This window comes from Ascaphus truei, chromosome 19 (genome assembly GCF_040206685.1).
Source record: "Ascaphus truei isolate aAscTru1 chromosome 19, aAscTru1.hap1, whole genome shotgun sequence".
Classification (NCBI taxonomy): Eukaryota; Metazoa; Chordata; class Amphibia; order Anura; family Ascaphidae; genus Ascaphus; species Ascaphus truei.
Genome location: NC_134501.1, coordinates 31,993,793 through 32,123,681, shown reverse-complemented (window position 1 = coordinate 32,123,681; position 129,889 = coordinate 31,993,793). Strand labels below are relative to the sequence as shown.

General features: G+C 43.0%; 1 protein-coding gene across 1 annotated transcript; it reads left to right on the top strand.

Annotated features, from left to right (window-relative positions):
- The first annotated feature begins 13,309 nt into the window (after nt 1-13,309).
- Nucleotides 13,310-93,147, top strand: LCAT (lecithin-cholesterol acyltransferase). The gene is made up of 6 exons (XM_075577092.1): nt 13,310-13,565; nt 47,778-47,934; nt 66,829-66,944; nt 83,768-83,863; nt 85,394-85,618; nt 92,235-93,147. Exons 1-6 carry the CDS (start codon nt 13,403-13,405, stop codon nt 92,753-92,755), a joined length of 1,278 nt encoding a protein of 425 aa, XP_075433207.1. The 5' UTR covers nt 13,310-13,402; the 3' UTR covers nt 92,756-93,147.
- Nucleotides 93,148-129,889: the final 36,742 nt, after the last annotated feature.

The following is a 129,889-nucleotide window of genomic DNA, read 5'->3' as shown; positions in this document are numbered from 1 at the left end:
TCATAGTCTTGTAAGGCGCTGCGGCCAATATGTCTTTTGGAGTTGAATAACTGTGGTCGGCATCTTCTTTCTTCAAGGGACTGCTGTTTCTGGCATCTGCAAAGAGTGGCATCAGATTGGGGGGGGGGGGTCGCACACTTGTGGATCATACCTTTGCAACACATGACACCCACATACATGACAACAAGTAACACCCCCAAACACACCAAAGCATTCACCTAACCCCAAGGGTGATATTCTGTCACTTCCCTTTGTAAGCCTTTTTTGCTTTAATCAAAGCACATACCCCTCCTTTTGAAGCTAAAACATAGTCTAAAGCAATTCTGTTTTGTAAGGCCATAAGCCTAATCTGAACCTGTTCTTGGTTTAATGATGAAATTAAAAACTGCTAAATTAAGGCCACATCCTTCCTGTAAATTGTTATCTGACTAAACATACATTTTTACACAGGTTTCATTGGTTGGTGGAGACACTTGACCCATAAATTGCCGAGTGTGTGATACACCCTTTAAAGAGGTTCCCTTTAAAAAAAATGGGAAAATACAGAAATTATACACATAATACTAAAAACCTTATTTTATGCAAGCAACCTTTCTTTGGATATGCAGTTGCTAGATAAAAGAAATTGCACCTATCTCTATCATCATATATTTTCAGAATCATCATAACATTCTATTACTGAGAATTGAAGGGGTTTGGTATCTGTGGAAGCGAAATGCATGATCCTCACCCCTGCACGCATTATATACATCATTCACTCAGAATATCAGAACAGACAATGTCTACGATGGTCAACATGGCTGACTTATGATCCTTTCCTTGTGGCTGACACACGTCCCTGGGTGACCCCCTCCTTTCGGTGGAGGTGCAACACACTTCTGGATCAAAGTTTTGCTGCACATGACACATACATAGAGTGATGAGTACTGCCAAAACACATACAAGAGCGTTCACAAGCCACGCTTCCAGGAAACCAATCCTCCCATCAAGGCTCAATTGTACATACACCTTAAATTTCTAACTTAAACACACTCTAAAGAATAAAAATATTGAGTCTCTGAAAAAATTAAATGTTCTGATAAAACCGGGCCTTAGCCTGGTGTCTTATTTTCCTCGGGGGTTAACGGTTAGAGTTTTGACTCGGCAAGACGTTAACTTGCTGCGGCTGTGCTTTAGGTGACTTTGGTCTTTGGTGGCGCTGGAACGAGTTTTACGTGCTTTGGGTCAAGGGAAAGAACTCTGCCACTTTAATTGCTATATTGGTGGTTACTTTAGGCCTTTTCACCTGGGATGAAGAGCATGCTTGCGCAGGAGATATGTGACTATTAACCCCATCTCGAGTAGGTGCACTTTCAACTTTGCCTAGAGAGACTCAAAAAATGTATTAGTTGCATACAACTTATTGTTTTATTACCAATAACATGGTCCTTAATTCGTTCCTTTGGACTGCTGATAGTCATAAGTCATCCCATATGTGTCTCATAGGGAGATAATTTATACCTAGGACTAAATTCTTGTATCAATGTGTTTACTCCTGTCTTAGCATCCGCATATAGACAGAGGTATTCCCTATTAATGTTCCTAATTCGTTCCTCAAATTAAAACTTAAGTAGCCAATGTGAACCTGACTTTGATACAATCTAAGTTCCTGAAACTTTGGGACCTCATCCCTTGCCAAACCACTTGCTTCCATAATTAATTCTATCCTGTCTGCAGGCCATAACCCTTAGACCTGTGAAACTGTCAGAGTTTGTCCCAATCTTCAAAAGTGGGGACAAAAAATACTGTCTCAAACTACAGGCCAATCTCTCTTCTCCCAATACTATCCACAGTCATGGAAAAAATATTCACCCCCAATTAAGCAATTATTTTACCCATACAAATTTCCCTAGCCAATCCCTATCTGGCTTTTACCCAAACACTCCACTGTAATTTTTTTGCTAAAAAATTTGAAATGCCTTGTATATAATGCATACCCTATTCACTTATGTAACTGCTTTTGCAACTATGGAAATCCTCCCGGGGGAGGTCTATGCGCCGTACAGCCGTAGAGGAAAGAACTTCAGAGAAGGCTGATATGGTGACTAATAAAATTCTTTAATGACACAGTGTGCAAACGGATCCTCTGACGCGTTTCAAAGATACTCTTTGACAAAGGCCTGACGGGCTGAAACGCGTCAGAGGATCCGTTTGCACACTGTGTCATTAAAGATATTTATTAGTCACCATATCAGCCTTCTCTGAAGTTCTTTCCTCTATGGCTGTGCGGCGCATAGACCTCCCCCGGGAGGATTTCCATGGTACCACTGATTGCCGCCTGCACGCCGGGCTACTACTGGTTTTCCTGCGTTCCTCTGCCAAACCCGGAAGTCCCGGCACTGCCGCCGGTCAGGTGACCACCCACTGTGACGGAGCGGGTGCAGGGTTGGCGGCCGAAGAAAGTGCTGGCTGTTCGTGTGGATCAGCATCAAGTCTACTTCGTTACACAGAGGAGTCCTGTGCAGCAGGATCAGCGGTTTCTACAATCAAGAGGACAGATCAGCCACGACACTACATCCCCCAGCTGTGAGTTTTTCTTGTTTTATCTCAAACTCCATTGGTGCTTATGGTAAGCCAGTTGCTGAGAATTACATTTTGGTTATTTGGTTGCTCTGCTGGGGGATAGTGGTGATCATAATCCTAGGTTTACGTTTCATCTACCAGCTAATAGCTTTATTAACATTTTCTGAGCGCCTGGTGGGTTAACTTTCAGTTTACCCGTCTTACATTTGCTTTTGCAACTATGTATCCCCTGTATTTAAGCCTATGCACCAGACACACCCACAAATGAGAGGTTACTCCCAAATTCACCACTTCCTGGCAATTTTGCCAATAACAACTGCTTACGGACACCTTTGGAAAAAATAAATGGTTAAAAGTTATCACATACATCACATATTCAGTTAATAGACAAATGATTTTGTATAAGACTTCACACTAATGTCTTGCTTTATATAATCTCTTTGCACAGTGCTGAGCACACGGTCAGCTTTATAATTTTAAAGACACTGCATATTCATCTGACTAAAGAAAAAAAATTATTTTATAAGACTTGTTCCCGGGCAACAAGCCATTTTGTTTCTGGGAGTTTCGCCAATTGACCCTGAACAGATAAGATAACGGCACACCACGGCTTCTTCCTGAAAAATAATAATTATTGGATTGGAACTTTTGCTTAAAGTTTAAATACATGGAGCTTTATCCAGAGCCCTAAGAACTACATTTTTATGGCCTCTCAAAAATTAACTAACGGGCTTTTATATAGCTGAGGTATAAATAACTTCTTAACACACAAATAGTTCCCACACGCTCATGCTATCTCCCTCCACTCATTTCTTTTTAATGCCTTTTGTTTGAACTTTCATAGTTTCACTGACTTCATTCACTACAAATTTATGCTATCCTGTTGCAATTCTGTCCTTTCTTAAGCTACACACACCTATTTCTCTCCATTAATCAACACTCACAAGTCTAACCCACACAAACTCTTCCTTCATCTCACCTCAGGACTTTTGCTGACTATTTTAAGCAAGAGGTTGAATCCATACACCAGAACATTCCCTCTTTTTCCTCCTATCCTACTTTGCTTCCTACTCTTTTCCTGCTTTCCTTGACTCTTTTTCCACTGTCTCAAAAGAGAGTGTCACCATCACTGTTGATCTCCTTTCTCCCTCTACTCTGCTACATTTCCATTCTCCTTCAAACATGTAATAGTTATACCATGACTCACAAATAGCAAGCTTGACCATATCTGTCATTCTAACTACTGAACTTGTCTTGTATTCTCTTGCTTGCTCCATTTTCTCAACACCCATTCTCTCCTTACCCTCTACAATCTGACTTCTGCACTGCTCCCTCCACAGAGACAATTCTCACTAAAATAACTGATGACCTATATGCTGCCCAAGACAGAGGTCATTACACTCTGTTCATATTACTCCACCTCTCTGAAGCATTTGCCTCTGTGGACCACACTCTTCTCTTTTTTCTGTACACACTCTCTCTAGGTGACCTAATAACATCTCTTGGGTTCAAATATCACCACTATGCTGACGACACCCACATTTACTTTTCAACCCCTGACCTTACACCTGCCATACAAACCTAAGTTTCTGAATGTCCTTCTGTTATCTCATCCTGGAAGGCCCTTTTTCACCTTAAATTTAACATGGCAAAAACAGAGTTCCTCATACTTCCTCCCAAACCTGACCCTATTATCTCCTTCCACATTACTCAAGAATCTTCCATCCAGTAGCCCAAGCACGCTGCTTAGGGGTCTCCTCTTTCATTCAAAACATTTCTATAACTGTCACTTTTTTCCTCCACAATATCACAAAGATACACCTGTTCCTCTGTTGCTCAACTATTAAAAACTCTGATTCAGACCCTCATTCTCTCCCATCTTGATAACTGTAATCCCCTGCTATCCCGCCTTCCTGACTTTCACCTGTCTTCCCTACTATCTATCCTAAATGCTGCTGCCAGAATCACACTACTCTTTAAACTCTAATTCTGCGTTTCACCTCCTGAAATTCCTCTCCTGGCATCTAATCAAATCCTACTGTTTCTGTATGCTCTCCCTACCTACCAATTAGATTGTAAGCTCCTCAGAGCAGGGACTTCTCTTCCTTAATGTTACTTTTATGTCTGGATCACTTATTTCAGGACCTCTTACCTTTACCATTTGACAACTATATGATTACGACGTGCACCACTCCTGTGAAGCTCTGTGCATATTAATGGCGTTATATACATAAAAACATACAATACAATATATACTTCAAACAATGCTTGTGAGCTTTTACCCGCATTTTTAAACACAAAATATTCCCAAACATATCCTAATCCCATAGAAATAAAATTGAAATGTGTTTTTACTGGTTACACATAATACAGAACACACACAATACAAAAAACTTCTCTCATTCACAGCCAAACAACATCACAAAAATAACGAACAAATAAAAGAAACAACATTTCTCCCCTATTACCAAACAATTGCACCCTGCAACTATATTAATAAAAGTTCCCTTCTCTTTCTTTATTCTCATAAATAACCTGAATTTAAAACTACTCTGATGCTCCGGAGCTTTTGAGTTAACTTTCGTATCTTGGCACATTCCTCGCGCTGGAGAAAAAGGTGGGGGCATGCACTGTGCTGCTGCGATTCTGATTCTCTTTCTTTCAGACATTTGATTTCATTGTGAGCAAATAATATTCATGTTTTCGTACGTACTTGCAAGTTTTTGGATGGTGATTTGTGCATACGTGATACTTAGCATGGTTTGTCTTTCACACAGGTATTCATTCAGGAAAAATTCATTATGGTATCAAATCCATCTAACCACTCTCCATTAAGGGCACAACAATTTTACTTGCCGGCACCGAAACTTGAGTTTACATCAGGAAATGATTTATAACCACTTATTGCATGTGAGGAAATGGAAGGAAAAGCTTATACGTTCACAAATGATTTCTGCGGCATCCAGTCAGCCGGGCCTGCCATGCATAACTTTAGCCACAAAAACCTCATAATATCCAAAGATTTATACTGCCACAGACACACAGTGATTACTGAAAGTTAGAAGGTTCCCCTAAGAGCCCTTGCGTTCGCATTCTTACGAATAAGAAAACCGGTGCGGCTGCCCATAGGTTCACGCTTCCTTCCATAGTAATTTATTGCAAACAAACTTTTTTCATTGGGGTGGCATGTTTTTCACTGGGACTTGCATGTGTTTTTCATTGGCCAACAAAACATATTTATATTGTCTCTTCTTGTTCTCTGTATCCATTCTTTATTATGGGTCCAACCCAGTCCTGATAAACCTTATACTTTTTTAACATGGATACAGATAAGACCTTCTAAACAGATATCCATAAATAAACTCACTTGGTATGTTAATAACAAGACAGAGCAAATGTACAATCAGGGACACTTCCTGCTCAGACAACAAAAATATTTATCACAACCCAGGACAGTCTGAAAAACAATCCCTTAAGCATACAAACACTCACCTTCATCACTAAAACACCAAAACTTTTAACGGGACTCTCACCTTAATCCCAATAAAACTTAACATCTATAACACTTTAAAATGGATACAGGAACAGACAAATAAAATTATTTGAAACTGCTAGGTAAACCCGTCAACCAGAATGAGACACCCTTCAAAACACATCTCTCTACACACCACTCAAAACAACTTTTTAAACTCATGCTTTCCTCAAAAGGTGCCTTTTACCTTGATTCTTACGAGCGCTCAGATTTGAGTGACCGAGGAGTGTTTTTTTCAGGTGCTCAGCTACCGGTAATTTTGGATTCCTATTCGGTGCGCCATCTGTGAAAATTGTGAATATAAAACACAAGTCTGAGGATATGTCTTGCAGAATGACAAATAAGTTTATTGCAGTGTACGGTGCACACGCAGAGGAGAGTTTCAAAATAAAACTCTCCCAACGACATGGTGGCATACAGGCCTTATTTATACACAAAATACTAAGCCCACGCCCCCTATACGAGGTTGCATGTCATCACTACGTAAACAAAATATGAATATGAACACATTGAGTTAAAGCATTATTATGGGATGCATAAATGAAATGAAATGACTCAGCTAATATTCCTTATACAAGCCGTTGACCTTTTCTCTACATACGGAACTTCATGGGCACCTCCCTCGGAATGCGAGACAGTGCCTATCTGTCTCTCATTTTCATAACATTGGCACTTTTGCTTCTCTTCTCAAGGTTTTTCAGTTAGCTGCTTGGTTTATTATCACTTTAAAATTGAAAGCAAAAATCTCATTCAAAACGTCCATACCCCGTTCACTCAGCAAAACCTAAAATGGATGCTGACTTAAAATGGTTGCTTAGATCCCAGTGCTGTTATGTCAGACCCCCCTTACGTCATATTCTCACTTTGTCAATAGGATTAGCCTCTTCTTCATCGCTGGGAAGATGGTTTCATTGCATATTGAATAAGGGCATTAAAGCTACATTTTCTAAAGATCAATGTTGCTGCCTAAAATAATTGGCTGAAAGAAATGGGATGGTGGTGATCACTTTTGAATTACCACCATATTCATAGATTGGTTGCCATATTCATTCCATTTGCGTGCCAGAACACTGCATTACCGCCTGATATACAAATAAACATAATCTCGTAGACCTTTGTATTAGTCAGTGCTAGCAAATAAATAAGGTTCTGTAATATGATTTTAGGCAAAAAAAACCTTTGATGACTGAGGCTACCAATTCATTGCAAAAGAATGCATTCAGGCATCCAAGGGTTAACATACAACATAGAGACAAATAAAACCCCAAAAGCATAAGACCACACGTGTCTTTAGTAGCCAAAGTCCTCATCTAGTCATGGTTGACTAAAACTAGATGGTCACTTGTGCTACTAAGGGGTTAATATATTAACATGTTCTATAATATTATTTAAATGTTGTTTTTTTTTTTTTTAACCTATTAGAGGTTGCCTATATGCACGTACTGTAGTGGCAATTACCATATATACATGCCAAATGCATGCAGGTGAGGAATAATGGTGATATTTTCTGGCCAGGTATCAGAGTTTAGTGAATAGTTTGCGAGTATCTACAGTATGTGAATAAGTAATTTGTCGTTAGTTCCTCATTTGCATTAATTTTTGTGCTTACTTTGCCAACGCCGCCATTAACAACAACTGACATATCGCCATGGTACAAAGCCCGGTATGACTGCTTTAATGCTTCCTATATAGCTTTGGCGAATAGCACAATAAATAAAATTGGGTTTAAATATCGATAACGTCAACCTTTTAATTTATTCACCTTTAGTGAATCTTTTGTTCCTGAATTAACAAACATATATTTTTAAATTATATGTAGCGGTCATGTAAAATGCCTACAGTCATCTCTCCTGCTAGCAGTAAGGCCTGGTAAGTGTGGGCATGCCAGCAGTAATCATGGAGGTTTTCCCTCACACCCTGGTGGGGTGCCCTGTGTATGGATGGGACTGGTCACATGCTCTGACTCCATGGTTAGTGATGTCAGAGGTGTGTCAGCCTCAGAAGTTACATAAGGCACAGCACTGTGTCTAAAAGTTAGTTGCTGGAAAGTTCTAGTTCAAGGCTAGTATAGTGGATGATTATGTTATAGTGGCTGATAGGAGTCTGTGTCCAGGGACCTGGCACAGAGGAGTGAATCCCTGATCAAGGAGACGTACCTGTCAAAGGGAAGCACGGGCACAATGACCGGCTAAAGATACCCCATTGTGGAGGGCAGCTATGCCCACCGTGACAATAAAGATGGAGCTAATCAGAAAGACCCCTGTGTGTGAGAGTCAAATGATTACACAGGAGGTTGCACCACGGAGGAGTTCCTCAACAGGATCATCCCCTTGCGGACGCAGGGACCCTGATGAGGTGGAGGCGCTGCACTGGAACTAGGTGAGATTCAGCACACTACCTCAGCTGCCTCTCTGGACGGGTCCTCCCCACACACCATCATGCGGGAGACTCAGGAGTCCTGTAGCCAACAGGTGCACCACCCGACACTACCACACTGTAATGGGGGCCGGTTAGACCACAGGGGCCAATGTGAGATTGGGTGGGTCAGGCCGGGCCAGAAATTCTGTTACATTTGGAGGCGAGCTGCTGAGATCAGATCTGTCATCAGGACAGGCTCTAGCTAGGCACACTGGGAAACAGGGATAGAGTCTGCTGCCACTCTGTGCTGCGTAGGGACGGACCTAGGGGTGGTCAGGGGCTGACGGGATATTGTCAGTTCGCAGGGACAACCTAGGGGCCTGAAAGGAGTGAGGGGTTTGGAGCCGGGCTATAGCTGACCGAGTCACCTTGAGGCAGTGCTAGTTGGTAGGATGCCAGAAGGGATAGCCTGTTAACATGGTCAGGAATCCTGGAGAGGGTCTGCGCTAGGCTGACCAAGACAGGTAGACGCCCCAAGTACTGCATGGCAGAGCCAGAGTACCTAGCCCATTCCGGACACTTACCATAGGGAGCACAGACTGGGAGGAAGGAGTCACAGCAGACACTGAGAGAGTGAGCCTAGCCTGAGGTAGTGCAACACTGGGTCACACCTAGATAAGGTACATATGTGGTGGTGCATCTGAAGCTAATCTTTATTGTACCGGTGTGGTGGCTGCCCCGCAGAGTGGAGCCCCATGTACGATAACTGTTACGAGAGAGTGGAGGATCCGCGTGGGGTGGAGAACATGAAATGGCGGACAGAGGCTGATGGGGAGGGCACCCGTGGCGTGCAACCCACTGAAGAGCAAACAGTCGCCGAGTTATCGTTAACCAGTCTGCTCTGGAGCGGAGCGAAGGCTGTGGCTGCCCCGTTTTTATCCTGTTTGGGACAGCGAGGGGCCACCCTTGAAGAGTGTGAGGAAATTGTAATAATTGGGGGAGAACCCCGTGAGGAAAGCAAACAAATGGACTTTTTGGGCGTAAAAATCAACCAAAATGGCGGTTCCCGCTTGCTAGGGAAACCGCATGGGCCAGTCGCAGAAAAAATGGCTGATGCAGGACTTGCAAAGAGCTGGCCAGGAATGGCGCGAACAGCAGAGCCCCGCCCTGATGGGGGGCATGGCGCGAAAGCTATGGCTGCGCCGGGATGGACAGTGACTAACTCAGCCCCTGTGCTGAGTCAACCGCTTAGTCTATGGGACCCTCCCCTGATTTCTACCAGGGGGAGTGAATTTCAACTATGGCCTGTGGGGATGCACCCACTGGGCCCAGGGACTGATATTCAGACGGCGCCACTACAAAAAGTAGTTCCGGCCGTGGAGATAAGTTGCAAGAAAGAAGGGTACCTTGTGCAAAAAGCTGCTGCAAGGAGAAGGCGGGAACTAGCCGCGGGGAAAGACTCCAGCTCTGAGGAGGAAATTGGCGCGACAACGCTAACCGCGCCCACCAGGACTGAGAAAGGCGCGGCCTTAATTAAGGGGCATGATATTCCCCTGTGGGACCCGCCCATAATTGCAACCCCTGGGGGCGGGTTCCAGCTCTGTCAGAGAAGGGAGGAGCCGAAGCAAGGAGTGGCGGATCCAGCAACTTCCACCAGTCAGTTGCGAGGAACCACTGAGACAAAGAGACCTATACAGGAAGTGGCTCCTGTACAAAGAATGGCCTGCTCCTCCACTGTGGGCACGATGGTCTCCACCCAACCCTACTCAGTACCCGGCGGGTTGCTAGTAGTGAGGGTGGCCAACACCGAGACGGTGGTCGGGCTCTGCCTACAATGTGGGCTGCCCGGAGGCACGGTCAATACGGCGGCACGTTGCCCTCATTGCGGGACATTGTACCTGTGGCCTATGCCCACATTTATTCCAATCCAGCCTGCTGACCCCCCGGTGGACATGGCAAGGCGCTCCGCCGAATCCCGGGGCGCGCTATGGATCAACCGCGCAAGTCCCGGAGCCAAGGGACTGGAGCCGGTCAAGTCGGCTGGGTCAGTGGCGATCGAGGCGGTTGAAGCACCCCCCGTAATCGGGGAAAAGAGACTTTCACTCCGCTCGGAGACCCCTAAGTCAGGGAAAGGGGATTACTCGGACGAGGACCTTCGTGAGCTGGCGGTGTTAAAAGCGGAGCCAAGAAGGCAGACCGGAAGGGCGACACCCCGTGGGGTGAGTGGTGGCCTTGAGAACAGGGCGTCCCCTGCAGATCGGCGAGCCGACAGACGGAGTCCCGCCATCCCAGGACCTGATCTAGGAGACGGGAGAGAAACGCCTACACCCCTGCGGATGGTTAGCCAAGCAGCCCTATTACTTACTTGGTTGCAGCAGACGGCGAAGCGCTGGAAGGGCCGCGCCAGGCCCCGAGCGCACGTGGAGTGACGGCATCACTTCCGGCGGCGACGGCGGAGCAACCGGATGTCGTCGTGGAAGAAGAGATCCCGCATGGGGGTCCCACGCAAGATGGCGACGCTTCCGGTTCCGGGGAAGACATCGCTTCCGGTGGTGACGGCGGAACCCATGGAGAAGTTGCAGCGACGCTTCGGCGATTGGGGGAAGGTCCCCAATCACCTCAACGGCTCAGAAGCTGGACGGGCGATCTGAGGACTGAGGAGGGTGAAGTATCATCCTTTGAAATATCTACGGACAGCCAGGAACGGGTCGCAGCCCCGTGGCAATCGCTACCCCGTCCGTATGCCCAACCCCATGCCCTAGCTAAAGCCCCTACCCCTGTCACACGGTCCCCGGGTTCCCCGCCTAGCCTGGAATCAGTGGACATTTCCTCAGAAGGGGAGGTGAGACGGACTGGGGAAAGACAGCGCAGTGGCGCTACGGAAGGTATCTCCAGGGGAGGGGGAGAATTGAGAGCGGCTGCGGAAGGCCGGTGGTTGCCCCCTGCAGTTCCGGCGCCGGTAAAAAAGGCCCCAGGGTCGTCTAGGTGGTCTGTACCGCGATCTGAGCGGTCATCAGGGGTATTTTCCATGGACGATGACAGGGACTCAGGAGGGTCAAACAGATTCCGGGAGAACCGGTGGTGGGCCCCATTATTTGAAGGGTACTCGGCCTGGATGGACCGTACTCGGTTCCTCATCCGGCGAGAGGATGTAGTGGACTATTGGTGGGCGGTGGGAGAGTTTACCCCAGAACAGAGGGACAGGGAGTTGGAGGAGCGCTGGCTTCAAATAGAGAATGGGGAGATAGAGCCTATGGGTCCCAGCATCTTGTCAGACCCTGTAGACCCTGATGAACCCCTCTCATGGGTGCTGCCTGGGAGGGCAGGTAAGGCTGACCTGACTAGAATTAGTAGGGCCGAGAGAACCATAATGGCTCGGTATAAATCTTCCCACGGGTTGGAGTACCCGTATGTCCCTGAGCCTCTCATGGATGAGATAGAGGACAACCGGGATAGGTGGCTTAGGGAGGCCATAGAAATGCACCTAGTGGGGAGAGGGAGTTCCGTGATAGGAAAGAAGGCAGAGGAACGGATAGAACATTTAATCCGCATATGGGCCATTGGGAGAAATATCTATAAACACAGAGTAACATATAGACCAGAGAGGGGATTACCCAGGCATTTCTCAGTAACAGTTCTGGATATGGGGGGTAGAGAAGTAAAGAAACCGGACCCCTATCACTATTTTTAGGTGGTACTGTGCATCACGCGGGTTCGTGGCTGCTGGTCGGGGCGGGCTTGGCGGAATGTACTGTATTCATTTGTACTGCATTATGAGAAAATTTGTGTGATGTTATTATGTTTTGTGTTACAGTGCTTCCTGGAAAGAGGTATACAAATTTAGGTCCCAGCGAGGACGATGGGATTTACCAGGGGGAGAATGTAGCGGTCATGTAAAATGCCTACAGTCATCTCTCCTGCTAGCAGTAAGGCCTGGTAAGTGTGGGCATGCCAGCAGTAATCATGGAGGTTTTCCCTCACACCCTGGTGGGGTGCCCTGTGTATGGATGGGACTGGTCACATGCTCTGACTCCATGGTTAGTGATGTCAGAGGTGTGTCAGCCTCAGAAGTTACATAAGGCACAGCACTGTGTCTAAAAGTTAGTTGCTGGAAAGTTCTAGTTCAAGGCTAGTATAGTGGATGATTATGTTATAGTGGCTGATAGGAGTCTGTGTCCAGGGACCTGGCACAGAGGAGTGAATCCCTGATCAAGGAGACGTACCTGTCAAAGGGAAGCACGGGCACAATGACCGGCTAAAGATACCCCATTGTGGAGGGCAGCTATGCCCACCGTGACAATAAAGATGGAGCTAATCAGAAAGACCCCTGTGTGTGAGAGTCAAATGATTACACAGGAGGTTGCACCACGGAGGAGTTCCTCAACAGGATCATCCCCTTGCGGACGCAGGGACCCTGATGAGGTGGAGGCGCTGCACTGGAACAAGGTGAGATTCAGCACACTACCTCAGCTGCCTGTCTGGACGGGTCCTCCCCACACACCATCATGCGGGAGACTCAGGAGTCCTGTAGCCAACAGGTGCACCACCCGACACTATCACACTGTAATGGGGGCCGGTTAGACCACAGGGGCCAATGTGAGATTGGGTGGGTCAGGCCGGGCCAGAAATACCGTTACATATATATTTTGGCATAGAACTTTTAAATGGCGATAAAGGGCAGTGGGACTTCTACCGCTACCAGTGTGGTCTGTGCTGAACAGATCACAATGCAGAATGTGTCTGTAGCATACATTATCTATTAACTTGTAAATCCTGATTTATCTCCTTATCTGTGTGTAATATGTTCTCTCGAACTGGTTGCATCCAGTCCTGATTCTCTTGCTCCCTCCCTCTTATCACTGTGTCTTTCTTTGTCCTAATAACCCTAACTCTAACCTCTTCTGATTACATGGTCATTGCCCAGTGAGCTGCATTCAGCTACAGAAAGTCATGGCGAATTGTACGGGTTTCCCTCATCTGTGCCCCTTGTTCCTATTATTGTGCATTATTAATTTCCAGCCTGGAAGAGCCTTCTGGCTTCTGAACGTCTTGTTTCCTCCAAGTAGTACACCTGAAGCTGCATTGACCAACAACACTCATCCTGTAATGCTGGGTAAGATACAGGTTACCACCTTTATTTCAACTTTAACCGTGTGCTGTATGCAAGATAAGTGACAAAACTGCTGTGACTAAGCGCTTGCAGCCTGCTCCTACTGTATGCATTTAAGTCAGGTATTGGTAATGTTGCTCGTTAGATCAGACTCACTGCACCTATAGTTACTGATCGTACAGTACAACTCCTCTGCTTGTAAGTTCTAACATTAATTCTGCTCAGGAAGTAACAAATATCTCAGGGAGTTGCATAATATAATGGCACCGGATTTATAAAACAACAAAATTCTACCAAAATTTCATTTAAAACATTTGTTTTTTTTTTAGATTAATTTAGGTCTGTCTGTTGTTGCAACAGTTTTGCAGCTACACGCTAAGAAATGACCCCTGGCATCAACATGAGCTAAATATTTCTGTATTACCTATTAACTTTTCTAAGAACATGTTTAAGTATTGTTTTACTGCCTAAAATACACGTATCACTTTTTATGCTTGACAAATTCCTCTTGTACATTTGTTCAGAAACTGGAAGCGTAATTCAGTCATAAACGTAAGTTTCATATTTATTCCCAAATGGATCTGTTTTGTACTTTAAAATGGGAGTTTATTCATAATAGGGAGGGGTATTTTACCACGTAGCTTTGTAGGTTTTTAAAACGTTGACAGTAATGTATTGGGCCCCCTACCATAGGAATGACGTTTCACACAGAAAAGTGAATTTTTAGGATTAAAACAGTAATATATTACGACTAAAAACGAGTTAACCACATAAAAGAAAGGAAAAGCCTGAACCTGGAAAACAATACATAGATAGCCTAAAATACAAAGTAGCAGCTACCAACAAAACCTAAACCCTTTCAAACAATGACTTGTCTAAAGGTACAACCAGGTGATTAACTAGTGCAGTCAGATGTTACAATGGCATTAGAAGTGGATATTGGGAACAATGTAGCAGATCTTTTTATGGATCTAATGTAAAAGTGTTTATGTTATGGAATTGTACTGTAGGTTTTCAAAGCGCAAGTAGGGATACTTTGTACCCTTAATATGATCAACATTGTACTTGGAGATACATGGAAGGCAAAAGCAACCAAAACGTATGATACTGATGTTACAACATGTTCTACAACAGGTATCATATTTTATGAGGTTCAAAGTTCCTCTCCATATTTACAGCAAAATACCTTTTTTAGCTATATCACCTTGTAGTCCGATACCAAAAAATTACCATATATATGAACAAATTTGTAAGCATGTAGAGATAAATAAAACATTAACACTGCAAAAGCGGGCGGTTTTCTATAGTTTATGTAAAAGTAAAAAAAAAAAAAATCAGAAATCTTAACCCCATTTAATCTAGTTAAAAACATTTTAATTAACCGCTTCGCTTTCAAGGGTAGTTGCCACGTGCGTGGCCAAGCAAATGTTCAAGATTTTCCTACAGTCGGCATTTTTTTACCCACGATTCCAGCGAGAGACTTTCTGTGCCCATATGAAATCTATACTGTACATTGGAGGGTTTATTCAGTACAAGTTGAGCTTTTAATCTGCGTCTATCTTGAATGCATTGTATATCACGTGGCAGAGACATGTCATAAATATGGCATGGGAGACCATATCGTCTGCCACCCCGAAGACATTAAGGCTTGCTACAGCTGTACTTCCAGGAGATGCCGATGTGAACATTTGATAAGAGTGCAATTTACCTTTAGTACAGTATAAATCAGAGATTATTGAACATAATTCATACAGCACCTTATATTTCCCAGTGTTGCTATGTACTGTAAATTCATTGTAGTCTGTCTCTTTTTTATGGGTACAGAATAGTGTGAATTTGAGAGAAAAGTGCTGAATAGAGGTAGATGTGTACAGAGGTTTGTGAAATCTCTCAGATCTTTTCTGTGTGTGTGTGTACATAGCAACAAGAACTTTGGACTGCTATTACCATGTGCAACTGTTATTGCATTTAATAAAATAGGGGGAGACGATCATTGTGGCTGTGATAGTTTTCATTCACTTCGGAAACTCTCCAACCCCTTTTGCAGCTCCTCATTTATCTTGCAGGAGTGGTCACCAAGCTATTATTTGATTCTTTCCTTTACACCAGGAGTGGCCAACTCTAGTCCTCAAGTCCACCAACAGGTCAGGTTTTAAGGATCACCCTGCTTCAGCACAGGTGCTTAATAAGTGGCTCAGTCATCAACTGATTTAATGGATTGAGCAACCTGTGCTGAAGTAAGGATATGCTTAAAACCTGACCTGTTAGTGGCCCTTGAGGACTGGAATTGCCCCCCCCCCTGCTCTATACCAAGCATGATCCTGGATGGAGCGTAAGAAATGTAACCCTGATAAGCATGATGTATGAGCATATACTTGAATTTCAGTAATCTACTGTACATTTCTTTTTATCCAAAAGTCGAGGTGAGATGTTACTTTGTCCCATTAGCACCAAGGCATTTTTATTTCAAACCATGGGCCTATTCGATGAGTTTACTGCTACCTCGCAAGGTTGGGCTTATTCCCACCGAACAGTTTGTAATTTGTGTTATCACGGTATTCAGAAAGAATCTCAAACCGTGAGGTAGGAAAATGCCAAAACCGCACGACGTAGCAGCAAAGTCGCTCAGATTTTTTCCAAGTTCTTCCCCTGTGAATTTATCGCAATCTGAGCTGCACAGGGGGAGCCGCCTCTCCCTGCACAGCTCTCACAGGCGATCGCAGTGTTTTTATTAAAATTGTAATACTAGTTTGCATGAGCAGGCGGTTTCTGGAGCAGAACCGCATTGATTTCAGGCCCAGGGACCCCTGCTTCCAGAGTTACAGGCCCCGGTATGGGGTGCCGGTATCTACTATGCCTTTAAATTTCCCGGTCATGTGACATTCAAACTTTGCATGGGGATACCGGCACCCCATAACAGGGTCTGTAACTCGGGAAGCATGGGGTCCCTGGACCTGAAATTAATGAGGTTCTGCTCTGGAGACCCCTGCGCACACACTAATATTTAAATTTGAATAAAAACAGCTTCATTACCTTAGCAGCTAGCGGCAACTATCCCCCCCCTCTACCCATTGATTGGCACAGTGGTGCATCATGCCCATATAATATGGGCATTATAAGCCACTATAGCTAATGCGCAACCTAAAATAAACCTAAACAACACAAGAATCAATGAACCCAATGGGATTGTGAGTGTACCATGTGGTATGTCTCAAAAACCCATTGGTTCCTGTACCAAGTGATGGCAGCCTTTTTTTTTTTTAAAGGATGTGACATCACCCTTAAAGATGATGTCACATAATTTAAAAAAAATGGAACATGTCACATGGTACTTCAACCAATTGAAGATGCTCCAAACCAAAAGCAGAAGAGGCGCGAGCGGTGCATGTGGAAAGGCACGTGTCATTCCATTTCTGTTACCTGTTCAGAGACCGACGAAACACAATAAAAAATGCATACAAGTGCATCGATAAAAATCCCCAAATGTGTAGGGTAACGGTACTTATTGAACACTATGTGTTCCAGATAGCTGTATAGTGATCCAAACTGCTATATAACAGGCTGCAGACTATTGCATAAAGGTATACACAACAGACTGGGTATTGCAGTATAGGGATACACCTGGTAGGGCCTCTATAAGTACACACTGTGTGTGAAAGGGATGGGTTAATCTACTCCCTAGACCATCTCAATAAGGTCACAGCTGTTAGGGGAACCTAACAAAACCCATAACTCAAACAGTGTATCCCCAGCAAAACCAATTCCAGCCGCAGGGTAAGTGACACCTGCAGCGGGAGCAGGAGAAAGGGACATAGTGTTCAATAAGTACCGTTACCCTACACATTTGGGGATTTTTATCGATGCACTTGTATGCATTTTTTATTGTGTTTCATCGGTTTTTATAGCATAGATTATTAAAGTTTTGTTATTTTTAGTTAGTAGTGCGACCATTTTGTCTGTGTATCCTATACTAGGATTTGGCTATTCATTGCCATATACCTTCATTGACATCACAACTCTTTTGTCATTTACTTTGAGTGCAACTACAGGGGGCTGTATATAATCTCCTGATTATTTGTGTGGTTCCTTATGTTTTAGTTGATAATGGCGTGACCGACTGTGTGTTTGTAGCCCATGAATAATGTTCCTACGATGTTCCAAAAACCTAGTGCTTAGGGCTCTCGCCGTCCGGCCAATATATTGTAGCCCACATGGGCACATGATAGCATAAACCACAAAGCTGGTTAAACAATTAATGTGACCCTGGACAGGATGAGTGGATCCATTTGAAGCAGATACAATGGAATTGGATGTGTTAAGATGTTGGCAAGTAATACACCTGCTACGTTTACAATGAAAGTTTCCATTAGAATGGTTTTTACTTTCACAGATGCCTTCTACACTTTTTAATCTGCTTGGTGCTAAAATGGATTTGATTTTCCTTGCTTTTTTGAAAACTACTGGAGTCCTAAAAGGTAGCTTGTTTCCAATTATTGGATCATTTCTCAATATGTTCCAATGAGAATTTAAAATGGATTTTATTTTAGAGAATGAGTTATTATACTGAGTGATAAAAGATGGTACATCAAATTTATTTTCTATCTTACTCACCACTGTCTTATTTTTCTCTACTTTTGATTTGCTTTTATCCAGTAGTTCACATCTCTCTAAAGCCCCTACCTGTCTGAATGTGTGGGTGATGATATCCTTGTCGTATCCCTTATTGATGAATTTATTGACTAAAACATCCCCCTGGGCCAGATAGTCAAAGTCCAGAGAACAATTTCTCCGGACCCTTAAAAACTGACCACGGGGGATATTTTCAAGCTTTTTACCATAGTGGTTACTGTTATTGTGTATATATCCATTCGCGGACACTTTTTTGAAAAATGTTTTGGTAATGATGTTATCCTCACTATCCACACTAAGTTCTAAATCAAGAAAGGTGATAATGGATTTATTAATCTCAGATGTGAACCTCAACCCCATATTGTTATCATTGAAAGTAGCAAAGATGTCCAATAGTTCCTGCTCTGGGCCATCCCATATAAATAATAGGTCATCAATGAAACGGCCATAGAACACAAGTCCCGCCCCCAGCCTTGCATTATCCCACACATGGATGCTCTCCCACAGCCCCATGTATAGGTTTGCGTAGCTGGGGGCAAACCTCGTGCCCATGGCCGTTCCACAGACCTGTAGGTAATATTGGTCTTCGAATAAAAAATAATTATGTTCTGAAATAAATCTAATGGCCTTCAAAATGAATTCTCTTTGTACATATTCCATTTTCGTATCTGTCTCCAAAAATGTGTCAATGGCCTGTATACCTTTTTCGTGGTCAATGCACGTATATAGAGATGCCACGTCACACGTTGCCCACACATACGTGGACTTCCAGGGAATGTTAGAAATTAAGTCGATGACGTGCAGCGTGTCCCTGATGTGTGACCTCAATTTTGCCACAATTGGTTGTAAATAATAATCTACATACTGGGACACGCTGGACGTCATCGACTCAACACCCGATACTATGGGTCTTCCTGGTGGTGCCCTTAACTCTTTATGTATTTTCGGTATATGGTAAAAGACTGGTGTCCTTGGGTGGCGTTTATATAGAAATTCAAATTCAGATTTATTTATTAAATTTTGCACTTGGGCATCCATCAGTAGAGTTTTTAATTGTAATTGATATTCAATTAGGGGGTCCTCATTTAGTGTAACATAATAAGCCTCATCATCTAGTTGGCATTTGGCTTCTACTATATATAGTTCCCTGTTTTGCAATACTATTCCACCCCCCTTGTCTGCCTGTCTTATGACCACATTCTTATTTTGGCTTAGTTCATCTAAGGCTCGTTGTTCATTTGGGTGTAGATTTTTTCTTTTTAATGTTGGTGTTTCTTCACAAAGTTTTTCAAAGTCTCGTAAGACTAAGGTGTAGAATGTGTCTATAAATCCACCTTTAGACAGGTACGGAAAAAATGTTGATCTTGGGACAAAGGGGGAATGTAGAATCTGAGGTTCAGTATTCACCAATGATTCATCTCTTACAGTAACTGACATTTCTACTGGAGTTTGTGTAAAATGTTGAGTGAATAGATCGAAATTTGGAAGTGTTCGTATATTTGTGGATTCCACATTCGAATTAGTTTCAATCAGTAATTGTTCATCCAGATTTTGTGACTGCATAGATAGCTGGGATGCCATTAACCTTATACAATTTTGTTCTTGTGTGCTAAATAGCACCTCTTTCTCTCTGCTTTTGATGGCAAAGTGTCTCATGAGAGTGACCTTCCTTATGTATCTGTTCAGATCAACAAACAGATTAAACTTATTTGGTGTGCTGCTAGGTGCAAATGATAAACCCTTAGCCAGCAACGACACATGATGAGCCGATAATACAAAACTAGACAAATTGAAAATACCATGACTCTCTGGCGTCAAAAGTCTCAGTTTGCTTGTCTCCTTTCTTTGCTGCCGTTTCCCTCCTCTTCTTCCTCGGTGTCTCGTTTTCTGCACGGTGTTGTTGATGGTGTAGTTTGATTCCATAATGGGTATATTTCCTTTTTTTCTCTAGAGCCTCGTGTTGGCTCACCATCTCTAAAAAAGAAGCAGTATGAGAAAAAGATTTTTTATCCTTACTACAAGATGGTTTAACTAAATCTTTATTTTGTGTCTTGGGTATGGTACCACTAGTAGCCTTTTTATTTGTAATATTGTTTTCTGCAATCCTTGATTCCCTCTCATCTCCCAGTACATCAAATCTGTTATCAACAGACGTGGGTTGGGGGGATTTAGTATTAGAACCAGTACGTCCTTTTCTATCCTTATGATTTGATCTAGAAAAATGTTTAAAGACTTTTGGTTTCTCTGTATGTGCATAATTGGGTTCTTTACTATATTCTCTTTTTCTACTAGTTTTCCGTCCATATTTGTGTGGAGTATAGTGATGTGAACTATCCCTTTTATTTCTTTTCCAATTTCGCACCCTATCTGTTGCGTAATCGACAACATCCATTTCAAATTTATTATCTTTCCTTTCTAGGATATCCTCCTCATATTTAAGAACTCTCATTGAGACTAGATCATCTAGTTCTTTAAATTCTTCACTATCAATAAAGGGAGCAATTGATAGAATCCGAATTGGAGAATTGTTCATTTGCTTTAATAAGACTCCTCATTTCCTATCGTGAAGATAAACTAATAAGTTTAGAAAAAGAAATTGAAGATTTACAAGAATCAATTGCTCCCTTTATTGATAGTGAAGAATTTATACTCCACACAAATATGGACGGAAAACTAGTAGAAAAAGAGAATATAGTAAAGAACCCAATTATGCACATTCAGAGAAACCAAAAGTCTTTAAACATTTTTCTAGATCAAATCATAAGGATAGAAAAGGACGTACTGGTTCTAATACTAAATCCCCCCAACCCACGTCTGTTGATAACAGATTTGATGTACTGGGAGATGAGAGGGAATCAAGGATTGCAGAAAACAATATTACAAATAAAAAGGCTACTAGTGGTACCATACCCAAGACACAAAATAAAGATTTAGTTAAACCATCTTGTAGTAAGGATAAAAAATCTGTTTCTCATACTGCTTCTTTTTTAGAGATGGTGAGCCAACACGAGGCTCTAGAGAAAAAAGAGAAAATATACCCATTATGGAACCAAACTACACCATCAACAACACCGTGCAGAAAACGAGACACAGAGGAAGAAGAGGAGGGAAACGGCAGCAAAGAAAGGAGACAAGCAAACTGAGACTTTTGACGCCAGAGAGTCACGGTATTTTCAATTTGTCTAGTTTTGTATTATCGGCTCATCATGTGTCGTTGCTGGCTAAGGGTTTATCATTTGCACCTAGCAGCACACCAAATAAGTTTAATCTGTTTGTTGATCTGAACAGATACATAAGGAAGGTCACTCTCATGAGACACTTTGCCATCAAAAGCAGAGAGAAAGAGGTGCTATTTAGCACACAAGAACAAAATTGTATAAGGTTAATGGCATCCCAGCTATCTATGCAGTCACAAAATCCGGATGAACAATTACTAATTGAAACCAATTCGAATGTGGAATCCACAAATATACGAACACTTCCAAATTTCGATCTATTCACTCAACATTTTACACAAACTCCAGTAGAAATGTCAGTTACTGTAAGAGATGAATCATTGGTGAATACTGAACCTCAGATTCTACATTCCCCCTTTGTCCCAAGATCAACATTTTTTCCGTACCTGTCTAAAGGTGGATTTATAGACACATTCTACACCTTAGTCTTACGAGACTTTGAAAAACTTTGTGAAGAAACACCAACATTAAAAAGAAAAAATCTACACCCAAATGAACAACGAGCCTTAGATGAACTAAGCCAAAATAAGAATGTGGTCATAAGACAGGCAGACAAGGGGGGTGGAATAGTATTGCAAAACAGGGAACTATATATAGTAGAAGCCAAACGCCAACTAGATGATGAGGCTTATTATGTTACACTAAATGAGGACCCCCTAATTGAATATCAATTACAATTAAAAACTCTGCTGATGGATGCCCAAGTGCAAAATGTAATAAATAAATCTGAATTTCTATATAAACGCCACCCGAGGACACCAGTCTTTTACCATATACTGAAAATACATAAAGAGTTAAGGGCACCACCAGGAAGACCCATAGTATCGGGTGTTGAGTCGATGACGTCCAGCGTGTCCCAGTATGTAGATTATTATTTATAACCAATTGTGGCAAAATTGAGGTCACACATCAGGGACATGCTGCACGTCATCGACTTAATTTCTAACATTCCCTGGAAGTCCACGTATGTGTGGGCCACGTGTGACGTGGCATCTCTATATACGTGCATTGACCACGAAAAAGGTATACAGGCCATTGACACATTTTTGGAGACAGATACGAAAATGGAATATGTACAAAGAGAATTCATTTTGAAGGCCATTAGATTTATTTTAGAACATAATTATTTTTTATTCGAAGACCAATATTACCTACAGGTCTGTGGAACGGCCATGGGCACGAGGTTTGCCCCCAGCTACGCAAACCTATACATGGGGCTGTGGGAGAGCATCCATGTGTGGCATAATGCAAGGCTGGGGGCGGGACTTGTGTTCTATGGCCGTTTCATTGATGACCTATTATTTATATGGGATGGCCCAGAGCAGGAACTATTGGACATCTTTGCTACTTTCAATGATAACAATATGGGGTTGAGGTTCACATCTGAGATTAATAAATCCATTATCACCTTTCTTGATTTAGAACTTAGTGTGGATAGTGAGGATAACATCATTACCAAAACATTTTTCAAAAAAGTGTCCGCGAATGGATATATACACAATAACAGTAACCACTATGGTAAATGGCTTGAAAATATCCCCCGTGGTCAGTTTTTAAGGGTCCGGAGAAATTGTTCTCTGGACTCTGACTATCTGGCCCAGGGGGATGTTTTAGTCAATAAATTCATCAATAAGGGATACGACAAGGATATCATCACCCACACATTCAGACAGGTAGGGGCTTTAGAGAGATGTGAACTACTGGATAAAAGCAAATCAAAAGTAGAGAAAAATAAGACAGTGGTGAGTAAGATAGAAAATAAATTTGATGTACCATCTTTTATCACTCAGTATAATAACTCATTCTCTAAAATAAAATCCATTTTAAATTCTCATTGGAACATATTGAGAAATGATCCAATAATTGGAAACAAGCTACCTTTTAGGACTCCAGTAGTTTTCAAAAAAGCAAGGAACATCAAATCCATTTTAGCACCAAGCAGATTAAAAAGTGTAGAAGGCATCTGTGAAAGTAAAAACCATTCTAATGGAAACTTTCATTGTAAACGTAGCAGGTGTATTACTTGCAAACATCTTAACACATCCAATTCCATTGTATCTGCTTCAAATGGATCCACTCATCCTGTCCAGGGTCACATTAATTGTTTAACCAGCTTTGTGGTTTATGCTATCATGTGCCCATGTGGGCTACAATATATTGGCCGGACGGCGAGAGCCCTAAGCACTAGGTTTTTGGAACATCGTAGGAACATTATTCATGGGCTACAAACACACAGTCGGTCACGCCATTATCAACTAAAACATAACCAAGATCCAGTAACACTCAGAATAATGGGTATAGAAAATATAAAATCAACCCTACTGAGTGGTGACAGACATAAAAGCCTCAACCTTCGTGAAACATACTGGATTTATGTTCTAAATACTCTAAGTCCATCCGGTTTAAATGACTGCATAGATGTCAGTACAGTCATCTTAGAGGAGCTTCTCATAGGGCATTGATATGGAGGTCTGGGTTGAACATGCTTGTCATGTTCCCTCCATATCTGTCTCGGGTAGTGTCCATTCCTGGTCTGTTCATTTCTGTATAGATATATTCTCATAGAATCACTCACGACACATATTAATATTTTTAAAAATCATTATTATTAATATAATTATCAATAGGCAATATATAAATAACAATAATAAAATCACTTTTTCAAAAAACACATATTCAATTGACACAATTATTAAGGTTTATTAAAAATAATTAAAAAATCACAAAGAAAAAAATCACAAATATATTATTAATAAACACATATACACATATATTACATATAAAAATTAGATTAGAGGTAATATTTTAACATTTAATATTTTTAATTAATTTTTTGCACCTATATGCCTTCCAATTTTTTACATGAAGGTTTTCTTTTCAAAATTATTTATATTTCCATTGGATATAATCAATCATTGACACATGTTTAGGGTTCACATTAATTAATTAAGTTAACATAACTATAGAAACCCTTTGCCAGCATAGATACATGTGCCGGGATGCATTTGCTTTTCATTTTGTTATGCAGGTGACTGTGGGATACAAAGTCTGAGTTAGCCAGTTCTCCTGTTTCTCTTGCGAAGAGGGATATTGAATAATATACCCCTATTAACCCTCTACACATAGGTCAATTAGATACATAAGATGGGGTCAATCGTTCTCCTATCATTTTAAATCATAAAAATATTATATATACTTAATCATTTAAACATCCCAATTCACTTTTTATAGTGTGGTCTTTTCTTCCTTTCAACAATATGGTTGTATTATTATATATATCCTAATGGCCCATGTCTGAGTTTTCATGCCTATCTAATTGGGGTAGACATGGGACACAGGCATTTAGGATTTTGTTTCTAATCATAATAATATATCATTTTTGTTCATCATTGTTATTCATTGTTTCCATATGGTCGGTAATATGTAGGTAATGGCATTCCTGTCTGCAACAGAATATCATCAATTAGGATACTAATGGGTTTTTCAACATATATCTTGGGGTTCAACACACAAAAAAGACAAAGACAATCCCCTTAATAGCACTCTAAATTACACCACCAAGAATCTAAAAAAGAAAGATATAGCTCAAAAGAACCAAATGCTTTGCCGAGACTGAAAATTGAACAGATTTTTATTTGTAAGTACAGCAAGACACACTAATTTAAAAACATAGACATACTAAAGACAGCCAAAAAATAATATATGTGAAAAGTGACTATATATCAAGGAATACTGTGTACCTAACAAAAAGCTAAATTCTATCTAAATAACAATAAATATATATATATATATATATATATATATATATATATATATATGTATATATATATATATACTAAATAATGATACCAAATAAGCTTAATGAAACAAAAATTAAAGAGAATACATATATATATATATATTTCCCACTGGTATAAATGCCTGATTCCAAGATATAAAATACAAATCACAGCATTGGAACAAGTATATAATCAAAAACCAGCCCTGGGAAAAGAAAAAGGGAGGGGGGAGACATACAGGGGAGATGAGTAAAAAATCTCACACCCTAGACAGTAATACCAAAAAAATGAACACTGACTACTGATACAGCAAGGAATTAACACATAATAACTATAATAAACATATGAGCAAACAGAAGCAAAGCATATAGAACACACAATAGTGTAAATCACTGCGAGGACAAGTGATGCCAAGACAGCAGGGAGAGATAATACTCAGCTGTAGCTCAGTTGCAAGAGGCATCAGTCCATGATAAGAATGTTGGCAGTGTTGCATCGGTAACTCAGAATAAGATAGGGAAATCCATATTGCTGCATCAGTTCAGTGGTGAAGTCACATCAGAAAAAAATCACATGAAGGCTGTCTCTAGTTAACACTCAACGCGTTTCACCCGTCGGTGGGCTTCTACTCCGGGAAGAAGCCCACCGACGGGTGAAACGCGTTGAGTGTTAACTAGAGACAGCCTTCATGTGATTTTTTTCTGATGTGACTTCACCACTGAACTGATGCAGCAATATGGATTTCCCTATCTTATTCTGAGTTACCGATGCAACACTGCCAACGTTCTTATCATGGACTGATGCCTCTTGCAACTGAGCTACAGCTGAGTATTATCTCTCCCTGCTGTCTTGGCATCACTTGTCCTCGCAGTGATTTACAGTACACTATTGTGTGTTCTATATGCTTTGCTTCTCTTTGCTCATATGTTTATTATAGTTATTATGTGTTAATTCCTTGCTGCATCAGTAGTCAGTGTTCATTTTTTTGGTATTACTGTCTAGGGTGTGAGATTTTTTACTCATCTCCCCTGTATGTCTCCCCCCTCCCTTTTTCTTTTCCCAGGGCTGGTTTTTGATTATATACTTGTTCCAATGCTGTGATTTGTATTTTATATCTTGGAATCAGGCATTTATACCAGTGGGAAATATATATATATATATATATATATATATATATATATATATATATATATATATATATATATATATATATATATATATGTGTATTCTCTTTAATTTTTGTTTCATTAAGCTTATTTGGTATCATTATTTAGTATATATATATATATATATATATATATATATATATATATATTTATTGTTATTTAGATAGAATTTAGCTTTTTGTTAGGTACACAGTATTCCTTGATATATAGTCACTTTTCACATATATTATTTTTTGGCTGTCTTTAGTATGTCTATGTTTTTAAATTAGTGTGTCTTGCTGTACTTACAAATAAACATCTGTTCAATTTTCAGTCTCGGCAAAGCATTTGGTTCTTTTGAGCTATATCTTTCTTTTTTAGATTCTTGGTGGTGTAATTTAGAGTGCTATTAAGGGGATTGTCTTTGTCTTTTTTGTGTGGTGGATATTTATATTTATCCCCCAGCACCATTAGGCTCTTTTCTTTATATTTAACTGGCTTGTTTTTGGATTAATATATTTTTACCAAATTAATTAGTTAGTATTATTTAGGGTCTGAGTTAACCACATATAATTGTGTTGAGCAACATACCTTTTTGTGTGTTTTATATATCTTGGGGTGTATGCCAATTAGGGATAATAAGAATTGAACATTCACCCATAAATTTCTTATATCAGTATAAAATCAAGGGAAAAAAACCGATGCAGACATGAATAAATATTATCGTTATTTGTCATCCTAGACCTACAAACTGTTTATATTTTCTGTATCACTTTAATTGTGCATTCACTCTATCTTATATTTAATTATAGGCTATGAAGTGTTTAAATATTGTAAAGTGTATAGGACATTGGTTGTCTTCCTTCATTATTTGCAATACCAATCAAGTCCATTCACGTGTTTTTAATTTAATTGTTAGCAATTAACCAGTAGTTGGTTTGATTGACACATACTTGTATAAATAGCATGACGTACTTCCGTCACATATCCCCTGATGAAATCACCGTGAGAGTGAAGAAACGCGTAGGGAAGAGTTTTTTAAGCTATTGTGAATTTATTCAATACTCACCAGTTCACTGCTAATACACCACGGACGCTCTTGGGACATTTTGTGTGTTGCTGGGACTCACATTCACCCTGCGGAGTCACACTTACCATACCTCCCATCCGGATACCACTGAGAGGGTGGTGGACTTCCGGGTCATACTGTGAAGGGCTGTGTAGTTCCTGTTACCTCTACCGGACGACGGTTCAAAGAAGCTGGTACTTCACACAAGGAGAGAGTGGCGTGCAAGTGGAGCAACATCGTTGTGCAGTTGGCAAATGAGTATACTCATTACATGCTTTTACCTTTTATCTGTTTGTGAGTTTACATTTGTTGGATCTACCATTTTTTATTAAATTGTATTTTTTCATGCTGCACTAGGATCGGGCGCTTTCTTTTCTTGTTGTTCGCAGATTTCTGGGAGGTCGTTGACCTTGCGGAGAGCAGCCAGATCCTAATCCATGGACCCTTTGTTTATTTTTATTTTTTATTTTCATTTTTGATATTTTCATTTTGGTATTTTTTCTGGATTTGGGGGGAATCCATCTGTGTGGTTCTCAATACACATTCTTTTCATTTATTAACGGTATTTTGGTTGCACATATTATATTTCCATCTCTCAAATGGTATAGCATGGCAATCAGTAGCTTTTAACATTCAGCTATTTTAATACTTATAATCAATCATATTTTTGTGTTTTTTAATAGTGTGTAGTCAATCAGCCATCACAGGTTTACATCATTTATACAGTATGCCAGTTCATTATTGCTGACGTCAGATTAGTACTTTTCAATTATATTATCAGTGTCAGTTTACACCTGAGGAGCGCAGTCTTTTTCTGTTTGTATATATATATATATATATATATATATATATATATATATATATATTTATATTTATATATATATATATTTATATTTATATATATATCTTTGTTTTGTAGTGAGGGAAGGGAAGATTCTGCTATTGGTGGAAGCATCATAATTTTTTAAGGGAAGCTGGATCAGGCATAGAGTGGTACCGGAACACACTGGAACATTGTTCTGGCACTTATTTTAGCAGCCGGAACAGTGTTACGTCAGTCCAGCAGCCATTCTGCCTCCCCACCAGACCCTATCTGGGGAATGTCGGTACGGAGTTTCCATGCCCTATCTGACGGCCCAAATCTCGAAGATAGCTCAGTTTTAGACATCTTATGTTTAAGGCGGCGGAGCACTATCCACGAGGATGTAGCCAGAATGTAATCGGAAACCTGGGACTGAATTGCAGGTGTGAGGGTAGAGGTGGAAAGATATATTGGTGTATCACGTGCATAGAGATGATACCTAAGGCTAAACGAGTTGATGAGGTCCCAAAGTGATGTAGAGAGAGAAAATGAGAGGTCCCAGGACAGAGCCTTGAGGTACACTGACAGACAGATTGACAGGAGATGAGGAAATGTTTGAAACAAATACTGAAAATGAGATGTGATGAGAACCAGGATAGAGCTTTGTTGTGGATACCAAGGGAGTTTAGCATATGAAGGAGATGAGAGTGATCGACAATATCAAATGCAGCAGAGAGATCGAGCAGTAGGGATAAATAACCATGGAATTTTGCTTCCTGTAGATTATTGGCTGCTTTAGTAAGCACCGTCTCTGTTGACTGAGCTGTATGAAAGCAAGATTGTAAAGGGTCCAGGAGGGCATGGGAATTAAGAAAGTTGGTCATATGGGAGAACACAAGACATTCTAGCAATTTGGAGGGAAAAGGCAGGAGGGATATGTTTATGAGAATAGATGTGACAGGGAAGAATTGAAAATATGGGCGAGAATGGGGACTAACACAGGAGTAAGAGATCTGATAAGGTGTGATGGGATAGGATCGAGAGATCACATGGTAGCGGGAGAAGAGAAAATCAGCTTAGAAGCTTCCAACTGTGTAACAGGAGAAAATAAGTGAACAATGAAAGAAGGTGTTTTAGGTAGATGCAGAGAGGAGGGTAAAGGTACAAAAGGAAGGTTAGCATTCACCTTGCCTTTAAAGTGATAACTTACTGTACTACACTGGCGACACACTTTATTCGAGCTCGGCTAGTCCCACGAATTCGGGTATACCCGGGTGTATTGAGGTTTGTGACTGTTTTCTGCCCGAGTGTATTGAGGTATTTTCCAGGCAGGGATTGAAGCATTTTATTCCCGCTGGCTGCAATACTGCACAGTATATATATATATATATATATATATACTGCATTACAATTCATGAATTTATGCCATCTGGTAGACACGCGAAGCATTGCAGCCTATTAAATCCTAATCATTATCATTTAACAGATCAGCCGCCCATCAGCCAGGCATGAACCCAGGCTAGGAAGGCAAATGCAACGGGGCTTGTCAGAGGTGAGGAGCGGCGCATTCCAGGTATCTGCCAGGTACATACTGGGTATTTGCTCAAATAAAGTGTGTCGGTGCAGTACCTACAAAGTATGTATATTATAATGAAGATGGGTCTTGTTTTGCGGTGTTAAGGGGTGGGGCTATTCACTAAGAAGTAAAGGTGGAAAAATTCCATACTCAATGATTTAATGGTATTTAAGTTGCATTACATGTTATCTTGATCCACTTCTTTTTATTATTAAACATATAGGCAAGGTGGTTATTGCTCTTGCTGGTACGTTGTTGTGGGATATTCTTGGATACTCTGCCATTCATCAATGAATCCTATAGAAAATATGCGATATTATGTGTTCTAATGCAATATTCTGTGCTATAAGCAGGTGCAATAACTTTGGCCACATCTGTATATGTGTGTGACAGGGTGAATGAACGTCACCAGCCATATACCTGGCAAACCTATGTTTAGGATTGCAGTGCAGCAGTGACGAGGTTAAGTTCAGTTGAGAAGGGCTGCTTAATTAGTCTGACCCCAGCTGCATGATCAAGGTGTTTTAAAACCCCCAGGCTGTACACACATGCAGGCTAGCTGGTCAGGAGACAGGACTGAAATACTGAAGAGATTATTGCTATAAGGTCTGTTTTTTTAAAGTACATGTGTGATGAACTGTCAGTGTCCTGCATGCTGAAGAGAAGCTGCCTTGGTTTCTATACTAAAGAGAAGCTATTTTGTTTTTGTCTGCTGAAGAGAAGCTATTTTGTTTTTGTATGCTGAAGAGAAGCTATTTTGTTTTGTGTGCTGTATGTTTTTAAGGCTCAATAAAGAAGCCTTATCAATAGAACCCGCGTGTGTGGTTGCATGTACCCTGCAACATATGGTGTCAGAAGTGCCGGGATTTTGAGAGGCCCCTGCAGTTGAAGGGCCACACACACACACACAAATGAGAAAAATTGAAGAATTTTTTTAAGAGTTTCTGTGCGAGCAGACCAGACAGCAGGGACTGTTATGCAGAAGCAGACCAAACAGCAGGGACTGTTAATGCAGGAGCAGGCCCAACTACTATTGGAACAGCAAACCCAGCTCCTATCCTAGCAGCAGGCAGCACAGGATGAGCAGATGGCCAAGCTGCTGACCCAATTCCAGGGGTCTGCCAGTCCAGAACTTGCGAACAAACCCCCGGTCCTCCTGAGGAAAATGACTCCGAACGAGGATCTAGAGGCTTTTCTACTGACATTTGAAAGGGTTGCCGAAGCTCAGGGCTGGGCTACAGATCGCTTGGCAACTGCTTTGGCCCTGCTCCTCATAGGAGAAGCCCAGGCCTCATATCAGGGCCTCCCAGCAGATCAGGCAATGGACTACCAACAAGTTAAAGCCGCCATACTGGATCGTTTAGGTCTGACCCCAGAGACCTACCGGCAGCAGTTCCGGAACCTGAAGTACACCGCTAACATGAGACCCCGGGTCCTCGCTCAGCGGTTATTGGACGTGTGTACTCGCTGGATACAACCCGAGGAGCGCACAAAGGAGGCAATTCTTGAGCAAGTGGTTTTGGAACAATTCCTACAGATAATACCCCCTTCCGCATGCTCATGGGTAAAACACCATGCTGCTGAATCCCTAGCTTTGGCGGTCCGACTCGTTGAGAACTTCCTTAGGGCCGAGGATCAGGCGAGTGCCCTGGACCCGACGGATCCAACTTCGCCAGCACTTGCGGAGACCCAAAGAGGGAGATTGGAACAACGGGGAAAATACGGCCCCTCCATGCGCAACCGCCAAGTGCCACGAAAGGAGCAGTCCTTCTAACAAGGAAGAAGTCAAAATGCCGGGCACCGCCGAGACCCTCATCCCCTTCCTGATGTCGGCTTGTCGCCAAATGAGAGGAACTTCCGAGGACGTCGCCCACAGGACCCACCAGATGCCTGGTCTCCAGTATCCGATCCAGCGGAGCGCTATCCATGGCCCCCTCCTGTGAGGGAACCCTCTCCATGTTCCGCCTACGGAGAACAAGGCCACTGGCATGTGGACTGTCCACAGATGAATTGTTCCTTCCGCCGGACCGTCGCCTCAGTCTTCACTGGGGAAAATTACAAGCCCTGGCTACTTCCAGCCCAGGTTGGGGGAAAAAACGTCCAGGCCCTTGTAGATTCGGGCTCTGGGAAAACTCTGGTCTTCCAGGAACTGTTACCGCCTAACGTACTACACCGACACACTTTATTCGAGCAAATACCCAGTATGTACCTGGCAGATACCTGGAATGCGCCGCTCCTCACCTCTGACAAGCCCCGTTGCGTTTGCCTTCCCAGCCTGGGTTCATGCCTGGCTGACGGGCGGCTGATCTGTTAAATGATAATGATTAGGATTTAATAGGCTGCAATGCTTCGCGTGTCTACCAGATGGCATAAATTCATGAATTGTAATGCAGTATATATATATATACTGTGCAGTATTGCAGCCAGCGGGAATAAAATGCTTCAATCCCTGCCTGGAAAATACCTCAATGCACTCGGGCAGAAAACAGTCACAAACCTCAATACACCCGGGTATACCCGAATTCGTGGGACTAGCCGAGCTCGAATAAAGTGTGTCGCCAGTGTATGTTCTTTTGACTCTCCATAGAGTATAGAATGTATACACAACGATGTAAAATGGTATCCGACGGCCAAAATCCGGCTACAGGTTAAAGGTCAGGAGACCTACCTCGAAGTAGGAGTCGCTCCTTGGCTCCCTGCCCCCCGTTGTGCTTGGCCGGGACTAGCCTTTCTTTTCGTACCTAATGGCTTCAGTCTCTCACGAGGAGCCTTATTCTATGGCTCAGGAGAACCCTGGCAAACTGTTCCCCTTCTCGGCAGACCTTTTTCCCAGTAGACACCGGGTTCCAAAGACTCGGAAGCAAAGACGTTCTGACAAACAGGACTGGTTGCAGAAATCTGGGTCTCAAGGTTACCATTCTAGTAGCCAGAAGTCACAAGTGATGGCTGGGGATGGCCAGAGGGAGGGGGATATGGGCCCTGGAGATTTACCAGACCTATACCTCCCTGATTCTCGCCAGAGGCAAAGGGAAGACCCAGTCCTTGCTAGACAGTATGATAAGGTGGTAAAAATTGATGAGCAGATATTGAATGCACAGGGGGTGATAGTATTCCCCCATTTTGAATTATCAAATGATATCATGTATAGGGTGAATAGGCATACACAAACAGGGGAGGTCACCAGACAGATATTGGTTCCCAAAGTGTTTGTTAAATCTGTGTTCACTCTAGCCCATACTGTCCCTTGGGGTGGCCACCTTGGCAGGGATAAAACATTGGACCGTATTTCGTCCTGATTCTATTGGCCAGGGATGCATAGTGATATTGCTAAGTTATTTGCGGCATGTCCGGAGTGCCAGCTAACTAGTCCAAAGGGACAAAAAACAGCCCCTTTGGTTCCTCTACCCTTGGTGTCAGTTCCCTTTGAGAGGATTGGGGTAGACTTGGTAGGACCTCTAGAATCTTCTGCGAAAGGACACAGGTTTATTCTTGTAATAGTTGACTATGCAACAAGATATCCTGAGGCGTTCCCCCTGAGAACAGCAACGGCGAAGCAAGTAGCCAACAAGTTGTTGGAGCTGTTCACGGGTTGGACTTCCCCAGGTTATGTTGACAGACCAAGGTTCAAATTTTATGGCTAAACTGATGAAGGATGTCTTAAAATTACTAGAGGTCAAGTCTGTTTGGACATCAGTCTACCATCCACAGACTGACGGATTGGTGGAAAGATTTAACCAAACTCTAAAAGGGATGCTGAGGAAATTTGTAGATTCAGAGAAGAGAGCCTGGGATGACCTTCTCCCCTTTCTGCTGTTTGCAGTGCGGGAAGTTTCCCAGGCCTCCACGGGATTCTCTCCATTTGAACTGTTGTATGGCGCCAACCCCGGGGTATCCTAGACCTCCTAAAGGTGTCCTGGGAGGAACAGCGGTCCCCGTCTAAGAATACCCTGCAATATGTATTGGACCTTAGGACGCGCCTAGAAGTGGTCAGGCATTTTGCTAGGGAGAATCTTAGATCAGCCCAGGACAGTCAGGAGAGACATTACAATCAAAATGCTCATACTGCTGCGGCAGAGTTTATTCGAGCATTTGCCCGTTCTCTGCCGCAGCAGTAACCTGGCGCGCGCCGGAGGGTGCCGGGCGCGCGCCGAAGCAGCGGAAGAGCGCCCTCCGATCGGGGCGCTCTCCCTACCGCTGCCGGGTCCGCCGGGTCCCCCGGAACCCCCTGCCGCCGTCCCGCAATCGCGGGACATCAGGGCTCCCTCGGGGAGCCCTGGACGCGCGTGCAGGGGGCGCTGACACCCGATGACGCGTGACCGCGCATCGGTGACACGCGGCACGCCGAGGGAGTGGGGCTAGCAAGCCGGGGCATCCCCCGGCTTGCGGAACTAGCCCTGCTCGATTTAAACGTGTCGGCAGTGTATGAGAGTTTTTCACCCAGGAGATCAGGTGATGTTGTTGCTACCCAGTTGTGAGAGCAAACTCCTAGCCAAATGGCAGGGCCCATTCGAAGTACTCCGCCGCACGGGTGATGTGGATTACGAGATCGCTCAACCAGGGTCCAGGAAACGTAAACAAATTTACTATGTGAACTTGCTGAAACCCTGGAAGATGCAGCGGTCTCTATTCATCCACCCGGTGGAGGAGGAAACTGACTTGGGTCCTCAGCCCCCACGGGAGAACATCGTGGCTGACGATAAAATCCCAATGGGTAGACAGTTGTCCTCTGAGCAAAAAGGGGACTTGTTAGAAATAATTACACAATTCCATTATGTTTTTCTGATTTGCCAGTGCAAACTAATTTAATTTCACATGTGATTGAGACAGCACCTGGGGTAAAAGTACATTCCCGTCCTTATAGGTTGCCTGAAAGTCATAGGGCCCTGGTAAAGAAGGAGGTACACGAAATGTTACACTTAGGAGTGATTGAGGAATCATGCAGTGAGTGGTGTAGTCCACTAGTTATGGTCCCTAAACCCGATGGGAAGGTAAGATTTTGTGTGGACCTCCGAAAGGTTAATGCGGTATCCAAGTTTGACGCATATCCAATGCCAAGGGTGGACGAGTTAATTGGCGCCCTTGGTAACGCGGAATATATATCCACGCTGGACTTAACAAACGGATACTGGCAAATACCTTTAGAGGAAAAGTCCAAGTGCAAAACAGCCTTTGCCACTCCCATGGGTTTATACCAGTTTGTGACAATGCCATTTGGACTGCATGGAGCCCCAGCCACATTTCAGAGACTCATGGATAAAGTGCTGAGACCCCATAGGGCTTATGCCGCAGCCTACCTAGATGACATTGTCATTTATAGTAAACACTGGTGGGCCCATCTAAATAGGCTGAAAGCGGTCCTCAAATCTCTAAGAGAGGCAGGGCTCATAGCCAACCCTAAGAAATGTGCCTTAGGTAAGGCGGAAACCAAATACTTAGGGTATGCAGTGGGAGGTGGAAAAGTAAGGCCACTAGCCGACAAGGTAGTTGCCCTGAAAGAAGTTCCGACCCCCCCAAACAAAAACGCAGGTACACTCTCTGCTGGGTTTAGCAGGGTACTATCGGCGGTTCATTCCCAACTACTCGGAAGTGGCAGCCCCTTTAACGGACCTCACAAAAAAGTGTGCCCCTACACAAGTGGTATGGTCAAGGGAGTGTCAGAGAGCCTTTGAGGACATAAAAATGTGTCTATCAGAGGGTCCCATCCTTAGAAGCCCAGACTTCAACAGGCCTTTTGTAATGCAAACCGATGCATCAGAGATAAGACTAGGGGCAGTGTTGTCACAACAGTTTGAGGGAGTGGAACATCCGATCCTTTTTCTGAGTAGGAAATTGTTCCCGAGGGAAAAAAACTACGCAGTGATTGAGAAGGAGTGCCTCGCAGTAAAGTGGGCAATAGAGGCTTTCAGGCATTACTTGGCAGGAGTCCATTTTACTCTGGTGACGGACCATGCTCCATTGAAGTGGTTAAATAGTATGAAGGACTCCAATGCTAGATTGACCAGGTGTTATATGGCCCTCCAACCCTTCTCATTTGAGATTCAGCACAGGCCTGGAAAAGAAAATGCAAATGCTGACTTCTTTTCTAGAGAAGGGGTAGACGGTCGGGCTTCAGCAATGCGTGGCCCCAGCCACACACTAACAGGGGAGGAATGTGACAGGGTGAATGAACGTCACCAGCCATATACCTGGCAAACCTATATTTAGGCTTGCAGTGCAGCAGTGACGAGGTTAAGTTTCAGTTGAGAAGGGCTGCTTAATTAGTCTTACCCCAGCTCCCTAATCAAGGTGTTTTAAAACCCCCAGGCTGTACACACATGCAGGCTAGCTGGTCTGGAGACAGGATTGAAATACTGAAGAGATTACTGCTATAAGGTCTGTTTTTCAAAGTACATGTGTGATCAACTGTCTGTGTCCTGCATGCTGAAGAGAAGCTGCCTTGGTTTCTATGCTAAAGAGAAGCTACTTTGTTTTGTCTGCTGAAGAGAAGCTATTTATTTTTGTGTGCTGTATGTTTTTAAGGCTCAATAAAGAAGCCTTTTCAAGAGAACCCGCTTGTGTGGTTGCATGTACCCTGCAACAATGTGGATAACACAAGGCTACATACTGGAAGAGTCCAAAAAGATACTCAAAAGAGAGGTAAAAGTCACATCAATGGGATCTGACCCAATTTGTTGGTACATAGGGCCATATTTACTAAGTGGCATCAGAAAGTGTCTTATTGCCCGGTACTACATGATAATATTTATTTATAACATGTTTTTCCAGGAAGTAATACATTGAGAGTTACCTCTCGTTTTCAAGTATGTCCTGGGCATAGAGTTATGATGACAAATACATAGTTACATAAAGTGAGCAGGGTTATACATTATATACAAGACATTACATGCGCAGTTAGAGATAATATATATTATAGGCGTATGTAACAGTTACAGACCAGATTAACATTTGAGACAGCTTTAGTTTTGAAAGAACTTGGACTGGTGGTGGATGTGAGAGTCTCCGTTAGATTGTTCCAGTTTTGGGATGCATGGTTAGAGAAGGAGGAGCGGCCAAATACTTTGTTGAGCCTTGGGACCATGAACATTTTTTTTGAGTCAGATCTCAATTGATAATTGCTGCATGTGGTAGGGGTGAGGAGCTTGTTCAGATAGACGGTTTGCTTGTCCAGAAAGTATTTAAAGGCAAGACAGGAAAAATGAACTTTGCGCCTAGACTCAAGTGATGACCAGTTTAGTTCTTTGAGCATTTCTCAGTGATGTGTGTTGTAGTTGCATTGGAGGACAAAACGGCATATTGAATTGTAGAGGGTATCAAGTTTGCTAAGGGGAGTTTGGGATGCCGAGACGTGTACTATGTCCCCATAGTCTGTAATTGGCATCAGCATCTGCTGTGCGATGCGCTTTCTGACCAGCAGACTTAGGGCTGTTATATACAGCGTGTGGCCGCGCGTGCACATGCCGCATGCTTTTTGTATGTATACTGTGTGAGTATACAGTGTTGAATATACAGTGTTTGTGTATGTATGTGTAATTTATTATTTATTAAAAAAAAAAAAACATTGGTAGAAATAATATATTTATTACATTTGTGTAGACACACACACACACACACACACACACACACACACACACACACACACACACACACACACACACACACACACACACACATTCAGAGCTGGTAGCAGCGCGAAAAGATGAATTTCCTAAATCTTTGCCGCTGTCTGTCGGCTCCCCTCTCCTTGCCGTGCGCGCAGCCCTTGTATAGAAAGACTAAAATTCCGCGCGCGCGCACGGCCCTATAGAACGTGCCTTAGGGAGTATTTGCTCCTATAAAGTACATCTAGATTAGCATAGGTTTTGGATGTCAGGGTATCAATGTGAAACCCAAATGGTAAAGGGAGTCAAACCATATGCCCAAGTATTTAAAACTAGTGACAGGGGCTAGGATGGTATTAGCATTGGATCTGGAGCTCAAAAATTTAGCCCATATGACCCATACTGGCTATTCATGAGGATGTCTCAATATAAAAATAAAATCATGTTTCCAGAGTATGTTCCTGAACAAAGGACAATAATGTTGTAGGATGTATTTTTAATTCGTCCCTTCACAGCTCTTTTTGTGTTTAATTTTCAAAAGTTGCTTAGTGTTGTATTATTTTCTTTATCGTTGTGTTGTACTAATGATAATGTATATCTATTCTCTGTCCGAATGAAAAATGTCCTTGTACTGCACATGCTTGCAAAAGTGGCTTCTATTATTCTCGAATATGGAGCTTTGGAACATTAACATAATTCAAATAAACACGTACTCTACTACAAGGATAAAGTGGATTTATCTATCCAGTGGCCTTAATAAATTATTTTATCTGAACACCATAATAAAAATGAATTTTCCATAATTTTCCATACTGTATACACTGGCGACACACTTTATTCGAGCACGGCTAGTCCCACGAATTCGGGTATACCTGGGTGTATTGAGGTTTGTGACTGTTTTCTGCCCGAGTGCATTGAGTTATTTTCCGGCAGGGATTGAAGCATTTTATTCCCGTTGGCTGCAATACTGCACACTACATATATATATACTGCATTACAATTCATGAATTTATGCCATCTGGTAGACACGCGAAGCATTGCAGCCTATTAAATCCTAATCATTATCATTTAACAGATCAGCCGCCCATCAGCCAGGCATGAACCCAGGCTGGGAAGGCAAATGCAACGGGGCTTGTCAGAGGTGAGGAGCGGCGCATTCCAGGTATCTGCCAGGTACATACCGGGTATTTGCTCGAATAAAGTGTGTCGGTGCAGTATGTGCAATAGGAAGGTACTGAATTCCTTTTGATAAAATACATGGCATGAGCTATTGTGTGAATAAATTTGCTTTACATACATTAAGTATTTATGTACAAATTGTGCTCAATAAGCCCAAAACCTATTGTCTGAAAGTGTTCATTAACCCAACAAAGACAATGGAAGTCAGCTTTTGAGTCCACCATTAAAACTGTCAACCAAAAAAGTAAGCTGTGACATACGTACTAAAGATATATTTTCTTTATTTCACATTGCCCTAGTAAACAAATATACTGTAGCAGAGAAACAACCCTGTTTTGGACTTTGAATCCCTTTGCCAGTCCATTGTCACTAAATATCTATTTTGTAGCGGCGATGATTGACGAGGGGTAAATGTTTGCTGTGAACTGCTATAAACTGTTCTTTCCTATTGATCTCCCATTTTCTTTCGTCATTCAAAAATCTCAGGTGCCTTGATCCCAGAGATAACCTTTTAGAATCATGGACTAATGATTAATAAATAGTTGACTGAACATTAACAAACAGGGTATCCAGGAAGTTACGTCAACGTTTTTTTAAAATCCAAATTAAATTATTTGTATGCACCATTGAACTCTGTTCAAATGTTACATATTGAATAAGAGCAATACGATAAAAGTTTTGGACATGCCCAGCATTAAATCGTTTCATCCCTTCATTATTTCCTCAAAAAGAATCATTTATTCGCATACCCCATCCACAGTATAGCCTTATAGACTACCTGAGTCCTCAATGAAAGTACATCCTACAGTATCTCTACTATAGGCTGTGAACATTTTGAAAGTAAGTTTCGCATTTTTAAACCTAGTGCTAACTAGTTCAAGCTGCAAACAGTCTCAAATTCCTTGGAAGTTTCACATTAATTCACAAAAATCATCTAAAATCCTTTAAATAAGACACTGTGTGTGCATCTGCCAATTAGCCATGCATGGTTGAAAACCTAATTGCAGGAAATAGGATTTGATAGTGAATTATAACTTTAGCTCAACTCGTAACTGTTGGTGATATACAGCTTTGGATTTATTGATGTCCCATGCCAGCGACCTTGGATATGGAAGGGAGAACAAGAAATGTGCGAATGTCTTCAAATGTGCTTCGCTAAAAGTTTTTGTGAATCTTTTGAAGATTTCGCATTATCTTGGACGTTTTGAGGACTTTCACGTTTGCCAATTTTGGCAATTTCCCCAGATGTTTAAAATATAGGAGTATATAAAGGGTAATTTAACCTTAATTTGGGTTCATGTGAAAAGTCATTGTGAATTTGATTTGGCAAACTTATGAAAAGTTCCCAAGAATGTTAAAAAAAAAGAGAGCAAATTTTGAGAGCAAAAAGAGAGCAAACGTCAGCTAAAAGTTCTCACATCTCTAACTAGAACCAGTGCTACTGTAGCTCAGCACATCCTTGTATATTGTGGTGCGTCTGGTACTACTGTTGGTGTGCTTTAAAATACTCCATAGAGTTTGTGAGTAGCGTATACACATCCCCACTCCCACTGTGGTAATGAGCCTCATTGTGAAGATGCACTGGTACTTTCTATTAGAGTGGTCCTTCGAATGGGCTTTGAGTTTTTGTTTATCAGTGTATACTGTAGGTAGCTAGCAGGGGCATATCCAGGGCAGAGTATGGTCGCTGAAGTGTTTAGATGCTCCCTTACATTAACTAATGTTCCCTCCACTTTTCTGGCATGTATGAAGCAAACCAGAGAAGCAGGGACAGAAGGATGAGGGAAGCATGTCCCATGGTTCAATAGCAATCAGTTGTAGGCACCGCAACATCAGAGGAGGCATCAGACTTGCAACCTGCCTTCCAGGGGATGGTAGTACTCATACCCCATCTACCTCCCCACCTCTTGCTTTAATCTCTTCCTCAACTCTCCCACATCTTGCCTCAACCTCTTTCTCCTCTCGTCTCTTGTTTTAATCCTTTTATCACCCTCCCCCCACCCTCGCCCTACCTCCTGTCTCAACCCCTTCCTCACCTCTTGCCATAACACCTTCCTCACTGGGCTTGTGTTTCATCAATTGTGAAATGATAATTTCATTGAAAGACATTTTATTTCTAATACAAGTTATAAAAGGGGTGTGTGCTGAGCACGGGCATTGTAAGTTAAACTTCTTTGTGTTTTGTCACTAAAATTGTAATTCTACTCTCAAAAGTCTTTCATTCAATTTACAATTTCAGTGACAAAACCCAAAGAAGTTTAACTTACAACGCGCGTGCTCAGCACACACCCCATCTTTATTTCATGCAGTACATGGCATGATGTTTATTCGATGAATATGTCTATAACTTTGCTGTATACTCTGACTGGGAGTAAAATAGAAATGTACAGTAATTCGGCATTCTGAGATCTTTGAAAAAGTGGAATTCTCTCTGAAATATATTCTAACTAATTCCTGGTAAAAAAGGGGGTTTGTCTGGCAGAGTGTATGTTATATAAAAGAGAAGGAAGCTGTAAAGCAGTCATACTCAACGGAGTCCTGCAACCTGATAATCTTTCAAGCAATTATCAAAAGCAAGTATGTTTATTGCACTGCTGTCCAGGTTGTTTTTCTTTGCAAAGATAAAGAGACAAGCACCTATTAGTTGGACTGAGACTGCTATTGACATTTGGAATTCCTATATGCTGTTATTGTAAGGGCTACAATAATTAACTGTTTCTGGACTAAACGAGAATGCAATGTGTGTCCTGCACTGCGCTGTAATACTGAGCATGCTTTGCAATGTCCGTATAGCTGAGAAGTGATTAATGATACCAGAATCTAGTTTGGGAAGGGAATAATAAAAAAAACAGCAACATATTTTAGTATATCAAAGATTCCTCAAAACTCATTAGATTTAGAATAGTTGACATGTTTCATTTGTGTTTGCTTCTGTCATTACTGTGGAGTTAATTTAGTGTCACACTGATACATTAAGGAGACAGCCGAGTCTGCACATGCGTGAGGCGACAGCCACGTCTGTGCATGCACGCGACAACGGCCTCGTATGCACAAGAGCGCGGTGACGGGGCCACGTCTGCACATGCACCGGTAACACCCGACAATGACGTCACTTCCGATACACAGAATTTAGTGCATGCGCACACGGCAACTCCATGAAAGAGATTAATACCAATGCAATTTTTGAAGGATTCAGGGCCAAAAAAATATTAACTTTGAGGCGATTTTATTTTTAACATTTATCATGATCTTCTGGATCAAAATACTGGAAATACAGGCATACTCCGGTTTAAGGACACTCACTTTAAGTACACTCGCACGTAAGGACATATCACCCAATAGGCAAATGGCAGCTCACGCATGCGCCTGTCAGCACGTCCTGAACAGCAAACCGGCTCCCAACCTGTACCGAAGCTGTGCGCAAGCGGTGAGACTATAGAGCCTGTTACAGATGCCTTATTTACATCAGTTATGCACGTATATGACGATTGCAGTACAGTACATGCATCGATAAGTGGGGAAAAGGTAGTGCTTCACTTTAAGTACATTTTCACTTTACATTACATGCTCTGGGCCCATTGCGTACGTTAATGCGGGGTATGCCTGTACAAATATAGGATAAGTATCTATCGTCTAAATTTAACATAGGTTGAACTCAATGGACATACTGTATGTCTTTTTTCAACCTCATCTACTATGTAACTATGTAATGAAAAATGTTTTTAATGCATAACAGAAAACAATTGGCATGTTCTGAAAGGGTCATGCTTAGTGTCAGTGTGTCATGCAGGTAAATTTCACTGTCTGTGTATATATAATGCATGTTATACTCAGTGGGGCCTATTCTAGTACCTTCAATAAAATCAATGCCAAATCAAACGTACAGTAGGGACATATATAGTTGTCTCCATCTCTCAGTTCCCATGTTCGTCTACTGGGTGTGCTGCTGCTTCTGTTTGCTCTGATATTTCCTCTGTCTGTCATCTCTTAGTTCTCCTTGAGAAAGTGCAGTTGTTGCTTGAAACGCGTTGGAGGAGGTTCTTCTTTGTCTGTGGATGTAGTATGCATTTTAAGTAGTTTAATAAAGAGTTTTTTTACCTAGCTTTTTGCTGGTGAGTTCGGCTCATACATGGGGCGGCTTTTCTTCTGATCATCAACCTTGCTCCTGTGGTTACCGGTCTTCTGACTTTTCCTGCCTTTATAGTTTCCTTTCTTCTGATTACTTTTGCCGTTGTTTTATGTTCTAAGACTCATTCATGCCTAAGCTTTTTTTCTGCCTATGCCTGTTTTGCCATAGCCTGTTCCTGCCTTAGTCAGTGTTAATAAAACGCCCTTGCTTGTAATTAGTCGTGTCCCATTTTGTTCCTGTGCCATTTCCCTGCTAATGTCCCAGTACCTGCCATAGCCCCCCACACCCCCTCTGTTTCTGTGGATTCTGTGTTCCTGCCTTGGACCCCTACCTGTGACTCTGACTTAGCCCTCACCTGTGCTCTGCAGTTCTGGCCACTGAGGTCCAATCCTGCACCTTGAGTCCCCTGGCAACTGCATTAGCACAAATTCAGGTGCCTCCAGCGGTGAGAAGCACGAATCACTAAGTTTGGTACCCCACCACCAAGACAAAATGCCCTACTTTCGGCAAAATCCTGGCTACGCCCCTAGTAGCTTGTCATCCAAGGTGTGCTATGGGAAAATACAGATGGTGTAATTAGTTTAATAATTGTTCATAAAATATTTTGGATTACTTTAAAAAAAAAAAAAATATAGGGCTTTATAATTATACTTATCTATAAGAACTGGTGTTTGAGAGCATTCTATGTATGCTTATACCTGTAAAGGGTGCTCACCACAAACAGGACGGGACTGCAAGGCTGAGGTGGGGATGTTAGAATACACCGACCAACAACAGCGTAACCACGTCCGGATTGCCTAGTTGTAGTCGTGTAGCCAGGGTAGGAGAGGTAAGCATGGTCATGATAATCACCGTGGTCTGGGGTTGGAGAAGTCGGATGTTCGTGGTACTCGCCATGGTCTGGGGTTGGAGAAGTCGAATGGTCATTGTGCGTAGCCGGGGTCCAGGTGTACAGAAGTTGAGAGTCCAAATACAAGCTAAGGTCAAGGGTCAGAGAAGGCAGAGGTCCAGGTAGAAGCATAGGTCAGGTTCAATAAAAAGGCAGCAGGCAGGAATCACAAGGCAAGGCAGCAGGATGCTTGAGGCAAGCACTAGTTACATAAACAAAGGTTATGCTCAGCCAACTTGGAACAGGAATGGCTGAGCATACAAAGGAGGAGCAGCCAATGGTAGGGCTGCACCAGACTGTGACTGTGATTACACACACTCAGTGCATTGATAGGCAGGGGCGGAGTGTGCCACAGGTGTGGGGTAATAGGAGGTCATATGAGGTAAAAGGTTTTAAACCCATGCGTGTCCCTGGTAATGCGACGCCGGCGTGTAGGTGCGCGAGGGAGATTCTCCGTGGCGTCACGGGATGCATCACAGAGGCGGGGACTAAGCCTGATCCGTGCGGTGTCTTCACGCCTGGCCACACAGCACCCGTGCGCAACCCCGGTGTGAGGTGCGTCACCCGTCTCGTCACTGGATGCATCACGGGGGCGGGACCGAAGCCCAATCCTTACAATACCATAATCTCACTGACACTTGTATAAGTGAAGAATGCCTAATGGCCAATCACCATCAGCATCATGTCAATGAACGTGTCATTCAGGAAATTGTCCCTGATCAGCAAAACGATATCCTTTGTATTCAATGAACTAACAGTCTTGCTTGCAAAATATGTGTTGCCCTTGTATGGCAATTAATATGATATTACTTAATAGTAGGCAGTAGTATAGTGACTACGACTTTGCATTATTTTCTGGCTCAGTAAGAGATGTGAGAAGCGGTACCAGTTTACTTTGTAAACAATGTTGCAATTTCCCCCCATAATCATTTCTAAAGACAATGACTGCATGTCCCCTCCCTTGCTTTTGGGATTCTAACTGTCCTTCCAACATCATAAAATATTTTGCATATCCTAAAGGATAGAAAATAATATACAATGCAGTTTTCAGTACACTTACCATTTGAATGGCTATACTCTAAAGATATATAATTGAAAACAATCTGAAAATTAAATGAATGAAAGTCATTAAAAATAGTCTAAAGAATGGTCAAATATCAATATTCATATCCCTTTCACCAGGTATAGATGTGTATATTTCTATGTTATGTGAGCTTATACATGACAGCAATACCAGCACAGAGATTAGCAGCACTATCCACGGTTACAGACATCTAATTATTAATTGATTCAACAACGCTCTCTCACTTTTAAGTTGATTTACTTTAGTGTTGGTTTAAGGACCAGATCCACACAGCGGTTAAATCAGGGCTCATAACGTGACATTACCTACTGTAAAACAGAAACTAACGTATGTACTAACTCGTAACGCATGAGTTTACATGGTTCAAACCAATGTATGAACTACATATCCTGTGAATTGGATTACCATCATGTTGCTGTAGCATAACGTGATGTTATTCCAGTCTTCACGTTACTACTATCCTGACCCTGAAATAGGAGCGGGAAAGGACGCTACGTTAGTTGAATCATGTCTCACAGTGGTGGTGTTACAGCTATCCAGACTCTGTGAAAGCCCTATTTCAGGGTCATGGTGCCAGTTTTAGCTCTAACCTATTTAATGTAAAGTTAAGTCCCTGTGTTACCCTTAACAGAACACAAAACCCCAGCAAGCTCTTTTTGGGATCCCCTGAACCCCCACACAATATATATGTATATAAGTGTCAAGATGGAGTGCTATTGTCGTGGCTCGCAAGCTTACAACGCTTTGGCCAAAGGGTTAAACTAAATGGCCCTTTTTCAAGAGAATATATAAGTATTTTACTGTGTATTTTTGTCATGTTGGATGTAGCATTGGGCTTCTCTGTCATCCCCTGTGTTACCCTTAACAGACTTTTGTGACTATGCAATGTTATAAACGCCTCATTTGTATACCATGTGCATTTCATTTTTACCAACGTCTAATATAGTTAAAGCTACACTCTTTACAGGAGAAGACATCGCATAACGTTCTGTCCTTTGAAGATACACAATACACTGTTAGTCTTAACATGGCGTTAGGTTAACATCACCCTAAGAGACATTACAGAGCTGTGTGGATTTTGCCTTTGTGTTTTTCCCTGTTGCTGTTTATCTCTCAGGCACTTTAACATATTTTTTAAATTCTATTTAGTTCTATTCTAATGTAGCAAGCATTTTTGTTTCTATAGAAACCATTTACAAAGTCACACCCTCTTCCTCTTCTGAAACAGGCTCTGGCATTTGAGCCCTGCCCTCTCTCTGGCATTGCACCAATTGTATCTAGTAACAGCCTGGTCACATGATCTTCCACGCAGAACTTTGCATCGTGGGTACTGTTTTGCAGCAATAACTGAATTAAATAACACCACGCAAAGCGATCGATTACAGGAGAACGGATTGATCTGCAACTTGGCTAATCACTTGTCAGTGTGCAGATTGTATTGATGAACATATTGAATAGATTTGCTTTCGTTTTTTTTTTTTTTAAACGGCATCTTGAAGCTCCCTAGAAATTTTAGTTCCACATCACCTGCTCTACAATTCTCAGTAAGCCAGTGTTGTGTCTTTTGGGGATAATGATTTACTTTATTTTGAGTGTTTATGGTGAGGATAAGCATGATCAAGGCATGGTTTTAATGTTGCATGTTTGTAGCTTGAGTATGAGATTTGATATGTAGAGTGTGTAGAAGAGTAAAAATGTGAAAGTAGGTTAGTTTTGTTCAAGCACCATGGAAACCCCAAAAATATTCAACAAAATTCTGTATTACCCTTTAAAACAGGTACCTCCAACAGGAAACTGCCCAGGCCAAGGTGATATTATGTAGTGCATTGCAAAAACATACAAATAGGGCATACCAAAAGGAAACGGTAGAAAGAAAGTCTACATTTATTACAACATGATACTGTATAATCCAATGTTTGGCTCATTATCCCCTACGGCTAATATAGCATGGAAGATGGCTTCCAAAGGTTAGTAGGGGGCTTGCAAACATCTCCACAATCCAGGGCTTTAACTTTGTAAATGAGCATGTGTGCGTCTGTGTGTATCGCTGTGAGTGTGTGAGTGCACTTCTGCAGATATGTGTATATCATTATTATGTATCAGTGTCTTACAGATGTAGCAAGTCTTATTGTCCCCATGACCTCGATATGGCAGCCACGAGAACACTTTGCTGTCCAAGGCTCGTCTGAGACTCGGCTACGGTCAGCCGGCATAATTATTGTGCGGTTATTTCTGCTATTGCAGTTCAGTAGGTGTGGCCGGCAGGTGGCGCACTGAATATCTTTGAGCCACAGATTGCAAATAAATGCCGGGGATTTACACTCTGTAGTTTTGCGGCACCAAGAAAAGTAAGTCTGGCTACATCTGTAGCTTAGACTTGGGCTATGGCCCCGGTGTTGGCTGCTGCATGCGCGCCTGGTGTCCTGGCGGCACGTGCATGTTTGAAAGCCACGATCGGCGGTCTGTGCTGGAGCTGCAGGGGGAAAACTGGGGAGGGGTGGGGGAATCGGGATTGGGGGCAGGGGTGAAACAGGTTGGGGGGGAAACGGGTGGGGGAGAAACAGGAGGGGGGAAAGGGTGGCGGGGGCGCAGCCATGATGTCACGCGGGTGGTTTGTCCTCATTGGCTGAACCGCTGCCGTGACGTAGCCAACGCTCCATCTCCACTAGCAAAGACAAAATTCTTGTCTTTGCTAAAATGTGGCTGTGCATTGCGCATTGTGCCACGGCGCGCAGGCAGCTACTGGGGCCGACCCCATGGAGGGCCGTACCTTCTGTGCGCCGTGCACGCCGTCGCAGCCGCAGACACCGGGGACTCAGCCTTAATGTATTTGTGTGTTTGTCTGGGTTTCAGAGTCTATATGTTATTAATGTGTGTGTAGTGTGTATGTATCACGTGCTGATATTATGGGTCAGCAGCTACAAATGGCAGAAGGTGGCGTTAAAATGTATGCTTACAATATTGCTCTGCCTGACTCCCTTGTACTGTGCGATACATCAAGATATAAAATATAATACCCAATTAAATATGCAGAATTATTAAGCACTGATTAGCTGTGGCACTCATGTGTCTTTTTTCCTATATTTACAATGTTCTACAGTACCAGGATGCTTTGGAAACCAACTAGAAGCCAAACTGGACAAAGAAGAGTCTGTGAACTGGATGTGCTATCTAAAGACTGACGATTACTTCACAGTGTGGTTGAACCTGAACATGTTCCTGCCCCTAGGAGTAGACTGCTGGATAGATAATATCAGGTATAATGGTTTAGTATAACATGACAAATGTTGAATGGGAAATAATCTAGATCTGACATAAGATTGTCTTTCAAAGTAATGTACTTGGTAGAATAGAAGGAGCATACTCCCAAAATGCTATTGTCAGTGTAAATGTGAGTGTGCAACGGCTCTGATTGTCACAACCTTTTTTGTTATTAAAAGTAATTAAATATTCTAGATAATTAGTCAAGCAAAGAATTTCTGATACCAAATCCACTGACTCAGATAGGAAGGTCTTCCCCAGAGACAAATAATGCAGGACCTTTGGACCCAGGAAGTCACTCTGTTCCCGCACAGAAACACCCCCAGAATAGTACACAACAACATATTATGGGTAGAAATGGTGACAGCTTTTAATAATCTGAAACCATAATAGGATTCTTAACCTGGACATGATCACTTTACCATCCTTTCTGATTGCCAGTCCAACCATTCTAGCTCACCGCTGTACCTGACTCAGTGATTTACACAGAGCACTAAACAATAACCACCTGGAAAGACACACTTAAACACGGTTAAGTTCCAATCACTTGGGCCTAGCTGACCAGTCCCCCCCTAAGATGCCAAAAAAGAGACATATTTATTTAACCACCCTTTATTTTTAACTGTATTTAATTTACTTTGTTTGTAATCTTTATCCTCATTCTTATAAAATTATATATAATACCCACTCTTTTAAAAAAATATACAAATTATACAATATAATGTACAAACAAGAATACAACCAATCACCCTTTACAAGCAACTCATAATAACCCAAACTTAGGTAGGGTAGGTGGGTCTTGTGTTAGTTTGCCAGAGGGAAGAGAGAGGGGAGTCACACAGGCTTCAACTCTAGATAGACCCATTTGCTGTCTCAACCTTTTCTTTGCTATCCCAAACTCCCACCTCTACTTCCCTACCCATTACAACCTTATTGGATCATATCATTTTCCGGCAGTAGAGCAACCTGTTTAACAATTGTATAGTAAATTCAAAGAACAGTGTGCATAGTTCATCAAGTTGATTTAAAATAATCAAATATAGTTTAGCCTATATTCACCTATTCTCCTAGCCCAGGGGTCTCCAACCCTGTCCTCAAGAGCCGCACACAGGCCAGCTTTTATGGATAGCCCTGTTTCAGCACAGGTGGCTCAATCAGTGCCTCAGTGCTTGACTGGGACACTGATTGAGCCACCTGTGCTGAAACAGGGATATCCATAAAAGCTGGCCTGTGTGCGGCTCTTGAGGACAGGTTTGGAGACCCCTGTCCTAGACCCTCCACAATCTTGCTTCCGCACTGCTCACTCCATTGAAACAGCCCTCACTAAAAGAACTAACGACCTCCATGCTGCAAAGACAAAGGTCACTATACTCTGCTCATATTGTTCGACCTCTCTGCAGCCTTTGATACTGTGGACCACTCACTTCTTCTTCACATTCTCCATACTCTTGGTATCCGTAACAAACCAATATCCTGGATTTACTCTTATGTCTCCCATCGTACTTTCACTGTCTCATTTGACAAAACCTCCTCCTCAATCGATCTCTCTGTGGTGGAACCCCATGGGCCTGCCCTGGGACCTCTTCTCTTTTCTCTTTTCAAACTCTCTCTAAGAGACCATATCATATCTCTTGGGTTCAAATATCACCTCTATGCTGAGGACTCACAAATTTACTTTTCAAACTCTGAGCTTACACTTAGAGATGGACGAATCCGCCCAAATCCGTTAATCACATTTTCCACTCAAAATTCGTTTCACAGTGTAAAATCCGTAAACGGATTTGGTTGGTTTTAATTCACGCAGATTAATCAAAAAACGCCATTGAATACAATTCATTGACAGATTTGTAGAATCCAATCCGCAACTGGGCGGAATCTTAAAATTCCGTCAATGGATTGCTAAATCCGCTGTGTATATTGGCAAAAATAGAAAATCCGCAAAACACGAATCGCCCTTTTTGAGATTGATCCTCTGAAATTCGTGGACCAAAAGAACCGTCCGATCCGCTGCGGATCCAAGTCCGACAAAAAAATTCACACATCTCTACTGTACTTACACCTACTGTACAGACCAAAGTTTCTGAATATCTATCTGCTATATTATGCTATAATGGCCCTCCGCCGACTCAAACTTAACATGTCAAAAATAGCTCCTCATACTTTCTCCCAAACCTAGCCCTACTACCTGCTTTTAGATTACTGTTGGAAGCATGATCATACATCCACTATCACACACATGCTGCCTTGGGGTCACATTTGATGGCTCCCTCACATTTTCCTCTCACATTCAAAATGTTGCTAAGCCTGTCGTTTTTGTCCTCTGCAATATTGCAAAGATACACACTTCCCTCTGTTGCTGTACTGCTAAAACTCTGACACAGGCCCTCATTCTCTCCCGTATTGACTATTGTAACCTCCTGCCTTACGGTCTTCCTACTTCTCACTGGTCTCCCCTAAAATCTATCCTAAATGCTCCTGCCTATCCTAAAGCTGATCATTTTACTCTCTCCTAAATCTATCTCAGTGTCTCTCTTGCTGAAATCCATCACCTGGCTTACTATCAAATCAGATATACCACACACAATTCTCCTCTTCACTTTTAAGGCTATACACTCTTCTGCCCCTCGTTACATCTCAGCCCTAATTTTTCGCTATACATCACCCCGACTCTTGCGTTCTGCTCAAGGATGTCTTCTCTCTATTCCTTTTGTATTTAAAGCCCTCTCCCGCCTTAAACCTTTCTCACTCACTGCCCACACCTCTGGAATGCCCTTGCCCTCAATATCTGACCTGTACCCTCTTTATCCACCGGTAAGACCTATCTTAAAACCCACCTCCTTAACGAAGCATACGAGTAGCTCCTAGGGTTGCCAGGTGTCCGGAATTGAACTGGACTGTTCTATATTTGGATACTCTGTCCAGTAAAAAATGAGAGGTACTGTAATACTGGACATGTATGTGCCCAGTATTTTCCTCCCTGGACATAGTGACCTGACGCACCTTTTACCATTGAGTCCAGTATTTTTGGAGAAGCCACCTAGCAACCCTAGTAGCTCCATGGCTGATACTATCCACTTCATACATTGACCGCCCCTTGCAGACACACTTAGCAGAACACCTTCCTAGTGTCTTTGTTCATTCTTTCTACTTACAAATTAGATTGGCAGGAATTCCTTTTCCTAATGTTATTTTTTATGTCTGCAGTGCTTATTCCCATTATGTGTTGTTTGTATTATTTGTTATTTATATGATTGTAAAGTGTATTACTGCTATGAAGCACTATGTACACTAATGGCCCTACATAAATAATTACATACAGAAGAGCCAACAAGTATTCTAAAACTTGCCTTAAACTACCCAGTTACATGCTGGGTACATACTGGGTACATTTCAGTGACATTTCTGCAGAGGCTAATGGCCCATCGGATTAACACAGCAAGGGTTCCTGGCAGTCCCATTCAGTTTAACACAGATACCCAGCAAGCTCAAACTCCCACGCCCACCACAAAGTGAATATATATTTATGTCAACCAGAGAGCTACTGAGCGTGGCAATTGTATATAACAAGAGACAGGGGGTGCCCAATGCTGCATCCAAATGACAAAACATATAAAGTAAAATACTTCAATAATAATAATTGGTTATTTAGTTAACCCTTTGGCCAAAGGCGTCATAAGCCTGCATACCAACGTCAAGGTATAACCAAAATAATGCAGGTCCTACACTACACTGTGAACCCTTCCTTTTACCTCTGTGAGAGGGGAAACCATAATGGGTCTTGGTCCTGCAGCAAGTGAAATGACCTTCCAAGTTAAAAGGGTGAAGGAGGAGGAGTGAGCTCTGGGGGGAGGTGCCACAGCCTCCAAAGAGACATAGGTTAACACAGATACCCAGCAAGCTCAAACTCCCACGCCCACCACAAAGTGAATATATATTTATGTCAACCAGAGAGCTACTGAGCGTGGCAATTGTATATAACAAGAGACAGGGGGTGCCCAATGCTGCATCCAAATGACAAAACATATAAAGTAAAATACTTCAATAATAATAATTGGTTATTTAGTTAACCCTTTGGCCAAAGGCGTCATAAGCCTGCATACCAACGTCAAGGTATAACCAAAATAATGCAGGTCCTACACTACACTGTGAACCCTTCCTTTTACCTCTGTGAGAGGGGAAACCATAATGGGTCTTGGTCCTGCAGCAAGTGAAATGACCTTCCAAGTTAAAAGGGTGAAGGAGGAGGAGTGAGCTCTGGGGGGAGGTGCCACAGCCTCCAAAGAGACATAGGTTAACACAGATACCCAGCAAGCTCAAACTCCCACGCCCACCACAAAGTGAATATATATTTATGTCAACCAGAGAGCTACTGAGCGTGGCAATTGTATATAACAAGAGACAGGGGGTGCCCAATGCTGCATCCAAATGACAAAACATATAAAGTAAAATACTTCAATAATAATAATTGGTTATTTAGTTAACCCTTTGGCCAAAGGCGTCATAAGCCTGCATACCAACGTCAAGGTATAACCAAAATAATGCAGGTCCTACACTACACTGTGAACCCTTCCTTTTACCTCTGTGAGAGGGGAAACCATAATGGGTCTTGGTCCTGCAGCAAGTGAAATGACCTTCCAAGTTAAAAGGGTGAAGGAGGAGGAGTGAGCTCTGGGGGGAGGTGCCACAGCCTCCAAAGAGACATAGGTTAACACAGATACCCAGCAAGCTCAAACTCCCACGCCCACCACAAAGTGAATATATATTTATGTCAACCAGAGAGCTACTGAGCGTGGCAATTGTATATAACAAGAGACAGGGGGTGCCCAATGCTGCATCCAAATGACAAAACATATAAAGTAAAATACTTCAATAATAATAATTGGTTATTTAGTTAACCCTTTGGCCAAAGGCGTCATAAGCCTGCATACCAACGTCAAGGTATAACCAAAATAATGCAGGTCCTACACTACACTGTGAACCCTTCCTTTTACCTCTGTGAGAGGGGAAACCATAATGGGTCTTGGTCCTGCAGCAAGTGAAATGACCTTCCAAGTTAAAAGGGTGAAGGAGGAGGAGTGAGCTCTGGGGGGAGGTGCCACAGCCTCCAAAGAGACATAGGTTAACACAGATACCCAGCAAGCTCAAACTCCCACGCCCACCACAAAGTGAATATATATTTATGTCAACCAGAGAGCTACTGAGCGTGGCAATTGTATATAACAAGAGACAGGGGGTGCCCAATGCTGCATCCAAATGACAAAACATATAAAGTAAAATACTTCAATAATAATAATTGGTTATTTAGTTAACCCTTTGGCCAAAGGCGTCATAAGCCTGCATACCAACGTCAAGGTATAACCAAAATAATGCAGGTCCTACACTACACTGTGAACCCTTCCTTTTACCTCTGTGAGAGGGGAAACCATAATGGGTCTTGGTCCTGCAGCAAGTGAAATGACCTTCCAAGTTAAAAGGGTGAAGGAGGAGGAGTGAGCTCTGGGGGGAGGTGCCACAGCCTCCAAAGAGACATAGGTTAACACAGATACCCAGCAAGCTCAAACTCCCACGCCCACCACAAAGTGAATATATATTTATGTCAACCAGAGAGCTACTGAGCGTGGCAATTGTATATAACAAGAGACAGGGGGTGCCCAATGCTGCATCCAAATGACAAAACATATAAAGTAAAATACTTCAATAATAATAATTGGTTATTTAGTTAACCCTTTGGCCAAAGGCGTCATAAGCCTGCATACCAACGTCAAGGTATAACCAAAATAATGCAGGTCCTACACTACACTGTGAACCCTTCCTTTTACCTCTGTGAGAGGGGAAACCATAATGGGTCTTGGTCCTGCAGCAAGTGAAATGACCTTCCAAGTTAAAAGGGTGAAGGAGGAGGAGTGAGCTCTGGGGGGAGGTGCCACAGCCTCCAAAGAGACATAGGTTAACACAGATACCCAGCAAGCTCAAACTCCCACGCCCACCACAAAGTGAATATATATTTATGTCAACCAGAGAGCTACTGAGCGTGGCAATTGTATATAACAAGAGACAGGGGGTGCCCAATGCTGCATCCAAATGACAAAACATATAAAGTAAAATACTTCAATAATAATAATTGGTTATTTAGTTAACCCTTTGGCCAAAGGCGTCATAAGCCTGCATACCAACGTCAAGGTATAACCAAAATAATGCAGGTCCTACACTACACTGTGAACCCTTCCTTTTACCTCTGTGAGAGGGGAAACCATAATGGGTCTTGGTCCTGCAGCAAGTGAAATGACCTTCCAAGTTAAAAGGGTGAAGGAGGAGGAGTGAGCTCTGGGGGGAGGTGCCACAGCCTCCAAAGAGACATAGGTTAACACAGATACCCAGCAAGCTCAAACTCCCACGCCCACCACAAAGTGAATATATATTTATGTCAACCAGAGAGCTACTGAGCGTGGCAATTGTATATAACAAGAGACAGGGGGTGCCCAATGCTGCATCCAAATGACAAAACATATAAAGTAAAATACTTCAATAATAATAATTGGTTATTTAGTTAACCCTTTGGCCAAAGGCGTCATAAGCCTGCATACCAACGTCAAGGTATAACCAAAATAATGCAGGTCCTACACTACACTGTGAACCCTTCCTTTTACCTCTGTGAGAGGGGAAACCATAATGGGTCTTGGTCCTGCAGCAAGTGAAATGACCTTCCAAGTTAAAAGGGTGAAGGAGGAGGAGTGAGCTCTGGGGGGAGGTGCCACAGCCTCCAAAGAGACATAGGTTAACACAGATACCCAGCAAGCTCAAACTCCCACGCCCACCACAAAGTGAATATATATTTATGTCAACCAGAGAGCTACTGAGCGTGGCAATTGTATATAACAAGAGACAGGGGGTGCCCAATGCTGCATCCAAATGACAAAACATATAAAGTAAAATACTTCAATAATAATAATTGGTTATTTAGTTAACCCTTTGGCCAAAGGCGTCATAAGCCTGCATACCAACGTCAAGGTATAACCAAAATAATGCAGGTCCTACACTACACTGTGAACCCTTCCTTTTACCTCTGTGAGAGGGGAAACCATAATGGGTCTTGGTCCTGCAGCAAGTGAAATGACCTTCCAAGTTAAAAGGGTGAAGGAGGAGGAGTGAGCTCTGGGGGGAGGTGCCACAGCCTCCAAAGAGACATAGGTTAACACAGATACCCAGCAAGCTCAAACTCCCACGCCCACCACAAAGTGAATATATATTTATGTCAACCAGAGAGCTACTGAGCGTGGCAATTGTATATAACAAGAGACAGGGGGTGCCCAATGCTGCATCCAAATGACAAAACATATAAAGTAAAATACTTCAATAATAATAATTGGTTATTTAGTTAACCCTTTGGCCAAAGGCGTCATAAGCCTGCATACCAACGTCAAGGTATAACCAAAATAATGCAGGTCCTACACTACACTGTGAACCCTTCCTTTTACCTCTGTGAGAGGGGAAACCATAATGGGTCTTGGTCCTGCAGCAAGTGAAATGACCTTCCAAGTTAAAAGGGTGAAGGAGGAGGAGTGAGCTCTGGGGGGAGGTGCCACAGCCTCCAAAGAGACATAGGTTAACACAGATACCCAGCAAGCTCAAACTCCCACGCCCACCACAAAGTGAATATATATTTATGTCAACCAGAGAGCTACTGAGCGTGGCAATTGTATATAACAAGAGACAGGGGGTGCCCAATGCTGCATCCAAATGACAAAACATATAAAGTAAAATACTTCAATAATAATAATTGGTTATTTAGTTAACCCTTTGGCCAAAGGCGTCATAAGCCTGCATACCAACGTCAAGGTATAACCAAAATAATGCAGGTCCTACACTACACTGTGAACCCTTCCTTTTACCTCTGTGAGAGGGGAAACCATAATGGGTCTTGGTCCTGCAGCAAGTGAAATGACCTTCCAAGTTAAAAGGGTGAAGGAGGAGGAGTGAGCTCTGGGGGGAGGTGCCACAGCCTCCAAAGAGACATAGGTTAACACAGATACCCAGCAAGCTCAAACTCCCACGCCCACCACAAAGTGAATATATATTTATGTCAACCAGAGAGCTACTGAGCGTGGCAATTGTATATAACAAGAGACAGGGGGTGCCCAATGCTGCATCCAAATGACAAAACATATAAAGTAAAATACTTCAATAATAATAATTGGTTATTTAGTTAACCCTTTGGCCAAAGGCGTCATAAGCCTGCATACCAACGTCAAGGTATAACCAAAATAATGCAGGTCCTACACTACACTGTGAACCCTTCCTTTTACCTCTGTGAGAGGGGAAACCATAATGGGTCTTGGTCCTGCAGCAAGTGAAATGACCTGGAGGCTGTGGCACCTCCCCCCAGAGCTCACTCCTCCTCCTTCACCCTTTTAACTTGGAAGGTCATTTCACTTGCTGCAGGACCAAGACCCATTATGGTTTCCCCTCTCACAGAGGTAAAAGGAAGGGTTCACAGTGTAGTGTAGGACCTGCATTATTTTGGTTATACCTTGACGTTGGTATGCAGGCTTATGACGCCTTTGGCCAAAGGGTTAACTAAATAACCAATTATTATTATTGAAGTATTTTACTTTATATGTTTTGTCATTTGGATGCAGCATTGGGCACCCCCTGTCTCTTGTTATATACAATTGCCACGCTCAGTAGCTCTCTGGTTGACATAAATATATATTCACTTTGTGGTGGGCGTGGGAGTTTGAGCTTGCTGGGTATCTGTGTTAACCTATGTCTCTTTGGAGGCTGTGGCACCTCCCCCCAGAGCTCACTCCTCCTCCTTCACCCTTTTAACTTGGAAGGTCATTTCACTTGCTGCAGGACCAAGACCCATTATGGTTTCCCCTCTCACAGAGGTAAAAGGAAGGGTTCACAGTGTAGTGTAGGACCTGCATTATTTTGGTTATACCTTGACGTTGGTATGCAGGCTTATGACGCCTTTGGCCAAAGGGTTAACTAAATAACCAATTATTATTATTGAAGTATTTTACTTTATATGTTTTGTCATTTGGATGCAGCATTGGGCACCCCCTGTCTCTTGTTATATACAATTGCCACGCTCAGTAGCTCTCTGGTTGACATAAATATATATTCACTTTGTGGTGGGCGTGGGAGTTTGAGCTTGCTGGGTATCTGTGTTAACCTATGTCTCTTTGGAGGCTGTGGCACCTCCCCCCAGAGCTCACTCCTCCTCCTTCACCCTTTTAACTTGGAAGGTCATTTCACTTGCTGCAGGACCAAGACCCATTATGGTTTCCCCTCTCACAGAGGTAAAAGGAAGGGTTCACAGTGTAGTGTAGGACCTGCATTATTTTGGTTATACCTTGACGTTGGTATGCAGGCTTATGACGCCTTTGGCCAAAGGGTTAACTAAATAACCAATTATTATTATTGAAGTATTTTACTTTATATGTTTTGTCATTTGGATGCAGCATTGGGCACCCCCTGTCTCTTGTTATATACAATTGCCACGCTCAGTAGCTCTCTGGTTGACATAAATATATATTCACTTTGTGGTGGGCGTGGGAGTTTGAGCTTGCTGGGTATCTGTGTTAACCTATGTCTCTTTGGAGGCTGTGGCACCTCCCCCCAGAGCTCACTCCTCCTCCTTCACCCTTTTAACTTGGAAGGTCATTTCACTTGCTGCAGGACCAAGACCCATTATGGTTTCCCCTCTCACAGAGGTAAAAGGAAGGGTTCACAGTGTAGTGTAGGACCTGCATTATTTTGGTTATACCTTGACGTTGGTATGCAGGCTTATGACGCCTTTGGCCAAAGGGTTAACTAAATAACCAATTATTATTATTGAAGTATTTTACTTTATATGTTTTGTCATTTGGATGCAGCATTGGGCACCCCCTGTCTCTTGTTATATACAATTGCCACGCTCAGTAGCTCTCTGGTTGACATAAATATATATTCACTTTGTGGTGGGCGTGGGAGTTTGAGCTTGCTGGGTATCTGTGTTAACCTATGTCTCTTTGGAGGCTGTGGCACCTCCCCCCAGAGCTCACTCCTCCTCCTTCACCCTTGTAACTTGGAAGGTCATTTCACTTGCTGCAGGACCAAGACCCATTATGGTTTCCCCTCTCACAGAGGTAAAAGGAAGGGTTCACAGTGTAGTGTAGGACCTGCATTATTTTGGTTATACCTTGACGTTGGTATGCAGGCTTATGACGCCTTTGGCCAAAGGGTTAACTAAATAACCAATTATTATTATTGAAGTATTTTACTTTATATGTTTTGTCATTTGGATGCAGCATTGGGCACCCCCTGTCTCTTGTTATATACAATTGCCACGCTCAGTAGCTCTCTGGTTGACATAAATATATATTCACTTTGTGGTGGGCGTGGGAGTTTGAGCTTGCTGGGTATCTGTGTTAACCTATGTCTCTTTGGAGGCTGTGGCACCTCCCCCCAGAGCTCACTCCTCCTCCTTCACCCTTTTAACTTGGAAGGTCATTTCACTTGCTGCAGGACCAAGACCCATTATGGTTTCCCCTCTCACAGAGGTAAAAGGAAGGGTTCACAGTGTAGTGTAGGACCTGCATTATTTTGGTTATACCTTGACGTTGGTATGCAGGCTTATGACGCCTTTGGCCAAAGGGTTAACTAAATAACCAATTATTATTATTGAAGTATTTTACTTTATATGTTTTGTCATTTGGATGCAGCATTGGGCACCCCCTGTCTCTTGTTATATACAATTGCCACGCTCAGTAGCTCTCTGGTTGACATAAATATATATTCACTTTGTGGTGGGCGTGGGAGTTTGAGCTTGCTGGGTATCTGTGTTAACCTATGTCTCTTTGGAGGCTGTGGCACCTCCCCCCAGAGCTCACTCCTCCTCCTTCACCCTTTTAACTTGGAAGGTCATTTCACTTGCTGCAGGACCAAGACCCATTATGGTTTCCCCTCTCACAGAGGTAAAAGGAAGGGTTCACAGTGTAGTGTAGGACCTGCATTATTTTGGTTATACCTTGACGTTGGTATGCAGGCTTATGACGCCTTTGGCCAAAGGGTTAACTAAATAACCAATTATTATTATTGAAGTATTTTACTTTATATGTTTTGTCATTTGGATGCAGCATTGGGCACCCCCTGTCTCTTGTTATATACAATTGCCACGCTCAGTAGCTCTCTGGTTGACATAAATATATATTCACTTTGTGGTGGGCGTGGGAGTTTGAGCTTGCTGGGTATCTGTGTTAACCTATGTCTCTTTGGAGGCTGTGGCACCTCCCCCCAGAGCTCACTCCTCCTCCTTCACCCTTTTAACTTGGAAGGTCATTTCACTTGCTGCAGGACCAAGACCCATTATGGTTTCCCCTCTCACAGAGGTAAAAGGAAGGGTTCACAGTGTAGTGTAGGACCTGCATTATTTTGGTTATACCTTGACGTTGGTATGCAGGCTTATGACGCCTTTGGCCAAAGGGTTAACTAAATAACCAATTATTATTATTGAAGTATTTTACTTTATATGTTTTGTCATTTGGATGCAGCATTGGGCACCCCCTGTCTCTTGTTATATACAATTGCCACGCTCAGTAGCTCTCTGGTTGACATAAATATATATTCACTTTGTGGTGGGCGTGGGAGTTTGAGCTTGCTGGGTATCTGTGTTAACCTATGTCTCTTTGGAGGCTGTGGCACCTCCCCCCAGAGCTCACTCCTCCTCCTTCACCCTTTTAACTTGGAAGGTCATTTCACTTGCTGCAGGACCAAGACCCATTATGGTTTCCCCTCTCACAGAGGTAAAAGGAAGGGTTCACAGTGTAGTGTAGGACCTGCATTATTTTGGTTATACCTTGACGTTGGTATGCAGGCTTATGACGCCTTTGGCCAAAGGGTTAACTAAATAACCAATTATTATTATTGAAGTATTTTACTTTATATGTTTTGTCATTTGGATGCAGCATTGGGCACCCCCTGTCTCTTGTTATATACAATTGCCACGCTCAGTAGCTCTCTGGTTGACATAAATATATATTCACTTTGTGGTGGGCGTGGGAGTTTGAGCTTGCTGGGTATCTGTGTTAACCTATGTCTCTTTGGAGGCTGTGGCACCTCCCCCCAGAGCTCACTCCTCCTCCTTCACCCTTTTAACTTGGAAGGTCATTTCACTTGCTGCAGGACCAAGACCCATTATGGTTTCCCCTCTCACAGAGGTAAAAGGAAGGGTTCACAGTGTAGTGTAGGACCTGCATTATTTTGGTTATACCTTGACGTTGGTATGCAGGCTTATGACGCCTTTGGCCAAAGGGTTAACTAAATAACCAATTATTATTATTGAAGTATTTTACTTTATATGTTTTGTCATTTGGATGCAGCATTGGGCACCCCCTGTCTCTTGTTATATACAATTGCCACGCTCAGTAGCTCTCTGGTTGACATAAATATATATTCACTTTGTGGTGGGCGTGGGAGTTTGAGCTTGCTGGGTATCTGTGTTAACCTATGTCTCTTTGGAGGCTGTGGCACCTCCCCCCAGAGCTCACTCCTCCTCCTTCACCCTTTTAACTTGGAAGGTCATTTCACTTGCTGCAGGACCAAGACCCATTATGGTTTCCCCTCTCACAGAGGTAAAAGGAAGGGTTCACAGTGTAGTGTAGGACCTGCATTATTTTGGTTATACCTTGACGTTGGTATGCAGGCTTATGACGCCTTTGGCCAAAGGGTTAACTAAATAACCAATTATTATTATTGAAGTATTTTACTTTATATGTTTTGTCATTTGGATGCAGCATTGGGCACCCCCTGTCTCTTGTTATATACAATTGCCACGCTCAGTAGCTCTCTGGTTGACATAAATATATATTCACTTTGTGGTGGGCGTGGGAGTTTGAGCTTGCTGGGTATCTGTGTTAACCTATGTCTCTTTGGAGGCTGTGGCACCTCCCCCCAGAGCTCACTCCTCCTCCTTCACCCTTGTAACTTGGAAGGTCATTTCACTTGCTGCAGGACCAAGACCCATTATGGTTTCCCCTCTCACAGAGGTAAAAGGAAGGGTTCACAGTGTAGTGTAGGACCTGCATTATTTTGGTTATACCTTGACGTTGGTATGCAGGCTTATGACGCCTTTGGCCAAAGGGTTAACTAAATAACCAATTATTATTATTGAAGTATTTTACTTTATATGTTTTGTCATTTGGATGCAGCATTGGGCACCCCCTGTCTCTTGTTATATACAATTGCCACGCTCAGTAGCTCTCTGGTTGACATAAATATATATTCACTTTGTGGTGGGCGTGGGAGTTTGAGCTTGCTGGGTATCTGTGTTAACCTATGTCTCTTTGGAGGCTGTGGCACCTCCCCCCAGAGCTCACTCCTCCTCCTTCACCCTTTTAACTTGGAAGGTCATTTCACTTGCTGCAGGACCAAGACCCATTATGGTTTCCCCTCTCACAGAGGTAAAAGGAAGGGTTCACAGTGTAGTGTAGGACCTGCATTATTTTGGTTATACCTTGACGTTGGTATGCAGGCTTATGACGCCTTTGGCCAAAGGGTTAACTAAATAACCAATTATTATTATTGAAGTATTTTACTTTATATGTTTTGTCATTTGGATGCAGCATTGGGCACCCCCTGTCTCTTGTTATATACAATTGCCACGCTCAGTAGCTCTCTGGTTGACATAAATATATATTCACTTTGTGGTGGGCGTGGGAGTTTGAGCTTGCTGGGTATCTGTGTTAACCTATGTCTCTTTGGAGGCTGTGGCACCTCCCCCCAGAGCTCACTCCTCCTCCTTCACCCTTTTAACTTGGAAGGTCATTTCACTTGCTGCAGGACCAAGACCCATTATGGTTTCCCCTCTCACAGAGGTAAAAGGAAGGGTTCACAGTGTAGTGTAGGACCTGCATTATTTTGGTTATACCTTGACGTTGGTATGCAGGCTTATGACGCCTTTGGCCAAAGGGTTAACTAAATAACCAATTATTATTATTGAAGTATTTTACTTTATATGTTTTGTCATTTGGATGCAGCATTGGGCACCCCCTGTCTCTTGTTATATACAATTGCCACGCTCAGTAGCTCTCTGGTTGACATAAATATATATTCACTTTGTGGTGGGCGTGGGAGTTTGAGCTTGCTGGGTATCTGTGTTAACCTATGTCTCTTTGGAGGCTGTGGCACCTCCCCCCAGAGCTCACTCCTCCTCCTTCACCCTTTTAACTTGGAAGGTCATTTCACTTGCTGCAGGACCAAGACCCATTATGGTTTCCCCTCTCACAGAGGTAAAAGGAAGGGTTCACAGTGTAGTGTAGGACCTGCATTATTTTGGTTATACCTTGACGTTGGTATGCAGGCTTATGACGCCTTTGGCCAAAGGGTTAACTAAATAACCAATTATTATTATTGAAGTATTTTACTTTATATGTTTTGTCATTTGGATGCAGCATTGGGCACCCCCTGTCTCTTGTTATATACAATTGCCACGCTCAGTAGCTCTCTGGTTGACATAAATATATATTCACTTTGTGGTGGGCGTGGGAGTTTGAGCTTGCTGGGTATCTGTGTTAACCTATGTCTCTTTGGAGGCTGTGGCACCTCCCCCCAGAGCTCACTCCTCCTCCTTCACCCTTTTAACTTGGAAGGTCATTTCACTTGCTGCAGGACCAAGACCCATTATGGTTTCCCCTCTCACAGAGGTAAAAGGAAGGGTTCACAGTGTAGTGTAGGACCTGCATTATTTTGGTTATACCTTGACGTTGGTATGCAGGCTTATGACGCCTTTGGCCAAAGGGTTAACTAAATAACCAATTATTATTATTGAAGTATTTTACTTTATATGTTTTGTCATTTGGATGCAGCATTGGGCACCCCCTGTCTCTAGTCCCATTCAGTTTGAATGGAACTGCCAGGGACCCCCGCTGTTAATCCGATGGGCCATTAGCCTGTCTGCAGAAATGTGTGAAATGTTGCAGCATGTACCCAGCATGTGCCTGGGTCTTTTTGGAGATTGCCCCAGGTTTGTTTTAGAATAATAGTCGACACTAAAGTACATGCTGGACGTAACTCTAGTCCTGGGCCCTGGGAAATCAGTCTGCGGCCTTGCTCACCATAACTTACTTTGTGTACTTGGTTTATGGCCACTACTAGCTTCACAAGGCAAGATCAGTAACCATCTTCACACTGATCAGGCCCAAAAGGTTGAAACAGCGGTCTGTGAGTACAGTAGGTTTGCTGACCATCGAAAAAAAGACGGTGCAAAACAGAGCTAAAAAATAATATAAATGATAACAATTCTTGAAATAAATATTGCAGGCAGCCTGGCAAATACTGACTGTACAGTCAGAAAATGAACCACAGAGAAAAGAAAGAATTGCCGGCGCCAAATCAGTCCTTTAAATAATAATAACCAAACCGTCTCTTGAAAAGTCCCAAAAGTGTCCTTGAACAAACAGGCAGTGAAGGGGTCAACGAACGGCTCGCACCAAATAATAGTGCAATATGTTAAAAAGAGAAGAAAACAAACAGATAATAGTGCAGTACGCCAAAAAAGTTGACATTAAAACATTAAAAACTCACACATGACAAACATAACACACAATGACAGACAGACACAAGCAAGGCTATAATCCTAACAAAAAGCTATTTATTAACATTGAAATACTGGGTCCGGAGGATACAGCACTTATGTCCAGAGGGGTAAAATTGAAACCCTACTTACAGGACAGAAGATGGTAAAAGCCGTGAAGCTGAAGATCGCTCAGGTGCTCCTCTCTGATGATAACTGGAGCTCCTTTAGGGATTGCCTCGTGTGGGGGATGGATGTTGGGTCGCTCGAAAACCGGAACTTCCAGGTGGATGTGACATCACACGCCGCAGTGTTACCGAAATCGCTGCTCCTCTTCCTCTCCTTTCCCCCCACAGCCTACACAACTGCTGCCAATATCCTCCACAACCAAACAGACAGCTCTAAAAACCGAATAATCTCTCAACGACGTTTCATGCACATGTGTGCACTTCCTCAGGGGTTGTGACTTGCCCTGACAACCAGCAGTTTATATACACTGCATGGGTGGTTCTAATTGGCTAATTAGATGACACAGTGTTAGTTTAACCCATCAATTGCCATGGTCAGAGCTAGACAACATCAAAGCTTGCTAAACATACATTACACAACATTAAACAGCACATAAAAACATAAAAACATTAAAACATTTAAAATTGAATCTTAAAATAATAAATAGTGGGGCTGACAGAAAATGAACATAATATATCATATTATTAAAAGGCTTTTAAATCGAAGTCTATGTCGAAGTCCCTCTAGGGGACAGTGTTTTTAGTTCGTAAATCCAGTATGCTTCACGCATACTGGCCTGTTTTAATCTACTCCCACCTCTTAGACTGGGCTAAACCACTTCAATGGCCTGGCAGCGCAAACCTTTAGGATTTTTATTATGGCACAAAAGAAAATGATGGGAGACACTATGTGTGACCAATCCTTTCTTGATGTTATAAACATGCTCATAGATGCGTCTCTGGAAGGTTCTCCCAGTTCTGCCAATATACTGCAAGCCACAAGGGCATTGAAGCAAGTATATTACAAAGTTGGAATGGCAATTAATAAATGTCTTAATGGGATAGCTTCCAGAGGTTACATTAGATGTAAAATGTTTAGCATTCATACTGTAGGAGCAAGCCACACATTTCGCACAAGTGAAAAATCCTTTTGGACCCCCTATCTGTTTCTGTTTCTGTTGCTTAACTGAACAACTCGGGGCTAATTTAGATTTTAAATTATTAGCCTTAGAGAATATAATTTGGGGTTTTTCTGGGAGAATGTCCACCAATATATCATCTTTTAACAAGATGGGCCAATATTTGTTTATAATCTGTTTTATTTTAGGGGCCATCTCGTTATACTGGGTAATAAAAGCAACTTTATTATTACAATTTTCTGTTGTGTCTTTTTTCTTATTATTATATTTGAGTAAAGTATCTCTTTCTATTTTATTAACTTGTTCAAATGCCTCATCTAAGAGACTCTCTGGATACTTTCTCTCAAGTAATTTACTTTTTAGGTCTTTTGCCTGCATTTTAAAAGTCTCATCCTCAGAGCAGTTGCGCTTAAGGCGCACAAACTGGCCCTTAGGGATATTACGCAGCCATTGTGGGTTGTGCTGACTATCTGCACGTACATAATTATTAGCTTGTACTGGCTTGAAAAAAGTCCTGGTGTGAAGTGTATTCTGATTAATATAAATGTGTAACTCTAAAAAATTAATGTGCTCAGTGCTGTGATTGCAAGTAAATTTAAGGTTGTGATGATTACAATTTAAATAAGTGCAAAAGGCATCTAGTGAGGCTTGACTGCCTGACCAAACAAAAAACACATCATCAATGTAGCGCCGCCAGAGCACCAGGCCCGCCCCTAGAGGACAGTTGTTCCAAATAAATTCCTCCTCCCAACTATCCATAAACAGATTGGCATAACTAGGAGCAAACCTCGTGCCCATAGCGGTGCCACATTTCTGAATGTAATAACGTGAATTAAAGGTGAAATAATTGTGAGTCAAAATAAATCAAATACTGTCCACCAAAAAACTCCTTTTAATTGAAGAATAATTATTTCTGTTTTCCAATATATGAGACACGGCTTGGCAGCCTAGTTTGTGATCAATCACAGTATATAAAGATGTAACGTCAGCCGTAGCCAATATATAACCAGGCTACCATTCCAGATCTTTCAAAATTTGTAATATATGTGTCGTGTCTCGCAAATAGGATTTTACACCAGTGACTATAGGTTGTAAGTGATGATCAATAAATTGGGAAAGATTAGAAGTGAGTGAAGAAATACCAGACAGGTTTGCTGACCATGCACTTCTTTCACCCAGGCTTTGCTGTAGAAGCTGTGTAAAATGGCAGGCATAAGCTTAAAGGAATCCCCGTTAAAATGGATAAAAAGTAACACTACAGCAAGTGCTCATTTGCATGTCATTACCCAGACTCTCTAGCTGCAGTGGAAGCATTGCACGTTGAGTGATTATAAGGAAAGGCAGGGTTTGGGATACTGTCTGACGTGAATGTGCTCATACAATAAGGAGCATTTTTACATCGCTGTATGGTGAGGGGTTTTGTCACTTTTTTACTCACTGTAACCTACTTTGTGGACCTATTTTTACTAAACTCTGCAATTGTCAATGCAAAATCACCCCAAAATGGCATGCAACTGGACACGATAAAGATCTAGCATTTTTACCACTCAGAATTATCTATTCTATGCTTAAAAAAGTCAGACGACATTTGCATGCACTTTTCCGCCCAATTTTCGGCAATACTGGCTGGAAATTGTCAGAGATCTCCCTCAGGTACAGGCAAAATAGGGCTGTTTTTTTGTACCTCACACCAGAAAAGATCAATTTCATTTTGTTCCTTATTAAAGTTTGATTAGACCGTTACCTCAAGTAAATATTTTCTTTTACCATTCATATACAGAATGTGGTCTCATGATTTCCCCTTTAAATATCTTGATTTTAAGGGGGTTATATCAAAATGTTAAAAATGGATCGATTTCAATACTGTAGGTATACTCAGCAAAGTGGCCCTTATCTAGAATCAGTTCGTATATTTCTATGTAAATCCGTTTTATTTATTAAAATAAGGGGAGATTCACTGAGCTCTGATACAACGTATTGCATTGGGGCAGTTAACGTTGCTTTGCGGTACCATAACCCATGTTTGGGCTTAGTGAATCCTAGTGATAAGGTCTTTTCCCTTTTCAGAATTCCTAATTAGGAAACATGATTTATAGAATTTAGATTTATTCCCCGGGAATAACATGGAGTCAATAGGTACCTCATAATGCTGGCTTTCTGTATTACAATGTATCATACTTATTTCCGTAGAGTTGTTTACAACAAGACTACAAGAATGGCTTCAAATGCTCCTGGAGTGGATATTCATGTTCCGGGCTTTGGACAGACATATTCTGTGGAATACTTGGATAAAAGCAAATTAGCTGGTAAGCAATTTACTTACTTTCTGTCTATTTAATTAAATAAGAAAAATATTTCGTTTTATAAAGGTGCCGAAAAAGGAACCAGTATTGTCTCATATATATATATATATATATAATTTAAGTTATGGTGGGTGAAAAGGTGGCTAAAAATCCTCCACCATAAATGTGATAACACGCTCGGGAAGTTTAAACTAAGCCACAAAGCCACCAATTACAAATGAATGGCTTGGGGGAGGTGTCGATAAGAAGTAGAAATACTTTAGCCTTGTGTGTGTGGGGGGGGGGGGGGGAGGGGGAGAGGGCTGCATGCTGGATTATTAGTTCAAAGAAATATTTTCAACAGGTCATCATAATGTTTTGAAACCCACACCCCCAAATAAAAATCACAGTATGCCACCCACCTCATAAAGTACGTACATGACTAGTGTAGAATTTAAAAGCTACAGTAGTGATTGATTCTCAGAATAGCAAAAATTGTTATGCAAGCCCATGTAGAGAATCGAAAAAAAAGTTTTTTTTTTCCAGACGTGAGTATGAAAATAGCAAGCCTAGCAAAAGTATTGATTAATAAATAATACATTTAGAAATGTGATGACACGCATACAGTATGCGTTTCATCAAGGTTCCAATCCGCGGAAAAGATATTCTTTTCCTTTTATTATCCTGTATACAGTACAGTATGTGTCCTGATATTTTTTATGTGTATAGCTAAGGAGCATCAGACTACTGTATACAGTATGAACTCGTAACGTTAATCTCGGCTTCAAATAACAATTACTGAACACACACACAGACTTGCAGAACTATACGGCTGTACAGTAGGTTGAATTACTATTAGACTTTTAAGACTACAGCTCGCGATCGTCCACTTGAGTTTCTAGACGGTATTGCAGACAACGCTAAAATGCAATTTTCTGAGCCCGATAGAAACATGATAGAAACCCGAGTCAATTGCTATACGGTTTGAAAACATAGCGCGTCATGACCCGATATTCAGAGTGGTATGCCGGGCAAGGTTTTAGAATAAAGGCTGGCGCCTCTGTATTGATGCTAAAGGATGTTCTACAAGCTATTGAATCTTAAGTAATACTTAGTTTTTCACACATGGCTTCTCCATTTTGGCTTTATTTTTTTTAAATAAATCATGACACGGTGTAATATATCATGTGTTGTTGTTTATCTGAGGTTGTATTTACCCAATTTTAAGACCTGCTAAGGAGCCAGGTGATTGTTATTATGTCCTGATATGTAAAACCATAGAATTCAAAGAGGGTATACTTTCTTTTTCCCACCACTGTATATATATATATCTCAGAAAGAAAAATGAACAGCGCTTGATTGATGTGGCACAGCCCTGTAGATAGATATGGTATATGCAAATAAATACTATAAATAGTTTAAATTTAAAAGATGATATATTGTGAAAAAAAGATCATAATAGGAACTCATTGAATTGATCAATATAGTATTGGGGACAATAATGCTACACTCTGTCAGCTATATGTATAAATCTATGCTAATTTAATAAAAATACAATAATAGATTATAAAAATATAAACATAAATAAAATATCCAATATTTAGGATATTAGACAAGTTCCAATGTCGCAGTCCTCTGGAGTCTTTATAGCCTGTTCACAGGAAACACCACTTTCCACAACGACACCTACATCAGATAAAAAGAACAGGCGCACTCCTAGTGAAATACTGCATGACAATTTAATCAGCTGGACAATAAAAGTAGCTCACGCACAAACGCAGGTGTAATACAGGCATTTTATGAGAAAACCTCATGCTCCCAGCAGTAGCACCAGGGGGTCAGGTCCTGCACTCTCTGGTGTTCTACTTAAACTGGAATCGGATGTAGATGGTGTAGCCTCCAATTTGACTCCTCCGGCAAACAGTCACCGGCAACAACGCTTCCTGGTGCTTCTGGGCTTCTCTGGACTCCTTTGTCTTGTGGACGCTTCTCCTGTGCTGTGACGCTACACACAATTGACGACCCTACACGTTTCGTCTTATGACTTCATCTATATCCGGTTTAAGGAGAACGCCGGAGAGTGCAGGACCTTACCCACGGGAGCTACTGCTGGGATGGAGCATGAGATTTTCTCATACAATGCCTGTATTACACCTGCATTTGTGAGTGAGCTACTGTTGTTATTGTCCAGATGATTAAATTGTCATACGGTACTTCACTGGGAGTGCGTCTATATAGCCATGCTGGTCTAAGCTGCCTCCCTGCCTCCTGTCACTGTAAGTTACTGATAGCTACAGGCTGTGACTGGCAATCCTAGGGGGCATTGACTCCCACCACCCCCTCATGCTACTCTCTGGGTGACAGGAGAGGAGGCGACATGGTGTTTATGTGCAGCCGATCATGGTGCAGGCACTGTGTCCTCCCCTTCCAGATCTCAGAAAGGAAGTGACAAATTGTAGTCAGTTCTGGTCTGAAGAGACTGGAAGGGCTTTTGAGTCTCTCCCATCAGAGATGAGCATTCCCCCCAGCCCCAAGGGAGCTGGGAGACCATCTAAATTCTACAGAGGCCTCAATACTACCAGACGTCCAGCACCATCCAGAGGTCTGTGACCTTCTGCTATCCAACTGCATCCGCTGTGTGTGTAACATCTGCAACGTCTGCAATAAAGCCCTTTGTTTTTATATACCCCTGCCTGAGTCACAGTATATTTGGCAGGGGAGGGAACGAAGTGTGCTTTGGTGAGAACTGCCTCTGGGATTCCTGGAGCTCACTGAAGCTGGAGGCGCTGTCACCATGGACAAAGTCTGAGTACATCAAAAGCCTGAACCTATCCCCACACCAACACAGACATCTCAGCTCTCCTGACCCTCACAGGTATGCCAGCACCACAACATCTTAGTAGCAGCAGTAACATCTCCCAGACGGAGTGGGGGGGGGGGGGTGTGGGGGGGAAGTAGTGTTACAATTGGAGGCGCTGCTGAGATGAGTGACAGGCTTTCAGGGACATTATGGCAGTCGCAGCAGCAGCAATGCGGCAGGAGGACTTTTGCGTGGGCAGAAGTGAAAGAGTGGCTGGGGCAAGGGCCCCTGATAGTATGTACCACGGACCCTTGGGCAGTCGTGCACAGCAAATAGTGGTGACCCCTGATGGGATGTTTCCGGGGAGCGTTGTTACCCTATCCACAAACCTTACTCCTGAAAGGTTGGACCATGATCAGTGTCTCTGGGAGCGTGACCCCCACGTTTCTATTCAATATAGAGGTGACCCCCCCGAGGGCATGATACCGGGGAGCGCTGTAACTCTATTCACCTTCATCCTACGCAAAAGGGTTGAAATGTTGGGGTCAGGTAACTTGCATGGTGCTGAAGAACCCTGTGTACCCATTACTCAAAGTAGCATGGCACACTGTGCTGTGGTGGAGTCGCCCAAGGATTTAGCTGTCTCTGGGAGCATGACCCCCATCCTCATTTTCAAGATCATGTTCTGGGGGCGCACCCGGTGGGAAATTTATCCCGGGAGCATGAACCCCATCTCTCTGCTAAACAGGGACAAGCTATTGCAGTGTATGCATAGACTTGTACACCTGGCAGGCTCTGGACTTTTGAAAAAGGACTTTATGGAGCAGGTATGTACCAGAGACCCTGTGTATTTGACTGTTCTAAATAATGTGCTGTGTTCTAAGATGACGGACATCACGTGTTCGCCTGTTCTAAAGTTCTAAAATGGTGTTCCCGCCAGAAAAGCGGGATCACATGGGCTGCAGTCTCCAATTTGCAAACGTTTTGCAAACCAAGTTGCATCCTTTCGGCGTCAAGCTTGGGCACCGCCCCTCAAGATGACTGGCTCAGTCGGAGCCGTGTCACCATCTTTTCTGCACTGCCCTGCTCCTAATGCCACCCAGGGGAGGGGCAACCCCAACCACCAGCCAACCGAAGCCTTCCTCTACTATGGGCGGAGTCCATACTCTGCCGCACCTATTTCAGTTCCATGGAGCTGTGCTGGATTAAGGGCGTTCCTATACCACCTCTGCATACTATATCATGGCTACCCACTTAGACCTGGAGATTATGGAGGCCAACCACTCTAACCTCCCTGGCGGTTTCCTCATGGTGCGCTTTGTGACGAGGGGGAGAATTAATCAGGCCTACAATAAAGGTTATACCCGGCTGATTAATTCTGACCCGCAGTGGGAGTAAAGGGGTTAAACGTGTTTGCCGTGCATTACTGTGGTTGCCCTGTCCCAGACATTTTTATTTCCCATTTGCAAGCCGTTCCCTGCTTGCTATGTTAAAAGTCAAAATGCATTGCTTGCTATACCCTCTAACAGACACATGATGGCGTAGGAGCGCCCAACGCTAGCGCTGATTGGAAAAGCATGGCAAAAGTTTAAAGGGCTGACTATGAGATAGATATCCATTACTTGCGGTTAAAACCTCAAGTACTTTACCGATACAATGTATCCGCTGCTCGTTAACTCCGCGACTTGAAAGGCGGAAAGGCAATTGACGTGGGAACCGTGTCAATTGCCGTGAGAACCGGATGAACTTGCGGTCTCGAAGGCAGCATTTCAATTAGAAATGCTAAGTCGAGAACGAAAGCACCCAGAAAACTGATTTTTGAGGTGCAAATACAATAGAACACCACATGCACATAAATATAAAAATTACAGTTGTACACAAACGGAGCATGATGTTTTAATAAAGTGTGTGAAAGCTGCAGATTTTAAATGTAAGGCAGGATGTATTTTGTATGCCCGGGAAGGAATTTTTCGGACATACAGATGTGAGATGGGTGAATGAGCTGGGGGTATTCTCATGCTTCCACTTCAAAGGGGTCACGCTGATTTAGCGCCCCCTAGTCTATAGAAGTGTTAGGGATGAAAATACCCAGAGACCCATAATGTATACAGGTCCGGCATTCTGATGTATAACAGATGCCGGGCTATTGACACCTCTGGGGCAAAAATCAGACTCAGCGGCGCCAAGGTATGGGTTTATCCCAGGTATGCTAAGTGGCATGGGTGTCAACCTGACCCATGCGCTTTGCACACCGCAAACCCTTTTTTCCCGGTCTTATGAACTGTGGGCAACACGGCTATTGGTGGGTTAATTTGTTCCAACGAGGGGATTGGCTCCACATTAGAGATAGTCTTGGCCAGTCTATAACTGTGGCTTAAATGTTTCAGTTGCTGTACTTTAATAAAAAAAATGCTACTTGTTTTTAAATTGTATTCTTAAATGTTTTTACTTACAGTACACCATGAATGTTTTTTTACTTACTCCACCAATAAAAAAAAATGCTGCTTGTTTTAAATTGTAATTGTTTCATTGTGTCTCCTTTGCGTTTCAATGAGGCATACTGTACAGTACTGTACTGTATACTGTAGGCATGCGCATTACAGTACATCAAAACAGTATTAAAAACGCATTATAAGTATTATTAGAACACAAATACTGTACTGTAATACATGTACAGAATAAATGCATACTTTTTATTTTCGGGGTTTATTATACAGTACAGTATGTAAAAAAGTATTGTATACTTTATGAAAAAAACAGCACACTGTTTCAGGTTTTCTATAAAGCTCACAGTAATTCTATCCTAATCAATAAAAATGGCACTGATTCAGATTCAGCTGTGTGCAAGCATCGTTACAAAAAGCGATATCCATCGAAATCCCTCCATTTGCCGTTCTCAGCGTGATGACAAAGTTTATTTTCTGAGGAAGAAAAATACAAGTAATACTGTAATGACAGGTTCAAATTAGTCTGTCCCCTAAAGAAGTTCCCGCAGTCCCCTCGGTCAGTGCCAACAATAATTTTCTCGGGGGGGGGGGGGGGCGTCTCTTGTTCACATACACGTATGCGCCTAGATGTGATGAGACGCATATGCGTATCAACAAGCTTTCCAATGCGCATGCGCCTAGCTGTCCACCAATTGTTCAGTATCTACTGTAGAAGCTGCTCAGCCAATGATATTGCTGGACTACATTTTGGCAAATTGTGATTAAAAGAACTAAATAACCATAAGCAAAGCGATTGATTACAGGAGAATCGCTTTACTGTGCATTGATATTGATATGGTAAAAAAATAATTACATACGGCAGCTGTACCCACCATAGACATTGCCATTCGGTTGGCGCAGAGCCACTGCCAGTCCTGTAGTCTTGATTATACACGTATTTGACAGGTGACAGCGGGCCTGCTACACCTGTAGTTGACAGCTGATGAAGCTGGAAATCGCTTTGGTACATGCAAGCTTGCTGGTATTTGTACGTGAAATCCTGCACAGGCTGCAGGTATCCAGGCGGGGGCAGATAGCAAGGGTTGCCGGTCAGCAGGTTTTCACAGACGGTCGGACCATTATTGGAAGCCGGTGCTGGCGCTGGCGCATTGCTTGCTGGGACTGACAATTCTTAGTTGGTTTTACCATGACCTTTCGCCTTTTGAAGTCTCCATGATCAAAGATACTGGAAAAATCTGGCGCAACACACCAATACCCTCCTCTAACTCCGCGTGCGGGATCAATACGAAAAAAAACGGGGATCGATACATAACTTTTTCCTTATTGCACGCTTCCACACATGAGCATCTGGTGAAAATTTGTAAAAGTCATAATTTTCGAGAAAATATTAATATATTTGACCAACTGTGGCCATCTTATCATCTGCTGAACTAATTGCTGATCATATTAAATAAGTGTACGTTATGTTGGGCTTTTTGAACACGGATTGCAGTGGTGTACTCATCTCTTGACCTCTCTGGACAAATGGAATAGAACACCAGACACTTTGCATTTAGTTTTTAATATGAAACGCCTAAATAGATATAGTGTTGTACAACTTCTTCAGTACCAAGGTCAATTCACAAAGGACCACTGTGGTATTTTTTAAACACCTGCAAGTCGACACATTACTGAAGCGCATGCGCATACAGTACGTTAGAATTCATTACAATTCATGAATATCTGCCACCTGGCGGATACGCGAGGAATTACAACCAATTAAATCCAAACCATTCTCATTAAACAGATCAAGCGCGGGTGACGCCGGCATGATTTGCAACATGAATACGGCACGAATGTCGCATGAACGCGGCAAAGCGTGTGGCATTCGGAAAAAGTAACCGGAAAATATCCGAGGTGTTAAAATAAAAGGGGCCACGGCTGAATCCCCATTGTGCTCCGTGATTTTCTGATCCATGATGTAAAGACGCAAGACTCTGTTCCAGCACAGCGGTAACCGGTCCCGGAGGGAAGGGGTTAATAACAACGTAACCAAGGATTTGCCCCAAACTTCGGAATTCGTTAGCCCTGGTGACTCTGGAACGAATTCTAACGAACTTTAACGAAATTCCTTAAGGTGGCTGAGATATTAGATTGGCAACTTGCGATCTGGCCACAGGACCTTTAAATCAATGCTGCATTTCTTGCGCTTGCAAGCAAAGGACAATTTGTTTCGTTCCCTTATCCCAGTAAGTTTTGTTTTAAGTGTATTCTGCAGATGTCGTGTGTTTGTCTATTAAGGAAATTAATCACAATTTATTTTGCAACTTGTTCTGTTTAACAGAGTACCCAGAAATATAAATGTGTTGATAAAAGTTGGAGTCTATCGTGACACGCTTTCATGGGCAGACTCATCTGAGATGCATTTGTCCATGCTGCCGACAACCCTGGAGGCAATCCCAGCCTCCATATGCAGTGCCAGCACTGTGGCACCTTCTATATGCAGCCTGCTAGTCCTGATAATTCTACTCGGAGCATCCCTCTCTTTGGTGTGGGTGCACCGGATGGTATGGCCCATCCAGTGCTTCAACATGCGGCTGAGGACCCTGTGGGCCGTGTGCACTGACCAATGTGCTCGGATGCCCAAGTGGTCCGGTGCCAATTACACCTACCTATGATGACCGACAGGCCCTCCTGCAGTATGGTACGGCCTATCCATAGCTGTACAAGGCAAGGCCAACTGTGGGCCCTGCTACCGATTCCCAGAGGTGCCAGTGTACCGGTGCCTGCTTACAGCCCTCCTGAGACGCTGTCAACGTTCCCAGGACTGGGGCCTCTGCATGGCGAGAACCATGAGAACCAAGAGTGTCTGGTGCGATTCCCCAGGCTGACCAGGAGCAGGAAAGTTCCAAACAATCGTTCGCCCGGGCTAGTGAATTGCCCTGACATCGCGTCCTGGTGGAAGTGGTCCGATCCAGGTCCGAGTCGTCCATGCACATGGCCGTGGTGACACAGGATCTCCGGAGAAGTTCTGCACTCGAGGGAGACGACGCCGCTGTAAAGGATCTGCCGGTTGCGTAACCTGTGGGAACATATGGCGTCACTTACCTGCGGATGGGTGAGACTCCTACTGCTTACCTCCAACAGGATCCTGTTGCGGCCTACCCAGATGCGGAGCAGCCAGGCGGGGCCCTGTTTGGCATGTTGCAGGGTGACGTATTTCCGGTTCAGCCGGATGTGACGTCATCGCTTCCGTCGAACTCGAGCAAGCCGAGTACTCTCGCGAGATGGTCACCGCCTCATGATGTCACCAAGATGGCGTCCGTGGAACCAACTACACCTGCTGAACCACCGCTGGTTCTGGAAGTGGTGAGTCCGGGACTAATTTCTATCAATGCCCCTTTGTTTTGTGGCCCAGTGCCACGGAAGGGGTCACCGTGTCCCAGATGTTATCTTACTGCTACTTCCATGAGGCCGTAGTAAGCCAGCTATGTATGGACAGAACATAGACATTGCAGGGCCCCAATCACTTGGTTCTGCCCTTGCCACCCCTATAGTAGTATTAGATCTCAGAGAGGAAGTGACAAATTGTCACCATGAACGAAGTCGGTGTACATCAAAAACCTGTCCCTGTCTCCACTCCAACGCAGACATCTCAGCTCTCCTGACCCTCACATGTATGCCAGCGCCACAACATCTTAGTAGCAGCAGAGGAGGGGGGGGGGGGAAAGCAGTGTTACATATGTAGCCAGGTCCCCTCTGGGTGGTTGTGCCCCCCCCCTCACGGAGCTTACCTCCGCGGCGACCGGGAGGGATGCGGACGGTCGCGGGGGCATGTAGGGATCGGGCGCGAGTGTGCGTGCCTGCCCTTGTTCCGTAGAGGGGGCGTGCGGTTGCAGGGTGCCAAGCACATCTGCGGGGACTCCCGGTGGCTCCTACAGAGGGGGCCACCATCTTTTCCTTGCTCGCGCATGCGCAGTGAGTCCCTGCAGCCAGCGGCCAATTCAGAGCTTTGCGCATGCACAGGTGGGGTGCGCGCGAGGCGGCCAATGGGAGAATAGCTCCCAAGAAGACTACAGCCACCAGCATGCACAGGGGCTAGGTTAAGTGGCGCCAGGGAGCCAATAGGGTTGCCAGAATCCCCTGCTCAGGGTATTGATACTTTTCTCGCGCGGAGACCACGCTAGTTCATTCAGGACCAGGAAGAGCTAGGGGTGAGAGGTGAGTGCAGGGGTCTGTGACCCACTGCATTAGGCCAGCAGCCCCCTAGGCCCCTGTTAGGTCCTGAGCCACATTAACAGCTTGTTGTGCTATAGGGACAGGCCTAGGTAGAGACTCTGCACCATTATCTGTTTGGTAGTCAGGGACACAGTGCTAAGCAGTGCAGCCCTGCGAGGTGGGTTCTGGGCTCAGAACGTCACCAAAGACACAGTACGGTAATATTCTCCATGCCGGAATTCACCACAAGTGGCGGTTGACGACGTCGGACCGGACGGAATCCCTGTCGTAGTCTGCGGAACCCGGGGCCAGAGCCCCGGGCAGGTATCATTCAACACTATACAGCAACGCAAGGAGCACGCTTGAAAGGCAGGGGTATCACTTGGGGACACTTAAGTGGTAAAGTGGCCAAGGGCCTTGTATAGTTCATTTGGACACGGTGTAGGGGTATACGGTGGTTGGGAAGGATAATACTTCCTGAGATACAGGCCCCGTTATGGGGTGCCCGTATCCCTCTTGTCCCGCGGTCACGTGACCCACAATTTTAACATGGCGGGGATACCTGCACCCCATAACTGGGCCTGTAACTCAGGAAGTAGGGGGTCCCCAGACCTGAAATCAACTTTGTTCAGCTCAGGAGACCCCCTGCTCACGCACACTATGAATATAAATAAAATGTAAGCAGCTTCATTACCTTAGCAGCTAACCGCTAAGGTAATGATTTTTTATTTGGAGGGGGGGTGTGTTTGATACTAGTGTGGGGGAGCAGAGGGTCTTCCGAGCTAAACAGAGTTGATTTCAGCCTTGGGGACCCCCTACTTCCCGAGACACAGGCCCTATTATGGGGTGCCGATATCCCTCTGCATTGTTTAGATTTGATCACACAGGATTTTAACATGGCGGGTGTACCGGCACCCCATAACGGGTCCTGTAACTCAGGAAGTAGGGGGTCCCCGCACCTGAAATCAATGTGGTTCAGCTCCGGAGACCGACCCCTACAAAACTGTAATTTTAGAATTTTAATAAAACCCCCGCAATCGCCTGTGAGAGGCGCGCAGTTAGAGTGACTGATTCAGACTCTTACTGCGCGTCTATTACACAAAGGCAGACGCCAGTAGCATTCACACAGCAGGGGTCCCTGCTTTGGGCATCTAATGCGCCGCGGACATTTCTTTAAACACAGCGAATTTTGTCCCCGTTGATCACGGTTTCCCGCATAAATTACCACATAAAGTGTTCGAATAACGGCCGCCCCATCAGTATGTGTGGTGGGTATATATATATATATATATATATAGATGAGATATTACCAGATGGAGGTCCAGCAACAAAGAGACAGCACACCAGGGGTATATTCAAAGTAGTATGTATTGTAGAAACATACAGGCACCTCAGCCAACGTTTCGGTCAGGGCTGAGGAAGGTCTCTCTCATCTATTTGATTTTTTATGGGATTAGCATCTGGATACCTTGTGACATGTGAGTGCTGGTTGTTGCAATTATCTATATCTATATCTATATATATATCTATGTATATATATATATATATATATATATATATATGTATGTTGAAATATGTCTGTGAGTGGTCTGTACTTGCTTTGCTAGTCTCATGCTGTGTTTAAAAGCTGTGCAATACGTCAGCTTAAATGGCCTCCATGTGAATGGATTTTCCAGGGAAAAGGTAACACATTGTGTGCTCATTTGCATGTTATTTCCCAGAATCCCTCGCTGCAGTGGGAGCACTGTATGCGAGATGATAATGGTTGAAAGACCTGCAGACCTGGTTGCAGACCTGTCTAAGACATGGGCATGTACTCACAAGTGATATTCTTTATTGGCTATATGCTAACGGTGGAGGTTTTCTGTCGCCTTTTTCACCCACCATCACTTAAAATGTATATGATATATATATATATTTACCAGAACCAGTCATATGACAGCGAGACAGCACACAGTAGGTACTGTAGAAATGCAAAATACATTGTATTTAGGAATATGCAGGACACAATAACCAACGTTTTCAGTCCTCTCAGAGGGACCTTCCTCAGGGTGGTGCACTTAGGAATCAGTGAAGGTCGAGTATGTAGCATTTCCTCACATGTACAGGGTTCCTGTCCTTAGTTGACCGAAGTAGGGCTTCCGCCCTTTAACTAAACAAACAAACGCCTACTGTAGCCCCCACTGGACTTCTAACTAACTTGTAAGCTGGTTGGCACTCACCAGTCTAGTGTTTTATTAACGTAGCACCACAGTTCGGCTACCTTGGAGCTGGGGTCACAGAACAACAATGTCCCAGTTTGTTACAGGGTTTCTTCCTTACCCCGAGAGTTGCATAGAACACCTCTCCCCCACACCAGACTAACTGAAGCTCTGCTCCCTCTGGATTTAAAGGGCTTGGTTGCAGCACCTGGTTTGCAATTTGGACTTGAACATAAATCAGGCCCGGATAACTCTCCTACTTAACACACATCCTCCCCCCCCCAAGCTCAGCAACTTTGGGTTGAGCTACTGTTGCTGAGAGATAGTGGCTTTCCACATCAATCGCCCTTTCAACATCTTCACATTTGTTTGCAAGTCTCTCTTCAGTCACTTCTGAAGAATATTCTGCTGCTTTCTTTTTTGCAGGTTTCTCTTTATCACATTCTTTCTTTTCCAGTACTGCCTCTGCAGCTGTAATGCGTTCTTGAAGCTGCTCCATCTCAGAGATTAAACTCTGCCAAATCCTTTCAATCTCATCTCTTTCACTAAGACGTTTTTCATTCTTAGTTTCATTTTCTTTGACCTCTTCCATTCAAGAAGACACCTTTTCTTAAATAAATAAAATAATCTGCAATCTGTCTTTTCAAGTCATCAACTATCTGCTTCTGTTGTTTGAGCTCTTACTGGGTTGTCCATAATTTATCTTGGGTTTCAATCGACCGTCAATGTTTTTCTTTAGACCATGCTGTAGATTTTTGCGCCCTGCTTTAAGGTGTGCTGAAACTAATTTATTTCTTGGACAGCTACTTTGAAGTCGTTTTGAAGGGCTTTGAGTTCTTGAATATCCTCAAGCATTTCCTAGTTCATGATGTCCAGGGCTGACTTTGTGTCATTCAAATGTTCCTGCAGTTGTCCCGTCTCAAATTAGTTTATGCTACATTTGTTCAAGTTGTTGCCTTTCCCCTTTGGCTTTTATGTTTTTCAACGGTCTCTTGAAGAATTTCAACCGGAGAGGACAAATTGTTCACATGCTCTTTGTGATTGTCCCTCTCCACTTCTATAGACTTTTGCACCTCATCCTTACACACACACACACACACACACACACACACACACACACACACACACACACACACACACACTCTAAAATGTGCCTTGGAAAATCTGGGGCTATCACCAACAAGTCCCAGGTACATGCTGGGTACATTGGAAATACAATATAAACCCCGGCGCTTACAATTGCAGTTTACCCCAGTTCAAAGAAATGTCCATATAGCGTTGAAAGTTCTCTTGATAGTTCAAGTGGAAATTATGTGATAAAATCTGCTACTGGCTGGCACCCCGATGATCCTCCTGTATATGGATAGATAAGGGGAAACAGACCATTGCGCAGTAATGAGCACCAGGTTTCAATTCCAAAGACAATAAAGGTGTCAACTTACAAGAATGATGATGTTATGTTCAATTGAGAGAATCTGTTCTTTGGTCCACGTATTCTCCTATACTTCACGAATCCCACGTGTAGTTAGTCCTCAGTCAGCCTCATCTACTGGTTCATCACAGCTTAATACCCGAAAGTATTCTCCGTGGATCCCCAGAAATGAAATGACAATAGGAGATAATGGTGCAGACCGCTAGAATATTTAATAGGAATAAAAAACACCCAAGAGCTTACTCACATAAACTTTGTTAGTATAAAACAGCTGACAATGTGCCGTCCGCAGCTTGTATCAGGTGTTAAGCCTGGTGCACTGAGCTGCAAGCCCTCTCACTGCTCGCAGTCTCAATGTCAGCGCTACTCTCCGCGCAACTGGATGACGTCACACGATGGCGCCACCACGACCCTCCCTGCCGACGAACACCTCAACTCCTTCCCCAAACGCGTTTTGTGACGCTAGAACCGTCACTTCATCAGTGGTGTGGGGGAGTGATCAAACATTGGTGGTATTTATACTATAAGGAGCAGTATAACCCTCATGTTAAAACCATTACAATCAATTGCCTGCAATAAAATACACCTGTGTTGAGTGTCAAAACACTGCCACTAGAGTTAATTAACCCTGGGATTTAGCGGCTATGTTCCAACAGTCCAAATATATATTACAGTTTCTCTTAACGAACAATTAATCAATAAATGAAGATGGAATCATTGATTAATCTATTAAAAATGAGGCCAAATCGAAATCTATATTTAAGCCATTGGGTGACAGAGTCTTCAAGGTATAAATCCAAAAGGTCTCCCTTTTGGATAAATAGTTGAGTCTGTCACCCCACCTCCAATTGGCTTTAGGGCAATCTGTTCCCCTACAGATAAGTCCATCCGGCTTCTGATTAAGTTAGGGATGGGACTGCCAGGGACCCCCGCTGTTTATCCGATGGGCCATTAGTCTGTCTGCAGAAATGTCACTGAAATGTTGCAGCATGTACCTGGGTCTTGTTGGTGATTGCCCCAGATATGTTTTAGAGTACTCGTCGGCACTACAGTACAAAAAGGTGAACTATTCCGTATTCGGTGTAGAGCCCCTCCCTTGTGTGTGCTAAGTCAGAGTTGTAGGGGTATTCTGGGCTGAAGTTATAAGAGAGAGACCCCCACTACTAGTGGCTATGAACAGCTGGCTGAGGGTGCTAAAGGAGCGAGAGTAAACAGTGGTCAGTGCCCTCACCTGACTGTCAGGTCATTTGGCCCAAGGACTGCTTATTGGGAGGACAGGATCAGCAGGGAGTTTGTGAGTGGAGGGGACCTGAGGAAGAGAGGTCTCTGCTTGATCTTGATAGGAAGGCACTGTCCTGATCAAGGCTACACGCTTAAGCACCGTGCCCCTGGTTTGCCAGATTCGAGACTGGACTGGTAAGCCGTAAAATAATGTTAAAAAAAGAATGGCCTGACAGTTATGTCTTTATTTCTGTCTCACAACAACTTCTTTAATCTCCCAAACCGTGCTGGTTCCGAACTCCTCCTAGTATGTAATGGACAAAAAGGAAAAGACCATTGCGCAGCCACAAGAATCCATAAATAACTCCACAACAGATTAAAGTAATGAACTTACAGACTTGCTGTGTTATTGTTCCTTTGAGACAATCTGTGCTTTTAACCTCTTCTCTTCCAGATATCACGAATCCCACGTGTTGTATGTCTATCCTCCAGGTTTTCTGTCTGTTCACAGCATTACCACTTGGTCATAGTTCCCATGTGTTCCCAGAAAGGAAATAACATGAAAGATGATGGTGCAGATTGATAAAAATTTATTACAATAAAAAAAAAAAACAGCCAAGGGCTTACTCACATAAACCAGGCTGTGTAAAAACAGCTGACAACGTGCCGTCCGCAGCTTGATACAATCAGGTAGGCAGGCTTCTGGGAGGATGGCGCTATTGTTGTTTGCAAACCCTGAAGTGGCGTCTAACTCTCAGTAGTTACTCTGCGAGATTCGCCCCCGCTATTTGCTATAGCTTCCTCTATCTCAGCTTGAGGTGGCCAGCACTGCAGAATGTGCTCTGCTCACCTCTCTGGGTAACTGCCATCAGCCCGCGCTAAGCCTCGTGATGTCACACTCTGGCGTCTCTCCTGATCTCTATGCTCCTGCTTCTGAAGACCGTGTCAGTTCTAGCTCCTCCCTCTCCATACGCGTTTCGTGATGCAATGTGGTCACTTCATCAGTGGATGAGGGGGGAGTTGCTACCTACTGATATATATACCCTGGAAGGTGATGAATACTAATTGCAAATTAATTGCAAATTAATTGATTAAAAGCGAATAAACTGATTAAAATTGCACACATCTACTTACATGATAAGAGCCACTAGGGAATCATCCCTGGGATTAAGTGGCAATGCACCAAGCTCATAGACATAACATTTCTTACCATTCCACATAAAAAATAATAATAATGAAAACAATTATTACATGATTGATCATTACATACAGCAGTGGGGGTCACTTCAATCTATCAAAAAGGAGGCCAGATCGAAGTCTATATTTAAACCATGCGGTGACAAGGTTTTGAGGGTATAAATCCAGAAGGTCTCCCTTCTGGATAAATGGGTCAGCCTGTCACCTCCTCTCCAATTGGCCTTTGGGCATTCTATGCCCCTACAGTACATATCAATCCCTCTGGGTTTTGGTTGTGTTTGCTTTTAAAGTGGTTTGACACACTATGAGTTTCCAGCCCCCTTTTTATGTTGTATACATGCTCTGCCAGTCTACGTTGGAGTTTCCTCCCTGTTCTCCCCACGTACTGCAACCCGCATGGGCACTCTAATAAGTATACGCAGTACATACTCTTACAGTTTATAAAAGTGTTTACATCATAACTTTTACCTGTTACATTTGATTGAAATTTACTGCCTTTAACACTGAAAGAACAACCTATGCATTTGTTGCATGTAAAGAAACCTTTCAGGTTAGATAACCACATGGTGCTACTTATTTTAGGCCCACTGAGGGGACAACTAGGTGATAGTTTACTTTTCAAGTTGTCAGCACGTTTATAAACAATTTGTGGGTGTTCTGGCAGGAATGTATTCAATATTGGGTCTCTAAGGAGGATCCCCCAATGCTTATTTATAATTTTCTTTATTTCTGGGGCCATACTATTGAATTTGGTGATAAAGGGGATAAATTCTCCTTGAACAGTGGACGTCTTTTTACTGTTATTAGGGTTGATAAGACTAGACCTATCTATATCTTTAACTGCACAGATAGCTTTATTAACCCTTTCCCTGCTGTAGTCTCGCTCAAGAAAATTTTCTCTAAGGGAGTTCAATTGGTTTGTGCAAACATCCTTCTGTGAGCAGTTTCTTTTTATTCTTAGGGCTTGTCCCTGTGGGATATTTTGTATCCATTTTGGATGGTGGTGGCTAGAAGCCAAAAGTTACGTATTAGCATCCACCTCCTTATGGTATGTTTTTGTTTGTATCTGATTGTTTTCTACATACAGGGTTAAGTCTAAGAAATTGATACTTATACTACTGCAGGTAAATGTGAATTTTATATTAAAAGGATTATTATTCAAATATACTTTAAACAATTCTAGATCATCCATCGTCCCCCTCCAGACACACAGCACATCGTCGATACATCTCTTCCAGAGCACCACGTTTGCACCATATGGATTGTTGTTCCAGTTCTTTTTTCCAGAGCACCAGGTTTGCACCATATGGGTTGTTGTTAATTCCTAATTAATAAATTCACTTTATTCACAGGATATTTGCACACTCTTGTGCAGAACTTGGTCAATAATGGATATGTAAGGGATGAGACAGTCCGGGCTGCTCCCTATGATTGGCGAATTGCTCCTAGTGAGTATGTAGAATAACATTACATTCTCACAATGAAATGTAGACTTCCATAATGTCACACGTAACAACACTACTGTTTACCTGTCTTCTATTCTTGCTCCTGGATTTTATCACACTGTAAGACAATTTACATATTAACACTGCATAGTAAATAAACTCTTCAGGCTTTAAAGCAGCAGTCCAAGCTGTGTTTTCCCCCCTTTAATATGTGCATCAATACAATACACACAATGATCAGTAATTAGCTAAGTTGTAGATCGATCCATTCTCCTGTGATCGATCGGGGTTCAGGGACTCAGGGGTTCACTAAATGGCTGTCACTTCAGCAGAAGAGGACCAAAGATGCAAAGTTATGTGGGGAAGATCATGTGACCAGGCAGTCACTAGATACAATTGGTGCACTGCTAGAGAGAGGACAGGGCTTAAAAAGGGGTATGCCAGAACCATTTTCAGAAGAGGAAGGGCATGTGACTTTGTAAATGGTTGCTATATAAACAAAACATGCTTGTTACATTATAATACATTACAAATATAATTCCAAATTGTTTAAAAAAATGCTACAAGTATTTTCTCATAGTACAGAACTGATTAATTTAAAAATCACTCACATGTAAGATATTGCTTGGTCTGCAGCTTTTAGGGCCGTAAAGGTACAAATTATGTCAGTTTGACTCTGCGTCATTTTGCATCAATCTGTAAAATGTGCTACTGTATACAATAATTTGTCTCCACTCCAGTCCACTTGTGCCAGTGATCATTTCAGGGAGCAGTTATACAGATGCAGCGGCCGTTATTCGAACAAATCTCGAAATGGATTCTCGAGATATGCCCGTGATCCTCACTAGATTTGCCTGGGCAGACTATAATGGGTCCCTGCTGAGTCCTACCTGGGTCTGCCTCTGTAAGAGACGTGCAGTGAGAGGCTGAATCAGTCACTCTAACTGCGCACCTCTCACAGGCGATCGCTGGGGTTTTATTTAATTTTAAACATTATAGTAACGTAGCAGGGGGTCTCCGAAGCTGAACCGCATTGATTTCAAGTCCGGGGACCCCCTACTTCCCGAGATACAGGCCCCGTTATGGGGTGCCGGTATCTCCTATGCATGGAAATGTCTCGCGTCACGTGATCGGGACATTTCCATGCATAGGAGATGCACCCCATCTGTGTCAAATGTAAGAAACAAGATTAATAGGCTTGCTACACATGCTTCTGGTGCAAAGTGGTAAAGATTAATATGTTTGCTCTACATTTTGGAGAAAATTGCTCTAGCTTTAAACATGACCTCAATATCTGTTACATTTAATTGATATTCCCATAAATAATTCACAGCTCCAGTTAGTGTCTCTTAAGTAGCTTTTTTCTTTTCAATGTCTACATGAAAGTATTTTAATACTTGTGCCCACTAAATTCTAACCTTCTTGGGTGTAATGCTTGGCCATAGGGCTAAGAAGTACATTATTTTCACCTTCTGCAAAAGTATTTTTTCCAATGTTTCTTCATCTGCTCCAATTGCCTTCTCTTTCTCTCAGATGGACAGAAGGAATACTTTCAGAAACTTAAGCTTCTCATCGAGCAGATGAGCGAGGAGTACGATAAACCGGTCTTCATAATTGGGCACAGCCTTGGCAACTTGTATCTTCTATACTTCCTTAACCGGCAGCCCCAGGAATGGAAAGATAAATATGTCAAAGGATTTATATCCCTTGGAGCACCATGGGGGGGCGCTGTAAAACCCCTCCTCGTCCTGATGTCAGGTCAGTAAACATAGTAGAGTCAGTTGAGTAAAACCAGTGTGGATTGAACAATTCTAAGTCACTCCTATTTAGAGATGGGTGAATGTGTCAAACTTCTTTGTGGTCCTTTGACCAAAGTTTGAGCCATTGCTGGATATTCTGATGCTGTTTAAACACAACAAATCCTGCGAATGCTCAGCCACCATCGCTTTCCCTCCACCCTCCATTTGTGCAAATGTCATAAAATCCATTGTTTGTGAATTTGTAAAACAAAATGGAGTTTCGCTTGAACATGCACTAAGCCCCTCCCACTTCCTCACTGTTCGTGTTCACATAGTGTGATTGTGAGGGAAGGGAGCAGGGTGTGGGCTGCGGGGACTGGTGATGTGGGTAGGTAAGTATGCAGGTAGGAACAGGCAGGCACAGGAGGTAATGGGCAGGGGACAGCAGGGAGACAGATTGTTTCATATTTATTTTTGTTATTGAAAATGGTGGCCGTGGCATTAGGTTCTGTGCCAGTCCCTCCTGTGAGGCTTAGGAGGGATTTTAACATTTGTTTTTTTTTTGTTTTTTTATAACTTAAATTTTATTGAATCAAGACAGCATAAAATACATTACAGAATACTTTTGTCTTGTATGCAAACAATATTTTAACAATTATATAAGTAACAACGAGGCCCTGCTGTGCTTCGGGACCCGGTCTTCTGGGTACTTTGGTGTGGACTATATAGTCCAAGCCGACTCTACTTAAATGGACAAACAGACACATATAACTCAACTTAAAAGGGGAGACAATACATACTCACAGAAAAAGAAAAAAAAAAAAAGGAAGGTTGAGGCGGGATGGGGAGGGGAAAGGGGTAGGTTGGGGGTGAGGTAGGGGGAGTGCGTTGGTAGTAGGTGCGACACGTGGCTCCGTGCTAAGCATCGCAGATGTTTGCAAGCTGAGTCGTCTCTCTTATTACTTATGTTATAATGCTGCTATAAGGGGTCCTGGGTGAATAGAATACTTCCTGTAAGCCCCTCCCAAGGAGAACGCAACATTTGTTTTTTAATCCTATTGTTTATATATTCAAATTCGATTGCAAATGTCCAACGAAAGAGCGGAAAAATGCAAATATGCAATTTTTGAGCCTGAGTTGCGAACCTATACACAAAAAGGAAGCGCAAAAGAGAAAAAACCATCAGTCAATATTCCAAAGCTTTATAAATTGACTCAAAATAACAATATCAGATAAAATACAAGAATTAATTAAAAAAGATCACATAGGATCTGTAGACCCACACAGTTTTCTTCTTCAGGAGGAAGCGTCATATGACGCGAAACGCGTAGATGTGACGTCATCACTCAGCGGGGAGCGAACGTGATGACGGAAGCCCAGCCTGCTGCGGATACCCAGCGGTCCAGCACTGGGGGTGTTCTACTTCATATGTAAGCAGTAATACAATCCTCTGCACCCTGTACTTACTTAGTTGTAGTTCTGTGGGTTTTGAATTGAGAATTCATCATTGTGCATAGACTGTGTGGGTCTACAGATCCTATGTGATCTTTTTTATTAATTCATGTATTTTATGTGATATTGTTATTTTGAGTCAATTTATAAAGCTTTGGAATATTGACTGATGGTTCTTTTCTCTTTTGCGCTTCCATTTTGTGTATATGTTCTGGTTTGACCCCGCTGATAACGGGAGAGTGGGAGCAGCAGAGGGATAAAGACATCTTTTTACAGATATATAAAGGGAATCATGTCACTGCGCATACTATTTCTTTTTGAGTTGCGAACATCAAGGAAGAAAGGAACTGGTTAATTTGCGGCGAATGCGAATTTTCATGAAAGTTTTGCCCATCTATACTCCCATTACCAGGAAAAGCCACCTATGTATATACAGGATGCACAGGTAATGTAGAATTGCAAAACAACATAGTCAAATAGCATGAAGACAACATTATGAAACAGTGTATTTATGGAGGGGGAAACATAGTGTTATTACTGAACACCTGCAACATACTCTGTTTTAAGCTAAGAAATAGAGGGAGATTCACAATGGCCCATTGTAGGGTAACACACCTGATTTGGCATTAACTGCCATTAACCTAATTCGCAAATAACACTGGATCGTTTGCGTTACTCTGGAACCGGAAAGGATTGTCTTTGACACTTGTAATGTTAAGGATTTGTGAAACTGTGGCAGCCCTGCCCGCTCCCTCTGATTGCAGAACTCCTCGATCGCCTTTGTGATGCTACCATCTCCTCCAAACTCAAACTAAGAGGAGACTATAATTTGGTTGGGGACAAGTGGAACACTGCTTTCAACACCAGAGATGGTCACTATGAGTATCTCGTCATGCCCTTCGGGCTATGTAACTCCCCTGCAGTTTTCCAATATTTTGTCAATGAGATCTTCAGAGATTTGCTTGGTTCTTGTATAGTCGTCTATCTTGACATTCTTATTTTTGCTAAGACCTTCAATCAACATCGTCAACAGGTGAAGGTGGTGCTTCAACGCCTTTGTGAGAATTCACTTTTTGCCAAACTTGAAATGTGAATTCGAGAAGTCTAGTCTTACTTTCCTTGGATACATCATATCCGCTCAGGGCTTACAGATGGATCCTGCTAAGGTCTCTGCTATCTCTGCTCTCTCCCTCTCAGTCTTCCAGACTTACAGGTAACCTTGGAGCAGGGTGCATCCCACTGGGGCCCCTTTGTTACTGCCAGACCTGGTGGAGACTGCCCAGTGGTTGGGATATGAGTTAGCTGGCGGAAGTTGCTGCTTGTGGACGCGTTTCCCATTGGCTAATTCCTAATTTCCGCCCACCCAATTTTTTTTAAGCTGGCTTGGCACGCTCCCATCAGCAGCCAGACGATCCCCCATTCTGATTGGCTGGTGGGAAACATTTCCATGCTCTTATTGGTGGGCAATACCTGTTCCATGTTAGACATAGGACACAGAAATCTTTGTAAGGGACTGCCCAATCAGAGAGCTCTCTCTCTCCCTCTCAGTCTTCCAGATTTACTGGTAACCTTGGAACTTGGTCAAGTGACGCGCCTGCAGGTTACCCAGGCATTAGGCATTGAGGTGCCAGGGAAGACTAGCCTAGCTGAGGACAAGTTCTGAGGAATAATGTTATTTGTTCCAGGTTTATTCCAGGTTTATTCCAGTGACATGGAGCGGACAGGGTAAGACTTTGCTGAAGCAGGCGCCCTGCACCTAGTTGAGGCTAGTTTTCAACCCCAGATCTCCAGTAAGTGTATTCTGTCTGTATTTTGTATTTCATTGTGTGTACATGGGTTTACCCAAATAAACCTCATTTTATTCCACCATCTTGTTTTGCCTAGTGAATGATCCCAGAAAAATATAAATGTGTTAAAAGTCCTGGTCTCCCGTGACCATCATCACTCCAGATTTGTTGGTCACCCAGGTATTAAGAAGAGCACAAGTTTCTCGAGTGGTCCTTCTGGTGGCCGGAGATCAGGAAATACATCAAAGACTTTGTCTTGGCCTGCGTGGTCTGTTCATGAACCAAGGTGCCACTCTCTCTACCTTGTAGGCTACTTTATTCTCTTCCCATTTCATCCCATCCATAAACACACCTATCCATTCATTTCACTGTGAAGCTTCCTCCCTCCCGGGCATGACTGTAATCCTAGTCGTGGTTGACCGCTTCTCCAAGCAGACATATTTCTTCCCTCTGAAAAAGCTTCCTTCTGTTCTAGACCTGGCGGATATTTTCATCAGTGAGGTATTCCGCCTGCATGGCTTACTAACAAATATTGTCTCTGAGATTGGCTCTCAATTAATCGCAAGATTCTGAGAGGCTTTTTGTTGTCGTTTGGCAATTGACACAGCATTTTTCCTCCACCTACCACCAGCAGTCCAATTGACAGATGGAGAGGACCAATCAAACGCTGGAGCAGTTCCCCCTGTGCTATGTCTGCCAGCAGCAAGACGATTGTGCGAACCTCCTACAGTACCTCTGGCAGAATTCACCATGAACTCCCTGTCCCAAGAGTCCCTGAAGTGCTCTCCCTTCTTCACGGCACTTGGGTATAACCTGACTACCCTTCCCCATGACTCCTCGGCAGTAGGTGTCCCTGCAGCTGATACCTGGCCTGGTCTTCCAGCTTGAACTCCCTCCATCACTCAAGATTCCATCCACCTTCATGTCTCCTTGCTGAAACCAGCCATCCGGCTCCAATTTCCTTGGACGGTCAACCGGAGAATGTCGTCCAGAAAACCATAAACTCCCTCCAGTACCTCGTCAACTGGAAGGGATACGGCCCTGCAGAGATGAGTTGGGTCAAGGCATCCGACGTCGACGCTCCTGCCTTGGGGCAAAACTTCCACAAGGCATTTCCTGCCAAGCCTGCCCCTAGGGATTTGGACTGCCTCTAAAAGGGGGATACTATTAAAATCTCCAACATGGATGCCTTCTGACTTCGCTGCAACTACCAACATGGCAGCTGAGGCAGCGAAGTCGGCCTCTTCCTGAGCTGGATTGCTCACACCTGCCTTCTCCCTTTTTATAAGGCTTCAATTTCCTTCTTTCCTTGTCTGTGCAAGGTACTCCCTGCCTTGTTCCTACTGGAAGCCTTTTTCCTGCCTCAAACTAAGTGTGCAAATTAGAGTAATATTTCAAGCCCCCTTGGGTTAAGCCTGACTTACCTTTTCTCGTATATTCTTGAATAACTTTATATTGCTACTGTTTTTTTATACATTAAAGAAGAAACTTGATGAGATCAAAACGAACACAGGAGTCTTTCCTTATCTTTCTGAAGTGAAACTTCTTTGCTGGCACCTAGTACATTTTTCCTAGCACAAATCTCCTTCATGGTGACGGAAGTTTGTAACGGAAGTGACGTGGGTGACCTGTGTTGGCTGCGCATGCGCAGAAGTGTCCGGCGCACAGTGCGAATTCGCACAGGCACCTGACGCACATACGCAGAAGCAAGGACGAACACACACAGTCTTGCGACTTAGGTTGTAATAATTTATAGAATGCAGAGGAATAGAAAACATATTAAACGTTTCTTAAAGTAGATAGGTAAGACTTTAACAAGCAATTTACATGTATCCAAGTCCTTCCCCAATTCTTACCTAAGCAAAACGTAAAACCAATGATGAGTAATATGCACCCAACAACTTTCACAACTTGACACAAAAATCTTTGTTAGTGGTCTTCAATAACAAAGATTATTGTGTCAAGTTTTGTAAATTGACAGGGGCAATTTATTAGTTCGGAATAAGGCAGCATTTTTATATTACAACCCGTTGAATTGTAGATAATCGCTGGTAGATATTAAAAGAGAAATGTTAAACCAGTAAGAACGTTCTAAGTGAAACTTCTTTGTGTTTTGTCACTGAAATTGTATTTTGATTTTGATGTTTTTAATTGAATGAAAAACTTTTGAGAGTATGTATGTCTTTATTTTTATAGCGCCATTAATGTACATAGCGCTTCACAGTAGTAATACACGTGATAATCATATAAATAACAAATAATACAAATAACAGATCATGGGAATAAGTGCTTCAGACTTAAAAATAACATTTAGAAAAAGGAATCCCTGCTCTGAAGTGCTTATAATCTAATTGTTAGACGGAACATACAGATACCATAGGAGGGCATACTGGTAAGTGTATCTGAAAGGGGCCAAGCTTTATATATCAGATTTGTAGTGTTAGCCATGAAGCTACTGTACTCACATGCTTCGTTAAGCAGGTGTGTTTTAAGGTGGGTATTAAAGGTGGATAGAAAGGGTGCTAGTCGGGTTTTGAGGGGAAGGGCATTCCAGAGTTGTGGGGCAGTCAGTGAGAAAGGTTTAAAGTGGGTGAGGGCTTTAGATACTGCACCGACACACTTTATTCGAGCAAATACCCAGTATGTACCTGGCAGATACCTGAAATGCGCCGCTCCTCACCTCTGACAAGCCCCGTTGCGTTTGCCTTCCCAGCCTGGGTTCATGCCTGGCTGACGGGCGGCTGATCTGTTAAATGATAATGATTAGGATTTAATAGGCTGCAATGCTTCGCGTGTCTACCAGATGGCATAAATTCATGAATTGTAATGCAGTATATATATATATACTGTGCAGTATTGCAGCCAGCGGGAATAAAATGCTTCAATCCCTGCCTGGAAAATACCTCAATGCACTCGGGCAGAAAACAGTCACAAACCTCAATACACCCGGGTATACCCGAATTCGTGGGACTAGTCGAGCTCGAATAAAGTGTGTCGCCAGTGTACAAAGGGGGTAGAGAGAAGACATCCTTGAGCGGAACGCAAGAGTCGGGATGGTGCATAGCGAGAAATTATTGTTGATCCAGGGGGTAATCTGATTTCCAATTATTGGAGTCAGGAAGGAATTTATTTTTCCCCTTATGAGATATCTTTGGATGATATGATACTGGATGTTTTGCCTTCCTCTGGATCAATATACTGTAAGTACGGATATAGGATAAAGTATCTGTCATCTAAATTTGACATAAGTTGAATTTGATTGACATACTGTATTGTTTTTTTCAACCTCATCTTCTATGTAACATTCCTCTTGATACATAGAGTCCCAGATGTCCCTCTTTAATATAAAAACTTTTTTGACCTATCATAATTAGGTCTGTCATTTACTATTTGCAGGTGATACCCATGGAATTCCAATGGTCTCCAATATCAAGATTCGTGAGGAACAACGTATGACCACTACAAACCCTTGGATGCTTCCTACAAACTTGGCTTGGCCAGAATCCCATGTCTTTATTTCTACCCCCTCATATAATTACACCTACCGTGATTACCAGCGTTTATTCCATGACATTGGGTTTGAGGATGGCTGGTACATGTGGGACGATACAAAGGGCCTTCTAGAAGGGCTTCCCCCACCAGGTGTTGAAGTATACTGCATATATGGCACAGGTATCCCCACTCCAGAGACTTATGTTTATGGGGAAGGATTTCCCAATGAGCCTCCTTTGGAAATCAGCTATTCAGATGGCGATGATACAGTACATAAGAGAAGCATGGAGCTTTGTAAGCGTTGGAATAATCAGCAGAAAGAGAAAGTGCATGTCATTGAACTGAATGGAATGGATCATCTTAGCATGGTCTTCAGCAACAGAACATTAAACATTATTAACGACATCCTGCTGGGGAGCGATTAAGCAAATTGTGAGGATCAGAAAAATGTATTTGAGTGGGGAGTGACTTAGCATGTAAAACAAATAACACAGAGGGGGCTGTTCATTATTGACATCAATGGGGGACGTGGGGGTGGGGGAGGGGGGTTCTTTCCGATAGTGCCCACATTGACACAGTTTAAGAATAACCTCCCAGAAACCTTCATTTCTCACTGTTATAAACTACAGTAGCCTAGCCCATTTATAGGTTAAACATATGTACAGTAGCAGCCAATTTTTTACATTTTCATTCTACCGAGACATATTTAATTCCAGTTTATGTTGCTCTTGACTTATACAAAATATTTGCTGACTTGCTTTTGTTGATGTTTAGCATGAGCAAAATACCACATTAAACTCTTTCTTTGCAAGCCTAAGTATTGGGAGTGTACATTTTTCTGGCTGATTGTGTGACAAATCGATAGCCTTCTCTATAACCTTCCAAGACAAAAGTCTATGCACCCAAAAACCAAATCCCCTCCCAACACGGTGCTGTATTTAATTGTGCAGATGTAAACTTTTTTGTAGTCCATGGAAAATTACAAAAATGGCTGCCATCATGAGATGAATGCATGTGCGGTGCTTGCATACGCTGAACCAACAAGGTGGAGAATACAGCTACAGTATTCATGTATGTGCATACAGAGAAATACATGTGTATATATATGTATGTATATACTAGCTGATATACCCGGCGCTTTCCCGCTCCCCCCTCTCTATGCTCCCCCCTCTCTCTCTCGTGCTCTCTCTCCCTATTCCCCTCTCTCCCCCCCCGTTCACAGCTCCGTCCCCCCCACCCCCCCGTTCACAGCTCCGATCCCCCCCCTGCACAGCTCCGCCCCCCCCCCCCCACCCGTTCACAGCTCCGATTCCCCCCCAGTCCACATCTCTGGTTGATTACCGGCGGGGGTGTCTTGCTGTGGGGGGGGGTTTATCGGCGGTGGCTGACTGCGGGGTTGGGTTGTTTGGTGGTGGGTCGGGGGGGTGTGGGGGCTGGTTGGTTGGCGGTAGCTCACTCACTGTGGGGCTGGTGGGTTGGTCATCGGCGGCTGGCCGCTGCGGGGGCCGGCAGGAGGGTTGCGAGGTGGGTCGTTCTGGTTCCCCCCCGTTCACAGGTCCTGTAACCCCCCCAGTTCCCAGCTCTGAACGTGGCCCTGGCCGCAGGGTCACCAACAGAAATCATGGGGCCCCCGGTCAAATGAAAGGAGCAGCCCCCCCCCCCAACCCATAGCACACCCCTCCCCCAACCCATAGCGCACCTACCACAGAAAATATTTTTTTAGCGCGCAACTTTTAATTAACCCCCCCAATACATATAGAAATACACCCCAAACGCCACCACAAACATATACAAATATATCCCAACCCCCACAATACATATACAAATATACCCCTACCCCCCCAACACATATAAAAATATACCCCAACCCCCCCCCCCCACAATACAAATTAAAATACACCCCAAAATACAAAAAAAACTGACACTTACCTGAGGTTGGTATCAGGTCAGGGCCGGTGGCTGTGGGGAGGAGGGGTGCTGGTGGGGGGTGTGTTGTGGCTGCGGGAGGGGGGGGGCAGTGGGCCAGTGGGTGTGAAGGGGGACCGTTGCTATGGGGGGGCGGTAGGCTGAGCATACAATACATATATAAAAGACCCCAACTACCCCCCCAATACATGTATAAAATACCCCAACCCCCCAATACATGTATAAAAGACCCCCCCTTCCCCAATACATGAATAAATACCCCAATACATATAAACATCAGACTTACCTTGGGGCTGATCTCAGGTCAGGCCGGTGGCTGCAGGGGGGGGGGGTGCGGTAGGCTGGTGGCTGCAGGAGGGGGCTGTGTGCTGGTGGCTGCAGGGGCGGGGGGAAGGTGTGCTGAGTGAGGTGCCAGTGTGCTGCGGGGGGGGAGGTGCTGCGGGGGGTGCAGTGTGCTGCAACGGGGGGGTGGGAAGTTGTGCCGTGTGCTGCAGGGGTGCCGGTGTGTGGCGGAGGGGGTGCCTGTGAGGTGCTGGTGTACTGGGGGGGGGCGGTGAGGGCTGGGGGTGTGCTTTATGTGGGGTTCGATGGTGCAGGTGTGCAACGTGGGGGCCCTATAGTGCGGAGGGTGCGGGGGTGCAGCGTGGGTGCCCGATGCTGCGGAGGATGCGTGTGTGGTGCGGGTGGGCAGCATGCGGGCCTGATGCCTCAGGGGGTGCGGGGGTGCTGTGGGGGGGAGAAGGTGGGCCGTTGTGCTGCTGGGGGGAGAAGGTGTGCCGTGTGCTGCGGGGGTGCCAGTGTGCTGGAGGAGGGTGGTGCTGTACTGGGGGGGGTGGCGGTGAGGTGCTGGTGTGCTGCGGGGGGCCAGATGCTTGGGGGGGGTGCCGGTGTGCTGTGGGGGGAGGTGTTCCGGGGTGTTGTTGGTGTGCGCGGGGGGGGGGGCGCCAGTGTGCTGCGGGGGGGCCTGATGCTGCGGTGGTTGTGGGTGTGCTGCGGGGGTGGGAAGGTGTGCCGGGGTGCTGCGGGTGTTGTTTTTGTGTGCTTTGTGCTGCTGGGGGTTTCAGGTGTGCTGCGGGGCGTGCGGGTGTGCTGCGCGGGGGGGGAATGTGTGCCGGGGTGCTGCGGGTGTTGTTGGTGTTCACGGGGGGGTGCAGGTGTGCTGCGGGGGGGAATGTGTGCCGGGGTGCTGCGGGTGTTGTTGGTGTTCACGGGGGGGTGCAGGTGTGCTGCGGGGGGGGGGGGATGTGTGCCTGGGTGCTGCGGGTGTTGTTGGTGTGCACGGGGGGGTGCTGGTGTAATGCGGTGGGGGTTGTGTGGGTGAGCTGCGGGGGGGATGGAGTGCCGTAGGTGCTGCGGGTGTTGGTGTACGCGGGGGGTGCGGGTGTGCTGCGGGGGGAACGATGCTGCTTGGGGTGCGGGGGTGCTGCATGGGGCCCGACCGGCGCTCGAGTGAAGAGAACATTACCTCTTGCTCGGAGTAGTGAGGACGGGGCCACTGGGTGAGAAGGAGAAGCGCAGAGTCACCGCAAACCACGGCCAATGGGAGAGGGCTACAGCGAGAGGTGTGGCCAGCCGCCAACCAATCAGAAAACGCACAAACCCACAGACAAACATTTCAGTTGTGTGTGTGTGTGTATTATATGTACATATACAGTATATATATATATATACAGTATATATATATATATATATATATATATATATATATACACACACTATATATATGTGTGTGTATAGCCGAGGCCCCTTATCTCCGTGGTCGGTGTGGGAGTGGGCGTGATATCTATAGGGTGCTCAGGTAGCACCAGATGCCACCATATTGGATTCTCAAGCATAGGCAGAGGAGTCCTCGTGCATGCGCAGTACTAGAGTTGCGGCGCTCATCTTGCTCACGACACCGCAAAGGACTACATGTCCCAGAAACCTTAGGGGCACTAGCAGAGAACAGGGAAAGGATACAGTTTGGCGCGAAGAGAGTGCCCCAGTCAGAGCCGAGACATCAACAGGGAAGGTAGTTTCCGGGTGCTGGTGGCTCCCGGACTAGACCTAGAGTTACCCCGCAGGTCCCAGCTAGGCCCTGAGCCATTCTAGGTTGTGTGTGCATAGGCAAGGTCCCAGATAGGGACGCTCCCCTTAGTGTTGCTTATAGAGTCTTGCTGCGCCGATGGACCAGACCACAGGACCCTATAGACTTTAAGGGAGCCACTCTAGCTGGAGCTCCCTCAAGAGCCTTATGCCATCGGAAAGGGGTGGAGGGATTCGGCAGACCCCGTGTCGTGGGATCATAGTGTGATCCTGCATATCCACCATCTCCAAATTAACCTGGTCTGGGCTGAAACCAGGAGAGGTACCACGTGCGCCAACGAACTCACACAGGTGTAGCGCACCTCCACACACACTTTGGATGGGCTTTGCTTCGGGGACACCTGGGTGTGGACATTGTGGGGGGGACTTTGTGTTGGGCATATACCATGTGGGTATTGTGTTGGGGTATTGTTGCTATCATTATTCGTGTGTGTTAGTAAACTGTTGTACCATACCTGTGTGTACGTATTTCTCACTACTGTATTGGTTCTTGTGAGGGGTTATCCCGCAGAGGTAGGATCCCTCCTAGGTGGATGTGCTGTACCGATAAAAACGAGAGCTCACCCAGGCTCCCAGCAGTGGAGGCATAGGCCTTCTGTGAGCCACAGGTAAATGCAGAACGTGCAGTTCCCATTGTCATAGGAAAAGGGGGCTACATTTGGAGGTGCTGCTGAGATTCAGACCTAGGGTGCCCGATCTAAATTAAAGACGGTCATATCAAGATGGGAACATTTCTCGCCAGAGTGTCCATGAGAGTGCGTTACGACGCTGAGCATCTCCCCATCACGTGGTCGCCATTAGCCAGGTACCAGTATCACTGCCCTTGCCAGACCTGTGCGAAACACTGAGACATACCGGGGTTTAATAAAGCCCGCATTTTAGATAAAATGGGATACAACCCTTCTGTGGAGTACAGATATAGTTGACTGCCGCGGTGATATACCGGAGGACAATGTCCCGCAGTTTATACCGCTCCCTGTAGCTCCACCCGGTGGATGTCCCCTCATACAGTATGCCCCAAACTAACCATCAAGACAGAGACCCCTACTGTCATCCCTAGTGTGGGAGTGTGTCAGGTGCTCACATTTTTACCTCTCACAGGGAGCCCTAGTAGAAGCAACGTAGGCAGCCGACCGGTCTGGGGAAACTAGCTCATCACTTCAGCCCTATCTATCGGCAGCTGGCCAACTAAGCTGGTTACCAGCTTTAAAACATGGAACACAATATTATATAGCACTATAACACAAGGGAACAATATATAGTCTTATCTGACATGTTGGTCCGGCGTCTCCGATTTCTCCAGCTGCAGGCGTAGAATTCCTGCTGCTCCCAGGAAGTCTTTTGCCCTTCTTTGTGCAGGCTTCTGCTGTGTTTGGCTTTGAGTTCCCCATTGTTGCCAGGCAAAATCCTCTGGTCAACAAAACCTGGATCCCTGCGGGCTGGAGCTCTGTGGTCTGTGATCCTCACAGACTCCAAACAGGAACAGGGCAAAGCAGCCACTTCCTGCCTTTTCTACTCTTTCAATCAGGAGTTTCACATCCAACCTGCATGAAACCCGACACCAGTGCAGTCTCCTGATTCTTGGAAAGGGAGTTAACCTTTTCACTCCCTTACATACCTCCCCCCTCAGAATGTAGCCCTGCACACACTAGACCATTTAAACTTCCCCCCCTTCTCGGGAAACAGCTTGGCCTCACAGGGGAGTAGTTTGGACTCCTTTCCTTCTTCTTCCTTGACTTCCAATTGAAGGGTTTTTTAACGTTCCCTCCAATATTTTCGGGGTCCACCTTCCGGCTTGGTTCTCCTTGGTGAGATGTCTTTTCCCAAGCACCTTTTTACTCCAACCAGTCACCTTGGGTTTTTTCCTTTGGGGCAATTACCGTGCTTTCTAGGCCTGCAGAATTATATTTCGTCACCTTTTCCTATGTCACTCAATATACTCAACACAGGAGCAGCAGATTCTACATCCATTCCCATAGAACGTCCTATCTTTTCAGCTTCATCACATAAGGATTCTTCTGGTTTTCATTCTGCACTCATACCTTTGTTTGTTGCCTGCTGGGAAGCTGAAGGTTTAGTTAGTGGTTGCTCAGGCGGTTCAAACTTGCACTCTCGTTTTGCAGATGATTGGTGTCCCCACCTCTCACTGCACCCTTGTCTTCATGGGCATTAGTCGCTGTGGGATACCGATGCTTGGGCAGGGCCAATACCTTTTCCTGTAGTGGGGACACTGTACTTTATTGGTTCGTAGAGCCTCACTCTGTTTTAATTCTGTAACCCTTTTCTCCAACGTCATCTTTTCAGACTCCAATGTTTAAACCCCTGACTGTAAAGTCTTTGCATACACTCTCTCTCCCTGCAGAACTGTAATCTAATTGCTCAGTCTTTCAAGCTCTTAAACTTCTAGGCTTTTCTGAAATTTCATTAATCCTCAATAGACCACTGTTTGAGTACATCCTGTAATTCTATCGCCATCTTTTCCATGGACTCCTTCTTTAACCCAATTGTCTCTTTTAGTTTTATAATCTCTTTATCCTCATGTGACTTAGGAGCGTGTTACATTTTACATCTTTCTTTTAGAGCCTCCACCTTTTTCCTGTGCTTGCTCTGAGTTTGCATCGATGCCTCCTTCATATTTTTCAGCTCTGCCAATTTCGTTGCTAGGGTCGCTGGGCGTACTGATGTTTGGGGATGGAGCAGCCTCTCTGCTTCTCCAGCTCTCGCTCAAGTTTCTGGACCGCCTCGTGCTCCTTCTCATACAAGTTACCTGGGCTTTAAGTTCCTCCTCCAGCAATGCTCTGGTTATGCTCAATGTGGCCTTCAGCTCCTCATGCTGCTCTGCGGGGACAAACAGGGTACTCAGACGCTCCTGTAGCAATTGCTGCTTCTCCTCAGCATCTGCCTATTTTTCCTTGACCTCCTGTAGACTTAGACGCAGACCTTGCAGCTGGCTCTGCAGCTTCTGTTCTGCTTGTGTGCGCTGCTCCAAGGAGACATGTTCTCCTTGCAGTGCTCTCTCTGTATTCTGCAGTGCTTGCTGCTCTTCTAGCTTTTCCAGGGCCAATTGTTTCTTCGCCTTTTCTGCTTGGTGAAACTTATTTCCTTCACTGACCTGGTTAGAAAAATCTGAAACCTTCTCTTGTAGGTTTTCCTTCTCTTCTAGGGTTTTCTTCTCTTCTCTTACAGTCTCTACAGTTTTCCCGACCTTTTCAAGGGTATAATCATATAAATTCAGCGCTGCAGTGAGACGGTGAATCTCCTTCTGAGAGACTTTTAATTCAGCCTTTGCCTCTTCATCCCTGGTGGCAGAAGCTGCATTTGACCACTCAAGGTTAGACCTCATGTCCTGTAACTCGTTCTGCAAGTGACGCTTTGTCTTCTCCAAAGTTATACACTTGGCAATCACTGCGGACAGACCCCTCTGTAGCTCAGACTTCGCTTCTTGCTCTTTAACCAACTGTTCGTGTAGGCGATCATAGTCATGCTTTCCACCTCATAATGAATCTTTAACCTGGCTCAAGGAATCATCAACTGTTTTTTCATCTTTTTCCTTTGCTGTCTCCTTTTGAATCCACGCCTTCATCACTGGATATTCCGCCATTCCCAGGAGAATTCCGCCAGTCCTTATAGGCTGCAGAACATCTTGGTTCCCTACGGAATTACAATTTCCTGACGTTGCAGGCTCACCATTAACAGTTTTTGTAACTTTCGCTGTCAGTCGTGAATTTCTTTTTACTCTTTTTTTTCTTTGTTTTGGTAGGCTCTGAGGCATGAGCAGTACTGGGTTCACCTTCCTTGCTTGGAACTTCGGCATTGTCTCCTCGCCCACCACGCATTGCTTGCTGTCACAGTCGCTGGAGACAATCTTCCTTGCTGGTACTCTTCATGCTCCAGGATGTAAGAACACGCCTCTTCTGAGTGCCCTGGGTCCTCGTACTCCATACATCCTATGGGCATCTTGACGTTGCGTCTCGCTGTCGCTGTGCAGCCTGGACTTCAGCAAAACATCATTTAAAACTTTTCATTCACCTTTTCTTTCAGAATCAGTACCTTGCATAGATCACCATCTGTATTCGTTTCATCAATGCTTTCACACTTTTTCTGCATATACTCCAATCACATCTGATAGTCCTATGCGGTGTGGCAGTCTTTTCTTCCAGAATCAGTAAAGCTTGTGGTCACTGTCTGTATTTATTGCTTCAGCGCAATTTTTTTCCCCACACAAAATTAGTACCTCTCGTGGGTCACCTTCTGAAGCCTTCTTGCTTCCAGAATCAGTACCGCTTGTGGGTCACTGTCTGTTGTGCAGCCTTGTTTTGTTGCTTTATCCAGTACGGTGATCCTTGTCTTTCTGCCGGGATTTGTGGCTCTTTATTCTGGGGCCCTCTGCATGCGATTCTTCTGCCGACCTCTAGAGATGCTGCATCCCACTACTACCACCATATGTGATGGAGCGGCCTGTAGGCGAGGGCAGTAAGATACTAAGTCAGCGGGTTAAGCTTACCCGGTTTGGTTTATTAACCAGAAGACAACTAAACAATAGGGACCCTGTCCCTTTAAGGCCAAAAGTCATAAAATAAACCCCTATTCCCTATAGGGAAACTAACTCACTACTATCTAGCTCTATCTAACGGCAGCTGGCCAACTAAACTGGTTAACAGCTTTAAAACATATAACACAATATTATATAGCACTATAACACAAGGGAACAATTTATAGTTTTATCAGACATGCTGGTCCGGCGTCTCCGATTTCTCCAGCTGCTGGCGTGGAATTCCTGCTGCTCCCAGGAAGTCTTTTGCCCATCTTTGTGCAGGCTTCGCTGTGTGGGACATTGAGTTCCCCCCTGTTGCCAGGCAAAATCCTCTGGTCAACAAAGCCTGGATCCCTGTCGGCTGGAGCTCTGTGGTCTGTGATCCTATCACAGACTCCAAACAGGAACAGTGCAAAGCAGCCTTCCTGCCTTTTCTACTCTTTCAATCAGGACTTTCACATCACACCTGCATGAAACCCAACACCAGTGCGGTTTCCTGATGCTTGGAAAGGGAGTAAACAGCAAGAATCAAAGAAGTCCAGAGCAACATCCAATGTGACAGAAATATCTATATATGTCTTGAAAAAGGCTAATTTAGTTAACCCTTTGGCCAAAGCGTTTAATCCTGCGAGCCACATCAAGGCATGACCAAATTTGCAGGTCCTAACACTGACTGATTAAAATTCTTTTTTACCTCTATAATTAGAGGAAGAATGGTCCTATCATTGAACCTGTCACAACCAGCTGCATGAAAAGAAAACCTGCATACTTGGAAAGTGGGGTGGGGCAAGTTTAAACCCTGGGAGGTTTTTGCTCATAAGGTAGGTTCTCTTTGAGTGTCTCAAAGGAAGTGCCACAAACCCACCTGGTCTGTGGAAACAAGCCAGAAGAAGGGACTTACCCACCAAAATGTTGCCCCCTTGATTTTCTCTGCAGTTTTTTCCCTTGCTTGCCCCCTTTCCTCCCCCTATTTTCAATACTCCTCCCTTCCTTTTTTTTTATTCGTTGGTATCTTTGTATAGTATTCCACTGTTGCACATGGTTTTCCTGTTTGGGCTTTTATCTGCACTCATACATTGTGCTTTATGTGATCTGCAACCTTCTCTGTTTGCTTAAACTGCTGCTGTGCGTTCACTGTGCACCTCACAGTGTTCTCTGCTATAAATATATTAGTTGGTATTATATTCTCGGTGTACGTGTAATGCTATTTCTTAGTCTCTGTTATGACTTTGTATTTTTGTAAAAAAAAAATCTTTTTAGCATACCCAAATGACATTTATTCTTCATTTTACCTATGAGTGCTGGGAACCCATTTGGAGTTTTGTGTAGATATTTTAGAAGGTTTTTGGTCCCTCCCCTACCGTACAGATTTGTTTCCTGCTTATACTTTACGCTTTTTGTTAAGCAGGTCACGTTTTGTGAGGAACTTAGAGTATATGACATTTCATTAGTACATTTACTAAACGCAGGTACACCTACTGTAAGCCTTTATAAGTTGGTATTTTATGTTGGTAAAATAGCTTGTACCTTTAATACTGAAACCACGGAAGAACAATCAGACACTGGTCCATGGTTTTAGCTACAGTGTCTGTCCCTCAATTTCAAACAGTTTCTATAACTGGATCAATCTCATACAATTACACATATTTCAGTTAATTTCAGTCTCTGTTCTCATGATCTTCATGTTATCTCAGACCACTTTGTAAAAATGCACAAAATACAAATATCCGCCTAAAAATTATATCTGTGAAGCAAAAGAAAACCTGGTTACTAGAGCATTTTGAATTGAGCATCATTGAAACCTCCTGCAGCTGTCGTTATTGCTTCCACATGTACCTTTTTAGATTCATTAAAAAAAAAAAAAGAACTGGTATAAAGTTGATCTGTCACATAGACCAGGGTCAGGTTACACGGAAGTACAGAATAAGCGATGTAGGAGCGGCTCAGTGAGAAAGAACACTGACTGATAACAAGCAGGGAAGCTTGGTCTGAATCATGGTTTCAGCTCCTGGTTACATTGGGCTCTGACCTTGGGGTCTGAGCTCCCATTACCGACCCAGATCCACTGAGCTCCATTAAGTGCTTTCATGTGATTTGTAAGTTCATGTGATGAAAGGTTCGGTGTTGGACCTGATACTTTGTGTTCTCTGATGTTTCCAAAATAAATAATAATGCCGTTGTAAGTGGAATTCTACTTTTTAACAGGAGATTGACCTTTTTCAATTTTTCTATGTCTAAATTACTGTCGTTATTCCTTAACGTCTAAGTTCAAAAGCCAATAACATGACGTTAAGTTGGTACCTACCATTGCTGCAGTTGCAGCCAATGTGGCAGTATGCAGGAGGTTAATCAATTGTCTCACCCTCTTTCCGGTGAAAAAAATGTTTATTAAGAAATTCTAACAGCATTCTGTTAGCTACAGTATAATCACTGCTAGTGATAAATATAGGCAAAACACTGTAATAATAACAGTTTTTTCTTGTATAGCTCTGACAGTGTATGCGGCACATATTATTTTTTTCCTGCCCCATAGAGCTTACAATCTATGTTTTGGTGCCAAATGGAGATCCCATGATTTGCCCAAGGTCCCAAGGAGCTGACACCTGTATTTGAACCAGGCTCTCCTACTTCAAGGTCAGTGTCATTGTTTTCATAGTCAGTGCCTTTACTCACTGAGACACTCCTTCATCCCCTCCTGTGTATATTAGCATCATCTTACTCTGTAATGCTTTAGTTCCCCACCCAACACTGCACTGGTTAATCAAGGGAGCAGTAGGAAAATCCACATTTATTTGCTTCCCTTAGAAAATGTAACACTAACCCTCCAGGATTTGAATACAGCCAAAGTTGATTTTGAATCACTTGTTGAGTTTGGAAGATATTTGTTTACTGCAGTGAAAACAACATAAATACAAGAAAACCCATCAGCAGAAAACTCCATCAAAGGTTTTAATAGCTCCCTGGTATCATGTCAATACCCAGGAATTATTTGAAGCAGATGAAATTGTTGAGGTCACCTGGGCAGAGGGGACGATTCTGTATCCAATGAGCTGGGAGACGAGGCAGGGAGCATCTCAACGTTGACTGTGGAATGTAGATTATTCCTATTTTCCCAATACCTTTGTAGCCACAAATACTTCCAAAGCTACCCATTGAGCACATACTGGGGGTCAATCGTGGGGTAAAACAATTGCACTAAATGTACCAGAAAAAAAGGTTCCATATGAAATAATGTTTTTTTTCCTGTTTGCTTTTAAAAATGTAGAAATTTGATGGTTTTTGTTTCGGTTTTGCCTCACTTTTGTAGCCGGGTGATTTTGATACCGGATCCCCATTTACTCTGTCAGCTTTTATGACATACACCCTGATTATTATCATGCCTAGATAGTTTTCTGAGTATTGTCATACTATACCGTGGCTGCTCACTGGCCTGGCTCTCTGTCTCCTCTTGTGTGAGAATCGTCAGCTTTAAGCCCTGTTTTTAATTCGCTTGAAGCTTCAGAACTATGCTGTGGTTCTGAAAATTATTTCATTTTCAGCAATGGGATTCATTACCATTAGAGTTCCAGCCAGACCAGAGTATATGGAGTAGAAAGAATTTGCTGCAAAGGCGGTTCACTGCTGTCCTGTAGGAGTTTATAGAAAACCAAGCAAAATCAATGATAGATTTGAAAATGTAATGTGCAGTAACAGTAATACACATAGCAAGTAACTGACGCTTTTCGTCCCTTGTATGGGACTTTATGAAAGAGTAATATATATAATCTTATATATGTATAAATCAAGTACAAATAACATAATAAAAAATATATACTGTATAATGCAATTGAAGTGCCATAAAAAGCTCTTACGTGGTTTATTTGTTACAATGTGGTTGCGGCCAGCAATATGTTGGTTGCACCACACGTTCATTAAGCACGCACTTCCTAGAGCAAAGGAGAAATGTCATAAATGGTATTAACACTTACCAAGACATTTCAAACTAGTACACAACCAGGACCCTAAGTCTATGACCATCATGGGCCTGGAGCACATTCCTCCATCTGCTCTGGGAGGTGATCGCTTTAAATCCCTCTGTCGACAGGAATCATTCTGGATTCATCGGTTGGGTTCTCTAATTTCTGGTGGACTAAATGAGTGTTTAGATGTTAGCACTTTAGTGTAGTCTCCCTCCTCCTCCTTTGACTCTCCCTGCTCTAAACGGTATCTTTATGGTCTCCCTTTGCATTGTGAAATACATCTATACATCTATACATAGGTGTGGGTGAACTTGTATGTACATGTACTTAATATTTTCTTTCTCTCTGTATTTATGGTGGTCGACATTTGCACAGATGTGTATATATATATATATATATATATATATATATGTGTGTGTGTATTTTTTTACATGTATGTGTATTTTTTATTTATATGTATCATTTTTATTATTATTTTGTTTCAATATTTTTTTTTTATTTTACTTAAATTAACATCTTACATGTACAATTTTGATAAAGGAACACTGTTTACTGTATACATCTATCTTAATAAAAATAATTATCTTCATAACAATTTTTCTTTACTATTTTCTGTATGTTGCATATCAATTTAATTTTTATACATAAATCTCTTTGGATTCTTTTAATTTCAAATTATTCTTATTTTTTATCTTTTAACATAGAAACGAAAAAGGAAAGATAAAGATGGGGCCAGGGAGGAAAGGAATGGGAAGGGGAGGGAGGGAATGCTTAAGGGGTAAAGGGTAAAAGAGACCAGGGATAATAATCAACCAGGATCAGGATTCTACCTAAAAAAACAGAGGCCACAGTTCCCACACCTTATAGAATGTATCTCATTTTTGATTCAGTTGAGCTGAAAGCTTTTCCATTCATTTAACTTCATTCAATCATTTAATTATTGTATGTCTCGATGGTACATTTATATTCTTCCACGCCGATGTTATAGAGCAATGGGCTGATGTATTTATTTATTTATTTATTTATTTATAAAATATTTTACCAGGAAGTAATACATTGAGAGTTACCTCTCGTTTTCAAGTATGTCCTGGGCACAGAGTAAAACAAATAATACATGGTTACAAATACAGTTACATAAATGAACAAGGTATACATTTATATACAAGACATTGCATGCACAGTTAAAGAAAATATATATTATGAGCTTATGAAACAGTTACAGACCAGATTAAAGTGTGAGACAGCCTTAGATTTGAAAGAACTTAAGCTGGTGGTGGATATGAGAGTCTCTGGTAGGTTGTTCCAGTTTTGGGGTGCACGGAAGGAGAAGGAGGAACGTCCGGATACTTTGTTGAGTCTTGGGACCATGAATAGTCTTTTGGAGTCTGATCTCAGGTGATAGGTACTGCATGTGGTAGGGGTGAGGAGCTTGTTCAGGTAGCTGGGTAGCTTGCCCAGAAAGTATTTGAGGGTGAGACAGGAAAGGTGAACTTTGCGCCTAGACTCTAGTGATGACCAATCTAGTTCTTTGAGCATTTCGCAGTGATGTGTGTTGTAGTTGCATTGGAGAACAAAACGACAAATTGAATTGTAGAGGGTGTCAAGTTTGCTAAGGTGGGTTTGAGGAGCCGAGCCATATACTATGTCTCCATAGTCAATAATTGGCATTAGCATCTGCTGTGCAATACGCTTTCTGACCAGGAGACTTAGGGAGGATTTGTTCCTGTAAAGTACCCCTAGTTTGGCATAGGTCTTGGTTGTCAGGGTATCAATGTGCATCCCGAATGTTAAGTGGGAGTCAAACCATAAGCCCAGGTATTTAAAACTAGTGACAGGTGTTAGGGTGGTTTTAGCGTTGGTTCTAATCAGGAGCTCAGTCACTGGAAGCTTTACAAATTTAGTCTTGGTCCCAAATACCATTGTTACAGTCTTGTCAGTGTTTAAAAACAGTTTGTTTTGGGAAATCCAGTTTTCGAGTCTCAAAAAGTCAGACTGAAGTATGTGTTGAAGGTCAGAGAGGCTATGGCTGTGTGCATACAGGATTGTGTCATCTGCATACATGTGTATTGAGGCTTCCTTACAAGCTGTGGGAAGATCATTAATGAACACTGAGAAGAGTAGGGGCCCCAGAACAGAGCCTTGCGGGACACCACAGGTGATATCCAGGGGGTTGGAGTTAGAGCCTGAGATGGACACATGTTGGGATCTTCCTGATAGGTAGGACTGAAACCAGTTTAAAGCATGTTTCCCTATTCCAGAGCTCTGGAGTTTGTTAAGCAGGATAGCATGATCAACTGTGTCAAAAGCCTTTGCAAAATCTAGGAATACTGCACCAGTGAGTTGTCCCCGTTCCATTCCACACTGGATTTCATTGCAAACTTTTAGCAGGGTAGTTACGGTGGAGTGTTTGGGACGAAACCCAGACTGGAATTGGCTAGGGAAATTTGTCTTGGTGTAGAACTCGCTTAATTGGGAGTGGACACATTTTTCCATAACTTTGGATAGAATTGGGAGAAGTGAGATTGGCCTGTAGTTTGAGACAGTGTTTTTGTCCCCACTTTTGAAGATTGGGACAACTCTGGCAGTTTTCCAGGTCTTAGGGATATGGCCTGCAGACAGGATAGAGTTGACTATGGACGCAATTGGTTTGGCAATGGCTGGGGCACCAAGTCGTAGGAACCTAGATTGTAGTAAGTCGGGTCCACATTGGCTGCTTAGTTTTAGTTTGAGGAGCGCTTGTGTAATCTCCTCTTCAGATACTGGGCTAAATTGAAAATTGTGGGCAGTGTTGGGAGGGGGTGGGACTATAGGGGTACTCCCAGGATGAGATTCAGGTTTGGGGTTTGTGCTGCGTTTCGCTAATAGGTTAGTGGCACACCCCACAAAGTAATCATTGAATGCATTTGCAATGTCAGTGGGGTTTGTCAGAGTAATATCCCCCTTAGTGATATTACTTGGTTGTTGATGGTTAGGAGGCTGGAATATATTGTTGATAACCTTCCAGAAATTAGCTGGGTTTGATGTATTCTGGAGGAGATTGTCAGAGTAATATTGTGCTTTTGCATGCCTTGTTTGCCTTGTGCACACGTTCCGCAGGCATCTGTAGTGATTGAGATCCTTGGTAGTGCCAGTTACTTTGTAGCTTTTCCACAAGGCATCCCTGAACTGGTAGAGTGCTATAAGGTCAGGTGTAACCCATGGAAGGTGGGCCCCCCGTACCCTTATTTTGCGTAGTGGAGCATGGGTATCGCAGAGTTTTAAGAACTCGGATTGGAAATAGTCGAGCGCAGAATCAGGGTCGGGAATTAAATCGATTCTGTGCCATGGGCAGTTGGTAAGGTCATCCAGAAACTGTTGTGGGTTAAAGTTTTTAAATGTTCTAGTGAGGAGAACTTTGGGGCTTGAATGGGGCGGTTTAATTTTCCTTACACAGTACACTATTGCATGGTCACTGAAAATGTCAGGAAGGATGCCAGAGGATTGGATTCTGCTGGGGTTTGAGGAGAGAATCCAGTCTAGCAAGGAATGGTTATGCGACTTCAGGTTTATTCGTGTGGGTTGGGAAATGAGTTGCGATAGGTTAAGTGACTTGAGTTGTATCTGGATTTTGTGGTTTTTAGGGTCAAGCCAATTGAAGTTGAAATCCCCAAGAACTAGCAGCTCACTCTTCTCATTCAGAGAGGAAATGGAGGCAAGAAATTGGGTGATATCAGTCAAGGATTGTAGAGGGGCTTTAGGGGGGCGGTAGATGCCAGCAAGCAAGATGGGCTTAGAAAAGGGGAGGCAGATTTTGCCAACTAGAGTTTCAAAAGAGGGTGGACTTGGTGGGCAATGTAGCAGTGTAAATTGTAAGGTGTCTGCAATATAAAATAACACCCCTCCTCCTCTCTTTGACCTATCTCTCCTAAAAATGGAGTATCCCTGAATGGCGATATTTGCATCAGGGGTTTTAGAGGATAGCCATGTTTCTGTAAGAACGATGGCTTTGGGTTTATGCATAAGGCACCATGCCCTTAGTTCGTCTAGTTTGGGCAGCAGGCTCCGGATGTTTATATGGGCGACAGATAGCCCTTTTTGGAATTTAAAGGTGGAATTCTCAGGGGCATGGGACAGAGCTGAAATGGGAGGACCTGGGTTAGTTTCAATATCACCTGCTAGAGAGAGTAATAGTATGAGAAGAAATTTGGGTAGTTGTTTACAAGTTGTAAATTTGTGGTGTTTTCCATTAGAGTGAGCAGTGGTTGGTGTGCTGGTTTTTAGAGTTCTCCACCAACATTCAGTAGATAGTGCAAGGCTTTTGAGTAGTCCAGGGTGTATGGTGATGTTGGGTGCGGGCCAGGATGGAGGAGTTTGTAGTGGATAGAGGGAGTAACATCTCCATGAGGCCAGGAGAAAGAAAAAAGTTAGAAGACATAGCAGGTTCATGATGCCAGAGGTAGGCAGTGTTGCATGGAGCTGTTATGAGCAGAGTGAGTGTTTGCAGACTAAACAGCAGGGGTGAACCTGTACCTTGTCATGTGTTTTGCTGCATTGCAATGCTAGGGTCAAGTCAGGGTTTCAGTGTTTTGTGCAGTCAGTTTTGGGAGAGGCTGCAGTGAAAGAAGTTGTAAAGGGGTGGGGGGTTAAACTATGCAGGCTAACAAGCATGGGATCATAGTGTGATCTGAATAGCTTACCATTTGTTCTCGTGAGTAAAAGAGTTTGCAGTAGGTCCAGTCCCCAGTCACTTCTAGTCAAACTGTAGTCTAACCGTATCACTTAAAAACCTCACTTTAAATGCCTCACTGCCTAATGCAGTTCCTGCCCAATGCAGCTGAGCTGTTAGTGTTATACACAAAAAAAGGTCACATGACCCTCCCCCTCCCCAATCAGTCACCTTGTTCCATTTGTTCAATTAACAGCACAGAGTTAAGAGGAAAGGAAAAAAAATAAAAAAAATAATACTTTTTACATTCAAACATACTAACTTATATATCAATTCAACAAGGCCAGATTCAGTCTTATACAGAGAGTTTCAACATCAGGAACATACTTATATATCAATTCAACAAGGCCAGATTCAGTCTTATACAGAGAGTTTCAACATCAGGAACATACTTATATATCAATTCAACAAGGCCAGATTCAGTCTTATACAGAGAGTTTCAACATCAGGAACATACTTATATATCAATTCAACAAGGCCAGATTCAGTCTTATACAGAGAGTTTCAACATCAGGAACATACTTATATATCAATTCAACAAGGCCAGATTCAGTCTTATACAGAGAGTTTCAACATCAGGAACATACTTATATATCAATTCAACAAGGCCAGATTCAGTCTTATACAGAGAGTTTCAACATCAGGAACATACCTGTGAAGAGAATGCAATTAGATCCATGTCATATCAGCTGAGGTTATTGGTTATTGGTCTTGCATGAAGAAGGTGAGTATATTAACTATATATATATATATATTAACTGTAGTCTAACTGTATCACTTAAAAACCTCACTTTAAATGCCTCACTGCCTAATGTAAGAACAATAGAGATCATTTTTCTCACCTTATTAGATACCTCTTTAACAGGCTTTGCTAATAAATACGTTATTCTTGTATCTGTCATTTCCTGTAACATATTCTGGATCATTGTCCAAAACTTTTGAATCTGTGGGCATGACCACCATATATGTTCCATATCTCCTCTCAGGCAACATCCTCTCCAGCATACATCTGACGTGCCTGGGGAGATCTGGCTCAGCCTACTCGGGATTAGGTACCAGTGAAATAAAATGTTGTATATATTTTCCTTTGTTATTGTGCAAATGGAAGTTTTAGCTGCCGATTCCCAGATATCCTCCCAGGTCTATTTCTACATGGAGATCTTCAGCCCATTTTAACATATAATTAAGATTCTGAGGAGTTGTTGCTAGAATTAATTCCTCATATATTCTTGAGATCAACCCCTTTTGATACACACCTTTTTAGCAAAGTCTTTCAAATTTTGTTAAATCAGGAAATTTCTCTTTCTGTGATAATTTCAACAAATAATGTCTAATTTGAAGAAAACTAAAAATTGGAATAACATGTGTTTGATATTTTATTTGTATCTCATTAAGGGTGTTATGCACTAAGCAGTAATAAGTGGGTTTTCTGGGTGCTATGCACAAAGCAGTGATAAGTGATTTTAAGTGATATAACTGCCTTTATAGCGTGACACTGCCTGCTGTGAGATTCACAATGCAGTGATAACAGTGCAGTATCGTGCTATAATGGCTACTTAAAAGCACTTATCACTGCTTTGTGAATCTCACAGAAGGCCGTATCGCTCTATAAAGGCATTTATATCACTTAAAAGACTTATCACTGCTTTGTCCATCTCACAGCAGGCAGTATCACGCTATAATGGCTTTTTATCTCACTTAAAAGCACTTATCACTGCTTAGTGCATAACCCTCTAAATGTCTGGTTTCCCTTCTACTACCAAGTCATTTACCATTGTAATATTGAGCTCTCTGAATTGTTTGAATGTATTTTTTGCGCATCCTGGTTTAAACTCAGGATTATTAAATATGGGCGTTAATAACGATGGAGTTGAATTTAGTGAATATTTTTTTTTGTTTTTAGACCAAGTTTCCCATGTACATCTCATCGATCCTAATTTAAACTTCTCCACATGTCTTTCGTCTTTTAACCCAGTCCATAGGACTGACGTCAGTGAAAGTGGGCTCACATAAATTGACTCAATCCCCAGCCAGCACATAGTTGCCGGGTCGTTGTTCCACATCACTACTTGTTTCAATTGTGCCGCCTGATAGTATTTGACGATGTCTGGGACCCCCATGGCCCCGCCTCCCCTGTGAGCTAACATTACCGACTTTGCCACTCTTGGTCTTTTTTCTTTCCAAATAAATTGGAAAATTCTATTTTGGATATTTTTAAGTTCAATTAATAGGACTTTTATTGGGATTGTCTGAAAAAAATATAATAGTTTTGGCAAAATATTCATTTTTACTGAATTCTGCCTATCCAAGATATCTGGAAGCTATTCCATCTTTGAAGATCTGCTTTAATGTTTTCAAATAGTGGTGGATAGTTGCTTTTGTATAAATCTTGATATGATTTTACTATATTAATTCCTAAATATTTAATATGTTTGTGTGGACGGACGTTCACAGAGGTACACACTTGGAGTCGTTTATAATGTAGAATTATAATAAGGCTTTATTGTGCCTTTTCCTTTACATCAGGAAATTCATCCAAACAAGGGGGGGGGGGAACAAAGCTTCTAATCACTTGGGAGTATTTCTAGTGAAATCCTATGCAATAATTCACATCTCCCTTAGTCAAGCAGGTTCTCGCAGCCCCAAAACATATAACATGCAATAAGCAGATATAAGCAGTCTCTTAAGAATAAAGTCTTATCTGTTTCTTGGAGGGAAAATCTTGTCACTTCCTGGTTCAGCTTCAGGTGTAGTTTTCCCTGTGTCTTGAAAATCAGCTCTGCAGTGCAGAGCTTAAGACCGGTCAGCTCCAGAGATCTGGGTTTCTTTTGGTCAGTCTCTCCTGGGACTCAAGAATCTCTGCTCTGTCCCTCCAAAGGTCAGCTCTCAGTCAGAGCTAGGGAGGATTTACTTCCTGTCTCAAAGGCAGGCTTTTTCTACTACCTGTACTCCGGCAGGTGGTGCTAGTTAATTTGCTACCAGCAGTTAACCACCACACTGCTGGATTAGAGGCACCTTTGTGAACAGGGATAAGTCCCCTGTTACAGTTTGGAATTCCATTTATATTTAAAATGTCTTTGTAAATGTGACATCTCAGGTATTGTCAAATTTAAATTTAAAGCTTCTGACTTGTCATTATTGATTTTATATCCAGAAACTTTTCCAAATTCGTTTAGTTGATATTGAAGATTAGGTATGGAGATTAATGGATTAGTTAACGACAATATTATATCATCTGCAAAAAGAGATATTTTATCATTTATATCTTCTATCTGAATTCCTTTAATATTTATATCTTCTCTAATTGTAGACACTAGGGGCTCAATTGATATTGCAAAGAGAAGCGGGGACAGGGGGCAACCCTGTCTGGTCCCATTTTTTATTTCAATGGCAGTCTCCTCCTGGAAGTTTAACATAGGCAGTTGGTGATCTATAAAGAGCTCTAACACCCTCTTGAAATGGGCCTGAAAATCCAAACTTTAACATTGTTTGATCAAGAAATGTCATTCATACAGTATAAACCAAGTAGGCTTCATCAAAGATAGGCAAGCCTCTGATAACACTAGAAAAGTTATAAATATAATTGACCATGCACATCTGACTAATACAAAAGCTATACTATTAAGTTTAGATGCAGAAAAGCATTTAAACGAATATTATTATTATTTGTATTCAAAATAGTTTGTTTCATTTTTGAAGGTATTTTCATCTTCTTTGAAAATATGTTGGGCTCCTTTAGAGTTGTTCATACCCCACACAATTTTGTAACTGTCTCTATAGGATATATGAGGCATTAACATTAACATGTTTTGTTTTTTTATGGCACTTCAATTGCATTATATGTGTAACGGACTTTTTGGACCCACCCAATCTCACATTGGCCCCTGTGTGGTCTACTGGCCCCATTACATGTCTGTATGTTGTGTGGTGCACCTGCTGGCTTACAGGACTCCTGAGTCTCCCTCTTGGTGTTAGTGGGGATATAAGCACGACAGGCATCTGAGGTAGTGTAATCTGAGTCTTACTCACATACGATGCAGCGCCTCCACCTCATCAGGATCTCTGCGGCTGCAGGGAGAAGTGTCTGATGAGGACCTCCTTCTGGGTGCCCCCGTCTGTGTAATAACTTCACTCTCACACAGCAAGGATCTTGTGAAACTGGGCATCTTTATTGCATGTTCAGGCAGACTGCCCTCATAGCGGTTGTTCTAGCCGCTCATTTCAGTGGAGTGCATCCCTCTCGGAAAGTTCCTCATCTCTCAATAGAGTTGGATCACCTCTCCCCTAAGGGAGATCACCATCTGTGTCAGATCCCTGAACACAGTGTAGGGTATGCTATCAATTGAATCTGACAGCCTTAACTGCTGCAGACACTCCTTGACCTTGAACCCAGACTTAACACTTACACACTAACTTTTGGCAGGTCAGTGTCACACCTCTCGTGTCACTAACAGTGGACACAGAGCATGTTACCACTCCCCTTGTATACATATGACACCTCACCAGGGTGTGAGGGCAAACCTCCATGGTTGTTGCTGGCAACCCTGCATACTTACCAGGTTTACTGCCAGCATGAGAAAGAACTGTATACCATTTTTATACATGGCTACATATGTATTTTTATTATGTTATTTGTACTTGATTTATACATATATAAGATTATAAGCTTTTGTTTATTAGTGCTATTATTAATATCTTAGCAGTTCAATTTCTATATTAAGATGGTTTGTGGTTATTACTTAGTTTATCTTTTTTTAGTGTGCCCACACTCGCTATGGCTTTTCTGTACATCTTTTAGTACTTATGATAGCATGTTGTCAATTTTGAAGTTGTCCTGAGCTAATTACTTACGGGCTCAGGAAATTAATCTATTACATTTTCCACCAATGAGAGTGTAGGCAACGGGTTACCAGGCAACCCATTTGGTTTAAATATACAGCCAATTAACTTCCTTCCATTCCCATTTGAGAAAGTCACCCGTGTGCGACGAAACAAGTCAGGGTACGTCATCACGCAGAGACATTGCTTCATCACGCAGCGTGCGATCAGGCCGGATTACACGCGGAGCGGATCTGTGGCTTTACAATTTGGAAAAGCTTTTCTGAGGCTTTACACAGATCTCCTGTGGATATTCAGAGGTGTTTCCAGTTCTCCAGCTGTTCCACACCAAGAAATGAGACTCTATTTGTGGATCTGAAGCAGAGACATCCTGCTGGCAGTGATATTTATTCACAAATTGCCTGTTTTACTTATACCTTTATGAGTGATATTCTTCCCCCCTTCCCTTATCCTTCCCCATCAATAAATGTACTATTTTACACTATAGGGCATGCGCTCTCTCTTCTTTTTTTCCTCTAGGTCTTAAATTGGATGTGGTTTATCCTCCTTAGAGCTACCCGAGACCCCTTCACCGGAACAAATTATCTAGAATCTGATGGACTTTTCTTTAAGGACTGGTTCTTATAATTTTTCATTTTTTCTTTATTCACATTGCATGTCATTATCTTGAATTGTATGTTTAGGTGTATTTATCACTAATCATCATTGTTTTCACAGAGTGATTATATCTCTTTGAGAATTTAGGCACTTCACTTACTTATAATCCATTTAAAAAATATTAAAAATAGTATTATTCAATTGCCAATATATTCAATTGTCACTATACTGTGGTTTGGTGCTACTATACACGTTGTGTTTTTTATTTTTTTATATATACATATGGGGATATATATATATATATATATATATATATATATATATATATAGACTATGATAGACATTCAAACATTCATTTTATCCCCATGAATACTTTGAACTGGAACTATCAATCAATCAAACAAATGTTAAGTTCCCATTCTTCTTTAATGCCAAAAGGGTTCAAAGTAGTCAAGTTGTCAAGCCGTACATGCTCTAGTAACCTAGACCTTAAGGGTCTTATAGTGAGGCCTATATATTGTTTATGACAGCCACATAGTAAAAGATATATTACAAAGATATATCACAAAACTAGTGTGACAATTTATAAAGTTCTTAATGCGATAGTTAGATTTTCTACATAGTATAGATTTGATGGGATTAGCGTATATACACACACGGAACACCTTCCACAAGCAAAGATCTTGAATCAAATTAACTTGGCGAAAGGTGTCAAGCAAGTGTTTTCACTTTTCTAAAAACAAATGTAGGGCCACCCTGTATCACCGTGCCAATATCTTTGTCCAATGACAAGGCGTTCCAGTGTTTTTGAATGATAGCGTGAATAGATTGTGCCTGTCTATTGTGCGTAGTTATAAACATAGGGCAACTCTGGTCATTATCGGAATATTGGCGGGATCTGGTTTTATATTTTGAATGTTTAGGTTTCTGTTTGATAAGTTCTTTCCTACCTAAGGAATCAGCATGAATTAAAAGCTTCATGGATATCATTACTTTTATAGCCAGTAACTATAAATTGATCATCATTTCTTGTGATTGTAAAAGAAACATCATAAATATCTCAGTGTCAGAACACAACCTCTTATATCTCACAAATTGAGCCTTGGGGATGCTTTAGATCAATGACCTATGATGGCAACTCTGAGCACAAAGAAGGGAGTTTGTAGAATGTTTTTTTTCCCTGAAAATATCAGTGTGAATTGTTTTGTTATTTTTGATGTACAGGCTCACATCTAAATAATTGATGTGGTGCTTATTATGATCATAAGTGAAATGCAAATGTAAATCATTAGTATTAAAATTGTGAATAAAAGTGAAAAGTGATTTATCATCCCCTTCCCACAAAATAATCAGGTCATCAATATATATTTTATAGAAAAATAATATGTTTACAAAATAAATTGGTGTCGAGATAAATGTGTTGTAATTCCCATAAACCCATAAATAAATTGGCAAGATACTTGCAGCCTGAGCAACAGTTTCTTCATCTCGCTGGAAGGCTGTCACCTCCTATTTTGAGCCTCCTCTCCATAACTCTCACCCTTACATCTCTGTGTACATCCCTGGAGACTGAAGCAGAATGCATCTGCCCAAGCTGGATGTTCATTTCAAAGTAGCCAGAACTATGGGGCTACTTGTCATGCTCTATGTGGCCATCTATCTGGCTTTTATTCCCATATTATGATGCTCAGCAAACCATGAACCCACTGAGCAGTATTGGTTGTTTCTTCATTCTCTTCTAGCCCACAGCACAGTCATTCCTTCTCACCCACGGTAACTCTAGGTTGGGAAGAGTTTATTTATATCGAAGATGGTATTTATAATTTATGGGAAAATGCATGTATTCAGTAATGGGATCTAAACCATGATCGTGTATTTTGGCGCCTACATCACAAGTTCTGATGTGACACTAGTATTGAGATTGGAAAACAGTGAGATTATGAATACTCTCTCTAAAACATGTATGTGAATCAAAAAGGTGTTCTTGTAAATATATGGCAATGGAAGAATTAAGTGCAAAGACTATTCACAAACTTAAGGTTCTTAAATGTGTCTCAGAAAAATAGAAGATAATATACAACCCTTCGATTGGACGTAGCTCCAAATGTTCAGACTTTCCAAATGTCTGTAAGAGAATATCTAATATTGAACTAAAATCCTTTCTCATACAGAGACTTCCTGAATCTTCAAACTCAAATTTTACATTGATCTAAACAACTTATTGCCAGACTAATTGATTCTTCAGTATTTTTTTAATAGAATTTTTCTATAAGATTTTTAGACGTTTAATTTTTTGGTCGATTTACGTTTTTTTTCTTTGAATAATTTTTTTTTTGTAGTTGTTTACCTACATTTGATCACTCTAAATACAGATCTGCTATTTTAGACTGTTTATTGTCAATCTGTAAAATTTAGATCTTAAAATTCAGATCTTCAATATACATCCACTCAGTATGTGATCATGTCTCATAAATAAGTAAAATGTAGGACTATGTGATGTTTACTGTAACTGTGTCTACTTTCATCTTTACCTTGAAGGTCATTTATCATGATTGTAATTCCCATTCTTATTTAAAATCTGTAATATGCCATTTTTAGAAAATAACGCTATTCTAGTAGCCTCGAGAATCTCATCGGGGCTCTGAAATAGCGAGTTTATCGAATACCCTATTTCCTCGATTCTAAGACGCCATCGATTCTAAGATGCACCCTTGATTTAATAAAAAAAATTGGGGGGAAAAAAACCCAATATACTAAATGTGCAGAATTTTTTTCTGGGGGGATTGAGAGGGAGGGGGGGAGAGAGAGGAGGGGGGGGGGAGAGAGAGAGGGGGGGGGAGAGAAAGAGGGGAGAGAGAGAGGGGGAGAGAGAGAGAGGGGGGGAGAGAGAGAGGGAGAGAGAGAGGGAGAGAGAGAGGGGGGGAAAGAGAGGGAGGGGGAGAGAGAGGGAGGGGGGAGAGAAGGAGGGGGAGGGAGAGGGAAGGGAGAGGCAGGGGGAGAGGGGAGGGAGAGGGACAGAGGGAAGGGGGGGGGAGAGAGAGGGAAGGGGGGGGGAGAGAGAGGGAAGGGGGGGAGAGAGAGAGGGAAGGGTGGAGAGAGAGAGAGAGAGGGAAGGGGGGGAGAGAGAGGGAAGGGGGGGAGAGAGAAAGGGAAGGGTGGAGAGAGAGAGAGAGGGAAGGGGGGGAGAGAGAGAGAGGGATGGGGGGAGAGAGAGAGGGGGAGAGAAAGGGGTGAGGGGGAGGAAAGAGAGAGGTGGGAGAGAGGGGGAGGGGGGAGAATGGAGGGAATGGGGGAGAATGGAGGGAAGGGGGGAGGGGGAGAATGGAGGGAAGGGGGAGGGGGGAGAATGGAGGGAAGGTGGAAGGGGGGAGAATGGAGGGAAGGGGGGGAGAATGAAGGGAAGGGGGGGAGAATGGAGGGAAGGGGGGAGGGGGGAGAATTGAGGGAAGGGGGAGGGGAGAATTGGGGGAAGGGGGGGGAGAGAGATAGGGGGAGAGAGGGATATGGGGGAAGGGGGAGAGATCGGGGGAGAGGGAGAGAATGAAAGGACACACAGACACACAGACACACAGACACACAGACACACAGACACACAGACACCTCCTTCTGCACGTGCAGCTCACACAGAGATTTGATATGGGGAGGAGGGGGGCTGCTGTGTCCGGTTGCTGTGAAGACAGAGCCGTGATCTCTCTGCACGGAGGGGAGGGGGGCTGTAAACAGCTTTGCTGTTTGCAGAACACAGAAGACGGCTGCATCTCCAGCATATCTTTCTGCACGAGGGGGAGGAGGGGGGCCCGTGATCGCAGACATTTTTGCTGCACACAGAAAACCGACAGGCATCTCCAGCAGCGCCCCCTGGCTGGTTTTTTTTTTCCTCCAGTGCATCGATTGTAAAACGCAGTCCTATTTCAGCCACGTGAGAAAGGGAAAAAACCTGCGTCTTACAATCGAGGAAATACGGTATCTTATCTCACCGGCCCAAGGGTGGCGGGATGGGATCTGAGAGCAAGACAGAAAGAAAATGCATTTTTCCTGTATTGGATTGAAGCCGGGAGTCTCCGGAGCTGATACACATTAATACCAGCTCCGGAGACCCCCTGCTTCTATCCAATACAATAAAAATACATTTATAGGCAGCTTGATTACGTTAGCGGCTAACCACTAAGGCAATGAAGGGGTTAACGTTAGTTGAAAATAAAACGTTATCAGTAGGATTGCAGAACATGCTAGGTTAATTAAGGTGACGGATTTGGAACACCCCATTTCTAGGCACTTTTCTGTATGCCAGAAGGGGGGCATTGCCAACTTCAATTTTTTTGGAGTGGAACATGTTGCTTTACCCAAGAAAGGGGGGGGGGGGCAATAGATTGAATTTTCTCAATAAAAGAGAAATGTATGGGGTGTTTACCAGTACATTGGATACTCTTTACCCGGGGGGTATAAATGTAGAGTGGGAACTTAAGTATTTCTTGCTTGAGTGACTACTATGTGTATAATTTCAGAAACATAGCCTTTTATCTGTGCTTTATGGTCATGCAGATTTATCAGACTTTATTTACTCCCTATTCAGGGTTACAAAGGGTTCCTGTTTATATATTATACGTAAATGCGTATGTGTGCATTTATATCTTCTATTACCATATTTATGATTCTAGTACTTCAATTTAATGAATTAAAGAGAATCATGACATTTGCTCATTTTTTTCAGTCTAGTCTTTAACATGTATACAATTTACATTTGATACATTTAGTATATCTAATTCATGTATCAGTTCGGGCTTTGTGGACATATATGTACATTTTAAATTATTTTTTTATGTTTATTTTCAATGGCGACATTCTACAAAATTGGTATGATAGTCTGCTGATTAAGTCTCCTTTGGAAATATATGTTTTTAAATGTCTGTATTTGTTCAATTTTCTTTTTGCCCGGTGCAGTGTAATTCAGACTTGTAACATGATACCTTATGCAGGTGTTCTTTAGATAATTAAACCTGGGATTCAGCTGATTTAACTGGAAGTAACTCTATATCACAGCACTGTTTTATCCTGACAGATCACTCTTTGATAAAGCGCCCTGAGCGTGAAACGCGTTGGAGGATCTGTCAGGACTTTGTTCACATGTCTTTTTAAGCCAATACATTTTTTAAACGGTCCACTGTCCTACTGTATGTTACACATTTTTCAGCTGTGCTCCGGTTTTCTCTTTGAATCATTTACTGTGCACAAAGCATATACTGTACGTATTTAACACACTTTGTTATGAAAATATACACTTTAAAAAAATACAGTATGTCTTCCTGGTATGGGGAATAGAATAAAAAGCTGCACTTTCACTAGCCATATTCCCCACACACTATTGCATAGACTTAGTATGGACTCTAAGAATCCCCTCACAACCTTAAATGTATGGTTGGAGCACCTCAGAACCCCTATACTGATTCTGATTCTGGGTGACCTGGTCATTTACTGGATATTCTCATTAACCTAGGGACCCCATAACTGTTTCAGGGACACCTGAAATCCCAATGCCCCTTTAACCTTTCTTATCTGTGCTGAAGCAGGGAACCCTAGTGGTGAGTCGTGCAAGTGTTTTTAATGGGAGGTATTGTATCCAGGAATCACTCCTGATTCCCGGGTATGTTTTAGGGGTATCCAGCAACTCTTGACCCTGGCTACGTAGGCACATTCTAACAACATTACTCTGCAACCCCCGCCCCCCCCCCCCTCGCCACCCCCACTTGACACTCATACCAGAACATTCTCTGCTTGCAGGCACTTCTGGAAAGGTAAAAACACATCAAATACTTTATTACTGCACATTACAGGTTATGCATGTACAACCCTGGGCTCAAGAGCTTACTCTTCTTGAATCCTTATTACAGATTAGGGATAACCAAACAGGCTTAAACCTTTATTTGAGAGCCTGGTTACCCCCCTACCGTCACAGTCTTCTCATAGAAACAGCACTGTGTTAGCTCTAACGGCCATTAGTGATAAATATAGGCACAATACTATAATAACAGTTTTTCTTGTATATTTCTGACAGTGTAAACTTCACATATCATATTTGCAGACACATGTCCTTGCCCCATAGAATTTACAATCTAGGCTTTGCTGCCAAAGGGAGATAAAGTGTTTTCCCAGGGTCCCAAAGAGCCGACACCGATATCTGAACCAGACTCAGACTGAAAGCTCAGCGTCATTGTTTTCAGAGACACTCACTGAGGTTTTACTCACGAGACACTCCTTCATCCCTTCCTGTGTATTACACAGTAGCACCATATTTCTCTGTAATGCATTGGTTCCCCATCCAACACTGCACTGGTTAATCAAGGGAGAGGTAGGAAAATCAATATTTATTTGCTTCCCTTAGAAAATGTAACACTAACCCTCCAGGATTTGAATACAGTCAAGGTTGATTTGAATCACTTGTTGAGTTTGAAATATATTTGTTTGCTGCAGTGAAAATAACATAAATACAAGAATAACAACCACAAAGTGGTTTAATAGCTCCCCGGTATCATGTCAATACCCAGAAATTATGGAACTAGATTCTCAACTTGAGTGTAGGGGAGAATTCTGTATCCAATCCAATGAGCTGGGAGTCGAGTCAGGGAGCATCTCAATGTTGACTGCGGAAACGTGGCTTATTTCTATTTTCAGATGCAAAATAAAGTATTTATAACCACAAATACATCCACAGCTACCCACTGAGCACATACCGGTGGTCAATCGTAGGGTAAAACAATTGCACTAAATGTACCAGAGAAAAAGGTTCCATATGAAATAATGTTTTTTTCCCTGTTTACTTTAATAAATTTGGTGATGTTTTTATTTTAGACTCATTGTGCCATGCAAAGTTAAATTAGGGAGTATCCGTATAAGTATAATTACCTACTATCAACAGTATACTATACTATTATGTATTTTAATCTTCAGAAGAGTGTCTTCTATTAATGGACGATCCTGGGTTGCTAAGAGTATATATATGTTGCAATAACAAGTGGTCGACAAATCACCAAAAAATCTACTCGCCGAACAAAAAAATCTACTCGCCACCTAGTACCACACGTGTGCTGCTTGGTCCACGCCCGGGGCGTGCAAATGTATAGGTTTGTCGAACACTGGCAATAACCATTTGAGTTTAGATCATTAATACATTTTCCTACAATCGACATCTCATTAGCATCCTAATACCACTTTTTTGTCCTATATTTGAATAAATATTTATTATTTTCTGGCCAATGGATGGCTTTTACTCGTACTTGTCCTTCTATAGTGATGGGAGCAGTTACTATATGGAGTTTGTACCCAATTACTGTCTGATATGTATATCTGGTGGACTATTTAGCCCCATTATTTTGTGATATAATACTGAGTGCAGTAAATAGGGATCTCAGGGTGATCTTGCTATCACCCTTCCTTTGCTTTGGTTGTGATGTTTTTGCCACACTTTTGTAGCCAGTGATTTTGATGCCAGATCCCCACTAACTCTTTCAGCTTTTAAGACATAAACCCTTAGAATTATCATGCCTTGAATGTTTTCTGTATGATGGTATGACATCATAACATGGTTTCTCAAAGACCGGTATCCTATTGTGTGTGAATCGTTAGCTTTAAGCACTATTTGTTCATTAGTTTGAAGCTTCAGAACCGTGCTGTGGTTCTGAAAATTATTTCACTCTCAGCAATGGGATTCATTACCATTAGAGTTGACGCCAGACAGGAGTCTAAGGAGTCTACTGGAGACCTTGCAGCCTAATCCGATGTTGGTATTTTAATGTACAGTTTGATTTGAAATGTTCCTAATGCCTTTTTTCCATCTCGCTGGAATGCTGTCCCCTCTTATTTTGAGCCTCATCTCCATAACTCTCACCCTGACATCTTTGTGGATATGTCGGGAGAATTTGTATTTATATATTTGTATTTATAAAAATGTGTTACCAGGAAGTAATGCATTGAGAGTTACCTCTCGTTTCCCAGTATTTCCTGGGCACAGAGTTATAAGAATACATGGTTACATTAATAGAACAGAGGTTATACAGTCAATTCACAGACAATTAATGGCAGATAGAGTTGGAAAATTGGGTACAGGGGATAAAAGGGCTGGTGAGTTTCAGATTGAAATAGAGCCACTAATTGAGCCAGCTGTGCTGAAGTAGGGCTATCCTGAAAACCTGGTATGTTTGCGGCCCTCTAGGACTGGAGTTGTGCAACCTCCTAGGAACATTCTGTCAACAGTTCCTCCGCAACCCCCCCCCCCCCCCCTTGAAAATCATACACTGGCAATCGCTGCTTGATGGCATTCTCGGAAAGGAAAAAACACAAAAAATGGTTTATTACATATGCGAATATACAATGTTACTGGGTCCAAAAGCTAACTCTCTGGGACCATTATATACAGAGCAGAGGTAACCAAACAGGCTTGACCTTTATTATGGAGCCTGGTTACCCCCTTCTGTCACACCTACCCCCTCAAGATGAAGGTTCTGGCTCCTCAAGCCGGATGACCTGGAAGATTTTGGGTCACTGGAGATGTCTCTTCGGGATAGTCCATCGGCATAACCATGCTCACTACACTTCTTGTGCTGTATGGTAAAGTCAAACTCCTAAAGGGCAAGGCTCCAGCGAAGTAATTTGCCATTCTCCCCAGACACCCTCTGCAACCATGATATAGAGAAGAACTGGGGCGTTCCTTAAAAATGATTAAACTAATCCCCAAATGCTTGGGGGAATGCTTGGGGGAATCTACAATAGATATCTAGAAGAAGCGAATACACAAATATTAACAAAAGTGACACGAACATATATGACAGCAAATACCATTAGCACACACAGTAAGGCATTCAAAAGTTTTGCTCCTAGTGATCCTACCCATCCACCAAGCCCCAAAGGATTCCATTCTGTGTCACCTTCTTTCTTAAGCCTTTCTTGAATTTCTTCTATTTTGTCTAACTCATGCTGTACGTTGCCACTATGATCTTGGATGAAAACACAGCACTAAAGCCATTCTGTTTTGTAAAGCCATAAGCCTAATCTGGACCTGTTCTTGGTTTAGTGATGCAGTGGCTATAGTGGTATGATTGAGGACATAATCTAACACATCTGTTAATGTATTAAGCCTGTCACATAGTAACCCAACTCCTACATTTGGAACTAAACGAGCCCAAAATTATTCTTTCCATAAACTACTTTTCAGTCCTGCAGTGTTTGGTGTTTTTCTCTTGTTTCTGGTTGTTGGAGGCACTTGACCCATAAATTGATTGTTGTTCCCAGTGTGTAATATGCCCTTTAAAGGGGCTGGCTTAAAAATGGGAACATACAGAAATCATACACAAAATGCTAAAAACCTTATTTTATGCAAGCGACCTTTCTTTGGGTATGCAGTTGCTAGATAAAGGAAATGGCATCTATCTCTACCAGCATATATTTTGAGAATCAGCACAACATTCTATTACTGAGAATTGAGGGGGGTTGTTATCTGTGGAAGCGAATGCATGATAATCACCCCTGCACGCATCATATACATCATTAACTCAGAATATCAGAGCAGGCAAAATGTCTGCGATGGTCAAAATGATTTTGACTTGTGATCCTTTCCTTGTTGCTGACACACGCCCCTGGGTGACCCCCTCCTCTTGGTGGGGGTGCAACACACTTCTGGATCAAAGATTTCCTGCACATTATACATACATATAGAGTCATGAGTACTGCCAAAACACATACAAGAGCATTCAGAAGCCTTGCTTCCAGGGAACCAATCCACCCACCTAGGCCCAATTGTACATACATCCTAAATTCTAACTTAAACACAATCTAAAAAATAAAAATATTGAGTCCTTAAAAAAGAAATGTTCTGATTGAGACCGGGTCTCGACCTGGTGTCTTATTTCCCTCGGGGGTTAAGGTCAGTGTTTTATTTTTACCCTTCAAAACGTTAACTTGAAGCGGCTTTGCTTTCGGTGGCGCTGGATGAGCTTTACGTGAGCCACGTAGATCCAGGAAGAGACCTCTGCCACTTTAATTGCTGAATTGGTGGTGAGTAGTATTTGAAATGTGCCTTTCCATCTGGGATGAAGAGCGTGCTTGCGTAGGAAATGCTTGACCATTAACCCTGTCTTGAGTAGGTGCCCTTTCAACTTTGACCTATGCCTAGAGAGACTCAAAAAATATATTAGTTGCATACAATACTTACTAATTGTTTTATTACCAATAACATGGTCCTTAATTCGTTCCTTTGAACTACTGATAGTCATAAGTCATCCCATAAGTGTCTCATAGGGAGATAATTTATACCTAGGTATAAATTCTTGTATCAATGTGTTTACTACTGTCTTAGCATCTGTATATAGACAGAGGTATCCCCTATTAATGCTATTCAAATTTAAAACTAAGCAGCCAATGTGGACTTGACTTTGCTATAATCAAAGTTCCTAAGACTTTGGGGCCTCATCCATTGCCAAACCAATTGCTTCCATAGTCAACTCTATCCTGTCTGCAGGCCATATCCCTAAAACCTGGAAAACTGCCAGAGTTGTCCCAATCTTCAAAAGTGGGGACAAAAACACTGTCTCAAACTACAGGCCCAATCTCTCTTCTCCCAATTCTACCCAAAGTCATGGAAACATGTGTCCACTCCCAATTAAGCGATTACTATACCAAGACAAATTTCCCTAGCCAATTCCAATCTGGCTTTCGCCCCAAACACTCCACCGTAACTACCCTGATAAAAGTTTGCAATGAAATCCAGTGTGAAATGGAACAGGACAACTCACTGGTGCAATATTCCTAGATTTTGCAAAGCCTTTTGATACTGTTGATCATGCTATCCTGCTTAACAAACTCCAGAGCTCTGGAATAGGGAAGCATGCTTTAAACTGGTTTCAGTCCTACCTATCAGATAGATCCCAACATGTGTCCATCTCAGGCTCTAACTCCAACCTCCTGGATATCACCTGTGGTGTCCCGCAAGGCTCTGTTCTGGGACCCCTACTCTTCTCAGTGTTCATCAGTGATCTTCCCACAGCTTGTACGGAAGCCTCAATACACATGTATGCAGATGACACAATCCTATATGCACACAGCCATAGCCTCTCTGACCTTCAACACATACTTCAGTCTCACATTTTGAGACTCGAAAACTGGATTTCCCACAACAAACTGTTTTTAAACACTGACAAGACTGTAACAATGGTATTTGGGACCAAGACTAAATTTTTAAAGCTTCCAGCGACTGAGCTCCAGATTACAACCAACACTAACACCACCATAACACCTGTCACCAGTTTTAAATACCTGGGCATATGGTTTGACTCCCACTTAACATTCGGGATGCACATTGATACCCTGACAACCAAGACCTATGACAAACTAGGGGTACTTTACAGGAACAAATCCTCCCTAAGTCTCCTGGTCAGAAAGCGTATCGCACAGCAGATGGTAATGCCAATTATTGACTATGGAGACATAGTATATGGCTCGGCACCTCAAACCCACCTTAGCAAACTTGACACCCTCTGCAATTCAATTTGTCGTTTTGTTCTGCAATGCAACTACAACACACATCACTGCGAAGTGCTCAAAGAACTAGATTGGTCATCACTCGAGTCTAGGCGCAAAGTTCACCTGTCCTGTCTTGCCTTCAAATTCTTTATGGGCAAGCTACCCAGCTATCTGAACAAGCTCCTCACCCCTACCACATGCAGCATTTATCATCTGAGATCAGACTCCAAAAGACTGTTCATGATCCCAAGGCTCAACAAAGTATCCGGCCGTTCCTCCTTCTCTTACCGTGCACACCAAAACTGGAACACGTAGAAAAAGAAAGCAAACAGCGCACTGCCAGGGAGTCAGGTGGTGAAAAGATAAAATCCATTTATTACAGAACTTATCTGATAAAAAAAATCACCCCAGGGGGGGCAACAAACAGCCTCCTACGCGTTCCGGACAGGTAGGTCCTTTATCAAGGAGTGTGGAACAAAGAGCAATAAGGGTGCCTTATATACCCCCTACTTAATAAAGTAATTCCAAACACATGAGCAAAATGTGAAAAAAACTCGGTCCACAACCCACTGAGTATGTGTGTGACGTCACGCGAGGCGCCACCGTCGCCGACCAAACATCGGTAAGTAGACATGCCCCCCGCTCGCCACGCGCATGTGCACCAAAAGGGAGGGCACCAGCAAGGTATATTCCCAGTTAATGAGGGCTAGATATCTCTCATATGGTGATAACTATAGGAACTCGGCCCGCTGTCTACTGCGCATGCGCGTGACGTCATGCGAGGCGCCACCGTCGCCAAAACAAGCATTGGCTGGTAGACACGCCCCCGCTCGGCACGCGCATGCAGACTAAAGGGAAGGGCACCCAATCACTATATTCACAAGTCTGGGTTAGCATGACAATCCTCCGCCTCCAAGGGCCGCCCCTACAGGCTATCCATAGGTGTAGAGGTGCCACTCATAAACCAATCAAAGACTGGGATGAGTAGGTAACACTCCCCCCCATCGGCGCCACACCTGACGGCCCTGGATGGTTAGGAGAACATAATAATGTATAATAGCGCTCCTTATCTTAACATAAGACCCATACTAATAAGTACACTATTGATAAGGAGCGCTATTATACATTATTATGTTCTCCTGACCATCCAGGGCCGTCAGGTGTGGGGCCGATGGGGGGGAGTGTTGCCTACTCATCCCAGTCTTTGATTGGTTTATGAGTGGCACCTCACTCACATAAACTCACTTGAAACTACAAGTTTTCCGTCACTCAGAGAAGACACCCTTTAAGACCGAGCTCTCTACACATCACTCAAACAATTTAATCAGGCATTTTTGTAATAGGCAGCCATTACCTTGATTCATACGAGCGCTCAGGTTTGAGTGACCGAGGAGTTGCCTGTCCAGGTGCTCTGCATCCGAGATATTGGAAACCATCCTCTGCTACCAAAACTGTGAAAGCTGTAAAAATGTTACAACAAATATTCAATTATCAAATTAGTTTATTCAGTGTACACACAGTGGAGACAGATTCAAAACAGAAGCTCTTCCCTCAGATAATACAGTATGAGATACATTTATAACCTAAAAACTAAAGCTTCACCCCTTTATGGGGGGGCTTGCGCGTCACTAAATATTACATCATTTTGTAATACATAACAATACTAAAACTGAAGTAAGTTTGTAATACATAACAAACTAAATAAATGTACGTCAGCTAAAAATCATTATGAGGTTAAATGTGATGTTTCTGTTCTGTCACCTGACATATAAAAGTATGAGAAAAAGTTCCACTGTAAGAATCGGAACTTATCTTAGACCGCTAACGAGGCTTCTCATTATTTTCTGGCCTGTTTACACTTTCATTTGTGGCTGATTGGACTAGAAAAATCAACAAACATCAGCTAGGAGCGAAAAACATTGCATTCTCTGGTTCACACGTTTGTTCACACAGACATTTCTTCACAAAGAAAAAATGACACACAAGACTTACAAACGCAAGACAAAATGGCGGACAAAAGTAGTCAAATAAAATGGCTGCTTAGATCCTAGTGCTGTTTACGTCAGACCCCCCTTAATGTCCTTTTTTCTCAACTTTGTCAGGCGGCACCGAGAAGGGGGCCGCCATGTCTGCTCAGAGGTCACGCGTGTGCTGAAGGGGCTGTTGCCGGCGCACATGTGCGAATGGAGGTTGCGCATGTGCCCATGTGCACAAGGGGAAAATTGCCGGTTTGCAATGTGCACTGCTGAAAATCGCCGGTTTCGCTTTCCGGCGATTTTCACTATACGGCGGGCCCTTAGAATGGAACCCGTTGTATGCCCGGGGCCTTCCTGTATAGCAGAGAGACAGTCAGAAACTTTGGTTTGTACATCACGTGTAAGGTCGGGGGTTGAAAAGTAAATTTGTGGGTCTCAGCATAAAGGTGATTTTTAAACCTAAGAGATGTGATTAGGTCACGTAGAGAAAGTGTGTACAGAGAAAAGAGAAGATGTCCTAGGTCAGAGCCCTGGGGTACCCCCACAGAGAGATCGATAGAGGAGGAGGTGTTAGCAGAAGAGACACTGAAAGTACGATGGGAGAGGTAGGATGAGATCCAAGATAGAGCTTTGTTCCGAATACCAAGAGTATGGAGAATGTGAAGGAGAAGAGGGTGGTCCACGGTGTCAAATGCTGCAGAGAGGTTGGATAAAGAAAAAATGGTGGTGCACTGCTGAAAAGATAGGGCTGGAGGCTGATTACAAAAAATAAAAATGCTTTATTGAAGATGCATAGTAGCAGGTGCTACTGTGAGGATTCGGGGATTGCGTCCCTTGCGGTGCGGTTCCTACTCTTTACATAACAGTACTGAGGCAATTGCTGCCTCCGATCTGTCCCCCACTGGTGCGCGCACCCCCGCTCTGTTTACAGAGCGCGTGCGCACCCGCGCCTCTTCTACCAGGTCACAGACCTTAGCTCCGCCCCCTCAGTCACGCCGCACCTCAGCTGCGCGCGGCGTGCACGCGTGACGTCGCGCAACGAGCCCCAGCTGCGAGTCAAGATTGCTGTGAGCCCTTGTCTCCTGCAGCCTATCCTTTGCATCTGCAGAGACTCCGCCTCCACTCCGCCCCCTCTCCTACTGGTTCCTGTCTCCTATAAGAAACTTCCTCTTCCTGTCATACCTTGCTGAACATAACCTTGTGTAGCCTTTGCGTGTGCCTGTCTTGTCCAGACCAGTCTTGTCTTTTTCTCTGCAGTTAACCTCTCGTGTACCGACCTAGATTTGCATTTGGATTCTCTCTGGCTCCTGACCCCTGGCATACGGATAACGACGACGAGTACCTCTCCAACCACAGACCACAGGCTTACGGACTCCAACTACGTGTACCTCTCCAACCCACGGACCCTGGCAAGTATTGGATTAACCCTT

Bases quoted from the DNA above. Each gene is read 5' to 3' on its own strand.
- LCAT (XM_075577092.1), top strand. From the start codon at position 13,403: ATGGCGAATTGTACGGGTTTCCCTCATCTGTGCCCCTTGTTCCTATTA. The intron at 47,935-66,828 runs GTATAATGGTTT...TTATTTCCGTAG, and splicing joins TGCTGGATAGATAATATCAG to AGTTGTTTACAACAAGACTA. The intron at 66,945-83,767 runs GTAAGCAATTTA...CTTTATTCACAG, and splicing joins GGATAAAAGCAAATTAGCTG to GATATTTGCACACTCTTGTG.